General features: G+C 42.0%; 1 protein-coding gene across 1 annotated transcript; it reads right to left on the bottom strand.

The window, feature by feature from the left end:
- Window positions 1-6,901: 6,901 nt before the first annotated feature.
- On the bottom strand, window positions 6,902-117,271 carry LOC124278151 (adenylate cyclase type 1-like). Its single transcript, XM_046713887.1, has 21 exons — window positions 115,917-117,271; window positions 40,876-41,025; window positions 37,469-37,587; window positions 34,790-34,901; window positions 33,840-33,967; window positions 26,767-26,925; window positions 26,263-26,404; window positions 24,067-24,237; window positions 23,304-23,353; window positions 22,461-22,602; window positions 22,051-22,148; window positions 21,600-21,684; window positions 19,870-19,965; window positions 17,013-17,308; window positions 16,203-16,326; window positions 15,652-15,771; window positions 15,048-15,194; window positions 14,332-14,430; window positions 13,900-14,017; window positions 12,806-12,930; window positions 6,902-12,321 (listed from the first exon to the last, which is right to left on the bottom strand). The coding sequence occupies exons 1-21, from the start codon at window positions 116,490-116,492 to the stop codon at window positions 9,847-9,849; spliced, it is 5,532 nt and encodes a 1,843-aa protein (XP_046569843.1). The 5' UTR covers window positions 116,493-117,271; the 3' UTR covers window positions 6,902-9,846.
- Between the last annotated feature and the right edge of the window lie 4,331 nt (window positions 117,272-121,602).

Raw genomic sequence — 121,602 nt, 5'->3', positions numbered from 1 at the left:
CCCTTTGAAAAAAACCCAACAAGTGTCTCCATACGGCCCAAAGCATAATCACTGCTAGCCCCAAACTGGCATTATAAAAACATTAACGCTCTTGGAAAATGTGAAATCGTGTTTCGTTGGGACTATAAACTTTATAATAAACACCAGTCAGTCACAGGCCCTCGTGTTTTTCCGAGGATTCATGATTTTAATAATATTGTTTTTGAGATGACACCCCGACTCGAAATGCTTCACAGTACAATACATAATGACAAGGCCGGACACTTCTAGGGTGCACCCTACCCGACTGCGTTGCCGATCGCTACGCTACCATCGCATGCAATCGATTAAAACTTTATGTAAACATAATCATGGATGATTGGCCTATCGAGCAACACCTACCAATTCTTTATTGTTATTTCTGCAAGTCGATTGAAAACCAATTTGACTCTCAACTAAACGATCTTGACACAAATGGATGACAATATGTCCGCACACAAAAAGGGGTGTGGTCGAAGCAAGTCCTCTGATTGGCTAACGCTTGCAAATCTGCACATTCTTCATAAATTCGCGGGAATTTTTACTTTCATCGACTGCTTGACCACACCCTCGTTTTGTGCCAACGAATACTTGCAAGTAAATCTTGAGATTAGCCATCTGATGATACGTTTAGCGAGCATCGGGGATATTGGCAACTGTAATGTTAAAACTGCCTTTACCTGACTGGGTTAGTTTGATTTTTGTATTTTTGGTTTATATTCTCTGTCCTGTCGTAGTCTGTGAATTCTCCAAGTAAGTATCGAGGTCCAAGTCGGAATCATCCCAGTGAATGAATTAAGTCGTCCATGGCCTTGCCGAATGTTGAAACAAATATTCCAGGCTTATGACGACACGCATTTCGCGAATGATACATGTTCTGCGATGTTGTCAGTTGACATGTGCAAATGAGAGATAAGATAAAAATTAAGATTATTGTAATCAGTTTAATGGAGCTGTCCATGTAATGTTTAACTGTCAAACGCAGCCGGTGAAATCCCGCTAAGGGAATTAACTCTCGGCCCGGATATTACGCAATATTGTTTACGTGGTTACCAGAGTGCTCATTTGCGAATGTCTGCGCATTTGTTGCGCATGTGTACCGGTAGAGGGAAGTTAGCAGAAGGGTGTCGATGTGTATCAGTTACATGCCAGGCCGTAGCGCTGATGGTTAGTGATAAACTGTTGGGGAGGGCCGTCCCTCTATTATATGGTCTCTGTAGAGACACAGAACTCCAGGTCCTGAAACAGTACAATAGTGATGGGTGGCCAGAACGTCAAAATCAGGTAGCAGCCCCACTGAGACCATACTGGGCATACCGTGACGAAATGTCCATTGAAGATGGTATTCTGCTAAAGGGAGAATTGTAGTTGTTCCCAAGACCATGAGGAATGAAATCCTCGATAGGCTGCATGACGCTCATCAAGGCATTGAGAAAACCCGACTTCGTGCAAAAACCTGTGTGTTTTGGCATAGGATGAATAGTGACATTGAAAATATGGTCAAACAGTGTCATGTGTGTCAGGAATTTCAGAACACACAAAACCATGAACCGTTACTACAACACGAATTGCCAACTAGGCCCTGGCAAGTTGTAGGTACTGACTTGTTTTATCAAGACGGTCAAGAATACCTCATAGTATGCGACTACTATGCTAAGTTTCCCATCGTGAGGAAAGTCTAAGGAAATGGAGGAAGCAAAGCAGTTGTACATCTGTTAAAGCAGATATTCTCGGAACAAGGTGTGCCAGACACAGTGATAAGTGATAACGGGCCACACTATTCATCTGCAGTCTTCCACAATTTCGTCAGTTCGTGGGACTTCAGACACATCACATCAAGTCCGCACTATCCCCGCTCCAATGGATTCATTGAACGCCAAATCCAAACTGTAAAGAACGTGTTTACAAAATCGAAAAACACCAACACAGATGCAGATATGGCATTACTGATATTGCGCACAACTCCAATTGACCACCATCTTCCATCACCTTCTGAATTACTTAACTCCAGGAAGATGAGAGCTAATTTGCCGATGAGGGTGAGGAATCACATCAGTGACAAAGACGTTATCCATCAACATCTTGAAAAGCGTCAAGAGCTCCAGAAGCTCCATCACGACAATAAAGCAGGCCATGAGCTAGCTTCTCTGTTACCTAATCAGAATGTTCGGCACCAGGATCACCGAACTGGTCGATGGTATCCAGCCAAGGTCACCAATGGTTGTGACACACCACGGTCATATCTCCTGGAAACAGGAGCGGGTTCATCAATACGACGAAACAGACATCAAATACGGGAGATTCCAGAAAAATCACAAGCGATACCTCCAAATGTTGAGCCTAAGTATGTTGTTCCAGCTCAACCTCAGAGTGAAGCTCCACAAGTACCCAAATCAGCTCTGAAAACCAACACTGACAGTAAACCAAAACATGTGAGCTTTGAGCCGAACACCCAGCCCAGCTCAATGGATACAACACAGAACTCTCCAGACAAATCAAGCAAAAACAGCAGGCCACTGATGCAACACACCAGAAGTGGCCGAGTAATCCAACGACCACAACGTTTCAGTGAATGACTGAACTCTCAAGTGCATTGTGTTAAATTGTGTTATCGTTGAAGATACACAACAACTGACTGACTATTGATTACGATAGCATTGAGACATTGCTTTTACGTTGTTATATAGGTTAGGAAACCTGTTATCGATTTCTTCTTTTTTTTGTTCAACAGACCTCTTTAAGTTGAAATTGTTATGAGTTACTCTGAAGGATTTTAGTATTTTAAACGTGGGGTACTAATAAGTTCAACTGAAGAAAAGTCCAGTTTCCAGCCTTTAAAAGAAAGGGGATGTAACATTATGACAAATTAGACTAGTTATGTAAAGCTGTAAGCAGGGACTATTTTCTGTAGCCGCATAGCATGCAACGGCGTAGGTATATGTTTCGCACTAGACATGTGCGCCCGAATGCAGAGGTGAATAAAAGTGTCAACTGATCCTTGGAAGATGTTGTCTATCTCCCGATACAACAACTACACATAAAACATGACACATGTCTGGAGTATAGCTGTATATAGTTGTAACAACATTGTAACATGGATGTGTGAACTGCCAATCGGAAATAGAACAGAATACAGTAGGTACATGTCAACCACACTTTTATTATAATAAATACTGCTTACAATATGGAAAGATAACCAATCCTTCCCCAAAGGCCCAACATCCATACCACTTGCAGGACTAAGATTTCTTGAACGAACACGGGACCTCGGCATGATGGACTGACCATTTAATCTACCACTCTGACGTACTCAAGACTGCTTACTATGTTTTACGGAAACCTGGTTTAATGACTCAATTAATAAGGAAACTCTAGCGCTCCCCGCATTCGGAACCCCTATTAGTTTAGACAGGAGGGAGGAAGACACGGGAAAATCCGTGTTCGGTGGAGTGTGTGTTTATGTCAATCAATCATGGGGCAAGAACACAGTTGTAAGAGAGAAAAGTTGCACTCTAGATATCGAACTTTTGTCAGTTTCTCTTCGCTCATCCTAATTTCCCCGAGAGTTTGGTCAGATATTCATTGTTCTCGTGTACATCCAACCCAGCGCCAATAACAACACCGCTTCCAGTATTATCCACAGCCACGTGCAACACCTGGAGTCAATCTCACCCGACGCTCCTAAATTTGTGCTAGGAGATTTTAACGGTGCTTCACTCAAGACAGTCATGCCCTATTACGAACAATATGTCCAGTGTCCCACACGGTTCCAAGCAAAAGACAGTCGACCTATGCTATGGCAATATTAAAAGTGCTTATAAACGTAAACCAAAAGCTCCACTATGTTCCTCTGACCACAACAGTGTCCACCTTGTGAATTCATATCTACAGAAACTGAAAAGAGAACCAGAAAAGAAGAAAATAGTGAGACAATGGGACTCAGGCTCAGTGGAGCAGTTGCAGGGTTGCTTTGACTGACTGGGACAGCCTCCTTGATTCATGTAACAATCCCTGCACCATCTCTCATGTGTTAACAGATTTTATTAACTTCTGTGTTGACAACATAATTCCCCAAAAAGAAATAATGATTTACCCAAATAATAAACCGTGGGTAACCAAAGAACTCAAACAAATTTTAAACGAAAAGAAAAGAGCCTTCTGTTCAAACGATAAAGTAAAACTGAAACAAATTCAAAGAGACATAAACATTTAAGTTAAACAGTGCAAAGAACAATACAAGGACAAGATTGAACAACAGTTCCGAGAGAACAATAGTTGCCAAGCTTGGAAAGGCGTGAAGACCATCATTGGACAGCTTAACAAGCCCTCACGTATCAATGTAGCAGGCGGCACTGTCTTCGCCGAACAATTGAATACGTTCTTTGCGAGATTTGACAACCAGGTCTTCACTACAGAACGACTTAACATCATGGGTAACTTTAACCCTAGAAGTGCCGATAGGATCATCATTACACCAGAGACTGTCAAATCGCAGTTTGCTAACATTAACATTCGGAAAGCTACAGGGCCCGACAGATTGGATGGTATTGTGCTAAAACGTTGTAGTGAACAGCTTTGCTATGTCTTCAGTCAGTTGTACCAGCTTCTATCGACAACCATATTGTTCCATCCGTATGGAAGACATCAAATATCATCCCGGTGCCAAATAAAACCAACGCTACAATGCTTAACGATTCTAGACCAGTGGCTCCAACCTCGATTGCAATTAAATGTTTCAAGAGAATATTGTTACGTTCTTTAGTATGTGATATCGGACATCTTCTTGATCCCAAGCAGTTCGCATACAGAGCTAAACGAGGTGTGGAAGACGCTAAAGTTGTTATGTTAAACAGTATTTGCAGACATTTAGAAATCCCTAAGTCTTATGCCAGTTCTTTTCATTGACTTTTCCTCTGCTTTTAATACTATTCAACCCCATATTTAACTGAAAACACTTTTAGCAATAAATGTAAACAAGTACCTCCTAAAGTGGATTGAGCAATTTGTAATCAACCGACCACAATTTGTTAAGTTCTGTCAATCAAGCACGCTCATCAACTGTGAATACAATACTGGAGCACCGCAGGGTTGTGTCATCTCGCCCGTACTGTTCATTCTGTACACCAATGACTGCCTGAGCAGACACCCAGATTGCCTGACAGTGAAGTTCGCGGATGACGCAGCTTCAGTCGGACTTATACAAGAAAGTGAACTTCATTACAGAAATGACGTCAAGGACCTTGTAAACTGGTGCGAAAGTAACTATCTTCACTTGAATGTTAATAAGACAAAAGAACTTATTATAGATTTTAGAACTAAAAGAAGTGTGCCATCACCTCTGGAGATTAAAAATGAAACAGTGGAAATTGTAACTGAATACAAGTATCTTGGCACAATCATTGATGAGAAACTACAATGGACTGCTAATACCGACTTCATATTTATGAAATGCCAGCAGAGACTATATTTTATGCCTAAGTTAAGCTCTTTTAATGTTATCAAAGATGTTATGATACTATTTTACCGTTGTTTTGTTTGAAAGTGTTTTAACTTTTTCTATACAATGTTGGTACGGAATTTTTAACGTTAAATGCAAATCTTATCTTCATAGAATTGTTTCATTGGCCAGCAAAATGTCAGGTGTTAAAGTTGATGATTTATCCTCTCTTTGTACAAGCCGTGCAATAAGCCTCTCAAGAAGGAGTTTATCTGACGATACCCACGTTTTTTAAAATTATATTATAGGATATTATAGGATATTTATATAGCGCACATATCCAGGCAACTACTGCATGCTCAAGGCGCTGGTATTTTCCCCTCGATCATTGGATGTCAATCTCAACGGCACATCGTATTATCAATCTCAACTCCCTGGGGAGTATACAACTCTTGCAGCCACTAGGCGCACCGAGTTATTGTGGCTTTCTCATCCTAATGGGGTACCTATTCACAGCTGGGTGGACTGGGACACATAGTCACAGTACTTTGTCCAAGTTTATTGTACCCGCAACTAGGTGTTTGCACGTATTCATGTGGCCACCATCTGGTCACATACCAACGGATTCGTAGGTTCTTTAAGTGCACAGGATTGTGTACTGTACACTAGGGGTTGTGACAACACCGAAAGAGTCTGCACACAAAGTTGACTCCAATGTTTTTACACCCGGTCACAGGTGGGCTCGATCCCGACACCTCAACTTCGCTGGATCACTAGCCTGACGCCTTAGCCAGCTGGCCCACCATGCCCCTGGATATGCCCTCTTACCATCCGGCCGGCGATACTCAGTGCCACATTTTAAAACTTATAGATTTAAAAACTCTTTTGTACCATCTAGTATAAGACCTCTAAATGATTGTTAGATTTTGTTTTTCCTCTGCGAACTGTATGTACATGTATGTGTCATGTTTGTCCTATGTTGCTATATTTGTCATGTATCTTATTTTATTCAGTTGTGCACTTTCAAATGTAAAAGGAATTTCCTCCTGTGGGTAATAAAGTATTGTCATTGTCAAGACTGCAGATCAAGATCATGGAACCGAATCCGTTGGAATCATTGACACAGTTATGCATTGATTAGTGATGGCTTAAACCCATCTTAAACTCATCTATTCCCATTATCATCTTGAATCCCATCCTCGTGGACTTTAATTGCTATTTTGCACGCGATTGTTTGTTTGTTGTTTTACGAGTTGCTTAACGCTGCACTCAAAACCATTCCAACTGGATGATGGTGGTCGAGTCTGAACATTCCAGTGATTGAGATCATGAGAATCGTTCTACGCATTTGTCACATGAACATGGTCGGATTATCATGTGATCAGGTTGTAATACTCTGACGTACAAACTTTGTCAATAAATAACATATAACAATAAAACAGCACATATGGCTCGACAAATGTGATTTTATTTCGTACAAAAATGCATGGAATACGTTCGGTAATCTCCGGGACATACCGATAACATCCGACATCAGGGAAGCAGGAAACTGCTAACGGTTTGCGGTATGATTGATCAAAGGATGATTGTTTCACAAACACGGGAACCAATCAAAACTTGCATAATATAGATCCCGTGAGTACATAACGTGCTGGGTTCAACAGTTGTATTTACATTCACGATATCTTCCTTTCCCGAATAGAGAACACATGCTTTCTGTGAGCTTATCTCGCACATCCTTGACGTTTCCGAAGAAGAGGGTAAAGCAAGCCATATCCGGACATACACACACAGACCCTGTATTCGCTGACTAAATACAGAAGGGGAAGACCGTACGCTGAACAGCTTTATGCTCAGTGCACATTTGTCAACCGTCTTCAGGCAGTATTGCCCCTGGTATCTGTTATAAAGCATACGTTCTATTCGGGTCAGGACTACATACACCGAGTCTACATGCTAACCAGTTCAACACAATAGTCCATACATTGCGGCTACACGTTGAATATATACACCAGCTGTTTCAGGCTGCAACATCAGAAAATTGACAACGTCTTAACATGGTTTGATATTGCTGGACAAGAGTGAACATGGCCAATGACTAAATAATAAACAATACAATCAGCCCTGGATGTTCAACTTTGGCATGCATGAAACTGATTTCAACATACATACGAAGAAATGAAGACCCTCGTTGAAACACACAACATATTTATGTAATAGCTGAAATGTTATCGAAAGTTCCGTTTCTCCAGGGCCCAAATCCAGAACACTGAACACCGCGTAACGGCGATGGTAACCCTCACGCTTTACCTTATAACAGACCTTCACCTACATCACTTTGTGGTCCAGGATCCCCTACCTGACTGGTCCAACCAGGTGCCACTGTTCCCAGTGGAGAAGAAATACAGAAAGTGTTCACTTATCCAGTAATCCAATAAATCCACATTCTTTACTGGGTTTTTTCTCGTCTTTCTGTTTTTCGAAAACACAAATCGTCAGTTGTGATTTCAAACAAAAGTATCTGAAAGTCCTAAAAATCCTCGTTCGTGAAGAACGAGCCGATGTATGCAAATCACGAATGATTGTTCTCAAAATCACATATACAGTTCAGGATGTAATGAAATAAATATACGGGCATCAAGTCAGAAAACCAATGGTATTTACAAGAATCTTGACCTTTCATGGATCATGGTTTAAAAGTTACATATACATAAATACTAGTAAGTATAAATAAGCACGTAGACATTCAAGTTATCACGAACATCATGCCATACATCAAGTATATTATGCACATTAACACGGCAGTGGTTCCAATTCAACTGCAATTATAACGTTCTTCTCACATTTAAAACCTTTCCCTGTTCAAAAAGAATTCCCACTTTGTACTTCCCGTTAAGTTTCCCAGTCGCACTTGATAAAAATACATCAGTGTCTGATGTAAACAACAGCATCAACTACCCACATACAGACAGCGTAAAGGCGGGATACATATATGCAGTAACAAGTCTCATATCTCCAACTTCTGTGGACTCAGTGTCATACTGAACTCAAGAATATGGCATAGAGTAAGTAATGTTAAGTTATGGAGAGAACAAATATTGCTCTGACAAGCCATGCATAATAGGGAAAATATGTTTTTTAAACCACGACCAAGGCGCGTCCTGGGGACAGCTCCTCACAGTCGGACGATTGGACGCAGCCTTGAACATTATTTCAGTATTCTACCTGCGTTAGAAGTGGAACCTATAACTGCACGACGCAGATCGCATATGTTCCCCAATGTGGTGAAACCCAACATCCCTGCTCCAATGCTGACAAACAGATGACAATGAAGTATTAATGCTGTAATATGCTCTTACCCGATAGTATATTATCTCTGAGTTGGTTCCCTGTCATTATAAGGTTATGTGTTCAGTTCCCAGCCAAAATAGTGATAAGTAGTACACCAAAATATGAAAGCACTGAGCACTCTGGTTGAGTAAGTGATACACGAACTGTGACAAAGTAGTACCAAACCCACCAGTCATTCCCCGGTTGTTGTTTGTAGCTAATGTCACTTACATCCAGCGGAGGTTATATGAGACATTCGCATCACCCCTTTACAGAAATATACATGCCTTGCAGATACACAAGGCCTTCTGTATTTATCACTTGCCCATCAACGTCCTCTCCCAGCAGCTGGACCACGGGCTCTATCACAGGTTATCTGACATCAGCCAATGGATGGACTCAACACACGGCGAGCTGTGACTCTCTATACACGCAGTTTGTCATTATACTGAAGGGCTTCCCTGTCACAACAGGCCAACTATCACTATAACATCAGACCGGCAGGGACTTGTCCACTTAAATGAATTATACATCTGCAGCCTCCCGAGCACTTCAGTTCGGATGCCAGAACCACACAAAACCTAACAATGTTGTCATGTGTAAAATGTATTAATATCGTTGATCTCAGGTTCACGTGGCAGGGTCCCATGAAGTCTTCAGTAGTAAAACTGCCGATTACACGTGATCCGGAGCTTTGTGTTGGCTCTCCTCCAAACAAGACCAAATGTTAATTCTGAGACAACCAGCTATATAACAGCAATATAAGTTTGATTGGCTACATGCCTGGCTGGTACATTGGAAACATCATCGTCAGCATTTCGAAAAAACTAGTTCAACATCACAAGGTAAAAACACAGACATAAGCAGCACCACAAAAATTAATCTCATTGGTGTCTTTGTCATCTGTCTCTATTGACATTTCTTGTATCTGCATTTGACAGCAGCAATTACCATTGTCATCCTCATAACTTAGCAAAATCTCTCCTGCAAGGCCCTGACCAAATAGGTAACACAGGTGAGGGTGAAAGCGGGGCAGGTGAGTGCATCATACATATCATACATCAGTTACTTTCTTCTGTAGGCGGCGAAGGGGGCATTTCAAGGCTGTAGGAATCGCTCACAGTAACATTGTCAATGTTGATGTCGTCAAACATATCAATATCTACATCGCTGACAGCGTCGGGAATAAAGTAGTCCTCGTCACTAGCCATTCCTGGCCTATAATTATCATACTCAGATTCATACGCTGCTGACCCCGAGTCAAAGTTCACGGCAGGATCACTCTTAGACATTTCGCTGCTGCTGGCGAGGGAGGACACGCTGATGTTGTCAAGGGTAGTGGGTTGTTTCCCGAATATCAGTGGGATCAAATATGAATGCTTGATTTTAGGACTTCCACACGTTGATGAAGCGTTGGATGAAATAGCTGAAGCGTAATCTTCCCGATCGCTGGGGATATAGTCCAGACTTCGACAGTGTCGTGGCGGCATGGTGTGCGCCTGGCGACGTTTTACTTGGAAGGGGTTAATGGATAGTCGGTTGTGCTGAGCTGGAATAGTTTTTGAAGAATCGTTTTGTTTAGGATCATCATTTTCTGGTTTGGTCGGGCCGTTTTGGTTTGCAGTTTTTGGTCTGGGAATTCGACTGGCTTTGCTAACGTCTCTAGGAGAACGCCCTGCTCTTGGGCTACTCAGTCTGAGTCTGGGAGAGGGCAATCCGTCACTTTGACAGTGTGGCTCTCCAGTGAGCTCCTGTAAGAGTTGAGTGAGCGATGAAGATGCTGAAGGGACTGGGAACTTTGGCGTAGGAGGACATCTTGGTATACTGTTGATAGTATCACTGGACCTTGAAATCTGCCTATCCAGACTGCGGTAGGGAATATCAAAATACTTCATATCTAAGTCATAATATTTCCCCTCGGGCAAAGTAATCTGACGTATATAGGCAGGTCGGGAAGGTTTTAGTTCTATTGGTTGTAACAACACAATTGATGAATTGTCACTCATAGGTCGAGAACTAACAGAGTCTTTGTCATCATCCGACATATTTGTCAGTGGCCTCTTAGACGGCGAAAATCGCGCCTTTGTTATTCTTGGGGACTGTGTCGCTAGGCTTTCTTCAGACAAAACACCATTCACTTTATGCTTGTCTCCCCCCGATGGCACCCTCCTCAACGCAAGAGATGGGCTTTCTGGGCTAGGAGGGAGGATGGACATAGTCTTACCATCAACACTGACCACAAGGGCAGATGTTGGCGTGAGCGTGGAGCCTGAAGAGTTACTTTCCCTTGACCCAGACGATGATCGTCGGATCTCTGGTTTGGGCGCAGGTTTGGGAGGAGACTTCTTTTCGCCGTTGGTAGAATTCCTATCTGAAGAGGCATTGCTTTTCTGAGTCGGGGTAGAAGAGTGAGACCTATCAATGGGTTCTCTATAAACTGCTGTCACAAACTTCTCCTCGTCCTGTCGGATGGGAGTAGCCGAGAGTGGAGGACGAGCTACACTCTTCAGGAAAGGTCTGTTTGGGTGAGAAGGGGAGACAACCTGACCCAGTTCTTTGATAATATTGCTCATTGGTATAATCTCTTTCTCTGGCATATCCTTTTCAAGTAAGAATGCTTTACTATTTCTGATATTAGGATCCTCGGGAATGGAATCGTCAGGACTAGGCATTTTCATAGGCTGTTTCATAAATGGAACTACGCCTGCAAACACTAAAGGAGTAGGCCGGGCATAAAGAGCTGTGGTGTTCCCACTGGGAGGTTTACTCGCCATGTCATGCGTGGTTCTTCTTATTGGCTGGGAAGAACTCTGTACCTGGAACGTCTGCGTCATCTGACTCTGACTGCGAACACTTGCCGGACTGGTGGCAGCGGAGGAGTCAGTGGGACTTGTACAGTGAGAAGGCACGTTTCTGTATATTGTGTTTTCGTTATTCGATTCTTTGAGACTATCAAACATTGCATTTTGTATAACATTGCATCTTGACCTATCTGTCTTACCCTGCATCTTGATGTTCATGTAATGTATTGCTGGCAGTTCTGGGGACTCCACTCTGCCCTGAGTGTTCACGTCACCAGACAAACAGTTTGTTACGGAGGAATTGCTCAGTTTCCGGAGTGGGTTCCTCGGACTGTCATTACTGTTCTTCCTTCTGGAATTCTTACTCAGGCTCCCAGGAGGAGTGGGCATGTTACCTCTCTGCGAATCTAAACTTGGTTGCCGCTCTAAACTAATAGCACCATAGCCGTTGCCACCTCGTCCTTGAGAGGTCAACGAGCCCTGTTTCACGGAGTCCCTGATGTTATTTCCACTTCCGTATCTCATTGACATACTCTCGCGAGATTCACGTGACGGTGGTCTGGGTAACCGAGGGCTGTCGGGTGAAAGAGGGGATGGATAGTCCGGGAAGAAGCCTCCCGACTTCCGGCAAACCAGGAAGTACGTGATCATTTCCCCTTTTCCCTTGATACTGATCTTGCCACGACACTTGAACTCATACACCTCCTTCAGTCGCGAGTACACCTCCTCTGTCACCTGCAGGTGTGAAATGTGTACGGTTATAGATACATCATTATTATACACAGCGGCGGATCTAGGTCTTTAATAATCCGTTGTTATTTAACGTGACACTCAGCTGCATGGTGGCGGTCCGTAAGTAGTCAAATCTGAACTAGAGAATCCAGTGACTGACATCATGAGCATCGATATGATATGTATCAACCAAGTCAGTCGCCTCGTATGACAAGCATGGATTTTTATCGTATCTATTCTCGTTTGTTTAGGAAACAAATACAATTATGTTTAAGTTATCAAAACACGTATACTAAATGTGAACAGACAAATAACTTTAGACACAACTTTTTTACATGCTAAGAAATGTTCTAACATATTATAGTTCTAAGTTCCAAATATAATTAATTACCTCCTTGAAATATATTTTCTATGCACCAGTTATTATAAGACATATTCAATTCTATGTTATTGTACTGTTTTCTAAAGCAGAAGAGGAACTACTTGCCTGTATGTAATCTGGCCTGCCAGTACTTTCCATACGACTAGCTACATTGACAGTGTTCCCCCAGATGTCGTATTGCGGCTTCCTCGCCCCGATAACGCCTGCTACCACGGGGCCGATGTTCATCCCTGGAAATAGGAATAATATCTCAGATGGAATCAAGCCTGCAAAATCTGTTATTACCAAGTCGCAAGCGACCTGGAGAGTGGCATGACGTTACAGACTCAAACCAACGATTTAACTATTTTTTTCAGAGAGAATGCCTGAATTCTTTCAAGGTCGTCGTATATATGCTAGGTAGATTCTACCTTACTCATTCGGAGATCACGTGTTTGCTATTTTACGTCATGGAAGTCATATATATCCGAGGCCCTCTGTCCAGATAAACCAATGGTCAATAATGTGAGTGAGTATGTCACACAAGTGCTATGACATTGCGATCACTTTCACAGCAGGAAATAGCCTTGTCTCAACACATTGTAACAATCTGATTATTTACATTCACACGCCCCAATCTCACTCATATAACGAAAATTTGATAAGTTGCCCTTACATTTGGTTTGTAATTCACGTTATATTATATAAATGAAATATAAAACACAGTAGGGTGATTAGTGTTTCGGGTGCTTTATTTATGCCACGAGTCTGGAAGTTAATGAAGCGCACTATAAAGACTGACAAACAATTCAGGCAAAGGTTACAAAAATATGTTTGTTATTAGTGGACATTATTATTTTTGTTGTTGCCGGTTTTATGTCATTTAATTTCAAACATATGCAATCGCAGACATGTTTCAACTGTTTTTCTTATCACCAATGTATGCATGATTTCCTCTCAGATAATGTAGTTTTGTTGTTAAAGGGATCACTCGTCACGTTGAAGTCTCGGTTCAATTCCCATTTCTGGTGTGTCGTGCCTATGATATTGCTGGATCAGTGCCAATGTCGAAGGAAAGTGTAACGTGACGCAGGACGTCAACGTTTATTGAACAATGGTGAAACACAGGACGTCAACGTTTATTGAACAATGGTGAAACACAGGTCCTCAACGTTTATTGAACAATGGTGAAACACAGGTCCTGACGTTGTACTACTCACCGACTTTGAGAACAAAATTGTTGTAGGAGTTCTCGTTGATGTTTCTGAGTTTCTCCTTCATGGCAAACACAAACTCCGCCAACACAGTCATGTGGTGCGTCACGGAGACGTCGTTATCCTGCAACAATCGCATCACTATCAACGACCAGGTTCATTACAGGTACGACTATAAGTTACATAATACACGACCAGTGTTGGAATACTGCGATGAAGTAGGTGGTGCTGTTCAACTTCAAAATACATTGAGCACACTGAATTCATGAGACAACACAGTGCACCGTCTTTCTTCCAACATTTACACACCAGCTCGTGTTAGCTCTGCGTGGGTTAACATTTGAGAATGTTCCTTTGATATCTGCAGCCTACAAATCGAAGTGAGACATATTCCTGGGCGACACAAGTGACACCGCAGTGGAGTGTAGTATCTCTCACCTGGATCAGATGTTCCGGCATCAAACCAATGGCTGTCATGTACGTGCTGCCGATGGTTTTGATCTTGTCTATAGCTCGGAAGCGAGGTTCATTCAACAGCTGTAGAAAATATATGATAGAAGTGAAAGGTCATGTAACAATAAACTACCGAAGGGGTATTTGGAAATTATTAGCTTATTGATTATTAGCTACATGAAGTTTTGGACCATCCTGGTGATATAGAAGAAACATCTATATCATGCCACGTGCAAACACATTCAAATCTGAAACCCAGCTACTCTATGTAACGAATGATACACTAACATGGCACTGGACTCCCAAAACGACAGCGAGTGAAAGCACCCAGACAAACCAGTGGTTGACGGCAGGCGCAACAAAGTGGCGGATAAGACGATACCGCGGACAAGGTCATAAATTGTATCAGAACGCAAATCCATCGATATCTTCAACTCTTCTAAATATTGGGATACAATCAGAAAACGTTTATTTGAATCAAAAGAGGTTAGGCCTGAAGGTTATCAGTACAACTAATGTTATGACAGATGTCTTAAGCAATCTATTTTTTAAAATGTTTTAATACTTTCAAGGAAGGAATGATATGTTTCAAAATGCATGATAAACACAGCTTTTCAGAAGTGTCATGCTTTGCATTTTAAAATAGCAAAACAATATAAAAAATGAAACCCTCATTTGAAGAGCTGCTACAAAAGCCTCACCTCGTCGAAGTCGGCGATGATCTCGTTCAGTACCCGGAGACATTCCACACCCTGATTATTGGCATCAAGCTCGATGTAGAAGTCGGAGAAGTTGGGGATGGAGGCGAACACGACGCCCACCTTAGTGTACTGCTGGCTGTACAGCTCCTGTTGAGAGACATTGGACAACTCGTTCATACACGGGACACAGGGGACATATATGCCGACCACCAGGCCCCCGTTCCTCAAAGCGATCGTAGCGCTCCGACAACTGTAAGTCTATGTTAAAGTATGGGAGTTACGATCATCTTAGTCCTACGATGTGGAACGGGACCTAGGTCTGAATGAGTGTCGCCTGGTAACACAAGCTTGGGGTATTGTGAAATATAGCCAACAGGCAGTGCTCAACAACACATTACACTGAATCATGCTGCTTGTCTCATCACTTTCCATATCCAAAGTTTCACAACTATCTTCATCTTAACAGTATTTTCATAATTTCAGTATTTGTTTGGAGTAAGCAGAGGCTGAAAATGCCTCTAACAGCATGTCTACGATGACTGAATATGTATATATTCACTGGCTATTTTCAATTAGATACATATTTTGAGTGTAATGAACCGACCATGTGACTCCTACTGCCGTTGTCGATGAAGTGTGCGGCGACGTGGGTGGGGAGGAGGTTACAGAGGATCTGGCGGTTGTTGGTCTGCAGGTCTGTCATCTCGATCTTCTCCTCCGTCGCCTGTAGACCCCGTACGACAACATTACATGGACAACACACACTAGAACATGTGACACCAGCCTGAGCCAAGGAAATGTTTGTCGTTCATGTTAACAGTAGAATGAAATAGTTCATAACAAAACCAATGAACCGTTCGTAAAGAGCAAGTGTCACGGATAGCAGAAATTTGAAGTTATCTCCCTTTGATCACGTTCAGTGCAGTCGCAGGAAGTGTTACCTTCGACTGACGAAATCGATACATATCTCAGAAAATGAGTGAATGAGTGAGTATGCAAAGAAGGGTATAAAGAATTAAAGAATGTGTACACTCAGCCCGTTTGGGAAGTCAAACCTGGTTTTCCGCTAGATGACTTCTATGACAGTAGAGAAGGGTCATCTAACTACTAAAGAACTGACAGATGAAAGCTGGACACAGTGAGCATGACACGCACCTGAGCCTTCCACAGGAAGTCCAGCCTGTTTGTCCACTCCTGCTGCCGGCCCTGGACAAACAAGGTGATGATGAAGATGATGAGACACACGATGCCGGACACATGGGTGGGGATCAGGGGGTCGCTGAAACAGACAGAGGGCATTGTTAGTTTGAGAGACTCTCGCCATTCACTGTTGTGCTTGTGAAATCGAAGACAAAAAAATATATCTTCCTATACTGTAAATCATGAACGTTAAGTATGATAAAAGAATCAACATTAGTTATTGTTAGAGCGATGTTTGGAGAATCACATGATTGACGGCATTTTATGATCACGTGGTGCATATGTTGTAGATACGAACCCTTATTTTGCCAACCCTAGTGTTATTGTTTAAATGTCTCGGTTTGACGACATTTGAACACAATTCATACAAACTGTTTTAGTACCTTCGCGTCTGCCATAAGTGGAAAACTCAAAGAACCTACTGTATGACTGACATTGTCGCCTGTTCCCGGCATGTTCCCGGCATGTTCCCGGCATGTGCCCCTAAGTTACGACCTAACCTAAGGCGTGTTTCTTTCATTTCTACCCGACATACGCTTACGTTTTGTAAGACGAAGTCATAAATTCAGGACACATAATCCATTTTTTTTTGTAAAACCTTGAATCACATTCATTATTCGATTTCTTAGTATTTTCTGGAACCATGTCTGTTTTCTCCCAAAGACAAATATACAGCCCGTAGTGTATGACAATAACGATAGCCACCTCCTGCAGCCACCTAGTGCCGTGTCTGCATTGTAGCTTTGACACTGATAACAGGTTTACCTTCTAATCTCCGCGGCGCCTAGCGAGTCCCCCGAATTCAAGCCCATGCCATCAAAGTTGTCGAAGACTGTCTTATGTGTGTACTCCATGAGCACCAAGTAGAACGCCGCCATGATCAGCATGAGAGCCAGCCGGATGCAGGAGGACAGTTTGAGGAACACCGAGACACAGATGAAAGACACAATGGCACTCAGATAGATGTACTGCGGCATCGCGCACTTCAGGTGACTGTCGCTTGATGACGTCATCGTGATGTTGGTGAGAAAGGCGAATATATTCCCGCCCTTGCAACAGAACTGTAATGGAAACATAAATGTTGTGAACAACGCAGGAACACATCACACAGTATATGAAGAGAGAATGAATGACTGGTTAATAGTTCAGCAAGAAAGCAATGGGTTCGTGATGTCACATTTTATTCTGTGGTTGGGATTCGAACCCCGGTCTACGCGCGATCATACTGCTGAGACGGGTAGAGTTGCCACTGTTTGAGAGTGTTGTTCATCAGCTACGGAGATGTACTGGTTGTGAGATCCAACACTAGATTGGCCCGGGTGGCTGGTGCAGCATACACGCGTTGTTCGGGATGTACCCCAACTTGAGTTGAAACTTCGGGGTAAATGGGAAATACCGCTCAATGCGGCGTTATACGCAACTCACTCTACAAATAGCCAGTTGATCTGTATAATCAGTTAGACATATTGGTGATTCTTTCAAGAGAGGCTATCTATACATTTAGTAACCAGGAGACACATTGGATCCACGCGATGGCTTAGTTTGGGCCTGAAAGCATAAGACTGTGATTCGATTGTTTACACCGAACAATATGTGAATGCAGTTCTTGGTACCATTCCCCTGATGTTGGTAATGCATTTCTCCAAACCATACTCGATCTCTCTCCAAACCAGCCCCTGTGTAATGAAAAATGGTTATGTCGAAATTCTAGAATCATGGGATTCGTAGCAGGCGATCTCAACATGTTGGTGACATGCAAAGTATGATCAGCATGTTTACCAGACGGACATCTTCATGTTTATCTTCACTGCGCAGCCCCTAGTCGCACCGGCAAACGAAGGAGGAGACCGTGCCAAACTGCACAATACACAGTCAACTATAAACTGCATTATCGGGATGAGTGAGTGAGAGCGGAACTCCTGTAACATCTCCACGTGTCAGCTGCATGCTGGAGTAGGCCATTGTGGCGAGGTTTCAGTGAAACCACTAGTACAGTATTGTTGATATTTGCCATAATGAGACATGCTGAACGCTGAATAATGGACGGAAATGATATTTTCAATATGGCTGCAGTGGCACAGACAACATTGCCGTGATTTACGGTTCCAGTAGTTTCTGAGGCCATGTCGAAAATAGCAACACACTTTACATGAAGGTTATTGATCCTAGCTTAGTCAGAAAATGTTACATAATCATTGTGTTAATCCGCATAAGAAATGTCTGCTGTATACAGAGATCTTAGAGATGCACATGTACAGGTACGAGTAAAGGGCTGGTATGATCTTTCAGCATGATCTGTCTGATGAACTGAAGACAGAACTCGTGCTATACTGTAGGAACACTACATTTAACCCAATACTAAAAATAAAATGTGTTTTCTATTAGGACTGTTGGCTCTATTCACTACAGGATATTGTTTTCAGAACAATCGATTATCACATCAATGGAATCTGATTTTTTGGCTTATTATGATGCAGTGTTAAACATATCATAAAAGGGCATTTATGTACCTTGATGCACCGGTGTAGTTCTCCAAATTCCCCTGAAGTGTATTGAATATCTCACTAAAGTATTGTCGAATTTCACTCCTATATCCCCACAGTGGGCAGTATCGCCACATTTCCCTGACACTAATACGACTCCATTAAGGGTCATTGTGACTGACAGCCAAAGCTTGCCTGCCACGTGAAAGTCTGCAGTTACAGAATTACCTTCGTCATGAAAACGAAATCTGCAATGAAATATTTAATTTCAATGGACACTCATGTTGGGACTGAAAGGGAATGGGTGTTTTAATAATCTTCTTCTCGCGTGATAATGAATAATTACCGTTTAACTATAACGAAGATTACAGTGTTATTTTCTATTTTTTAAAGGATGCAAAAGTATCCGTCTCAATCCATCCTAATTTCCGAAAAATCCCAAATTGACTGGCTCTAAAGTCTGATTGATTTAAGGCTATTTCTCTCACAGATGGAAATCATTGATTTTCACAAAAATACCTCTTTTTATCTGAAATGTAAGATTTAGAGAAGCGATACTTTGGACGAAAAGAGCAAATCTTCTCAATTCCAAATTTAGAGACCATTAATAGAACCTAGGCAGATGACGAATGGAAATTAACCTCTTGAAGAAATGAAAGGGATAATGATATGGTTGATATTCAAAGTCCGACCATTACCTGCCGCCCCCGGTAGGACCTACTCTGAGGTATGAAGTAAATGGAAAGGCCGCGTTTCAATTAAGACAAATCGTCATATGACACTATATATAATGTGAACCAAAGCTGGCAGTATTTGAACATGTCATCTTGAATCATCGACCACATGCTTTTGAAGCGTTCAGTTGCAAGATTTCTTTTCCAGTGCGTATTGAATTCAGCTATCTGAATTGAAGGCCTGAAGGTTGAAATGAAAGCGTTTTAAAAGTACAGGATGACACGGTTTTATATGTGAAGAATTTAATACATCAAACATATCTGGTTAAAACCGAATACAGTGTAATCACCATCATCGTCAGCAGCAGCAGCAACGTCTCACTTCAACAGGGTTTGTTATATTATGGACAGTGGAGACGCGGTGTCCCTGGAGAACACCGTCTTTGACCTGATAAAAGTACTCACCACATTGACCTGAGCCGTAGCGTAGATGAGGACGATGGTAGTTATCATAATAAACAGTCTCAGGGCGGCTGACTTCCGAATATCAAATGGTGTGCACTGGAAGAAACCAACAGTTGGGGAAATGCATTTCTCTCTTGATTGGTTATATTAGGAAGGTTGTAAACATTCAGTCTCTAATATGTAAAGATTGTGAAGGTTATAGGTTATTGTACCTCCTCGCTCAAAGTAAAACGTCAAAATAATGAACCTAGACAATTAACGGAGCAAGGAAGAATGCGCACGTAACAGACCTTGATCTTGACACTGAGAATGTGCATGTAACTAACCTTGACTTTGACACTGAGAATGTGCATGTAACTGACCTTGATCTTGACACTGAGAATGTGCATGTAACTGACCTTGACTTTGACACTGAGAATGTGCATGTAACTGACCTTGATCTTGACACTGAGAATGTGCATGTAACTGACCTTGACCTTGACACTGAGAATGTGCATGTAACTGACCTTGATCTTGACACTGAGAATGTGCATGTAACTGACCTTGATCTTGACACTGAGAATGTGCATGTAACTGACCTTGACCTTGACACTGAGAATGTGCATGTAACTGACCTTGACCTTGACACTGAGAATGTGCATGTAACTGACCTTGATCTTGACACTGAGAATGTGCATGTAACTCACCTTGACTTTGACACTGAGAATGTGCATGTAACTGACCTTGATCTTGACACTGAGAATGTGCATGTAACTGACCTTGATCTTGACACTGAGAATGTGCATGTAACTGACCTTGATCTTGACACTGAGAATGTGTATGTAACTAACCTTGACCTTGACACTGAAATTGTGCATGTAACTGACCTTGACTTTGACACTGAGAATGTGCATGTAACTGACCTTGACTTTGACACTGAGAATGTGCATGTAACTGACCTTGACTTTGACACTGAGAATGTGCATGTAACTGACCTTGATCTTGACACTGAGAATGTGCATGTAACTAACCTTGACTTTGACACTGAGAATGTGCATGTAACTGACCTTGACTTTGACACTGAGAATGTGTATGTAACTGACCTTGATCTTGACACTGAGAATGTGCATGTAACTGACCTTGATCTTGACACTGAGAATGTGCATGTAACTGACCTTGACTTTGACACTGAGAATGTGCATGTAACTGACCTTGACTTTGACACTGAGAATGTGCATGTAACTGACCTTGATCTTGACACTGAGAATGTGCATGTAACTGACCTTGATCTTGACACTGAGAATGTGCATGTAACTGACCTTGATCTTGACACTGAGAATGTGTATGTAACTAACCTTGACTTTGACACTGAGAATGTGCATGTAACTGACCTTGACTTTGACACTGAGAATGTGCATGTAACTGACCTTGATCTTGACACTGAGAATGTGCATGTAACTGACCTTGATCTTGACACTGAGAATGTGCATGTAACTGACCTTGATCTTGACACTGAGAATGTGCATGTAACTAACCTTGACTTTGACACTGAGAATGTGCATGTAACTGACCTTGACTTTGACACTGAGAATGTGTATGTAACTGACCTTGATCTTGACACTGAGAATGTGCATGTAACTGACCTTGATCTTGACACTGAGAATGTGCATGTAACTGACCTTGACTTTGACACTGAGAATGTGCATGTAACTGACCTTGACTTTGACACTGAGAATGTGCATGTAACTGACCTTGATCTTGACACTTAGAATGAGCATGAGGACGATGGCGATCCACGTGAAGGACGCAAGAAACAGCATCAAGAGCAGAAGTGTCCTGTAACAAATATGACGAGTGCGTGAGCATGTTTAAAAGACATTATCATAAAAGTATTACGTAGACGAGATTTAGGGGCGTCACGGAAATGATATATTCAGTTTCTTATCAACTATCCAGGTTGTCAGCCTGAACACAGCAGTCGTGCAACAATCAGGGTGTAACCAGGTCCGCGGTTCTCAAAACTGGGAAATAGATAAAGGCTGGATGTCACCTACCAACACCAACACCTGATCTCACCTGTGTGAGGTATATATACCTGACCTCACATGGACAGCTCGCACGTGGACAGCTCACGTGGACCCCTATAACACCTAATCTCACCTGGACATCTTAACACACCTACAACATCACATCTGCCCTCACCTGGGAAGTATAACCGCCTGGAGTCCGGCAGCACACAGCAACAGCAGCAGGGAACAGATGAGGCTGCCGCCAAAGGCAAAGTCCTCCACAGTCTGATACTGTCAACAACATATTAATACACACTAAGTATTGTGTCACACAGAGGCACATACATTATCAATAGTGTGTTCAGAGAGGCAGGGTTGTACCAGATATGTCTATCCTCATGCAATAACGGTGCACTTCAATCAAATCGTTTTGTAAAGGTAGATGGTGAACAGACACAGCAACATTTCAGGAAACTCAGTCATACAAGGTGGCCAACCAGACTGGACCTGAGCAGCATCCTCTCGCTGGTCCATAATGTAAGTTAACATGATACATAATTACAGAGGCAGAATGGCCTCTGGCATGAGCATTTCCTAGCTTACTCTGCGTTCTGTCTCCGAGCAGCGGAACCGGAGGGTGATGACATTCACGTGGTTCGTCTTCTCCCTCTCCACACTCCGAGCTGTGATGGCCTGGGCCAGGTACTTGTTGACACGGTCCCGGGGTTCAGGCAGGTGGGAGTGCCTACAGTAACATACAACACACATACATCGTATCTCACCCTGGCTGGCATCGAAGGAAGAGCGTGTCACTGAACCGGGTGTTCATACATTATCGAAATAATGCTGCCAAACCAAATGTCAAGAATCTCCATCTCGGATCCCAGATAGAGAAGTACAATATATGCTGTGAACAAGAACCCATTGGCGCTGCTACAATGGAGGAATTTGTCCATGGTCTGCGATATTGCAGCTACATCGACGTGTAATTCGTGTCAATACAGTGAGTGAGTGAGTTTAGTTTTACTCCGCACTCAGCAGTATTCCATCTATATGGCGGCGGTCTGTAAATAATCGAGTCTGGACCAGACAATCCAGTGATCAGCATCGTGAGCATCGATCTACGCAATTGGGATACGATGACATGTGTCAACCAAGTCAGCGAACCTGACCACCTGAATCTGTATGTTGCCTCCTACGACAAGCATGGGTTACTGAAGATCAATATTCTAAGCCAAACCTTCACTGGTCAGTGTCAATACAGGAAATCAGTTGTTGACAACAGGGGCAACAAACCGAGGACGATATGCCCTCACACAGGTCACATTCCCCAGGCGGTCAAACACACATGGGCTGCTCGAGGCCAAGAATCCACATAGAATGACTCAACACACTAGGCTAAACCTAGACTAATTTATGACCTATTGGAAAGAAATGTCCACATACCGTTCTTTAAAGGGTTTACGAAGTTTGTCCGTCATCGAGGCAAATACACTCTGAAAATAGAAGATGATAATAGCATGTGATGTCAAACTTGTGGTCATATGACGGAATTAAAAAAATACTTCCTTCGCAAAATATATTCGGAAAGATCACGACCATTTTGGTTTTTTGTTTTGTTTTTAGAAACATGCAATACAGCTAGGCTATGGACTAAACATTCCGTCTGCGACAGCATGGCAAGCATATCTACGGGACAGTTCTGATACCTGCTTGGTCTAGCGGGAAGTTAAATTGGTCCCTGTAAGATTTATGTAATCACTGAGGATACTTGCCATGTGAAGAGGCAATTAACTGCTGGAACACCGGTTTTCAAGATAGAGTGTAGGTACTAGGTACACATGATTCTTTATGGCTGGATTATCCGGCAAAAACATGAACATTTGTCAACACTCGGTACTTTCCGTGTTCAACACAAGCCATCAAATATGTCACAGATATTCAAGAAATATTCAGGAGAAGCGGACGGTTGATGATGGTTTATGTAAGGCAATGTCTGTCCAGCACACTGTGTTGTAGAAGCTCTCGGTGTCTCCTGTCAGGCTTAGTTGATCTTCAGTTGACTACAACTTCAATTCAACCTAAGTGTGGATACCGAGAACATATACAACCCAGTGTTCGGAGGAGTCAATGCAGATACTTCATATAGTATCAAACACAATGTAAACTGATAGATGAAGACATACACATCTGAAACCAGAATACTTACAAATTTATGAACTGGTTTCTCGTCTTGAGTAGGAGTGAGAACATTCTGGAATGGGATTTCAGCATTAAACTTGACGGACTGCATGAGGCGCATGACACAGTTGGTGACGTTCCGGAATGACAACTTCTTGGGTCGTAAGCCGGTCCAGTCCTTCTGGTGAAACACGCCGGGCTGTGGTCACAGACACGAAGTGTTTAGTGTTCTTGCTTTATAATTGAATACAGAACATTGACACTGGACGCATCGGAGATTGTGTGTACATAGCTTAGACATCTGTCAGCTTCTTAGTTTCAGTGCCCTATGATAGAGAATAAGGAGTTTTTTCTGTATTGATTGGAGACCCGGTTTCGATTCCCCACATGGGTACAATGTGTGAAGACGTGATATTGCTGTAATATTGCTAATGCTAAAAGCGGCGTAAAACCATACTCACTCTTTGTCCAAAGAGTTTGTTCAACCCTTGAGCAGAAAGTACTTTGGTCAGGACATAATGAGGGATTGTATTGATACAGGGAACAAATATAGCACAGGTCATTCATAATGAATATATACTCAAAAACACATGTTGCTGCTCTATCCATGTCGTCGGGTCATACACGATATTGTAGCCAACATGAATGGCACTGTTACTGGCAGGTCATGAAAACATGGTACATTAAGCTGGAGATGTAAAACAAACATCTGGCTCGTTGAGACTGATCATACCAGGCAGGTGTTGTCTATGTAAACATGGTGAGTTAGCCATTTTGATAGCTGTACACACGAACTGCTGGTAACTAATGGCTGGCACTCAGCCTATATCTCACATACACTCCCGCGTGGTACATGCACCATCCATGTGAAGATATACGCCTTCGGGGGCGCGGTGGGCGAGCTGGCTAAGGCGCCAGGCTAGTGATCTAGCCAGCTTGAGGTGCCGGGATCGAGCCCACCTGTGACCGGGTTAAAAAGACTCTTTCAGTGTTGCCACAGCCCCTAGTGTACAGTACACAACCCTGTGCACTTAAAAGAACCCACGAATCCGTTGGTATATGACCAGATGGTGGCCACATGAATACGTGAAAACACCTAGTTGCGGGTACAGCAACGTGCAGTAAACTTGGACAAAGTACTGTGACTATGTGTCCCAGTCCACCCAGCTGTGAATGGGTACATAAAGATGGGAAAGCCACACTAACTCGGTGCGCCTAGTGGCTGCAAGACTTGTATGATCCCCAGGGAGTTGAGATTGATAATACGACGTGCCGTTGAGATTGACAGCCAGTGATCGAGGGAAGAAACAAAGCGCCTTTGAGCAGCTGAGCTGGATATCGGCGCTATACAAATGTTAGTATGTATGTATCCATCCTGACTCGGGTTGGGTTCCAATTATTGGAAATTACTCACTTGGTGTTACCTATTCCAAATAAGAAACACGCATTGGCTAAGACAGCAATATGAAAAGTTTGGTCTGAGTATACTTTTCTTCATCTTTCCCACTGCGATATATCTTCCAGGCCCTAAATAGCTGGCGGTACACAGACCCAGTTTCCGGCATGCGCAGAGCATAAAGACAGCAGCTGGATCATGTACAAGTGAAATCGTTGCTGACTATCTCGTGCTCACCAAAATATATCTTCGCTGGCCACAATGATCTGGAGATATGCGATATTCTGAGTCTGGTGCGAAGAATGAAATCTAAACAATTATTCTTATTCTTAGATCAATACACGATTAAGGCTGTCTAATTTAGCTCCCAGAACATATCTTTTTACACCTGTGGGATTGGCACGCATGCTTTAGCCTGCACTGGCTCCGAGACGTTGACCGCCTTACCTGGTGATTCACATCCTTCTGCTTGATAATCACGCTATTGAGATGAGGATTCACACTAAGTACTACAAAACCTTGAACTCAAATAACATGTGCAGGGAAAGACGCAACTAGATAATATTCTTGCCCCACTTGTAGATCATTGTTTTCAGGATTGAAGTTAACAAACAGTTACGCGGATTACTTTCTTGGAAACGCATTGAGGTCCTGTGTATAACTGCGCTACATTGAAGAGCTTGATTGTAAGGTGATTTTCATTTTCCGTTTGTAACTGGTTTCTTAAAAGTTGAACTGCTACCTGCATTTTTACATATGTATTTAACATTGACTACGAATATTCGAAAAAGAGAGCCAAGTGGAATCCAGTGTAGAATTGGAACTTACCCTTCTAGGAAGCTTGGCCTTGATCAGGTAGGTCTCGATTGCCTCCTCCTTCAGGTAGGAGTTCCTGTCGCCACCATGACCCGGTTCCACTTCGTACTGTCCATGGAGGTTATCCAGCGTTGCTTGAGTGATGTGGACACGTCTGCAAAACAATACGACAGTCAGTGTTAACGCCACCTGGGCCAAGTGTACCAAGTGTCATATACGGGGAGATCCTATTGAGGGTTTCCTTTAACAAACAGGGCTCATTCATAATTGAGGGACTGTGCACGACAAACGCTAACCCCTTAATATTCAGAACGTGATAATGTGATGTATAATGGCCATTCAAAGACAGCCTTCAGTTAGACCTTTAGATATCATTTCAGGAACATTGCTGATATTCTGAAACAATTTCCAAACCTCCTCTAAGATCTATTACAGTTGCTAATGTGATTTACACAACTGAAACACTATAAGCTTGGAAATTAAAAGAAAAGCGTTCTGCGTGTTATGTCCACCAACCCTGGAAGACCCCCAGCCTCCATCCTATTAGCCAATGAGACGTCATTGCTCCATACGTCATACTGCCATTTCTTGAGGCCCAGAACTCCACACAACACTCTCCCTGTATGGAGTCCCACGCGCATGTTCAAATTGACATCAGTAGATTCGCAAACCGTTCTGAAAGGAACCAAAACGAAACATGTCATGTCGAGGCATTTGATCACTGATGAACAGCTTTTTGTAACTATTGTTAAAAGTAGTACATAAATATATTACACACTTTTGCATCTTATTGTCCGTGTTGTCTTCGCCAAGTGAAACAGAGACAACAACAACACGATTACATGTACTCTGTTTGAACGACAACAGATTGCAGACAACAATTATGAAATGTGCCGCGATGAAACAGAAAAAACGAGAAAATACAGAACGAAAATGTCGTAGTATTATCTAAACACTGCCGAACTCAGTGACGCAGTGATTCTTTCTCTATTACAGGATCATTGCTATTCTCTGTTTGTAAAACCCGTTGGACTGCAAGGTAGCTATATAACCAACCAGTATTTCCTCAATGACAATGTTTGAAAGGCAAGGTCCACATAAGTAACATGATTATTCCTTTTTGTCACACAATGTTTGAAAGGCAAGGTCCACATAAGTAACATGATTATTCCTGTTTGTCTCACAATGTTTGAAAGGCAAGGTCCACATAAGTAACATGATTATTCCTGTTTGTCTCACAATGTTTGTAAGGCAAGGTCCACATAAGTAACATGATTATTCCTGTTTGTCTCACACTGTTTGTAAGGCAAGGTCCACATAAGTAACATGATTATTCCTGTTTGTCACACAATGTTTGTAAGGCAAGGTCCACATAAGTAACATGATTATTCCTGTTTGTCTCACAATGTTTGAAAGGCAAGGTCCACATAAGTAACATGATTATTCCTGTTTGTCTCACAATGTTTGAAAGGCAAGGTCCACATAAGTAACATGATTATTCCTGTTTGTCTCACAATGTTTGAAAGGCAAGGTCCACATAAGTAACATGATTATTCCTGTTTGTCTCACACTGTTTGTAAGGCAAGGTCCACATAAGTAACATGATTATTCCTGTTTGTCTCACAATGTTTGAAAGGCAAGGTCCACATAAGTAACATGATTATTCCTGTTTGTCTCACAATGTTTGAAAGGCAAGGTCCACATAAGTAACATGATTATTCCTGTTTGTCTCACAATGTTTGTAAGGCAAGGTCCACATAAGTAACATGATTATTCCTGTTTGTCACAAAATGTTCGTAAGGCAAGGTCCACATAAGTAACATGATTATTCCTGTTTGTTACACAATGTTTGAAAGGCAAGGTCCACATAAGTAACATGATTGTTCCGATTTGTTACACAATGTTTGAAAGGCAAGGTCCACATAAGTAACATGATTATTCCTGTTTGTCTCACAATGTTTGAAAGGCAAGGTCCACATAAGTAACATGATTATTCCTCTTTGTTACACAATGTTTGAAAGGCAAGGTCCACATAAGTAACATGATTATTCCTGTTTGTCTCACAATGTTTGAAAGGCAAGGTCCACATAAGTAACATGATTATTCTTGTTTGTCTCACAATGTTTGAAAGGCAAGGTCCACATAAGTAACATGATTATTCCTGTTTGTCTCACAATGTTTGAAAGGCAAGGTCCACATAAGTAACATGATTATTCCTGTTTGTCTCACAATGTTTGTAAGGCAAGGTCCACATAAGTAACATGATTATTCCTGTTTGTCTCACAATGTTTGAAAGGCAAGGTCCACATAAGTAACATGATTATTCCTGTTTGTCTCACAATGTTTGAAAGGCAAGGTCCACATAAGTAACATGATTATTCCTGTTTGTCTCACAATGTTTGAAAGGCAAGGTCCACATAAGTAACATGATTATTCCTGTTTGTCTCACAATGTTTGAAAGGCAAGGTCCACATAAGTAACATGATTATTCCTGTTTGTTACACAATGTTTGAAAGGCAAGGTCCACATAAGTAACATGATTATTCCTGTTTGTCTCACAATGTTTGAAAGGCAAGGTCCACATAAGTAACATGATTATTCCTGTTTGTCTCACAATGTTTGTAAGGCAAGGTCCACATAAGTAACATAATTATTCCTGTTTGTCTCACAATGTTTGAAAGGCAAGGTCCACATAAGTAACATGATTATTCCTGTTTGTCTCACAATGTTTGTAAGGCAAGGTCCACATAAGTAACATGATTATTCCTGTTTGTCTCACAATGTTTGAAAGGCAAGGTGCACATAAGTAACATGATTATACCTGTTTGTCACACAATGTTTGAAAGGCAAGGTCCACATAAGTAACATGATTATTCCTGTTTGTCACACAATGTTTGAAAGCCAAGGTCCACATAAGTAACATGATTATTCCTGTTTGTCTCACAATGTTTGAAAGGCAAGGTCCACATAAGTAACATGATTATTCCTGTTTGTCTCACAATGTTTGTAAGGCAAGGTCCACATAAGTAACATGATTATTCCTGTTTGTCTCGCAATGTTTGAAAGACAAGGTCTATATAAGGGACAAGTGATTAATTGTGTTTGTCACATTCTACCCTTCCCCAGAATGTGTATCACAATCTTCATCAGAGCTTTATCAAATGCAAAGATCATATACAGAAAATGCAATGGTACCGTGTAAACCTATCACTGCCGCAACGACAATGTCGAAGATGTCGAAATAGGACCGGAATATGTTACTAATTTCCCAGGAATAAATCGGAAGTGTTCACACAAAACTCCCACTAACACACAGGGAGGTCCAGGTAGATGTGGTGCCGAGAGTGGACAAAATTAATGACCTATCTTGTTAAGCAATAACCTGTAGTCATATAGCGTGTGTTACAGATGGCGTGGTACGTTCAATGATAGATATCTCATTTACAGAGGGTTCAGTGGGCACCAATGAATCTAGAGTTGAGTGACAGTGTTACAAAACTGACCGTTTTGCAGTATGTACAATTATCTCCTTAGCCATGTACCACAACCTTGGACGTCTGCATTGAGTAACCCGGTATCAACAAGTGTACCATGTCCCCCCTAATTACACCAGTCGTTAGGATCTCAGTCCCGACTGATAGAATATATGTCTAAACACTGCCCACCACATAACAGTAAATAATATATCATTGCGAAAACTGACACAACTGCGTCTATTATACTATGCTCGCCTATTTCAGGAAGGTTCATGAAAGTTTTTCAGGCTTTCCGGATGATAAGGCTGCCCTCGGTGGGTATGTCATATACATGTGCCTTCCTTTGAGAAACCTACGTATACATGTGGTCAATGACGAGGACAACCAGTAATAACGAGGTGAAAGTTTAAACTTTGTTGTCATTAATGCCAGTATTAATACACTGATCCCTATGGTTTGTTGTATTGAGCTGCACACTACATCTATGTCGTCTCTGGAAATCCAGACAAACACCTGCAAAGAAAAGACGATCTCGCCCCTTAAATATAGTCAGCAAATTGATCACACATTATTTGAGCTAATATATTTATATGCCTGATATATACAATTTACGGCCTGAGGATTGCGTTCTGTCACTTCAGTGCCCGACCGTACGAAGTGGCTACTAACTGCTACTCCTCAGAGAGCTGAAAATACAGGTGATAAAAAGAACCAATCGGGAGACCTAACAATACTTTTTGACATGTCATGTAACAACTAGCAACAGGAGGACGCTATGGAGATCTACCATAAAAACTGAAGCAAATTGTGGGTAAGAGGAAAGTCAGTGTCATGATTTGCTCTATTACATTCGTGGTAATTGTTGCAGTACTGTGGTCGACAGATCCTAAAGTTTGTGAGTTGCTCATCAAGCTTGATCATTCACACTTAAAACTGCATGCGTATATCACAGATCTATTAACCAGTGACATATTCTAAAGGTTAAACGAACAAACCATGGCGAGACCTCTCGACTGCAGCTCCCTGTAGATTGATGCTGGGATGAAATTTAAATGTGACAGGTTGATAGCATCAGAACATTCTATCATGGGTCCAGTTTAAACAAGCAGGTTATAACATGGGACCACCTTTGTCATACATGAAATTTCGTTTCCCTCTCGGAGAATCGATTCTTGTTGATTGACGTAATTATGGCACGAAAAAAGGCCAATAAGCCTATATTTTGTCCCTGCCCTCGGCCAATTGAAATAATCGCAAATAGTTGGCCACAAAGACTGCTTGACGGATGGGAAATGAGAGATAGTTCTTGCCTGGCATCATAAGAAGAATCGATGGCCCTAACGGCTCAGATGTTATTGTACACCCTGTTTCTACAGAACATCTGAGTATGCCAAGTCTGATGAGCGATGCTTTTCTAATGCACATAGCTCCACATTCAACCGTTAGGACGGTCGCTGGCTATAAGACCGACAAGTGGATATTTGTAAGACAATGAGTACTAGTCATGAACACTCAACATAAAGATGTCACGTACGGTTTAGACTTTATGACGACTGTGAAGGAATGGCCAAATATATTGGCCAAATATCGGTGATTATGTTTTCGAAATAGAGCCATGAGCATTGCTTTGAGGACGTTATATAAGACTGCTGTAACCTCAAGGCCAAATGTTTGAGGATACACGCATTGGAGTAAATCGATGCCATGTAACCTGGGAATAAATAGTACACTCTGGGTTAATGTCGGGTTTTTACCTCAGTGATGAATTATGGATTTCCTTACATTCGTTCTCTTTATGAACACTTTTCAACAGAATCAATATATCATATACAAACCAATGGTATTAAAGTTGTTGCTTTTGGAAAATGCAGACGATTTTGTATGGAACAAACAGATTCATTTCACTTGCACATGTTTGACAAGGTACCAACAAGTTCCAGAGATTACCTGTGACATGTTAAGTAAGTGAGAGAGTTTAGTTTTACGCCACACTCAGCAATATCCCAGCTATATGGCGGCAGTCTGTAAATAATCGAGTCAATCAATCAGTTTGTCCAGTAATCAACAGCATGAGCATCGTTCTACGCAATTGGGATACGATGACATGTGTCAACCAAGTCAGCGAGCCTGACAACCCGATCCCACATGTTAAGGCATCTTAAATGTATTGTATACTATCATATTGATACGATTTGCACCACAGCTTAATCAAAACTTGTTCCTGCAGTTACTTACACATACGCTCTATGGTTAATCCTTGTATCCAGAACATGTACATATGCATTACAGCATCACTCCTATCCACAACACGTACATGTATGCTACAGCACCAGTCCTATCCACAACACTTACATGTATGCTACAGCATCAGTTGTATCCAGAACACTTACATGTATGTTACAGTATCAGTCTTATCAAGAAGACTTACATGTATGTTACAGTATCAAACTTACCCATAACACGTACATGTATGTTACAGCATCAGTCTTATCCAGAACACGTACATGTATGTTACAGCATCAGTCTTATCCAGAACACTTACATGTATGTTACAGCATCAGTCCTATCCACAACACTTACATGTATGTTACAGTATCAGTCTTATCCATAACACGTACATGTATGTTACAGCATCAGTCTTATCCAGAACACGTACATGTATGTTACATCATCAGTCTTATCCAGAACACGTACATGTATGTTACAGTATCAGTCTTATCCAGAACACTTACATGTATGTTACAGTATCAGTCTTATCCAGAACACTTACATGTATGTTACAGCATCAGTCTTATCCAGAACACGTACATGTATGTTACAGTATCAGTCTTATCCAGAACACTTACATGTATGTTACAGTATCAGTCTTATCCAGAACACGTACATGTATGTTACAGCATCAGTCTTATCCAGAACACGTACATGTATGTTACAGTATCAGTCTTATCCATAACACGTACATGTATGTTACAGTATCAGTCTTATCCATAACACGTACATGTATGTTACAGCATCAGTCTTATCCAGAAGACTTACATGTATGTTACAGCATCAGTCTTATCCAGAACACGTACATGTATGTTACAGCATCAGTCTTATCCAGAACACGTACATGTATGTTACAGCATGTCTTATCCAGTTACAGCATCAGTCTTATCCAGAACACTTACATGTATGTTACAGCATCAGTCTTATCCAGAACACTTACATGTATGTTACAGCATCAGTCTTATCAAGAACACTTACATGTATGTTACAGTATCAGTTGTATCAAGAACACTTACATGTATGTTACAGAACCAGTCATATCCAGAACACTTACATGTATGTTACAGCATCAGTCTTATCCAGAACACTTACATGTATGTTACAGTATCAGTCTTATCCAGAACACTTACATGTATGTTACAGCATCAGTCTTATCCAGAACACTTACATGTATATTACAGCATCAGTCTTATCAAGAACACTTACATGTATGTTACAGTATCAGTTGTATCAAGAACACTTACATGTATGTTACAGAACCAGTCATATCCAGAACACTTACATGTATGTTACAGCATCAGTCTTATCCAGAACACTTACATGTATGTTACAGTATCAGTTGTATCAAGAACACTTACATGTATGTTACAGAACCAGTCATATCCAGAACACTTACATGTATGTTACAGCATCAGTCTTATCCAGAACACTTACATGTATGTTACAGTATCAGTCTTATCCAGAACACGTACATGTATGTTACAGTATCAGTTGTATCCATAACACGTACATGTATGTTACAGTATCAGTCTTATCCAGAACACGTACATGTATGTTACAGTATCAGTCTTATCCATAACACGTACATGTATGTTACAGTATCAGTCTTATCCAGAACACTTACATGTATGTTACAGCATCAGTCTTATCCAGAACACGTACATGTATGTTACAGTATCAGTCTTATCCAGAACACGTACATGTATGTTACAGTATCAGTCTTATCCAGAACACTTACATGTATGTTACAGTATCAGTCTTATCCAGAACACTTATATGTATGTTACCGTATCAGTCTTATCCAGAACACACACATTCCAGTGTCAGGCAATAGAGAATACGTACGCTATAGCTTCAATCATATCCAGACCCATCTCCACACAGCAGTGGGCGTGGTCGGCCCTGGGTTCGGGGAGGCCGCTGACACAGTAGTAGCAGTCTCCGAGGATCTTGATGCGAAGACAGTAATTGTTCTGGAAACAGATTTTAAAATTCTTAAAAATCAATAACGAGTTTATGTCTGCCAATTATTTAACCTGGCAAGGGGTATGTTTTAGCTAAAATATGTCAAACATAGTTATTTTGCGGTATAAGGTTTTCTTTTCTGACACATCTTTACTCAATATTTAGAGCTTGAGATTTTTTCCACATTTTCCTTGACTGTTAATCAGTACCTAATTTCTCTCAGCGTCGCTTTAGACATCGGTGACCTCAAGCAGTCTCTTTAATCCAACATATTTTGATCGAAAAGATGTGAAAGAAAATTACCTTTGCTGCGGTAGTAACTTGTGTGTCAAAAACCTTAATCGTACTTGCTGCCTGATGCAAGATCAATCTCGACAGAAAATCGTAATATCAAACAATGTAGAACTTAATTTTGAACTTCAGTGACTCCACTTCCAAACCGAATGAACCTTTTTGTGATGTTTGGTTTGTAATTAAGAAAGGAATGCATTCCGTATGAAACCCACCCTGGTTGTTTCCTTACCGCGGTATCATGTCATAAATACTGCCGGCTTTTCTCTCTAAACAGCAAACTAGATCCGACCTCCCATTACTTCACTTTGAGCTGACGCTTATTTAATATTACATGAAAAGCCTTTCAACTCCCGGCATAAAACCTCACTTGTTACGCTAATTCGCTCTAGATTGAGTAAATGAAATATGGCAGACTTTACCGAATATTGCTCTCTTGTCCAGGTAACTCGGAAAATGAAACTTGACATCCATTGAATTAGATAAAACGTACTCTCGGGATAGTGAAAATACCATATACGTCACTGAGATATACTTACCTTTGCTAAATGATCAAATCTTCCAAACAGTTCATTTAATATTCTAACCAGTTCCTGCGCCGTGCACTGAGAAGCAAGATTTGTGAACCCAACTATATCAGCAAATAATATTCTGCAAACGGAAAAAAATGTCTTTCAGTACAGATGAATATATTACTTTACAACTAGTTACGAAGCATTGGTAGAAACTGTAAAAAGAAACTAAAATCCAAATACTTTACTCGATCTTTTACTCGATCCACAAAACATGAAGTAATACCAGATTAGAATGGATCACATAATGGTGTTTTCAGATCGTTGTTTTTACATCTGGAGCTATTCGGAAAAGCGAGTGGATTGACTTTCTCGCCGCTTTTAATTGTAGCAAGTCATTCATTTTGTAGTGTGTTAAATTCACTTGGGGAAAAAACGAAAGTAATTTTTGCCTGTGGTTCTTCATCTACACGAAACCCGGAAGCTGATCGAGTGCAGACGGAAAACCAATAAGCTATTATTCGTTACGAATTTAAGATTGGAACAAACGAGAAGAGTATCCTGGAACGGCCAAGATGGGGAACTCTGAGCCCAGGGTGAACTGACTGATTATTGGTTACATTTTGTTTCTTGGCATTGTGAGGAAAAGGGCAACAGATTCGTGAAACAATAGTTTTTGTCTGTTCCAACAGATGCACACGGTTAAACCTGTCAAAGTGGTGCTTCTTAGGAAACTGTGAGTAGCATACTGATGCTGGATTCAAATAATATCGTACATGATGACTACATCTATACTGCCTGTAGCATTCCGGAACGTCAACACAACGAAACAGAATTCCCTGAATACACGTATGGCTGAGGACAGAAAGGTAGAATACACGTATGGCTGAGGACAGAAAGTTAGAATACACGTATGGCTGAGGACAGAAAGTTAGAATACACGTATGGCTGAGGACAGAAAGTTAGAATACACGTATGGCTGAGGACAGAATGTTAGAATACACGTATGGCTGAGGACAGAATGTTAGAATACACGTATGGCTGAGGACAGAATGTTTGAATATACGTATGGCTGAGGACAGAATGTTAGAATACACGTATGGTTGAGGACAGAGAGTTAGAATGCACATATGGCTGAGGACAGAATGTTAGAAAACACGTATGGCTGAGGACAGAACGTTAGAATACAGGTATGGCTGATGACAGAAAGTTAGAATATACGTATGGCTGAGAACAGAAAGTCAGAATACACGTATGGCTGAGGACAGAAAGTTAGAATACACGTATGGCTGAGGACAGAATGTTAGAATACACGTATGGCTGAGAACAGAATGTTAGAATATACGTATGGCTGAGGACGGAAAGTTAGAATACACGTATGGCTGAGGACAGAATGTCAGAATACACGTATGGATGAGGACAGAATGTTAGAATACACGTATGGCTGAGGACAGAATGTTAGAATACACGTATGGCTGAGGACAGAATGTTAGAATACACGTATGGCTGCGGACAGAATGTTTGAATATACGTATGGCTGAGGACAGAATGTTAGAATACACGTATGGTTGAGGACAGAGAGTTAGAAGAATAAACGTATATCTGAGGACAGAAAGTCAGAATACACGTATGGCTCAGGACAGAAAGTTAGAATACACGTATGGCTGAGGACAGAATGTCAGAATACACGTATGGATGAGGACAGAATGTTAGAATACACGTATGGCTGAGGACAGAATGTTAGAATACACGTATGGCTGAGGACAGAATGTTAGAATACACGTATGGCTGAGGACAGAATGTTAGAATACACGTATGGCTGAGGACAGAATGTCAGAATACACGTATGGCTGAGGACAGAATGTTAGAATACACGTATGGCTGAGGACAGAATGATAGAATACACGTATGGCTGAGGACAGAATGTTAGAATGCACATATGGCTGAGGACAGAATGTTAGAAAACACGTATGGCTGAGGACAGAACGTTAGAATACAGGTATGGCTGATGACAGAAAGTTAGAATATACGTATGGCTGAGAACAGAAAGTCAGAATACACGTATGGCTGAGGACAGAAAGTTAGAATACACGTATGGCTGAGGACAGAATGTTAGAATACACGTATGGCTGAGGACAGAATGTTAGAATATACGTATGGCTGATGACAGAATGTTAGAATATACGCATGGATGAGGATAGAATGTCAGAATACACGTATGGATAAGAACAGGAAGTCAGAATACATGTATGAGTGATGGCAGAATGTTAGAAAACACGTATGGCTGAGGACAGAAAGTTAGAATATACGCATGGATGAGGATGGAAAGCTAGAATACACGTATGGCTGAGGACAGAAAGTTAAAATATACGTTTGTCTGAGGCCAGAATGTTAGAATACACGAATGACAAAATAGAATGTCTAAATACACATTTGCTTTGGACAGAACATCAAAACACAGATGTTTCTGAGGACAGAATGGCGGAAAACATATATCTGTAGTAATTGTATGATTAAGACGGCTCAATGCAGCTCCAAACACAGAAAAACTGAACGAGTTCCCAATGCCGTTTCATTCAGTTCAACACCCGACACCTTTGCATGGTCATTCAGACTTTGTGCATCCCTTGTGCACGACCAACAACCGCCAGACAATACGCACTTATATAACATGCCCCCTTGTCTACAATAGCTGGAAGAACTTACGACACATTGTTATGACGTTGTATATAGATCTTGTGAAAAATTCCGTGATGAGGCGTAGTGATATCATTTTTCATCTCCATGGCGACATGTTGTGGTAAGACACTGAGAAGAAGCTTTTCCTGAAAGACAAAAAGATGATGAATCAAGTATATGAGAAGGAACTAAGGAACGTATTACATACACATTATAACACATCATATATTGGAGAAAGTAACATCCTGACAAGCACAAGAGATACGGACCTGGACCTGTACAGATCTAGCTAAATTCACGATCGGAACAGATTATGGTGTTTTTCACGTGTTATTATGGTGTTTTTCGTGATTATGGTGTTTAACATCCGTTAAGCAAGTACATTCCAACAACACGTTTTGTACCTTCTGAAGAAACCCCATGGACCAACAAAACATCCAGCATGTCCTGTCTGATAAAAACATCCGTTAAGCAAGTACATTCCAACAACACGTTTTGTACCTTCTGAAGAAACCCCATGGACCAACAAAACATCCAGCATGTCCTGTCTGATAAAAACATCCGTTAAGCAAGTACATTCCAACAACAAGTTTTGTACCTTCTGAAGAAACCCCATGGACCAACAAAACATCCAACATGTCCTGTCTGATAAAAACATCCGTTAAGCAAGTACATTTCCACCAACAAGTTTTGTACCTTCTGAAGAAACCCCATGGACCAACAAAACATCCAGCATGTCCTGTCTGATAAAAACATACGCTCCTCTATTTCTCAAAGCTTTCAGCCGTATGAATCAACAACGTGTTGTTGGAATCAGCAACGTTTCCTCCTTTTTAATAACGCAAACCTATCTAACCTTCAGCTGCGTATGTAGTGGTGGAACTTAATATCTATATAGATGTTAGCTGGAAAGACACATATGCTAAAGAAGTAATGGATGCACACTACAGTCTTCCAGACAGCTTAAGAACAAGTCAGTCGTTTGCACCTACCGAACTTCACTATCAAAACCAGTTTGTTGCGCTCTTGTTAGTTGCCTTAGGCAGAAAAGTCTGCTTCACTATGGCATCTGTAGAACACAGTCACATGACGTTTCAGATAGCTACCCGGTTGCCAAGCGTAGAACACAGTCACATGGCGTGTCAGATAGCTACCAGGCTGCCATATGTAGAACATAGTCACATGACCTTTCAGATAACTACCAGGCTGCCATGTGTAGAACACAGTCACATGACGTTTCAGATAGCTACCAGGCTGCCATGTGTAGAACATAGTCACATGACGTTTCAGTAGCCACAAGGCTGCCATGTGTAGAACACAGTCACATGACGTTTCAGATAGCTACCAGGCTACCATGTGTAGGACATAGTCACATTACGTTTCAGATAGCTACACGGCTGCCAAATGTAGAACATAGTCACATGGCGTTTCAGATAGCTACCAGGCTGCCAAATGTAGAACACAGTCACATTACGTTTCAGATAGCTACCAGGCTACCATGTGTAGAACATAGTCACATTACGTTTCAGATAGCTACACGGCAGCCAAGTGTAGAACATAGTCACATGACGTTTCAGATAGCTACAAGGCTGCCATGTGTAGATCACAGTCACATGACGTTTCAGATAGCTACACGACTGCCAAGTGTAGAACATAGTCACATGACGTTTCAGATAGCTACACGGCTGCACTTGGTGACTGTGTACACGCCGCTGTATCATGCCGTTCCAATATATCCAGCACCGAGAACTTGCCGGCAGATCTTGTCATGCCAGCTACCATGGGGCCGGCAGATCTAGTCATGTCAGCTACCATGAGACGGTAGATCTCGTCATGTCAGCTACCATGGGGGCCGGTAGATCTAGTCATGACAGCTACCATGGGGCCCATGGGGCCGGTAGGTTTAGTCATGTCAGCTACCATGGGGCCGGTAGATCTCGTCATGTCAGCTACCATGGGGCCGGTAGATCTCGTCATGTCAGCTACCATGGGGCCGGTAGATCTCGTCATGTCAGCTACCATGGGGCCGGTAGATCTCGTCATGTCAGCTACCATGGGGCCGGTAGATCTCGTCATGTCAGCTACCATGGGGGCCGGTAGATCTAGTCATGTCAGCTACCATGGGGCCGGTAGATCTAGTCATGTCAGCTACCATGGGGCCGGTAGATCTAGTCATGTCAGCTACCATGGGGCCGGTAGATCTAGTCATGTCAGCTACCATGGGGCCGGTAGATCTAGTCATGTCTACCATGGGGCCGGCTACCATGGGCTACCATGGGGCCGGTAGATCTAGTCATGTCAGCTACCATGGGGCCGGTAGATCTCGTCATGTCAGCTACCATGGGGGCCGGCAGATCTAGTCATGTCAGCTACCATGGAGGCCGGTAGATCTAGTCAGGCCAGGTACCATGGGGACGGTAGATCTAGTCATGTCAGCTACCATGGGGCCGGTAGATCTAGTCATGTCAGCTACCATGGGGCCGGTAGATCTAGTCATGTCAGCTACCATGGGGCCGGTAGATCTAGTAGATCTAGTCAGGCCAGGTACCATGGGGCCGGTAGATCTAGTCATGAAAGCTACCATGGGGCCGGTAGATCTAGTCATGTCAGCTACCATGGGGCCGGCAGATCTAGTCATGTCAGCTACCATGGGGGCCGGTATATCTAGTCATGTCAGCTACCATGGGGCCGGCAAATCTAGTCATGTCAGCTACCATGGGGGCCGGTAGATCTAGTCATGTCAGCTACCATGGGGCCGGTAGATCTAGTCAGGCCAGGTACCATGGGGCCGGTAGATCTAGTCATGAAAGCTACCATGGGGCCGGTAGATCTACTCATGTCAGCTACCATGGGGGCGGCAGATCTAGTCATGTCAGCTACCATGGGGGCCGGCGGAATTAGTCATGAAAGCTACCATGGGGGCCGGCAGATCTAGTCATGTCAGTTACCATTGGGGCCGGTATATCTAGTCATGTCAGCTACCATGGGGGCCGGTAGATCTAGTCATGTCAGCTACCATGGAGGCCGGTAGATCTAGTCATGAAAGCTACCATGGGGCCGGCCGATCTTGACATGCAAGCTACCATGGGGCCGGCAGATCTACTCATGTCAGCTACCATGGGGCCGGTAGATCTAGTCATGAAAGCTACCATGGGGCCGGCGGAATTAGTCATGAAAGCTACCATGGGGGCCGGCAGATCTAGTCATGTCAGCTATCATGGGGCCGGTAGATTTAGTCATGAAAGGTTGGATTTTACGTCCTAGTGGCCAATATTTATTCATGGATGATCCAACCGACATATGTTCATACAACAGAACAGCTGAAGTACAAAGGCCCGATGTTACGAATGCAGTTTTATTTAGTTTTGTTGTGTGTTTTCATGTGCGGCGCGGACACTGAGAAACACTTACCACAAACTGTATTAATTACTTACCAATTTTTCATTTTCCTCCTGTATTTCTAATCTAGCTGCTATACAGTTGCGTGTGTCAATGAACGTCTTTCTCTGAGACCTTTGTGTGAGATAATGAATAAATATCCCTGCTATGTTGACGCTCAGAAACAGCACACCGTTCGCCACAAGCTGCAAAAGAAAAGGTCAGTAAACATAATATCCAAACATTTTTATACACATATATAAGCAGTTTGATCGTCTTATCTTCAGTGGGTTCCTGTGCTTCTTTACGCCGTCTAAGTAATAATTCAGAGACAAAACGGCGACATGCAAATAATTTTTTGAAAAGAAACAAACAGCGATTGCTACTGTGAGCATCTTTGAGATAACCAAGTACATTCCGCACTAAATATCCCATCTAAATATTCAAGGGTGCTAACAACATGTATAACTTTACGACGATTTGGTGCTATGAGTTTCAGTATTACGACAGGGGACGCCAAGATTACTAGAACCTAACCGCCACTGTCATAACAGGATGTACACACGTGTATGTAACTATCAATAACCCACTGGAATAGTTTGTCATTCCCGTCACTCACTGTAACATAAAAGAACAGTTTAACTCTTGCGCATACGTGACCATTGGAAAGCATTGTCCTTGATATGGTCGATTCCAATCTTTGAAACACACATGTACACAGCTAGGTACAAGGATGATATCTCCCAACATAGAATTGCTTGACACCTTAGATTAATTCTTTTTCCCAATGTAAAGTCAACATATTTGCCTCTTATGAAAATCAGTTGCCTCTTATCACTAGCCATCTCTAAAGGGTGATAAGTTGGTGGATCAGTGAAGTTGAAGGCTCATTTTCTGAATTACCTACAAATACCAACATCATACCTTGTATATCCTGTGATTAGATGGATTGTATGTTGCCTAACATCCAAATTCACTGTTGTTCTGCATGCACAATATGTTAATGACTATAGAAACTCTGAAGTCATATCATGGTTTCTTTCATGTTTTATAACCTCAAGCTTTACGAAAATAGAACCACTTTGGTACCTTTGTTTGATGTAAGTGAGATAGCACCACTTAGTGTTCTTTTCACAAACAAATCATTGTTACATATCTATCTTATTCATCTGAGAGACAACGGGTGGAACTTTCGGTAAGTACAACAAATTTGAAAATGCATCAAAAACTAAATTTTCGGGGGAAGATAAAAACAATGAACTTGTAGGTAACAAATATCACATAATTCCTTGTATTTCATAAATGTTTATATATGTCAAACTAAATCATAGCTGGTTTATTAAAACATCGAACAGCTTGCAAATTGTTTATCTAAGTGCATAGGACATGTGAATAAAGATTGTTTACAACCGGTTTAAGGATTTCTCTTTGTTTTGTCTGAGTGTATGTGGGAAAGAAGCAAAGTCATTTTAACTGATGGAAATATACTTTTCATCAAAAGTTTAGACTCACTAGAAATGTATATATATGTATGTATATATATATATAGTTGGAAAACCAACTGCAAACCTTATGCAGATGAATTGCACGAGGATCATGCATCAAATTGCTGAAAAGCATGTGCAAATATCGTAAATGTGAACAGCTGCATTTTGGTGTAAAGTTTTGTTCAGAATTCGCCAATTTTCACTGATTTTTATCATTTATTGAACTCATGACAAAATGTTTTCAACGTTACAAATTTGTTTTACAATACACCAGTTCATGTGTAAACAGTTCCTTTAAACAGTATGGAATATTTTGCAAAATGTAGTTTAAAACAGTCGCCTTAAGTAAGGGGCTACATCTACACTAGTGAGTCTAAACTTTTGATGACAAGTATAGAAATTGAAATAAAATCAATACATCTGAAAATTTATTTACCAAATGTTTCAACTGACATTTGTATTCAAAGAAAGCACATCACAAATGTTTAAAACGCTTGAACTATTACCATATACCATATAACATTATGTACAGATAAACATGTCACTAAAACAATCAATACATTATGCGTCTTACTGAACTATAACTCTGCTTTAATTACCCATATTTTGCAATGACAATTGCTATTAAATAGACATTTACAGAAAGTTTCAACCACAAAAACGAGCCACCTACGAATAAGACATACCTTTGACAAATCTAATTACTAAACCCATGCAACTTACTTCTACTACAGTCTCAATTCTTCTATGTTCGCAAGTACATCGGTGACAGCCCTGAACAAGACATACAACTTGAAACACACTGACTGATGTTACCTACAAATACGGAATGTTACCAACAAATACACATGTTACCCACGAATCTACCGTTTATCCCGTGATATCATGCAAACTTTTACTTTTATCACCAAGATCAACTTGTTTTCTGACATTTCACTCAAAAAGAATTAATTATATCACTATAATAAAGTCTAAACCACGAACTGCAGTGCATCCCTGAATAGAACATTTTTATTGAACGCTCAGTTATGTAGCCATTTGAAATTCCAAGGAACAATTTCAATATATTAATATGCAGTACTGCGTACCTTATCAGTTAACTTATGATCTGCAATAATTGTCTTCAGTATAAATTATGTTATCGTATCGTATTGTGTTCTCTATTTCATTTTGTTAACAACGAATATATGTTACGTACAAATACCGGGAGCCACAACCGGGGAAATCCCAGCGGGACACCATGTCTTACCAATTTGAGCCCCCATGTCAATTCCACTTGTAGTCTGAGGCCTTTCTTACAATAATAAGACTTAAAACCTCCCTAAAATTAAAGTTGGTTAGTTGTAAGAGGTGTCATATGCATCCTATGTTATTGTGACATGGGTTTATTTATATAACATTCTTACAGAAAATGTAAAATACACTCACTAATCAGCAATATGTTGTCTGGTCTCATCTATGATGACTTCCAAATGGAACACATGTCACGTGTTGTCATTCCACCAATCTATTTGAATGTGATCAGTTGTTGGTACTTGTAGGTAACATTTGGGAGCTAAAATTTTCCTACGAATACAGGTTATTTTGTGTGATAAAAACAGCACAGAAAATGTTCAGATGTGGCACACGCATACCTTGTGGCCCTTTGCACTTGAACTTAGGATATCATTCACTAATGTGTTCATCTATGGAAACAGCAACATAGTAAATGTTATTTGTAGGTAAAGTGATTTTTTTTTACCAAATCAGACCTTGATTTTCTAACATTTTTTTAGATTATTACTTGTAAGAAATATTATGTAACGCCATTGCATTTGAGTACTTTACATATTAATGCTGTAAAAAGTAATACAAAACATAACCTAGTGTTGCATTTACATATATTGACAGAGTCATTGAAAACTGTATTCGTAGGTAACGCAAAAAATACCACTTGAAAACAAATTACCAAATTTACGAATTAAGCCCTAGACAAAACCATTTCAGGGGATTTATTCACGAAATATTTGGCAGTCAGATTAATAAACTTCTGTTCATCAAGTTTGACTAGTATTTAACACACAACATGTTTTCAACAAAACATTTGTAAAATAAAAGTTAAAATGAATACAAATGACCTGTTTTTGTCTCCCATAAGCTTAATTTTTAATTAAAAATAGTCATGTTATATATGGCCCGAATCGCCTCACTTGTGCCCATGTGATGGGCACCCCGAAATAAGTGAAGATAGTAATGCTAAATTGTTATGGGCCCAAACATTCTGTGTACACTTTTCGTTGGAATCCACCATATAGTTTTTTATATGAGTATGTACTGATTATGAAATCAATCATGAGTGCCAATTAGGACTAAGCAGCACCTGTTGTTTGACTAAGTTAAAGACTAACTGGCTTTTTCGCACAGTATTATAGTCCCAGCGTGTGAGCTCAATAAGAGACGCGACTCTTACATGCGGCCCCTTTTGATAAAAACCAAACGCACGGTACAGCAGCAGCAAACAGCTCGGGGGTCATAACTGGATGATCTCCTAGACCACATGCAGCGAGATGTGGACCTATCTATCACGAGACCATTTGTCTCATGCATTCTACAAATATTATTCAAGGCACATGGTTACCTAAAAAAAAATCACTTTGCCCCATCACTGCACTTTCTCGATATTCGACAGAGCCTGTCTCTCTATATCATTCCAAGAGTATCCTTTCAGCTTCGTCTGTGGAGCATGCGTATATAACTAAGCATATCCGCAGTTGTATGTGCGTGGTTCTGGCAATGAAAGCTGTCTGTATGAGAGTGGCTTCACATAAACATGATGAGAAGGTACTTCAGTTAATGCATGTCAAAGATATTTCAGAACTTTCTCTTAACTTCTTTTCTTTGGCCGTGACATGTTTGTATATCAGCTGGTTAAACCACGACATTTACTTTCCAATCAGAACCGTAGAAATAGGATTTGCTAAGTACCTTAAAGAGTCCGCTTGTGGAATTTAGTTTGCCTTCTATATATCAACGATCGATTTTGCGTTTCCTTCTTCGCCTTGGAACACTTAATATTTCACTGCTAAGTACATATATGAATAGCACCATTTTAAGGAAAATCGATAATCTGAGGAATTGCTGCTATTTGCAACACATTTATTGCCAACAATGACTCCGAAATTCCTACAGTCTGTATCCACATGGGCCAGTCCTTATACTCGATAAACATAAATATAGCATTGCGTATAAACTAGAATATTTGTTTTGGGTTTTGTAACTGACAATTGAAGCTATAAAGTACTGTTTTTATATCCTCCTAATGCACCAGACAAAATCGTTTCCTATCTCCACGATGACTAACATTGATCTCTGCTGTCCAGATCAATTAAGTAAACTGAATTAATGGCAACAAGTGATAATCTATTTCAGTGGAAACGCGCGTGTCACGCAAAGTTTCACAAAGGTTTGCTTGATACTGAAACTCGAAAAAAGAATAACATGGAATGATCCAATCAAAGCCCTAACAATTGTTTTGTTGCCTCCTGCAGTTGAAGGACCAATTGGGAACTAAATTACACAGGGAATAGAATGTCATGTCTTCGGTTTAACCTTTGGGGTAAAATGCATTACTAATGGGGAGCTAAGTGAAACGCGCGGTTTTCCAGATTCCAGACTGCCATGTTCTATTTGCAGAATTGGTTCCCAAGCACATAAACCCCCAGTTCTAGTGCAATTTCTGATTTCTGAAAACCTAAAACATAAGCTTCATCATGAAGAGTCCTACAAATGTCAATAATAAATCACCGAAAAGCAATTTTTGGCTGAATCATATTATTCAGCTATTCAATACGTAAAAGAAATGCTTCCGTATGTCCATCATATGTAATCACCGTCGATATACTCGTACAAGGGTACTTTTTTAGAGAATACCTGAGAGGAGTCTGTGTTGACATCTTTTATGTTCCAAATTTAGGATGTCTTTTAATGAAACATTCACAAAGATACACCGTTTGTCAAGGACTCGTAGAACGCTCTCTGCCATCACCCAAGACAGAGAACGTTTGTACCGTGACGGCTCCAGTATTGCAGATACCTTCTTCCAGAAAAAAACACTTCATGTTTGTATAAGACGTAACACAGCACTGTAAACCTTGGAAAACACGATACCATTTTGAAAAGCAAACTCAGCCCAAAATGGTACTGCTTTTCAGAGAAAGTTTAATCCCAACAATGTGGATCAAATAGTGATGAGGTCACGTGGAAAGGTGGGGATATCCTTCACCAGGTGACATTCGCTACAAACACATGCAAAGGTAAGTCAAGTGTTTACAGGAAAAATGAACAACCACTATGGTAAAAGTTATAACAGGGAAAGTCATTGGACATAATAATACGTCACATTTGGAAATGCTTACCATAAATCGTTTTGAAAGATTTACTGAGGCCTTAGATATTGTGGGTCTGGTACCACCTTTCAAGCACTTGTCGTATTATGCTGTTTGAACCCTCGTGTAAAGAGCGTGTATAGTTCTACATCAAATGTTGTGAACTGGAGATGCAACATGCAGCTGGCTCCCATCGAATGATGCTCGATATACAAATTGACAGAAATATATCAGCGGGGAGCATAATTTGTGCAGTTGGGGGATGCTATTTGGGGATGCTATTGGGGGATGCTATTTTTCAAATTTCATGTGAACGTTATCAACAAAGACGTGCAGCATTTCCAAACATGTTGTCGGAGTAAACTTCAAATGTCCTTTGCTTTCAAGTTTTTGACAAATTGTCCAAAACGTCTCATAATTAGGCTGTAACTATATCTATGGTCACTACGCATAGTAAGGCATGGCCTATGAAGTAAGGACTGGAATTGTACCTTTACCATTCGGGGTAGATGTGTTATATGTTCTATGTGTTCTATGTTCAAATGTCTTCATATAATTGCTATTTCCCTGAGATGTTAAATTTCAAGCAAATCATTTGAATTCCTGAAAATGTATAAAATGTCATGTCATTTCCACTTGTCTCTTATACCTTCTGTGAATGCGAACCTTTACTAATTTCCTGAAAATCACAAGACTTCTAGTTAATCATACTTTCACATTGCAACATTGCAACAAGGAAATGTAAATCACGAGAAACACTATCACTTACACTGGTGGTTTTCAGGAATATTTCTATGAACAATTATACGCGTAACTACTTTTTCATATCAAAGGTATTTTGTCAGACATAAGAACATTTCAACATCAGTATTATTGCACACTCAGCACGATTAGACTGCTCCCGGCTATCATCGAAGATAAACGTAGGAAAATTGATTTTTACAAGCGTGCCTTTAAATACAGGAGATCGATATCACCAGAGATGGTCTGTGACATTTCCAAATCCTCTTCGGATTTCAGCCAGTGTCGTCCAGGAAAGCTGGCTTTTTGCGATAATCCCTTTCCAGACTTTCCAAGCAAATTCGTATTGGCCATAAGGTTGTTTAATTCTGTTGGGAGAGGGTTTCAGTCTTTAAAATCGGCTGTGTGTGGAACGCAAGCAAACTCTAGATCGATCACAAGCCTTTGCAAAGGTTCGCGGTGTGAGATTTTTGTGCTCGGATTAACTTCATTTCACTGCGGTGCTCCTGAAACTTGTTGATGGGAAAATATCATCTCTCGATGGTTTTTCGGGTTACAACAAAGACTCTATCAATTTAACAGGGTCTGAAAGGTCGATTTCTGCATTGGCTTGTTATTCCTTGGGAAAACTTTGAATGTTCAGTTTGAATAAAGATTTATTTCAAGGGCGTAAAATGCATTAAGAAGATTAGAATTCCAAGGCAAATTGACATGTTTAATTCTTTGAATAATGACATGAAGATGTTGAATGATACTGAATTTAAGATAAAACATGTTTCAGAAGAAGGAAGCAATGAGAACCGCCGTAGAGCGAAGTCTTAGCAAGAAAAATGTACTTTACTACCGACTGTGTTGGTAAATACCATACTCACAGACATATAGTCACTGACTACATCATATGGTGGAACAAGCGTATAGATCTACTTATTAGCCATCTTACATATTAGTGTTTCGTACAGATTGATACTGTGTGGGTTAATACTGTCAGACTGATTTCAAGAAATTCAAACATCTGCTGAATTTCGTCCAAAACCTTGTATTTTAGTCTGGACTTAATCCGGGTGGCCAGAAGCCTACAACCTGAAGTAAGAACAGTTTAGAGAGTGAATATATCGATTTATTCATATAAATACTTCTGAAAAAGACCATCTTAGATGATGTTTGTTTAGACACAAGGGTTGATATAGGTATGGAAAACATCTTCAGTTCAATGAGGAAAATACTAATTTAATCTTCCGCGTTCCAAAATACCTTCCTTTTAATTAAAAAAAAAGGTTTTAAAAGTTTGACCTCAGATGTTCGAATGTGAGCCCCGGATGTTAGAAAAACAGAGAAGCCAAAGGAAATGGCAAAAAAGGAAGTTAAAAAAAGTCGTGGAATCAACATTGATTTTCAAGGTGCTCTGAGACACATGACTCCAATTTGTTACTTGCCGTGAAAGTACTGTCGTCTGAGGATAATGGTCTTCCTGAATTTTCTGTGAAATGATTTGTACCCAAAGTGCTTTTTGGTTGTTCACGAATCTAAGTTATTTTGGCACAAGTTTGTAAAAAACTTTGTCATATCTATCGGCAGTGGTAGGCAATTTAAATGAAATTGATATTTAGTCTGAAAAGCACTGGTCTAATGGTAAATATCCAGTTACACATGGTGACTTTCAAGATAATCAGTATGTACACCACCCTCATATATGGCATATGCTTGGACGGTTGTAGATTGGTTGTTGTTGACGCCATTACAAGGAGGACTAAGTAGAGGTTTTGAAACAATTATTTATGACAAATTCCCGTGGAGGTTTTTTGTATCAATAACGGTTTGGAGCTTCGATTCCAAAACAACGGGACACGGGAAACATTTGGACATGAGTCAAGTATGCATAAACCTGGCAATGGCCACAAACATCTCCAGTGGGCAAGAGTAAACATGGCACCGTTGGTGACTCCCTGTGTAGAACAAGCTTCAATCTTACAATACCTTCAGTCAGAATCATTGTTGCCATCATATTGTGCCCTCTGTTTTCGAGATTATGATATTTACATATTTCTCAAAACTGGATCTGAAAATACTCAACCACCAAAAATTCAATTAAATTGCAATGATTCAAACACAAAAGTATGATATCTTCATAACATGTGACGTGCATGCAAAAATAACGAATTCGACAGTCCAGCAGTATCCGAATTATGTTCACTTATGTTAATGTAAGGTGCCCGTCACAAGACCGAAACCTACCCCTCTTTACAGAGCTGTTGGTCCTTTGCTCAGGCCACTACGGACGAAACGAGTGTTTTGGATATGACCTATCAAGTAAAACACCTGTTGGTTTGAGCAACATATTCACCTATTCCCTGCTCACAGCTTTAAACGTCTTCAACTTGTTATCCTGTCCCACACAGGCGTTGGGGAGGTAAAACTGGGGCTGGACTAAGCAACTAACAACCTTAATTATATTTGGGGAATTTATACTCAAAGTAGGATGATGAAAGGGTATTCGAGTTAGCAATAGTGGCGAAGGTATGTCTTACCAATGGCTTTGATAACATGCTAATTCTGTTGAAACTATGCATCACGCTGTAAATATGTGTAGGCCAAGTCAAGGTCAAAACGTATTACACTGTAGAAATGGTGCATCTATGTCAAGCCCCCGAGGCCAACGCGAGTTACCCTTAAAACTTTGGAAAGGGATTATCGTATAAAGTCAGCTTTCTTGGCCGACACTGGGTGAAATCCGAAGAGAATTTGGAAATGCCACAGACCATCACTGGTGATATCGATCCAATTGTACTTGAAAGTATGCTTGTAAAAATCAATTTTCGTTAGTTTATCTTCGATTACAGCAAAGAACAGTTCAAACATACTTAGATTAAAAAGTTCTAATGTCTCATGTCTTTAATATGCAGACGAAGGTACCTGTACCATTGCTACAGAGAAATGATAACATACAACACCCCTTTATTTAGTTCCGTTTGGGTTAAGGGTCCAGACCTCTTCCTTGGTGTACTTGAGGTTGATGTGATGTGAATAAGTTATGTCCTTCAACATTCCATAAACAATTCATATACATGACAAATGGCTCCACTAACCCAGTGGTTACCACATGTGCAAAGGTTCCTGTATTTTTAACGTATCTGGGCCGTTTTCGATTTCATTCAAAAACGTTTCGACATGTTACCCTGCGGAGTCGCCTGAACCCATCTGTCCTAAGCGTGATGCATTTTTGCCATCTAAAGACTAACGGGGCCAGTATTACGATGAAAGGTTTTATAAAAATAAAGGCAAATTAACGATTTCTCGAGTTGGGAAGTTGTATCGGAGGCACTCAGTACAAACTTTACAGATAGTTCAGCACAGATATGATGCACTTACATTCTGAACAGAAATATTATTCAGATACTGTTAGCCTCTATGGTCCTGTTGTGAGTCAATTATCACTTGAACTTGTGTGACCAGTAATGGTAACTCCGTCATGACCAAACGTGTTAAACATACATGGAGATAATGACGTTAATATCTCACTATGACCAGATTAAATTCTGCCACTGATATATCTGCACATAAAATTGTCGTTATATGGCAAATGAACTCTCTCCCAAAGTACCTAAGGATACACTACACTCCCTATTAAACATCGAAAAGGGTGAGATCGTGGTAGCCGCTGGGGTTAAGAGCCAACACAACCTGATCAGCATTTGACGTGCTTGCCAACATCGTTGTGGCCTACTGCAGAACATGCACACACATTATCTACTCTACCAGTTGAAAACCAACAGGAAGCAGATACAAACCAGGTTCCACAGAGATGGACGAGTGCGTGGCGCCCTTCTCTGGCAGCCTCATCTGTAACAGCTTCAATGTGCAAACATCCCATTACACCCATCAAACCATCCCTGATCTCATACACTGTATCAAGAACCTCTTATCCTCGATACATAAACCCCCATCAAACCATCCCTGATCTCATACACTGTATCAAGAACCTCTTATCCTCGATACATAAACACCCATCAAACCATCCCTGATCTCATACACTGTATCAAGAACCTCTTATCCTTGATACATAAACCCCCATCATACCATTCCTGATCTCATACACTGTATCAAGAACCTCTTATCCTTGATACATAAACACCCATCAAACCATCCCTGATCGCATACACTGTATCAAGAACCTCTTATCCTTGATACATAAACCCCCATCAAACAATCCCTGATCTCATACACTGTATCAAGAACCTCTTATCCTCGATACATAAACACCCATCAAACCATCCCTGATCGCATACACTGTATCAAGAACCTCTTATCCTTGATACATAAACACCCATCAAACCATCCCTTATCTCATACACTGTATCAAGAACCTCTTATCCTTGATACATAACCCCCATCAAACCATCTCTGATCTCATACACTGTATCAAGAACCTCTTATCCTTGATACATAAACACCCATCAAACAATCCCTGATCGCATACACTGTATCAAGAACCTCTTATCCTTGATACATAAACCCCCATCATACCATTCCTGATCTCATACACTGTATCAATAACCTCTTATCCTTGATACATAAACACCCATCAAACCATCCCTGATCTCATACACTGTATCAAGAACCTCTTATCCTTGATACATAACCCCATCAAACCATCTCTGATCTCATACACTGTATCAAGAACCTCTTATCCTTGATACATAAACACCCATCAAACAATCCCTGATCGCATACACTGTATCAAGAACCTCTTATCCTTGATACATAAACACCCATCATACCATTCCTGATCTCATACACTGTAGCAAGAACCTCTGATCCTTGATACATAAACACCCATCAAACCATCCCTGATCTCATACACTGTATCAAGAACCTCTTATCCTTGATACATAAACCCCATCATACCATTCCTGATCTCATACACTGTATCAAGAACCTCTTATCCTTGATACATAAACACCCATCAAACAATCCCTGATCGCATACACTGTATCAAGAACCTCTTATCCTTGATACATAAACCCCCATCAAACAATCCCTGATCTCATACACTGTATCAAGAACCTCTTATCCTTGATACATAAACACCAAAGGCCGATATCTATTGACCAAACTGTTGATGATAGTAATAGTCAACATGTCCCAGCCAGGATGAACGCCCTGAGAATCCAGCAGACAGTTAATAAACACTCCATGCTTCCTGCGCACATGTGTCAGTGTGGTACCTCCAAGGGAGTGCTAACACAAGAGTAGTTCCTCCCTTTCTTCTTGCATCTGTCCCGGTCCCGAAGTACAACCAGCTGTTGATGATGCTACATCCGGGTCCTGTTACCAAACACACCTCCTGACACGGTTCTCGTGTCTACATTGCATGTTTAGAGCATGGACAGAACGTTGAGCTTCAGTTAGGAGAGAGTATTTCTGCTGATACCATAACGGGTATTATCAGATGCTCCAAGTGCAAATGGTGTAGATTGCTATGCTCTACCACCAACTCATTTCTTTAACCATGCCGGACGTATTCCCTGTGCCCTTGTTCATAAGGATGACCTTGATACAGATCATTGGAACTATATGGGCTGATCCTAACATGAGGACAAGCAGTGTGAATGTTTACAACATTTCTCTGTGTGTCTATCGTAAAGTCAAGAGTCCTTAAATATATTCATAATCAACAATTGTGCTTCCCCGCCTTAGCCTTCATATCTTGTATGGATTGCTACATGAATGGAGATACTTCTGATAGAACACAAGATTCCCAAATGATCCAAGGCTATTAGGTATATGTGCTACATAGTTGTAACTTGCTGATCAAAAGGTTGAACTACATGGGGATCGGGCGGTCACCCAGTTCCTTATTTGTTTTGAATGCACACCTTGAGAAATGAATCTTAACCACATTTTCTTCCATCGAATGACAACACATTGTTGATCGAAAAAAATTATCTTTACATTTTGTTGATTTATTTGTCTCACAGAGTCTGATTCATCAACACAGGACTTTCTATTTTCCCTTTGTATATGTGTTCATCACAACACACGACAGTATATTCACAATGAATGTCAGTCACAAAACTCCTTATCTATAGCACCAGACTTCCATTACGTACCCTACAAACACACACCTCAAGAAGATCATGGAAATGTGTACATGCAGTTTCTTTATATGTGGCTCTCTAACTGTTTTGGCGCCCCCAGACATCTACACAGACATTGGTCATCATCACACTTGGCTTTATAGCCATACTCGGGAAAAACGTCAATTGGAGAGTCTTGACTTAGAGCCTATAAGACGTCCGCGAATAAAGCAAACTATGAACGGTCAAACGGGAAGTCTTGTAATCATTATCTCCCCATGTGATGAACTCTCTCTGTAAGAAGATCGATAAACGAAATGGGGAAGCCGCACAGCGCAATGTATTGGCATCAAGGGGATTTACAAGCGTCGTTTATTATCAACAAGAGTCTGCAATGAAGGCGTTAATTAGATTTTCTCACTGGAGTATCTAGCTGTTTGGACAAGCGGGAGGAAAAGGTCTTAGAGTATCTCGCTCATATCTCTCCTGTAGTAAAATCGTTCACTTAATTAATTTCTCCATTCATCAATTTCCGTAATAGCTTTGACCAGGCAGAGTATGTCATTATACTGCAATCTTCCTTGTCAAGTTTGTATTACGTAGCCAAAACATCAAAGACGATCGTCACCTTAGGTAATCAGTTGATTTTCCTCCTTTAATCTTCATTGATATAGTTTCTGTTATTGTACAAAATGTTTACGCTACCTAAATATTTTCCAAGTTTCAGAAGTCTATAACTTATTTCATCAGCATTTTAGGACACGTTGCTTCGAAAGAGGAATATTCACTGCATTCTGTGATGTCTCTCTATTCATGTACTGACATTAAATCTCTCTCACCATGTGTGAATGTATGTATGTAAGTATGTATGCGTGCGTGCGTGCGTGCGTGCGTGCGTGCGTGCGTGCGTGCATGCGTGCGTGCATGCGTGTATGAGTGGTGGAGTGAGTTTAGTTTTACGCCTCTGTTCGCAATATTCCAGCAATATCAAGGCGGGGGACACCAGGAATGGGCTTCACACATTTTACAAATGTGGGGAATCGAACCCGGGTCTTCGGTGTGACGAGAGAACGCTTTAACCACTAGGCTACCCTACTGCCCCATGTATGTGTGTGTATGTATGCGTGTGTATGTATGTATGTGTGTGTGGTTTGTGTGGTGTGCCTGCGTGTGTGTGGTGGTGTGTGTGCGCGCGCGTGGCGCGCGTGGCGCGCGTGCGTGCGTGCGTGCGTGCGTGCGTGCGTGCGTGCGTGCGTGCGTGCGTGCGTGCGTGCGTGTGTGTAGATTCCATTTACTAGTACCAGCCAGCTAGACAATCGGACAGTGATGTGTTGAGGTTTTCACAAAACGATTCTGAGTCGGACATTTCCATAGTCGTTCTTCCGCAAAAGCAGCCAGCCGCCCCAGACAAGTAGGTAGAACAGACAGTCAGACAGTTGTTAGTTAATTATCCTGGCAAACAGTTAGTTTCCGGGACAGCCAATGAGTTAGTTAGCTGGCCCTGAAGTTGGATGGTAAGATTCCAATCCTTCAGTGTTAATGGCAGTTGAGGCGGACATGGAAGAGTGGTGTGCACCCATATTAATCGTTTCAAAAGAGGTCCTGTTTTCTGTAACCAAGCGATTCTGGTTTCCGTGTGTAGCCAAACCCGATGCAGAAATGCCATTTCGCCATCTGGTAATCAGGTTTCTCTGTTTCAAATGCAGCCATTGCAAGTATGTTCCGTTAATTAAGACATGAAATCACGCTCTCCGTCCGTTTAAATGCTTACCACCTATGCATGTGAAGTTACGTAATCAGTTATGACTTCACCTCATTATCGGTATATTGCATCTTACCTGTACACTATGTGCCAGTGCCAGTAGGTTCTAAACCAAGACCCTAGCTATTTCATTGCGTTCGGTTGGTTGTAGGTTGTATTGCTCTTTATACAAAACATGCATTACATTGCAGTAAGGAAAATACCGCCATCATTAGAAATTGAACCCACGAATTAACCTTCCTGGCAAAATAATGTGGTCTTCCACGTTGGGTGGGCTAGAAGTGCTTCTGTGATTCTTGGATGTATACACAGCAATAAGCGGATATCTTAAGCCTGACGTTGCCTACGAGATATAGAGAGGAGATGTAAGGTTTGTGGAGATCTGAGGTCAGAACGTAAAGCAAAGGAAAAAAATACATCTGGCAAGTGAACAAACCATATGGTCAATTTGCGTACTGTGGATAAATTAAACTACAGCGTGATCGGGGATTGCACTGGTATCACTCAGTGTACACATATTTCAATCAAGCACTGAAACTCGTGTTTACAGGTGGATGAAGACCAAACACAGTTGCATCTGAAGCAAGGTCAAACTGACTTGAAGCACAGAACAGTGACATGTAACGTTCATCGAACATGTTTGCAGCTTATATCATAACATACCTATTGCTTATTTCATAACATACCTGTAGCTTTTTTCATAACATACCTGTAGCTTATTTCATAATATGGGGGCGATGGGGTAGCCTAGTGGTTAAAGCGTTCGCTCGTCACGCCGAAGGCCCGGGTTCGATTCACCACATGGGTACAATGTGTGAAGCCCATTTCTGGTGTCCCCTACTGTGATATTGCTGGAATGTTGCTGAAAGCGGCGTAAAACTAAACTCAGTGACTAACTCACTATTTCATAACATACCTGTAGCTTATTGCATAATATATCTGCAGCTTATTTCATAACATACCTGTAGCTTATTTCATAATATATCTGCAGCTTATTTCATAATATATCTGCAGCTTATTTCATAATATACCTGTAGCTTATTTCATAATATACCTGTAGCTTATTTCATAATATATCTGCAGCTTATTTCATAATATATCTGCAGCTTATTTCATAATATACCTGTAGCTTATTTCATAACATATCTGTAGCTATTTTATAATATACCTCTAGCTTATTTCATAATATACCTCTAGCTTTTTTCATAACACACATATATCTTATTTCATAACACACATATAGCTTATTTCATAACATACCTGTAGCTTATTTCATAAGATACCTTTAGCTTATTTCATAATATACCTGTAGATTATTTCACAACACACATCTATCTTATTTCATAACACACATATAGCTTATTTCAAAACATACCTGTAGCCTATTTCATAACATACCTGTAGCTTATTTCATAACACACATATAGCTTATTTCATAACATACCTGTAGCCTATTTCATAACATACATGTAGCTTATTTCATAATATACCTGTAGCTAATGTCATAACATAACCGTAGCTTATTTCATAATATACCTGTAGCAAATTTCAAAATATACCTGTAGCTTATTTCATAACATATCTGTAGCTATTTTATAATATACCTGTAGCTTATTTCATAATATACTTGTAGCTTATTCATAACATATCTGTAGCTTATGTCACAACATACATATAGTTTATCTCATAATATCCACACCTTTTCCCCTAACATCTATGTGCATGAACGCATATAAGTCGAAACATATGCCTCAATTTCTGTTCTTCATAAACCATTAATATTTCCTCACAAGTATCCTAACAAACATTTCGTTCAAAATGAAGTCTTGTGATGTTCTGTTCTGAACGTCACATGGTCCTTGTCCACAAGTAGTGGATGAACATGCATAACACGCCCGTGTATACACACTGGAAGCTGGTCCAGGGGCTGCGGCAGTCCCACATGAGAAGCACCTGATCTCAAGTATTGCTGTTGCGAAATACGTAATACGTTTACTGAGGATTATTCCACCCGCACTCGCCAAGGGGTTCGGGTATACGTGCCGCCATCTGACATCTTATAACTATATGATTGCTACCAACAATTGTTCCAAACAATTAATTTCTAAGTGGACGACTTTTCTCTCATCTGCCATGCTGTGCTGAAAAATTCCATAAACATTCTGCAATATTCTGCAGTTAAAAACATGCAGACAGAATAATTATTTTAATAAATACGTCCGTGGAAAGGGAATAACGTTTACAATATGTATAAGTCACAAATATTGTTACTGTCTTCATATGAATCGACACGGGGTAAAACAGATTCTTTAACTATGGTAGAGAAAAGGTATTCTTAATTCACAAGAAAACCTACTGGTATAGAACAATAACCACTGTGCGTTGTCTCGCTACAGACACTTCTATTATAAAGGGTGCCAAACAGAGCATTGTCTACGGCGAATGACTGTGAGTCGCCGGTATGTCGTGGTGCTTCTAAAATTGTACGCTGGAGAATTTGTTGACTATGTGACAAAGGTGCCAGATAAATATACACAATATTAATGTCGGTACGGGTTTACAGCGTCCACTTACATAACAGGACCAGGATACACACTACCTGGTGTTCTGTCCAGGTGGGCTTTAAGGTTAGTCGGGGCGGTGGGGTAGCCTAGTGGTTAAAGCGTTGGCTCGTCACGCCAAAGACCCGGGTTCGAATCCCCACATGGGTACAATGTGTGAAGCCCATTTCAGTTGTCCCCCGCCGTTATGTTGCTGGAATATTGCTAAGAGCGGCGTAAAACCAAACTCAGTCAGTCAGTCAGTTTAAGGTTAGTCAACGTAAACACATTACGTTCACTGGCCAATAAGATGCCGTCGCTGTTGAATTTGAATGGACAAGAGGAATCTTGGTTTATTCGTGCTGATACAGTAGTGCAGTGTCAAGTCACAGGTGTATACAAGGCTAATGTTTCCAAAGGGTCGTCATACTTCTTCACTTGTACATGTATGGGTTGACATGCTAATTATATGTAGAAATGAAGTGAAAATGAAAACTTAAACATCTATTGCCATACTTCCGTGCCCATATCGTTAGAGTCAAGACGAATCATTGTCAGTCAAGTAGGATACATATTGTGTACACGGACCAGACAGAGCTGCAACTACACGGCATTAATTATAATATTTCAGAAAGAGAAGTAGCACTGGTTAAGTACCTAGTTGAATTAAGTACAGTTTTAGTATGATCCCTGTGGGTGTACATAATGGCGTGTGAGGTTTGCAAGACGATTGATTTTTGTGGCGACTAGTTGGATCTTGGCGTAATGGCGTCATGTTAGCTCAGGACATGATGATTGGGATCAATGGTGGCATCACGCTTAAGAACAGGCCCCCCATTAAAGACATCCTTGTCTCGGCATGAAAACATATCAAGTAGATCTATTAAGACCTAAGACCACATGCTGCATAAGCGTGCATACACTGACACAGCTCTTAACAACATAACTGTATATAGTACTTGCAAGGATGAAATAAGACAAAGGAAACAGGTGACATCTATAAATATTTAAATTCTGTGTTTATTTGACAAACAACTTAGCAAAATAATTGTTAACAAAACAAGGCAGATCCTCCGAGATATACAAAAATAATCCTGACGAAGTCATTAATTTCCAAGTGACTGAAATCATTCAAAAATTATTTTATAAGCACTCTTCCCGTTCGTACAGTAATTGACAATGTTTCTTGCAACTTGCACGTATGCTGTACAATTCTACTTAATGTTCTTCACTGACTGGGAGGAATAGACAGGAATGAAATTAAAACGGTCTTCCAGGCATGTTCCCTGTTTATCTGGCACGCAATGACGCTGGAGGCGTACAGAAATCAAAGGAATTCTCCAAGTTGTCATTAGCAAGTCATCATGAGGCTGTCTTATCATGGCATCTGCTAAGTTTATCAACAGCATGCCGTTAACAGTCTATTTTACGACTTAGAATGCATGACGTTATGCATTCATGAAATCCGCTTGTGACTAAATTATAAGTAAGATTCTTTTACCCATGGCATCACGGGGGACTGTATCAAAATGAGAAAGGGATTATTCACGGTTTTGTCCAGCTAAGAGGGGTAGTAACACTCCTTGCATCTTGTAACAGGGCCACTAAGGGGATAATGCATTGGCTGATGTTATACTGTACTTCTCAATGGAAGTGTGTTCGTTTACATTTTTTGAGTGGTATATTTTCAAAAGAACTTCTTGTATATGCTTTGGGATATTTTTACAATTAAGACTAAAGCCAGGTGAAATAAAAGTCGTATACATACACGGCACAGGAATATAAACCATATGAGCAAAATCCTTTAATAACTATTACTTACAAATGACAGCACATCTATTTTGGTCCCTAAGATATTCTGAGAAACGCAAAGTTATCACTTACTTCCGTGGAGCGAAGTTTTCTCAGCTGCACTTCTTTTAGGTTTCCATTTATTCACAGCCTCAATATATTCATGCAAACACTAAATAAATCAAATAAGTAATCTCTTAAAACCAGCAAAATATTTTGAACTGGCCCCCAGGGTCTGAAAGCAACATTTGACCATCTCAAGGAACAGATGAAGTGTTAATATTCCTAGTGCGAGAAATCTGCATCAAAGAAAGCGATGAGACGTCATTGTTACCGACATCGTTTGATGGCATTGTTGCTATGCGATGTACTCCGAAAGATAACAATGAAGGCAGGATTTACAACTTACACTAGTCTCTCAGTGGGGAAGGTTCTATCTAGGTGGTCATCATCTGATCTTCTCCGTCTAAATCAGAGGTTTCAAAACCTTTCAAATACAGTTGATCTATCGAGGCATTAAATGAGTTAATGGAGGTTACTTTAAGTATTCAAACAAGATACTTGCAGGATTTCAGTCAATCGATGAAATCTTTGTGGATGCAGCAAAGTACTTCAGCCGATAAGCTGTTGCGTGTTTTCCTGTTAGGGCCCGATTAGAGGCTTGTACTGAATCTCAGCTCGGAGTTATTCTTTCATCAATATGGGCGGGCCACGACAACAATCGAATTTCATTTTTGCTCAAATGTGTTTTCTTCTATTTTGCATTTTGCATGTACAAATGAGCTATTTATAGTAAGTAGTTGACAGGTATATTGTGACATATTTTCAATCATTTCCTGGAGGAATGTGTTAATGTGATAGCAATATGTTAGAACTGGGGGTTATCACACTGACAAAAACCACGTCATACTAAGTACGCCCAGGACTTGGAACCAACCATTAGTAGATCCTGTGCCAGTGGTCTGTTGGCAGGACCCTAGAGAATGCATTGAACAGGGAGTTTAACTTAAGTCCCGAATGATTGGACAAATCCTGATATCAAGCACTACACAGGACTCAATGTGGATTATATTCTTTACTTTTGTTTGTATATTTTCAAATAAGATCACTTTATTTCTGGATCTAAATGTCAGCCAACATGGCGAGTTACCACGCTACACACCACTGAAGCTCTAACGCAGTGTGTGGTGCCTTCAGTCAGACTAGCCTTCTGTCAACTAGTACAGCCGATACAGTGTAGCATCAGCTAGTGTTAGCAATGCCACTGTTGAGAGCTTACGGTCTTCCATTTCGTCTTGGTAATCAAAAACTGAGAAAATCACAAACGACACGTGAATGTGTGCAAAACGACTTGTGCCTCCCCTTAAAGTGTCTGTGCAGCCATTTGGGAGGCCAAAGTCTCATGGTAAGGTCATATTCAATATGCATGTTAAATCAATCATAATGTATTATGATGCGAAAATGACAATTTCTGTCCTGATTCCAGTACAACAATCAACACAAATCACAAGTTAAACTAACTCAGCGGCGTTACGGTGGGTGTGTGAATGTCAGCTAATGACATGGATAACTCGATAAGGACGATAACAAAGTTACCAAACACATGATATACATATAACCTAACAAAGTAAGGGTACTTGGATTAACCTCCTTTGGCAACAATCAGCCATGGTCAATGCTCACAATATTATATCCTGGAGTCGTTAACTATGTCATGGTACGGACACAGAGTCACAATACGCTGCACAGATGCATGTCCCTCGGTCTCCCCAGGAGAGGCCTGAGTCGTCATGAATATCATCCCCTGTTATCATCCTGAATTGCCCCGCCGTTACCTTTCTCCCAGTTTACCGGAGTAACGAAACTCACCCTCAACATCCGGGTAGAATTTATCTTCGGCAGCCCATGCTTGTCGTAGTCGGCGATTAAAGGTATCGACTGGTCAGGATCGCAGATTTAGATTTAACATGTCAACCTATCCCAGTTGCGCAGATCGATGATCACGATACCAATTACTGGTCCAGAATCGATAATAATTTAAAGACCGTCGACATATGCCTGGGTGCGACGTTGCACAACAAACATAACTACTCATGTCATTGCTATATGTGTCTATTAACCTCCGGACATTTGTGAGTAAGTAGTTTAGCAATAAATTTTAGAGCACAAACAATCTATTCCTGCACCAATAAGAAATCAATTTCCTTGACGCGATGAAATTGCTGTAGAACGATGGACATGGGGGAACTAAGACGTTATAACGAGCGTGCTGCTACCCAGTTCTCCGGTCTGTTGAGGAGGTGGGTACGATGATCTGCACCTACCGAGGTGGCGGTCAGCGTCATCCGTACCCAGGTATCCCCCTCAGTCAGATAAACCCGTCTTCACGCAGCGTGCACGTGCTAATTTCGACTGGCAAAGCACTTAGAGAGGAGTCAGGCCATATTCATCCATCATTAAACTCTCTTCAGTGCAGCACCTCGTCCTTTGAGTACCAACATAGTTGATAAGTCATCGCTCTTGACGCCCGAGTGTGCAAGGTATGGGTACTGCAAACCGATCTTTATTTAAAGGGGTACTGGTGCGTCACACTCAGTGTTTAACCATGTGATACATGCTGCATCTGCGTGGTCTATGATCTGGGCAATACATACATACGTGATGGAATCAGTCAGCGTTCCATGGGTACACGACATGTCAATATGTAGCCTAGGTTCACGATTTCAAAATGAAGAGTGTATTTAGAAACATCATAGAGAATAATCGAAAGACTAAAGTAATTGATATTGTCAAGCGCTGCGACATATGACAGCAACAACAGTGTGTAGTCACATGTTCGCCTGATGTCAATGAGCAGCATACTCTATAACAAGAACAAAGTAATTGATATTGTCAAGCGCTGCGACATATGACAGCAACAACAGTGTGTAGTCACATGTTTGCCTGATGTCAATGAGCAGCATACTCTATAACAAGAACAAAGTAGTTGATATTGTCGAGCGCTGCGACATATGACAGCAACAACAGTGTGTCAGTCACATGTTCGCCTGATGTCAATGAGCAGCATACTCTATAACAAGAACAAAGTAGTTGATATTGTCGAGCGCTGCGACATATGACAGCAACAACAGTGTGTAGTCACATGTTCGCCTGATGTCAATGAGCAGCATACTCTATAACAAGAACAAAGTAGTTGATATTGTCGAGCGCTGCGACATATGACAGCAACAACAGTGTGTAGTCACATGTTCGCCTGATGTCAATGAGCAGCATACTCTATAACAAGAACAAAGTAGTTGATATTGTCGAGCGCTGCGACATATGACAGCAACAACAGTGTGTAGTCACATGTTCGCCTGATGTCAATGAGCAGCATACTCTATAACAAGAACAAAGTAGTTGATATTGTCGAGCGCTGCGACATATGACAGCAACAACAGTGTGTAGTCACATGTTCGCCTGATGTCAATGAGCAGCATACTCTATAACAAGAACAAAGTAGTTGATATTGTCAAGCGCTGCGACATCGAGCGCTGATGTCGACATATGACAAAGTAGTTGATATTGTCAAACATACAGTGTGTAGTCACATGTACTCGAACCTGATGTCAATGAGCAGCATACTCTATAACAAGAACAAAGTAGTTGATATTGTCGAGCGCTGCGACATATGACAGCAACAACAGTGTGTAGTCACATGTTCGCCTGATGTCAATGAGCAGCATACTCTATAACAAGAACAAAGTAATTGATATTGTCGAGCGCTGCGACATATGACAGCAACAACAGTGTGTAGTCACATGTTCGCCTGATGAGCAGCATACTCTATAACAAGAACAAAGTAATTGATATTGTCAAGCGCTGCGACATATGACAGCAACAACAGTGTGTAGTCACATGTTCGCCTGATGTCAATGAGCAGCATACTCTATAACAAGAACATGCATGACCATCACGTGGAATCGAACTCCCCTGCACGGCGTGTGAACTATTGTAAGGGAAACTTCACATCTTCTAAAACGGACTTAAAGGGTAAATCGGACGGCTGAAACGAAATACTATGACTGTTTAGTGAGCCGCCTTCCCTTCGGGTATGTTTACAAACATGGTTTACAACGGCCCTGCTGAGTTTACATTCAATAGCGCCATTAATGGAGCCCGGTTTACAACAGGTGCCACATCACCTACAGGCACACCTAAACGAGAACACGTTCACTTTGTGGAAACACCGTTGCCATATGTTGCGGTTATAACTTGCCTTCACATAACATATATTGGACGCGCAAGGAAAACAAAAAGCTAGGGGATATCGAGTTGCGAACAAGCGCTTCCTCAACATCACGCACTTGTCATGCTAAGGCACATTATCTCCCTTGAAAGTGAGGCCTCACTCCGTACAGATGTTTCAGTGAGCTATTTCTGATTAGGTACATTATGAATGTACAAGGTGAAACAGTCCTCACGGATGGGAGATAGGTGGTGGCAAGTGGCCTATAGAGATCCGTGGGAACCTGCAAACACAACCATGTGCTGGAGATAGGAACATGGTGGCCATAGAATAGCATCACAACATTAGGTACTTTCAGAAGAGTTGCATCCGTGGATCGATATTAATTTACTGACTGTCCGAAAGCAAAAGTAGAAACACTGACCAGTATTTTGGCCCCAACTAATTACCCAGCACGATTACTTGTCAAGTTGTGCTTAATACGTCTGAAAACTATACTCGCTCACTCATCAGCTGTAGCAGCAGCTGTTACCTATACTTACTGCACCAAACACACCACTGACTGACTGGGTAAGGCTTGTCGGCCTGTACTGCTGATACAGAAGACTTGCACGGTGACGGAATTATCAAGCAGCTAATCTGACCAAGGTTTTGTTAATCTTGATTCAGCAGGGTTACACAGTGGGAAGGAACATCATGTACCCATCGGGGCAGGCAACCTCGTTAGGATTGAAAATTGATCTTTTCATTTTGTGTATACATTCGTCGCAGACTCTACCAGGTCGTAGTGATTTGTTCCACCCGAGGTTCCAAGTGAACAAAGGGTCAGTGACCCAGGTTTTCACGTCGCTAGTCGTAGTGTTTCAGTCATATGACGGGGTAACAGAAGCAGGTAGTTTGTCCTGTTGGTGTAACACAAGACTACCTGTATGGTACTGACAATGGATGACCATGAGAACTTCTCCACCCTCTACATTAAAGAGATAGTGTTGTTTTACACCACAAGAACCAATATTCCTGCTGTGTCAGTCCAGTTTGTGGTCAGTATTCTTGTCTACAGTCCACTTCTGATGGTTGTGTGTCAGTCCAGTTTGTGGTCAGTATTCTTGACTACAGTCCACTTCTGATGGTTGTGTGTCAGTCCAGTTTGTGGTCAGTATTCTTGACTACAGTCCACTTCTGATGGTTGTGTGCCAGTCCAGTTTGTGGTCAGTATTCATGACTACAGTCCACTTCTGATGGTTGTGTGCCAGTCCAGTTTGTGGTCAGTATTCATGACTACAGTCCACTTCTGATGGTTGTGTGTCAGTCCAGTTTGTGGTCAGTATTCTTGACTACAGTCCACTTCTGATGGTTGTGCGTCAGTCCAGTTTGTGGTCAGTATTCATGACTACAGTCCACTTCTGATGGTTGTGCGTCAGTCCAGTTTGTGGTCAGTATTCATGACTACAGTCCACTTCTGATGGTTGTGCGTCAGTCCACTTTGTGGTCAGTATTCTTGTCTACAGTCCACTTCTGATGGTTGTGTGCCAGTCCAGTTTGTGGTCAGTATTCTTGTCTACAGTCCACTTCTGATGTTTGTGTGTCAGTCCAGTTTGTGGTCAGTATTCTTGACTACAGTCCACTTCTGATGGTTGTGTGTCAGTCCAGTTTGTGGTCAGTCTTCATGACTACAGTCCACTTCTGATGGTTGTGTGTCAGTCCAGTTTGTGGTCAGTATTCTTGACTACAGTCCACTTCAGATGGTTGTGTGTCAGTCCAGTTTGTGGTCAGTATTGTGGTCAGTATTCTTGACTACAGTCCATACAGGGATGTTTTATTTGCAACAAAACGCTACGAGGCGGGCTGTGGAATGGGGGTGACCTTGGTGAAAGTGATGGGCTGTTTTGTGGGCTGTCTGATGTGTCGGCGTTGTAGCAGTGTGCCTTCCTGCTGCTGTGTCGACGTTGTAGTAGTGTGCCTTCCTGCTGATGTGTCGACGTTGTAGTAGTGTGCCTTTCTGCTGACGTGATGACGTTGTAGTAGTGTGCCTTCCTGCTGATGTGTCGACGTTGTAGTAGTGTGCCTTCCTGTTGATGTGTCGACTTTGTAGCAGTGCGCCTTCTTGCTTATGTGTCGACGTTATAGCAGTGTGCCTTCCTGTTGATGTGTCGACGTTGTAGTAGTGTGCCTTCTTGCTTATGTGTCGACGTTATAGCAGTGTGCCTTCCTGTTGATGTGTCGACGTTGTAGTAGTGTGCCTTCCTGCTGATGTGTCGACGTTGTAGCAATTTACCTTCCTGTTGATGTGTCGACTTTGTAGCAGTGTGCCTTCCTGCTGATGTGTCGACGTTGTAGCAGTGTGCCTTCCTGCTGATGTGTCGACGTTGTAGCAGTGTGCCTTCCTGCTGATGTGTCGACACTGTAGCAGTGTGCCTTCCTGCTGATGAGTGGGGTTGTAGTAGTGTACCTTCCTGCTGATGTGAATGTACCAGTCTTACCCAGAAAGCCATTATATAATGGGTTCTTTTTGGTGATCCTGCACCCATGTTCTTAAGAGAACCTATGCCTGTTCATCACAAATGATCACTTCTATTCCATCAAGTATCGGTCCAGTGATCCTATGGAATTCCAATATACTTGGTATTTGGTGCGTTACATCACCCATCGTCGTCTGTAAACACGTAAGAATATATCTTCGAGCCAATAGGACTTACGACCACTCAGGACCACCTTCAAGAAACCAGTATACATTAGTATTTAAATACCTGACACTATAGGCTCCCTACATCCACCTAGAACGAAGTTCATGTAACATATACGTCGGCAGTACAGTTGGTGTACAGTGCGTACAGTGTGCTGCAGTGCGCCCAGGCGAGGGTGGGAGATGGAAGGAGGCAATCTGGTAGCGAACGGGTGATGGGTGATGAAGATAATGTTTCGCTTGACACACTAACGAAACGGGTTCGATCCCTGCACAGGGCAAAACATGAAACCCCTGTCGTAGTAGTGCATGACTATTACTTCAAACTGTGTAGACACCTACTGCCTTTCTCCTTGCTCTATAATGTACGGTAATATAAAGACAACCCAGTTGTATACCTAGTGTCCGCGAAATTGTTTACGTGGGCATACAGTACATTGTTTATTACAGTCCTTGACCACAACACGTCTTGTCGGCTACTCCACCCCCAGATGACGTCAAGCCTGATGCTGTCCTGCTCCAGGCTGGAGCTAGGGTGTTGCCACAAGCCATGACAACCATGATGAGAATGTGCTGACCTCGTGTGACCGTCCGTAATGTAGTGTGCCGAGCATCTGACCTTACACTGTCACTAATGGTGCTTGTTTCGCTGTACATATCGCTGTAGTTATCCACATATATAACATGAGCATTGTGTTGTAAGCAGGGTGGTTGCATGACTGTAATATGTAAATGAGGGTTGTAGTACTAAGGGCGCTTCATGGAATGAGATCACGATGCCAATGTAGTTGTAAAACTGCTTCAATCGTTTAGCAACACTTAGTTTAACTTCAGCAATAATTGTGTACATGTACTGCGATACAAATAGATGACTTTCTGCAGAAAAACTATAGAGCCTGGGACATGCATGTAAACGCTTGTAAACAGATTCTAACTAACATTAGCAGCGAGAACGTCAAAACAATGCAGAATGCCGTGCTTCAGTAATAAATGTCAGTCCGCACATGAAACAATACCTTACACAGGTCGCTGGTACATATGAAGGCCTCATAAATCGTGCAACTCCCATAAACCGTAGTGCAGATTCATGTGGTCAGCTTCAAGCCCTGGAGGACTCCGAGTGCATCGTGAACTATGTAACGTGGCATGACATGCAGTCTGTTGAAAGATGCTGTACAGACGGGCAATAAAGACCACTGTTTGAAAGAACCACGATGAAAATGGTTCTGTGGAAGGTAAACAAAGGTATGTGTTAGTGACCATGTGTGTCTGCACGACTTACAATTTGCAGTAAACCTAAGTTAATCTCCTTACAGCGCATAATTGCTTCCTGTAAAGACGTATATCTTCCTGGCGGGTTACTATTGACATTGACTGACTGTTTTCCCCTTTGTTTGTGTGAACTTCTGATTTCATTCAAGCAGACGACAGGTGTGGCAGACGTGTAGTTTCGTCACAAGATGACAAGAAAATTGTCAGAACGTTACAGCAAGAAAACATAAGAATTGGATTCGCTTCGATTCATAATCGTGGTGTAGCTTACACTTTATAAACAGTAACATGACAGAGTGTGTCAGAGGGAGGAGCGTCTGTTGGTGTAGTTCAGATGCTGGACTGGCTGTTAGTTCCACCCTCCGACTCACTCGGACTAGGACTGCCTGGATGGATCCCGTGGGTTTCATCTATGTGTGCCCTAACAAGCACGACTTCTTGGAAAAAAACAAATCTCGATTGTTTCTAGGCATACCATTCATCAGCCAGTTATCATCTTATAACAGAATGGAAAGATATGATTCAAAACCATTGAAAGGAATTATCAAAACAGAAACGAACATCAAATAGAACCGCATGTACCTGTACCAGTTTCAGAAGTAAAAAATGCATCAAACATAGCAAACACACAACTTACAGACCACTTACGTTTGATTGTATTTATTAAATATTATTCAATGTCCAGAATGTCCACAGTTGTCCCAGGCTATGGGATTTTGTGAAGTGTGTACGAGCAAAAGTTATGACAACACTTTTAAAAGATCATTGAACAATGACCAGAGTTGATATCACTATCAATCACTGTTGCAAAGCTCGTGGTTGTTCTTCATGGAGGGAGAATGGGTGTGGGTATCGATTATGGCGGCTATGTAATCTCGGACGCTTCACAGATGTATACTGCCGCCAGCAGTGGGTGGACTCTGTTATTGACAATCATAGTACATTACCCAGCAATGACCTGATGAAAACCGTAACAATCAGCATAGTGATACGAAACAGTCAAGTTCAAGAGCCTCTGGCATTTATTTTGCTTTCACCTCGTTAATGGCGAAACGTCGAGGTCACGTGACGCGAAGGGGTAATACTGCATGTAGTGCACGTGCACGTTGCCTCTTTGTCGTGTCTTCCGTCAATAATATCAGTAATGTCTGTGTGTTAGTTCTTCAATGGGCGTTTCTTCTTTAAACAATAGTATCAGTTCCAGGTCTCGGTTAGATTTACACCTTCGCAGCAACAAATCTGCTTGGAAACCATCAGTTGAGAGGCTGGGATTGAAGGAAAGACAGAGACAGGCAGGTCATACTTTCCTGAGATAGGCCAGTATCATGTCTGCAGGGAACGCCATCACGTAGTTCCTACTTGGCAAAACCACATATTATATGCTTCAAGTACAATGTCTGTCGTCACGCTAACCATATCGGTATGTATTAGTTCAGGTGTAAATCCACACTAATCACCATTAGCCACAAGTATGAAGACCTGTCAGCCTTAGTTAAAACACATTCCAACAACCTTGTGTGTCGGCATTAGTTTTAGACCGTGCATGAGTCAGGTCCACGGTTATTAATTCATTTACACAGGTATGAGGACTGACGACCTTCAAACTTTACATCACCGCTCGGGAAACTCCTGACTTCGGAATTATGAAGTTGGTCATTAGTCGCGCTACGTAAAGCGACCCGGTGATACCATCAAGCTTGAGCTGGAAGCTATATGATAGGAGCTGAACGTACTATGGAACATCAGAATACCATATCCACACTATGGAACATCAGAATACCCTGTGCCATATCCACACAACTTAATATGCGTAATAAACGTCAATGTTAATTTGTTACATGTGTTAGAAACAGAGAACAGACACAAACATGACGTTAATACCACATTAAGGTGGATTTCCTCCCCCAAATGATTACAAATGTCAGAACTCATCCCGTTATGAACTCCCCGCACGGAGACAACGTGCTGGCCATTAGCTCCCCAAATCCTGTAGTTAGCAAAGGAAATCCTTTAAGTTGATTACGCGAGCGACAAGGCATGATTCCTGTCGTGCTAATCGTATGTCATGGTCAACTGTCCAGAGGCAGGACCTATTTACCTGTGTCTGCCGCCATACTAATAGCTCTAACACTCAGACAGACAGTATCCGTCATTGCCGTCCGCTCTACAAATGCCCATGCATCAGGGGTAGAGGTGGGCAAGTTTCGACCGCCAGAACACCATTAGAGAAGTCTGGCTTTACTCCGTGGTGTCCGTTGTCTGAGCTCAGCAAGAAATATAATTGATTTTTTCAGATTGACTTCCGTCGGTAACTTGACATAGGTTATTAGACTGGTATTCGGTGTATTGACGACGTAGTGCTCTAAGTGATGTGCTGTTAAATCTCCACATGTACATAAAGTGCCTACGATAATAGCCAACATATTAGTGTGTTCGTAAGTCTCGAAAGTGGTTCGATTCCTATGAATTGCTGACACAACTACAGATTACAGCGGTAGATTTGAGTAAATCAATGTGGGAACAGGATTATTCACAAATATACATTCAGTTGTCATATCCGCCCGTTAGGAATCCACCACTTGTCTGCCAAAACCAAGTGTTCAATGGCATGAGGATCTTTCTCGGGTACAATTGATGACTAACTTGGGTAATATCACCACACCCATGACACCCATATCCATACATAACCAATATCCACATCCTCTTGAACCAAGCCCACCCCTTCCAGATCCACCCAGGTAACATCAGTACAAAGACCCGCCCAGCTGCTGCATATGCAACAAGTCTGACACAATGAAACACAGATAGCATGGTTAATATGTATGTTGCGCTGTGCATGAAACATATGAGTCTTCACCGAGTCGAACCGCCCTGGGGATATTAGTCTACATAACTTCAGATGAAACTGATCACCCAATTTGATGGGAAGGGGAATCAGCCTCATAACACGGCGGTCTCTGTACTGGTGATGGGTCCTTATATCAGATCTTTCCTTTGTGTATTCATGTGCACTTTTTACCGCCAGGGAACACATCACTTCGAGGCTCAGACGCTCAGACGACCCCTTAATCAGGAACGATCTCTAATCATTCTTATTGTTATCGATTTTTTCACGGAGAATTGAAACTTGGTTCAATATCAGAAATATATATGTTGGCTTCATTTCCAAGTGACTTATACTGATTTGACTTGCCGCGGCCCTAAGGCGCGGGCTCGGGAAGGGAAGGTCTCCATAAACAAATAATGTTCCGCAAAACAAACCTAAAATATAACATCACAACGTCTTGAGTTGCGGCATTGACCTGGGGTGCCGTCATTGCCGCCCGAGTTAATACATAATAACACACTTGTAGCCACCTACTGAACCAGCGGGTAAACCCTGGAAACACCACGTCTAAGATCAACTCAAACGAAGAGACCTGTTCCCTGTGAAGCATGTCCAGTCTTATGCAGCAGTCTGGGAACAATGTGTACGACTGTCACAATGAAGACGCAGGTTACCAGAATGAGAACTATGAAGTCCATTGAAGACGTGGATATTGCTGGTGGTGAAACAAACTACTCGGTAATTCCTGCCAAATCTATCCCTCGTGAAGAGGCAAACAGTGAAGAAACTACTCATCAATGTTCAACAAGCACGACACAGCACCAAGATGGCATGTTACTGAGCTAGAGAGGTTATTCTACAGTCAGACATGTATAGACCTTCTGTCTTGTTGTCCTCCTGTTACAGGTATCATCCTATCTCATTGTAACGTTATAACAGGTACAACTTGTGTGACCAGGCAACCTTCTGTCTTGTTGTCCTCCTGTTACAGGTATCATCCTATCTCATTGTAACGTTATAACAGGTACAACTTGTGTGACCAGGCAACCTTCTGTCTTGTTGTCCTCCTGTTACAGGTATCATCCTATCTCATTGTAACGTTATAACAGGTACAACTTGTGTGACCAGGCAACCTTCTGCCTTGTTTGTCCTCCTGTTACAGGTATCATCCTATCTCATTGTAACGTTATAACAGGTACAACTTGTGTGACCAGGCAACCTTCTGTCTTGTTGTCCTCCTGTTACAGGTATCATCCTATCTCATTGTAACGTTATAACAGGTACAACTTGTGTGACCAGGCAACCTTCTGTCTTGTTGTCCTCCTGTTACAGGTATCATCCTATCTCATTGTAACGTTATAACAGGTACAACTTGTGTGACCAGGCAACCTTCTGTCTTGTTTGTCCTCCTGTTACAGGTATCATCCTATCTCATTGTAACGTTATAACAGGTACAACTTGTGTGACCAGGCAACCTTCTGCCTTGTTTGTCCTCCTGTTACAGGTATCACCCTATCTCATTGTAACGTTATAACAGGTACAACTTGTGTGACCAGGCAACCTTCTGCCTTGTTTGTCCTCCTGTTACAGGTATCATCCTATCTCATTGTAACGTTTTAACAGGTACAACTTGTGTGACCAGGCAACCTTCTGCCTTGTTTGTCCTCCTGTTACAGGTATCATCCTATCTCATTGTAACGTTATAACAGGTACAACTTGTGTGACCAGGCAACCTTCTGCCTTGTTGTCCTCCTGTTACAGGTATCATCCTATCTCATTGTAACGTTATAACAGGTACAACTTGTGTGACCAGGCAACCTTCTGCCTTGTTTGTCCTCCTGTTACAGGTATCATCCAATCTCATTGTAACGTTATAACAGGTACAACTTGTGTGACCAGGCAACCTTCTGTATTGTTGTCCTCCTGTTACAGGTATCATCCTATCTCATTGTAACGTTATAACAGGTACAACTTGTGTGACCAGGCAACCTTCTGTCTTGTTTGTCCTCCTGTTACAGGTATCATCCTATCTCATTGTAACGTTATAACAGGTACAACTTGTGTGACCAGACAACTCTACATTTGAATTGCAAGTTTTGTTTTTAATATGCATCTAATGTTGATTCTGACGTGGCCAGATGAACATGACGTGAGTCCACCCTGTTCCTCCAAACTATGTATGGTATTCTGACCAACTGTCTGCCCACTGAGCCAGCAGGGGTGAAGGAATGGTGCTAAATCTTACTTTTAACTAACTGCACGTGACCTTTCTCTCACTGCCTCACTTTCACGAATGACTCCTACCTTAACTCCTCTGTCCTCTCCACAAGCACGCATTGCAGCTAGGAACAGATACGCCGACAGATTCTGGGGGACAGCGCTTTAAGGCGGATCACCTACATGTTACCATGCTAGGTTTCAAAGAACACATTTATATCAATTCTGCTGTAAACTGCGATATATTATGATCCTGCAAACAAAAACTTCTTCAATTAGCTCTTCTCCGTGTTCCACACAGCCGCTATACTACGCCATTAGAGTAACCAGGTTATATCAAAAACCGAGACGGGAAGCCGAATATTTAATCGCATTTTCCTAACATTGAGATCGATTTCTCACAAATTCTGCCATCAATGTAGATTTATTGTCCATACTGAGGGAGAAAATAGCTTGGAAAATGATAAATCGCCATAAAACTAACAGTAACGCTGTACACGGGAATGTCCTTCTCTGAGGATTCCGCTGATAGATGTCTCCATTAGCCCACGTACAGGTACACCGATCCATCTTCTTATGTCCGTCACAGCTGATGAAGACGTGTGGAGGATGGAGCAATTGATGCTCCTGAGGTCCACATATGGCGCGTGTCGGAAGGCATAGACATGTCAATCCTTTGAAGTCACCGTCTGTAGTGGACATGATATACGACTGCACCACTGCCTGTGGGCGACGTTAATCGAGTTATCTGTATTTCTCTAAGTACTCTATAACTGGCTGCTGGGAAAGTACCGTGATTATTGGCTAGCGATACACATACATTCTGAGATTGAGTAAATGGTTTGTTAACTGTAATGGTCTGTCTGGAAGTTATCCCTAACTTTAATCATCATTAAGTGGTAGGGACACAACACCGGGGCAGGGAGGTGTATCATATTTAGTGTAAAGACAGAGAAAACCACAGTCTAAGGATAGTGGGCGGAAATAGCTGTGTATATATCCCCATACCTACTGCAAGCAATGAATCAACAAATGGCAGATTTCTGATAATCTATGGTACATGTGTCCGTAGTTGTACTCAATGATCACAGAGGCATATAGGACAACAGCGCCGGCGGACAAACCATCCAGACGCACCAGAGGCAACGAGTATAATATCTGGGGCTACCGGAGTACCGTTAGTTTAGTATTTGTATATGTGCTGTACCAGTGAAGACACATGTATTTACAGTAAGTTAAGGACAAATATAACAGTACTTCACGTAGTATCAGTTTCAGGGGGAGACAACTTACAAGTGTCCACGATAAGCTTTTACCACGCGCACCGCTGTAGAGCAGAGTAACCCATCTTGGAGTTGAACCAACTACCGGTAGATATTTTGTCTTAAGGTTCCACTACACTAAATCAGTATCACATGCTCCCTGCGCGAGACCCGTATGTAAACAAGTCAAGAGAGACAGAGACCTGTGACAGATGTGATTGGATGAAATAGTGTAAGATGTTTGTTTTTTAAAAGCACATCCAACCAGTAATTAAAACTGACCACAATTTTAAGTATTTAGTGCTGTCATTTTTATCACCATCACTTATGCTTATTGTGTGTACAGATATTTTCCAGTAGGTGACATTTGGTGCGGAACTGGGGTTGATGTGTTCCGCTTCCTGTGCTCGCAAAACGAGCCGGACAAGTTTGCCAGATATTGTGTTTTTATGATAGTTTAAAGGCCAGAGTGTACCCATGTGTACATGGAATGGCTGTTGATAGCCTGTCTATTTTTAAAAAAATTATAAGGTTACTACAGAAGTCTATGGGAAAACATTTGGTGGTGTGTAACCTTAAGTATAATGGTCGGGGTTTTGTGTGGTATTTTTTCATGTTTGACTGCCTACACGTCTCAGATACGATCTGCAGAGAAATCCCAATATACATAGGGAGTTATGCAGACTAATGAGAATGTAACTGCCCGAAACAGAGTCCAATCCATGAAAAGGAGATTCACTTCCCCAACAAATGCAGTGAGAACATAACACCACGGGAAGACCGTTACAACACACAAATGGCTTGACCACCACAATGAGTGGACACCTCGTAGTACCCACAAAAAAACAGCCCAGAATGAATTAAGCGGCCAAATGAATTTGCTGCTATGGAAACGTGAACTAACACAAACCCTCTGTTACACACACAACATGACCTTATCCCAAAGCTTTCATGTTTGGTGTAAAGGTCAAAGGTGACACAACAGGTCAGAAAGTGCATGTCGAGTATACGTACAGAATGTAACAGGGCCGGGTCTGGTCAGGATAACACATACCGGCATTGTTGGAAGAGGGTTCGTTCTGGCAGGGATTTACCGCTACATTGCACAAAAAGGCATCATCACCTCCTCCGTTGCAGTGATGGAACTGACCATTGTTTCTAACATTTAAGTGGTCACGCCTCTGATAATAACGATTAATTGCATTATACGAAAGATGCGCTCTTTTGGAAGATATGAATGATAACAAGTGACCAGAACAAACGTTTCTGATGATAGCATGAATGATAACAAGTGACCAGAACAAATGTTTCTGATGATAGCATGAGTAACAATCCACTGAAATGAATTACGTAATGATAGAAATATTCTATGTATTGTGTCCTCGTAATAGAAATATTCTGTGTATTGTGTCCTCGCAATAGAAATATTCTATGTATGGTGTCCTCGCAAATGAAATATTCTGTGTATTGTGTCCTCGCAATAGAAATATTCTGTGTATTGTGTCCTCGCAATAGAAATATTCTATGTATGGTGTCCTCGCAATAGAAATATTCTATGTATTGTGTCCTCGCAATAGAAATATTCTGTGTATTGTGACCTCGCAATAGAAATATTCTATGTATTGTGTCCTCGCAATAGAAATATTCTATGCATTGTGTCCTCGCAATAGAAATATTCTATGTATGGTGTCCTCGCAAATGAAATATTCTGTGTATTGTGTCCTCGCAATAGAAATATTCTATGTATTATTCTATGTATGTCCTCGCAATAGAAATATTCTGTGTGTTGTGTGGTGTCCTCGCAATAGAAATATTCTGTGTATTGTGTCCTCGCAATAGAAATATTCTGTGTATTGTGTCCTCGCAATAGAAATATTCTATGTATGGTGTCCTCGCAATAGAAATATTCTATGCATTGTGTCCTCGCAATAGAAATATTCTATGTATTGTGTCCTCGCAATAGAAATATTCTGTGTATTGTGTCCTCGCAATAGAAATATTCTGTGTATTGTGTCCTCGCAATAGAAATATTCTGTGTATTGTGTCCTCGCAATAGAAATATTCTATGTATTGTGTCCTCGCAATAGAAATATTCTATGTATGGTGTCCTCGCAATAGAAATATTCTATGTATGGTGTCCTCGCAATAGAAATATTCTATGTATGGTGTCCTCGCAATAGAAATATTCTATGTATTGTGTCCTCGCAATAGAAATATTCTGTGTATTGTGTCCTCGCAATAGAAATATTCTATGTATTGTGTCCTCGCAATAGAAATATTCTATGTATTGTGTCCTCGCAATAGAAATATTCTATGTATTGTGTCCTCGCAATAGAAATATTCTATGTATTGTGTCCTCGCAATAGAAATATTCTGTGTATTGTGTCCTCGCAACAAATGGGTATGGTGACATATTTTAATACTAAATTCTCAAAATAACACATCAAGCTAAGCCTTATTTCTTATGAGGTATAAGTTGGTGCAGACTGATCACATGATCCATCGTGCGGGAAGTAAGCTTTTGTTCCTTTTCTGGGCAATGGAAACTGCCACTGCACGTGACATAGCAACAATAGGGGAAGTAAGCCTACCATACCATAAGTGCAGAAAGTAAGGCTATATTCCTTGTCTTTGGAACAAAGGCAGCTATTGAATGTGTCATACCATAAGTACAGAAAATAAGACTATATTCCTTGTCATTGGAATAAAGGCAGCTATTGAACGTGTCATACCATAAGTATATAAAATAAGGCTATATTCCTTGTCTGGGGAATGAAGGTGGCTATTGAACGTGCCATACCTGTAATATAGGAATTAAGCCTATATTCCTTGTCTGAGGAATAAAGGCGGGTATTGAACGTGTCATACCTGTAATGTAGGAAGCAAGCCTATATTCCTTGTCTGAGGAATAAAGATTGGTATTGAACGTGTCATACCTGTAATGTAGGAAGCAAGCCTATATTCCTTGTCTGAGGAATAAAGGCGGGTATTGAACGTGTCATACCTGTAAGGTAGGAATTAAGCCTATATTCCTTGTCTGATGAATAAAGGCGGGTATTGAACGTGCCATACCTGTAATATAGGAGTTAAGCCTATATTCCTTGTCTGAGGAATAAAGGCGGGTATTGAACGTGTCATACCTGTAATGTAGGAAGTAAGCCTATATTCCTTGTCTGATGAATAAAGGCGGGTATTGAACGTGTCATACCTGTAATGTAGGAAGCAAGCCTATATTCCTTGTCTGAGGAAAAAAGTCGGGTACTGAACGTGCCATACCTGTAATGTAGGAAGCAAGCCTATATTCCTTGTCTGAGGTATAAAGGCGGGTATTGAACGTGTCATACCTGTAATGTAGGAAGCAAGCCTATATTCCTTGTCTGAGGAATAAAGGCGGGTATTGAACGTGTCATACCTGTAATGTAGGAAGCAAGCCTATATTCCTTGTCTAAGGGATAAAGGCGGGTATTGAACGTGTTATACCTGTAATGTAGGAAGCAAGCCTATATTCCTTGTCTAAGGGATAAAGGCGGGTATTGAACGTGTCATCTGTGAACTATCTGTGTATGATGATAGTGAGATCACTGTTGACCTATCTGTGTATGATGATAGTGAGATCACTGTTGACCTATCTGTGTATGGCAGTATGGCAGTGCACATAGTTCTCATGACGGAGGGCAGTACACACAGTTTTCATGACAGAGAGCAGTACACACATCTCTCATAACGGAGGGCAGTACACACTGTTCTTGTGAAGGAGGGCTGTACACACTGTTCTCATGGCGGAGAGCAGTACACACAGTTCTCATGACGGAGGGCAGTACACACAGTTCTCATGACGGAGGGCAGTACACACATCTCTCATAACGGAGGGCAGTACACACTGTTCTTGTGACGGAGGGCTGAACACACTGTTCTCATGGCGGAGAGCAGTACACACAGTTCTCATAACGGAGGGCAGTACACACTGTTCTTGTGACGGAGGGCTGAACACACTGTTCTCATGGCGGAGAGCAGTACACACAGTTCTCATAACGGAGGGCAGTACACACTGTTCTTGTGACGGAGGGCAGTACACGCCGTTCTCATGACGGAATTACCATGCCCCCTCGTCGGTATATTGGTAAATGTCACTAGCCAATTCATCCGCACGCAAGTATTAAATATTAGTGATTGAACAGCTGATCCCACATATATTCAGCTTACTAATATGTGCATCCGGAGACAGAATGAACATTCAGTGATCACCTTTAACCAACAAATGTTGATAATATAAATGTGGAGCATTGTGCCGTGTCCATGCATTGATGAATACCTTGGGGACATTGCTATTCAGCCTCAACAGATTGGATTTTACTTCCATCACCTAGTTCTATTAATGAAACGTGTTAACGCTGTACCATGAAAACAATGGCTGTGTATTTATTCAGTAGGTCCCTTAACACAGCACGTAGGCCTTGAACATGATATATAGTTATTACTTGACCATAGATTATGAATAGCGGGTTCGTGGTCAGTATTAGATTATCGGGCCGAGCAGGGCCACAGTAATTGCCTACAGTGCCCCGAGGTCGATGACTTACTTGCTCAATACATGTACACACAAAATGACGCGCATGTGGTGAAAACAATGAAATGTCAAAAGGCGAGGACGATGTAGTGCTCCTTGTTCACACCAACGCCAAAGGGTCGAGAGGCCGCCAGTTGACCTTTAATCAAAGTCTATATCATTTCCTTGTGCTACAAAAAACACTTTGCGTGTGGGGGCAATATGACCTGGCTTTATTGGCCCTGGTGTGATTGTACGTGCACGTTAGAAAGGTTGTAGTAACAATCACTCAGATAAAGAAACAAGTGCGAGTATATTCCAATAGTGTGAATATTTTCTAAAGTTCTATTTTCAGAAGTCGACATGTTATCTGTCATAAAGTCGAAACATGACGACGTATCGCTTCATACCATCTTGATTTCCAAATGGAGGATATATTACACAAAATGTTCCATGTTCACAAACGTTTGAAGCTGGTTAATCTTCATGTCCGTATTTAATTATGACATGGAAAATACTTTGAAGACTAAGGGACACATAAACCCTTTAATAGGATGCTTCATATTCAGATGATTTCTTGCAATATGCATTCCCAAATGCACGGTTTATACAGCATCTCTTTGTCCCTTTATACCACCTTGACTTAACAATTATTCTGATTCTAGCAGTTTTGATTGCTACCCTTTATCCCGTTTTCTTGCCATTCTTCACAGTTCATTTGTGGTCTTTTGGAACACTTAACATCAAATCCATAAAGGCGATCAAGCTTTTCTCATTTAAACAAGATGCTTCAAAAGAAGCCCAATATGCCTTTAGTGCCACATTTCTGAGATCAATATCCTCTTTAACACTTCGCTTTTTGTTAGAATGTTTTTCTTCCCTGCTTTCATTACCATCTCAATGTTGACGTGGATACAGGACTTGCTGTATCCTTCCTTGATTTAATTTACGACATGTCGTAGACATCTGTGACAACCTCCAGTGTACAATTGCTAGATACTACTACACTGGCGTTCTCCGATTTACAGGAAATCCACTCTGTGTCACCAGCTTGCTATCAAAGCTTGTCAACACGAAGGGCAATTCGTCACAGTCCTGGTTACCTCATTTGCATGTGTCAGGTATAGATTACGATCGGATTTACCATATGGTGCCAACATTGACACTCACGTACTACAACACTCCCAACAGCTTGGAATGTTTGAACTGCCATTACTGTGAAAAAAAACAATTGCATGTCCCTTCGCAACGATAGTTTGCTCTGTTTCCGGACTTAGATCTCCCTATCGATATTTAATCAATCGCCCAGACCGTTAAGTCAAGCAGTGCAGGAATCGACGTTTTTTAAATAATTCATCTGACAACCTCTCGTACACTGAAGGCGCTTTATCGAGTCGTGATAAAAATCGCATTATAGCTAATAAGTTGTTACTGTGTGTTCGACCAACAGATACATTTGGATCACGGTAATTCCGGCTCAGGCAATGACAGCTGGTCATGCTAAGTCACAGATTGCCAACACGGGGCTATTCAAACGGAATTCCTCGTCCTTGATAATTGCAATGTTTTCTGTCCAAGAGATTCTGAAAGAGTTCTGTCAGTTCAACACTGAACTGTATGAACATCCTTTAGTTGGGTAGACAATAGGATGCATGTAAGTCGGTGTGCCCGAATGAAGAATGTCAGCGCGGTTAGAGTGATTTGCAAAGAGGCAGGCTGCAGGAAACTTGGTGTAGTTTACGCTGACGTTAATTGACGTAACACGCGTGGCAGTAATGTGGGCTTACATGATCTGTGTGTTGTTAAAAAGTTCATGAAACCAAAGAATAACAATAGTATTCCAGTCCCTCGTTTCATAAACAGGTCTAGCCATGGTGATATTACGTATCAAGACATTATTGTCAGGTGTTTCTTTCCTTGATCTGCAACGACATGCACCAGAAACTCTACTGGCGACCGGAACCCTGCTTGTGATCCCTATACCTCATAGTGTGTCACAGCAGGCACAGTTCTGGGAACTGTAGGAATAAATGTGCGTGTCTCGGAATGAAACAGTGGGTCACGAATGATAAGATGAACAGGAATTTGCAGCAAGAAGTACAGAATACTCGTGGTTTTGGGTGCACTAGGTACAATACCATACGACAGCATTTACCACGCGCCGTTAATTCTCCATGCCTTTTACAACACCCTTCGTTTAAAGAAATACATGTGCTAAACAAATGACTCAGTGTAACTTTCCTTGAAATGAACATCACTGTCACACAGCGTGAATGTTGTGTGACGTAATGCTACCACTACAACAACAAACTCATCACACATGAACATCCAAGGTTAACAATGCCAAGTATGCACCTTCGTGTCTGTCTTTTCTACAAACAACTCCAGGCTAACGCTCGGCGATGTGTGATAACGCCTTTAACCCCTGATCTCTACATGAAGCAATCCCAGGCTCTTTACACCAATAACTCCACCAGTCTCAACCATACGTTTACAGGTTCTGCATTTTGTTTCCCCAATCAGTCCGCTGGCCACGCGTGTAACATGAATCAGCCCCGTTTTAACGCGATGTTGGTACAGCCGATCTGTACTAACAGTCAATTTCAACCCAATCCGTATGCGCTTCCACTCCATACTAAATACTTCCACGACGGAACCGTGTGAAAACACCCTATTGTATCGCCATCAGGTGTATCAACTGATCTGTTTTTCATGTAAGAGAATCATCCGACTCATGATGAAGATAACACGATAATCTGTATTGAAGAGCCAGTGCTTTATTTCACCCCTTATGACGTCATAATAGTTATAGAACACATGTTATAAATTTACAGTGTAATTTTCGCTTTCTATCAAGATGATACTTGACTAGAGGTGATTCAGAGGCACCGCGACCCTGGGGCGTGCGGTAATTTCACGTGCAATATCTTGCCAATAAACTGTCTTAATCATCCAGTTGGGGTGTTCATGTGCAGCATGAATAGTTACCTCCCCTTTGTTGGCTGATCCTGATCTGATGATAACCTTGCTGCTTAGTCACGGCGAGACTTGCACAAGTCTCTGAGGTCAAAATTAATAGTTTAAATGATAATTTCTAAACAGACTGGGGTCCTTCTGGACGCTTATCGAGACTCGCCTCTTAAAAGGATAGAATTACTAATAAGTATACATCCATGGACTTAGCATTCAGCACAGCCTTGGAGCAAGGCTAAGTCACGGCCTGACGAGTTGGGTTGTGCTGCTTGCGTTGAGAGAAAGATTGCAAAAATTGGTCTCCCCAAGTACTAGCTTGTTTTCCACCGACCACGGGCTAGTGTATCGTGGCAGCGAGATCATTGTCCATATTTAGCCACTCTTGTTGAGGGTATCCAGTTCGTTCTTTACTTCTGATGCCCAACATAGACAAAGGCATAACCACTTTAACTCCACTAAACTGAGTGTACACCTCACATCGACTAACAAAAGCTTAATCTGTTCTTATTTCTAAAACTAACATCCATTTATCTCCTACTAACATCTGGTTAACAATTTGACCTCAAATAAGCTCATATTCCTTCAATTCTTATCATCTCCGACTAACATAGCATTCCATTCCAAGTTTATTAAAATTATTTTTACTCTATTTTGAATGCAGAAAATGTGTTTACTTCTCAACTCCAGTTTAACATATCGCCAGTCAGTAGGGAAACGATGTAAATACTGCTGTTGAGCCATGCATGTAGTAGAGGTACTGTAATATCCCCTGGTCCCATGTGTGGCAACCTTACCCTATTTGCTGTTTTCTTACATATTGCCTGGATAAAGAGTTTCCGGATATATGAAAATCGTCAGTTACCTCCCTCAACAATATTCAACGGAGGTATAACAACTCTATTACATAATGAGAAAGATTATTCGAATATGCGAAGTCAAAATCTACTTTGTATCCTTCAGTGTAATCAGGTGAAAGAACAGGTGACAACAAACTTTGTCAATAAAACCTATATTTGCGATCACACTGCACTAGACACAGTGATGTAACATCCAACTTGTTTTATAAGTAGGGATGAAGTATGCTGTGTGTATTTCATCTCAAACCACGCCAGAAATATTCACCCTCCCTGTCATGTAAATCAGGTAAGAAGCATCCATTCCTATGTTTTCTAAGACTTTTCTGCAATATAATTGCATCCGAAACTAATATTACTAATATTGTGTTATTGTCTGTGCCGCATTTACCATATATATTTCAAATGGTTATGACCAAAGGTTTTGCACTTTGGAGCAAGTGATTGCTATTGCCGAATATTTTGTAAATCAGCCACTGTTGAGATTTCTAGCGACCTTCTTATTTTAAGGTGAGAAAACAGTCATGTTGACCTTTAATAGCCAGGCTCCTACAAATGTTACTTAAATCGCATAAAGGTATGACAGTTATAGTGTATGTATCCCTGTATGGCGCTTGAGGGCATCGCCAGTCGTGATCTGAAACTGGGTCAGTGCGGAAATTACAATAGTGGCTAACAGTAAGATATTTGATTGTTCTACACTTAGTTGTAACTCAATCTGTGATAGATTGCTACTTACTATACTGTCCTTCGATGACAATTTAAGAAAAATATAGCAACATTTTATAACTTGTAGAAATCACAATATGGCTGAAATATTGGCGACGCAACTTTAATGTATTCACTAATTTATGTGACATTTATCACATGCGCTAATATCTCCTTCATTGCTTAGGTGAAAATGTTTCTGCTTCCGTCTCCAACAGAGAATGCCATATTTAGTTTCTCATACTATCTTTCTATCCAGATGTGTCACTGACTTAAGGTAATAACTGACTGCATGGTACATGGTGTAGGTTCCTTGCCGTGTCCTGGCTGACGGGCAAGCAACTATACTAGCCATCAAAAGTTTAGACTCACTTAAAGCCCTCACTATATGGTATGTATATATATACGGTTACATCGAAGATGAATTCCTCCACTAACTTATGATGATCGGGCTATGGTGTAAAGTTATGTTAAGAATTCGCCAATTTTCACTGAGTTTCATGATTTATTGAACTCATGAAAATAAGTTTTTCGACGTTACGAATTTGTTTTACAACACATCCATTCATGTTTTTAACAGTACCTTTAAACATTATGGAATATTTAGCAAAATCTAGTTTAAAAGTGGCTACATTTACACAAGTGAGTCTAAAGTTTTGATGGGTAGTATATATCTATAACTGTATCTATATCTACCGAACTCGATATAAGTAGGTATATTTACACACAACAGCAGCCTGTATCCCGTTCTGAAAAGTATGGCTGTGCTGTATAAGTCATACACCCCCAGTGATCGGGTTAACACATTGCCAGTACAGCGTATCTGCCGTGCACAGACCGAAGTGTAGGTACCAGGCACCACACAGTCAATCTCCTGCTGGTATATTGTCTAAACACTGATGTGTAAAAGGAAACTGTGTCTATAACAAACCAACAGCCTGGACTCACAGACCAACCCGTGACGACTAAGCTATAAACAGCTATTGGAAACCATGGGAGCTCGGGGCGTCGGTCTTTACGAAGGCTACGGAGCACTTTACAGAGATCCTGATCATCAACATGGCAAATTACCCACGTGCGTAACACCATGCCAGCAGGTGGTTGCAGCATGGGTCTATTGCTACTGACCATGACGATGACTGTATTGTATAACGCTTGCTGCATTACTGCCCTCTATGTTGTAATTTTACTTCCTTCTACTTGGGCAAAAGATAAATAACAAAGTAGCTTCTAAGCTATTTGTTAAGAACAGAACCGACACCATTACAGTCGAGACGACTACGTTTTATTACCCATCTCATTACCTTAAAGTGATCAAGTACATGTTTAACTGAACTAATGTATTAACGAGAACAGGGTTGAAAGAGTGATACCAATGCATGGGGCACAGGTGTTCGGTCAAACAACGTTGTGATAGGATGACTGTAATACGGTCCAGTTAACGTGATCAATTAAGGTCGTTATCACTGCAGTTTATTATATTAGATAAACTTTATAGAAGTTCTTTGACAGTTGACAGTCAAACTACAGTTCTGTTAACAAAGAATTATTTTTAAAAAAATTCCGTTTGATTTGTTACACCAAAAACCGAAATCCCCATGTTAATCAGAAATGTATTCGACGATATATTACACAGCCAGAGTAAGTGCCAAAGTGCTAATTCACTCCGGACTGGTTCTCCACTTAACCGCATCTGTCCCAGATTGGAGAGCCGAGGCACGATCTGTTGAAGCTGAAGATTTCCATGTCTTTCCCCTGATGTACTCAGGGGAGTAATATGCTGCAACAAGGTGTGTTTTCAGAGTACTTTCCAACAACAGATTGTCTACGTGAAACCCATTCCATTGACGCTGATTACAATGTTCGGGCTTCGTGTTAAGTTCCGCCGATTTCGTTTTATGGCCATTTCTACTCTAAAGACTTTCAAACAGACACTACACACTCAGTCCAACCTCGACTACAACCGTCAGTGTCAAATAAAGTGGGTTGTTTTTAGTTGACATACAGACCTACAGTGCTGCTGGAATTTGACAAGAATCCTTCACGACAAGGCATAAGCCTCAATCTACAAACAAACTGTACCACTTGTAATTATTCAATATTTCCGTTATCAAATGTTCTACTTTGGCCTGTGGGTAATTAACCTTTCATTGGCACAAAACGGACCGTGCGTTATGATTCCTGATAATACCCACCTGTCTCTTTGACGTGATCCAACAAGTCGGAGTAAGGAAACACCTTAATCACAGTACATGTGTTTTGTACTGCTGGAACTTGATGCCTGCCTTTGATTTTCAGTACACCCTTGAACAATACATTGATCTCATTTCTACTCCAAACACAGGACGTTTGATGGTCTGCACACGCAGTCACCACCAACATATCGTGGTAATATACTATTCAAAAAAAGAAACGCATAACCCATAAATCTGTATTTTCAAACATGTATAACTCTTCCACAGAGAGATTTTAGTATATGAAAACCGCCACTAACATACCGTGGTTATAATACCGTCACTAACATATCATGGTTATAATACCGCCACTAACATATCCTGGTTATAATACCGTCACTAACATATCCTGGTCATAATACCGTCACTAATATATCCTGGTTATAAAACCGTCACTAACATACCGTGGTCATACTACTGTCACTGACATAGCCTGGTTATAATACCGCCACTACCATATCCTGGTTATAATACCGTCACTAACATATCCTGGTTATAATACCGTCACTAACATATCCTGGTCATAATACCGTCACTAACATATCCTGGTCATAATACCGTCACTAACATACAGTGGTCATAATACCGTCACTAACATACCGTGGTCATAATACCGTCACTAACATACCGTCGTTATAATACCGCCACTAACATATCCTGGTTATAATACCGCCACTAACATATCCTGGTTATAATACCGTCACTAACATATCCTGGTCATAATACCGTCACTAATATATCCTGGTTATAAAACCGTCGTGGTCATAATACCGTAACATATCCTGGTTATAATATAACATATCCTGGTTATAATACCGTCACTAACATATCCTGGTTATAATACCGTCACTAACATATCCTGGTCATAATGTCGTCACTAATATATCCTGGTTATAATACCGTCACTAACATACCGTGGTCATAATACCGTCACTGACATATCCTGGTTATAATACTGCCACTAACATATCCTTGTTATAATACCGTCACTAACATATCCTGGTTATAATACCGCCACTAACATATCCTGGTTATAATACCGCCACTAACATACCGTGGTTATAACACCGCCACTAACATATCCTGGTCATAATACCGTCACTAATATATCCTGGTTATAATACCGTCACTAACATACCGTGGTCATAATACCGTCACTGACATATCCTGGTTATAATACCGTCACTAACATATCCTGGTTATAATACCGTCACTAACATATCCTGGTTATAATACCGCCACTAACATACCGTGGTTATAATACCGCCACTAACATACCGTGGTTATAATACCGCCACTAACATATCCTGGTTATAATACCGCCACTTGTTGAGTTGAGTTGAGTTGGGTTTTACGTCACATCGGCATTATTCCAGCCATATAGTGACGAGAACAAGTTTGCATTAATAAACATCTTAAGTACATACTCGGAATGAGTTTTATTTAAAAAGCATATATTCATTACATTGTCATTTAAAAACCGAAAAAGTCATAGCACCAAATTTAAAAGCAGGCAATTCGTTAGTCACATTACACAGTTATAATTTATGATACAGATCAACTTCCCTCAGGTAGTTCACTATCAGATGAGCGCTCACGCGGGAGAACAGATCTTTCAGATTTGTTGCATCATAATGTGAGTCCCTTGCAGACGATAAGTCCACGCAGTCAAGCAGAATATGCTTGATGGTGAAAACCTCATCGCAAGAGACACACATGGGGGGTAGATCCCCATCCGTCTTCAGCAGATAGTCATGTGTACTGTGGCCAATACGACATCGTCGTAAAATTACCTCATCGCGTCTTGACTGACAACCCAAGTAGGTATAACCAATTGTTGGCTTCAATTCATACAGTTTATTTCTTCCTACTTGAGTGTCCTACCTTTTTTGCATGAGGTCCCGTGTATAGCTTTTGATAGTGGGTTTGAAATCACTGTATGGGATCAGCAGTGGAGATAAGGGCTTGTCAAGAGCTGCTTTAGCTGCAGCATCGGCTTTTGTGTTACCTGCTATGCCGACGTGACCCGGCAACCAGCAGAGGATGATGAATCTGTGAAAACGATGGAGTTTTTGGAGTGATTCTGCTGTTTAATGTAGGTCAATGCTGAGAAGATAGCTTTGGCCTCGGCAGTGAAAATGGAGCTGTTGTCGGGAATCCTAGAGAAGACAGTCTTGGATCCAATGACTGTAGCACTGGCAACTTGGCCCTCATCCTTGGATCCGTCTGTGAAAATGGATTTATGGGTGTCATACTTGGAACGTAACTGGTTGTATTCCTGCTGGAACACCAAAGGATTTGTTTCGGACTTTTGAGTTTAGCGAGGGTAAGATCGACCTGTGGTTTCACCATCTGCCAGGGTGGTGAAGACAGGAGTCGGTAAGGTGCTATGATATTGAGATCAATTTTAGCTGCAGATATGTGTGGTTGAATTCTGATTCCAAGTGGTGGAACCAGGCTTAGGAAACAACTTTTCATAGAGAGGGTTGAAAACACAATTGTATGCTGCATTGGATTGATTTGAACGTAATTTAGTGATATATTGCAGTGATAGTTTAATGCGGCGTTGTTCAAGGGAAGGTTCGTTAGCCTCTGCATATAGACTGTCTACCGGAGAGGTCCTCAAAGCTCCCAGGCAGAGCCTCAGGCCTTGGTGGTGGACAAAATCTAATTTTTCTAAATTGCTTTTGCAGGCTCCACCATAAACAATGGAGCCGTAGTCTAGTTTAGAGCGACCAAAGATCTGTACAACTGAAGGAGGGTAGTGTGATCCTCTCCCCACTCTGTATTTGAAACGACTTTTAGTAAGTCCAGAGCCTTCAAGTACTTGGCTTTCAAATATTTTATGTGTGGTAAGAATGTCAGGTGACGGTCGAATACCTCCACTAACATATCCTGGTAATCATACCGTCACTAACATATCCTGGTTATAATACCGTCACTAACATATCCTGGTTATAATACCGTCACTAACATATCATGGTTATAATACCGCACTAACATACCGTGATTATAATACCGCCACTAACATATATATCGTGATTATAATATGGCCACCAACATATCGTGGTTATAAAACTAATATAACTACAACCTAACATGTTACGTCTGGGAACTAAATCGCTTTCGTTTGTCTCCCCAATCAATCAACAATTCTTAAAATCGTTATTATTGAAGAAATCGGAGCGTAATTTGATCATTCCTCGCATATTTCCGACATTCAGTTTGACACTAAACAAATTTGGGTAACAATTCTGCCTCATCTGACATCTGATTGCTGTATTGAAGATATTACGTAATAGTCTGGCCCTCATCTCTGGGGCTAAGCTGGAGATGGGGAGTTGACCTTGGCGTCTTTCTATTCTGTTAGCTTATTACAGATTAAGTACCAGGTTTGATTCCGGCCCATGTATATGAATAGGTGAGGTGTTATTTGTAGAACGTTTCGGCTTCAACTATGTCAAGTTCACTGACTCCCTTTGCTTCCACGGGTAGGGGGGGAACTTGAAAGATGCTTCGGCTGATCTCACACAGCTTAACTCAAGTCGAAGTAATAATCCAAATCACTCTGAAATGTCATACCAGGCCCTATATTCGAATATGACCTTCTGAAGTAGGTGTACTTAATACTGTTTCAGCCAGGGAAATTGAATGTGTAAACAACTTGTCCGTCATTGTGGTCTACCGTCATTTACACTTGGTTAGAAATATGCAACTCTGATGGGCAAATTTCTACGAGTTACTTCGTCAAATCCAGTTAATGGATGGAACAGCTACAAAAGGGATCGATTGATAGATTAAATGACACAGAAACCCTCTTCAGCAATTCACGTCTCGTTCACAGGTGTTGACGAGATCAACGCGAGATGAGAAATTCAGAATGCGCCATTTTGAAATCGGCAGTTTAATCCCTCTGAGGCCGACTGACCGACATGTCCATCTCGTAAACCCTTCTTCAGTCATGATTGTTATCATTATCTACTGCAGTTCATACTACTTCTACAACACTGCTACCACATCTACTGAGGTCACAACTACTTCTACAACACTGCTACCACATCTACTGAGGTCACAACTACTCCTACAACACTGCTACCACATCTACTGAGGTCACAACTACTTCTACAACACTGCTACCACATCTACTGAGGTCACAACTACTTCTACAACACTGCTACCACATCTACTGAGGTCACAACTACTTCTACAACACTGCTTTGAAACCTATTGATATTACTACAGCACAAGTTCAACCTACACTGGTGCACCTGTGAGATGACTACATGGATCTGTGAGATGACTACATGGATCTGTGAGATGCCTACATAGATCTGAGAGATGACTACACAGATCTGTGAGATGACTACATAGATCTGTGAGATGCCTACATAGATCTGTGAGATGACAACATGGATCTGTGAGATGACTACATAGATCTGTGAGATGACTAAATAGATCTGTGAGATGACTACATAGATCTGTGAGATGACTACATAGATCTGTGAGATGACTACATGGATCTGTGAGATGACTACATAGATCTGTGAGATGACTACACAGATCTGTGAGATGACTACACAGATTTGTGAGATGACTACATGGATCTGTGAGATGACTACACAGATCTGTGAGATGACTACATGGATCTGTGAGATAACTACATAGATCTGTGAAATAACTACATCGATCTGTGAGATAACTACATCGATCTGTGAGATGACTACACAGATCTGTGAGATGACTACATGGGTCTGTGAGATGACTACACAGATATGTGAGATGAATACATGGATCTGTGAGATGACTACATGGATCTGTGAGGGCTGGGTGTGATCATGGTGATGACGACAACAATAAACTACCACATGAAACCCACCAGAAAAACGTTCATCAAGTATTACTACAGCCGTCCTCACCCTCTTCGCCACACGTTTGCCCCATTTCCTAATTAGCCCAGGCAGACTTGACTTATTGCATGTGGAAGGCCGTCTTGTAGACACCAGCCCCTGATGCTGGCCATTAGATACATCGACGTCGGCCTCAATTGCGCAGTCTTGATCAGAAAACTTTTCCAGGAAATTTGGTAGTAGGCGTAGATATTCGCTGCTGGCGTCTGTGTCGAACTTGTCTAGTTATTGCTTGGTTCGCATTCTAGCCAAACATTTGTCAATATTCCAGATAGTACATGCCACCTCATAAAGAGACCAGGCATTTTCATACCAGACATTGGACTTGTCCCTTAGTGGCAGGAGTTGGGTACCAGCTCATGGCAGTACCACACCCGTACATGGTCAACACCTATCCAGATATAAGGCTTGTACCCATGGCAGTAAATCTGTATCGATTCACAGGAAACTTGAGATGTTCCCATCAATGATGACGTCAGAATATCGAGTCAGCAAGAAAACATTCATAATTACACGTCTGAGCGGTCATGGAAATGCTGAAGTTGGGGCTGACAGATGTCGATGTAATGACCCAACCAAGTTGGTAAATCTGTAAATGTTGTCTTAAACGGGTCCGAGATCATTAATTAAATAAATGGCTAACGCTCACTTCCATCTTGTAAGTATCCATTCCCCGGATGAGATACTCCTCACAACAAGAACACCACACACCAATGGACACTCATCACAGATTTGTGTACTAAATTACATCATCGGACGAGGTAGAGGTAATGGGATAACCTGCCCTATCCCCAAACAGCTTGTGTCTCTAAAGAGAAGAACATATAGCATGAGAGAACTCATAGCTGAGTGCAGGGTGCATGTTCAATATCCTTTCCCGACGACTAAGTATTTGGAAGACTCCTCCCTCTACCATCATCCACTGATCAGTTGCCGGCATTGTGTTCCTTCTACACTACAGAACTATTTGAACTAATGCGTGTGATTAACCTGTTCGTACTGAATGTCTTAACACTTACGAGGAGGGAAGGAATGGTCCCCAATATGGATGATGCTGAAAGGTGTTTTTTTTCGGTGAATACAAAACTAAAAACATGTGAACAACATTCACGTAATAATAATCATACACGTAAGATCATTAACAAATTGAATGCTTGGGTAAAAAGGGGAGGTCCGGTGGACAAATTTGTTTTGAAAAGACAACAAATTGTCCATGAAAGACAGAAAGTGTGAAAACAAATCCCTGCTAATGTAAGCGTCTCATACTTGAACCTACCCCAGTGTGAATGTGATACTCTGTAATGATTTACTGATCACAGAGTGGATCACAGTCCCTTTGGAATCTTGACTGCGAGTTTAAATGAGGCAGTTTGAAGTCACAATACAATAGAGAGGCATGTATTCAAGACATATGATGTCGTTTGACAACATGCTAAACTTATGAGATGGATGAAAAACTGTTGGCCTTTGCAACGACAAAAAATCAATTTGTTATTACATTATGTATAAATGCACAAAACTTCTCCTTCATAAACAGAAGAACAATTGGATTCAAATTCAAGGCGTTGTCCCAGAAGTTTCATTACACAACCAATATAGTCTGGAATGTGACATTCGTTACCGCGTGTCAGCGGTATTACTGGGAAGACTCAACATGAAGATGATGGGTGTGCGGCCTTTAGTCCTGTTGATACCAGCCTATTACAAAATCATTCAGCTGGGAGACAAACATGGAGCAGCACAATCTGCATTCGGATTAGAATACTTACATTATAGACAGTTAACTGTGTGATTTAATGTTGAGCCTGAAACCAGACAAAATCTGAGAATACTGACAACAGCACCCAGAAACCTTTGGTTGGATTGTTGTTGTTGTTGTTGTTGTTGTTGTTGTTGTTGTTCAGTCACAATTCCGAGTAACGCAGTGAAGCTTAACCGTTGCAAAACCTCGGGTATCAATATTTATTGCACGAACGTTTTTTTCTGGAAGTGTTATCTGGGCACAATTCCCCATTAACGCGGAACGCAATATTTGGGGTTTGAATTATATCAAATTAAACTTTGCTATGGTTACCTTGCAGACGAAGGGTCATCAAACAACACCTCTTGTGGGAAACTGAGCCCTAAAGATGGATACCTCAAGACTTGTTACAGGAACAAATATACAAAATGCATTATTCCGATTAGCGTCAGTTATATTGAAATGGATACGGCATAACCTTGAGGAAGATATACAACTCTCAGTAAGGGCACTTCGTACTAAAAGAACAAGATTGCCCGAAACGAACATCTCATCTGACAGAGACCCTTGATTCATCCTTCTGATGGAGCTTAACGTCAGATGTAGCCACTGCTGCAGCTCCTACCGAGGACGGGCTGGCAGAACTTCACTGGTTCCTCTGGGAAACCTTTCGTTTCACTCAGTGTCGGATTTCCACATCCCTGTGGGTGATGGGCGCTTCAGGGAAGATAGATCTTCATTGGGTCAGAGGGTGGGATTCTGTAGACACGACACGCACATTGAACTATGGTCCGGTCCGGGGACGTTAAATACATGGTAAATGAAGGTGTATAACCTCCTGGTGGTCAGGTCGGAGTAACGTCAACCGTTGTGGAGATAATGTCAACCCTTACCCGAAGCTTTAACCAAGTTTAGTGTTATATCAGATAGGCCTTCGATATGCCTTTGGCGACGTACGTATTTGTAATTCTGCGTCATTATATAATATTCAATTTATGGTGTAAGTCTCTAAACGTGCACCGTGAAGACTTGTGGTCCATTTGTGTAGGGAACGCCGGAGGTGTATTGGGAACTCAACCCGTCAATAAGCCTGTAAGCACCTCACCATAGGTTTCACACAAGTGGAAATCGCAAACATGGTGTATCACCGTGAGGTGAGCCGAATGCTGAGCCGACATGCTGCCACATGACAATTACGGTAAGAGAGGCCTTAATTCAGTTCTCTTACGCACCTTTCAATAAGATATTAACACGTTTTGGTGTCCAAATGAAGTCACTATTTGGACTCAAGGAAATACCACTTTAACCAACTCACCCACTACTCAAAACGCGAACCGTACCAGGTTTCCTCTTTTAAATGTGCTCGAACCATCCATTATCTGTGGTCTTAAATCACGGACAAGCCATCCACCGATAATTACACGCGCTTGCAACATAACTGACATAAGAGGTCATTCAAGTTATAATAAATCGATACAAGTTTAAATAACCCGGGAAAACGTTCACTAAATTAAAAGCTCAGCAAAATTTTACTCGCTCAACCAAGACCCAGAGAATTCATTATTTACACGTCAACGGCTCACAAACATGCTGAGCATAGCCCTGAAGTCTGGTTGATTCGTGACTGAGGCCCTTGCATCTTCCCCGTGCGTGTCTGGGAATGATTGCACTGTGGAGAGACGTATTAAAAACATGAAAGAGATGCTATCGCCACTTTACCGCATACGGACAAAACTTACCACGAAATGCTAAGTATGACATGTGAAAAGAAATTTGTGTTACAAAGAATATGTGGAGATATTCGTCCGTTACTGACGGGTATGTTCTTAGTATATCTAGCGATTGACATGAACCCGAAGATTATGGAATATTTAGCTAATCTAGTTTAGAACAGTTGACTGAAGTAAGTGGCCACATTTACACTAGTGAGTCTAAACTTTTGATGGGTAGTATATTTGGGCATCCTTAAGAAATAACATAGTTGTACTGATCTTGTTGAGATAATAGTGTATATATCACCTGTAAAACAGATGTAACTTACTGCGAACCGTTACATACAAGTATGGCCTGATAGAAGGTTGAAATGATGTCACACACAGTCAACACATGTTTGCTAGATGTGAACAATATCCATTAACAAAGTTTACAGTTGAGTGCTCCTACGAGACACGGTGTGAAGTCAGGGAAATACTTGACCACGTGGTACTTGAAGACAAATGTACCATCTAATGTCATAACTCACAAGGTAACTGTTAGCTGCTGTCAGAGTAAAAGGGCATAACAAACCGACCTGCTATCTACAACCTACTGATTTCAAACTAGACTTGACATAAACTGCTTTCTCAAATTCACAACAGGCCCAGATACCAGTTCCATGCTATCAGCCGGATATGGATGAGTTTCAATCATCAGCATCTGCACTCTGGTTCCTGGAAATCCATGGAATCCCCTGCGCTCAATAAATGGTTTTATGGGCACTGATGCTAAAATTGCAGTGAAACGGGGGAAGGAAAATTACTTCCTTTTAGCTCAATAGCTAAGATTTTTGGAAGGAAGAACTCGTCTCGTCTCAAATTACTGCATGTACTTCCTGGTTTCTGGAAGTCCGTCTTGTAGCCATGATGCAAGCAATCGCCTGGAGTTGTCTCTGGCATATCCATTCTAACTTTTCAAAAAGGTATTCTTTCTCATCCTTCAAGTCGAGTTTGTGCGTTACTAACAGTGCATTTTCATGTGTCCATTTAAAACAAATCTCTCTTGAAGGTTATTCAGCAATTTAAGCTTATGATAATAGCTGAATGACGTCATACATAGGCGTTATTACCGGATCGTGTTATGAACAAAGTAAACATTCCAATCACCCAAACGTCAGTAGCACTAAGTGCATAGTTAGTTCTAATTTTAGAGGGTTGTGACATTTGATTTGATTATGTTTCGGGTAATAGATCTGTCCAGCCAGCACTGCTGACAAAGTAGACGTTCCTAGCACTACCTTGAGATTGGCGGTGTTTATTACCCGCGTCACTAAACATCAACACATATGTAGTTATGTGCTGCGACGGTCTGCCAACCGGAAACAGCGTGAGACTATGCCATAAAATACATCTAAATACAACTCGGATCAACATTTTACCATAAACTGCTTTACCTGATATGAGTGTTTAGAACATTCCTCGTCTAATGTCAACTGACGACTGTTTTGTTGGTTTCGATACTTGATTTTAATATCCTGGCGTCAGTTGGAAGCCCTTACAACTGCATATCTTTAATACCCCTTTACCAAGAAACTGCTTCCTACGTACGTCACTGTCGAGTCCACGGAATGATTCCTTCGCAAAACGGATACTTGACACTCAGTCTAATGTGTAAATATATTAAATCCATCAATTTGGCCGTTTACGTTCCTTGGTTATTTCGAAATTTAAAATACAAAAACGCCAATTTTCTTGAGAGATGATAGGGTGAGATGGGAAATTTCAGCAGTTCATAATACTGACTTGATTTGTCAAACATTAATTCACTTAGCAAGGCATACTGTACATGAATCTTCCTACGGCGATTTGAGGGCGTCTGACGCACTCTTCGTGCAGCGCCTGTCCAAATTCAACCAACGCGTTCGTTGGCCTATTTTGTCTCAGGTGGTTACAAAGGGGTGATGTTTGGGCTCATGTATGATGGAGGCGAGCATTGCCGATACGGTGAGCTCGGGAACTGTCGTCAGGAAAGACAAAACGCAGACTTACTTGCTTTGGCTTACACGACCAGCAAACGATAACCCTAGTTGGGACGTTGTTTATACCGCTGACATCTGTTGGTACAAAATGGCCGTCATACATGGAGATGAGCTACATTACGATTTCCAATCATAGTCATACACCAGTAGCCTGATGAAGGTTTACAGATCGATCGGGACGCCCTCAACGGGGTCGATCGTCAATATATTTTGAGTTTGTTGGTGCCTGCTCTATAGTCTGCTAAACACAGACTGCGACACGTTGAAGGTAAAGCCACTGCATGGTGACTTGTGCCACTGTCCAACATGTCAACAGCACATAAACCTGGATGATGGAGACGCCGCATCACTCGTTCAAACACACAACCTGAGTGAAATCAAGTAAAACGCAACTGTACAATGAGCAGAGATAACTTGACCTTCCTTGAAAGAGTCCAAAGTGTCGCGCTTCTGCGTCAAGTGCAAACTATTGGTTTTGTTGTGTTTTGTGAATGTCATGATGCTCTACTTATTTAAAGAATGTATTGGCCCAGAATTGCCTTATCTGAAGTGACTCCCACATCGTCATCAAGGTGATCAAATCGCACACGCCCCGACCTATACACCTGCATGTGGTTATCAGTAAACGACGGCCTTTGCTTCGGGTCTATGGGAAGCACGCGAGTGGTTCTGTGGTCTGTTTCCGGTAGGAGTGACTTGCACCTTTGTTAAACCATTGTGTTAATGTGTGGTCTCTCATGGGTCAGCGTTACAAGAACCCAGGGGTCTACTTGATGATGTACGTGACAAGGTTATCAAGTTTGTCACAGTGTCAATTTCTCACTTGATAAAAATAGAGGTGTGCCGTACATGCCCACGTACAAACTGCTCATAAACTACATAATCTCCATCACGCGTCTGTGAGAAGGTTGATAAGACGTCCATTAAGGGACGACACCGTCTTTGTAGGTAACGAGGGTATCAGTACAAGGGAAGACACCTCGTGTGTAGGTAACGAGGGAATCAGTACAAGAGAAGAAACCACGTGTATAGGTAACGAGGGTATCAGTACAAGAGAAGAAACCACGTGTATAGGTAACGAGGGTATCAGTACAAGAGAAGAAACCACGTGTATAGGTAACGAGGGTATCAGTACAAGAGAAGAAACCGCGTGTGCAGGTAACGATTGTATCAGTACAAAGGAAGACACCTCGTGTGCAGGTATTGAGGGTATCAATACAAGGGACGACATCTCGTGTGTAGGTAACGAGGGTATCAGTACAAGGGAAGACACCTCGTGTGCAAGTATTTAGCGTTTTAGTACAAGGGAAGGCACCTCGTGTGTAGGTAACGATCGTATCAGTAGAAGGGAAGGCACCTCGTTTGTAGGTAACGATCGTATCAGTAGAAGGGAAGGCACCTCGTGTGTAGGTAACGTGCGTTTCAGTAGAAGGGAAGGCACCTCGTGTGTAGGTAACGAGCGTATCAGTACAAGGGAGGACACCTCGTGTGGAGGTAACGAGGGTATCAGTACAAGGGAATACACCTCGTGTGTAGGTAACGAGGGTATCAGTACAAGGGAAGACACCTCGTGTGTAGGTAACGAGCCTATTAGTACAAGGGAAGACACCTTGTGTGTAGGTAACGAGGGCATCAGTACAAGGGAAGACACCTCGTGTGCAAGTATTGAGCATTTTAGTACAAGGGAAGGCACCTCGTGTGTAGGTAACGAGGGTATCAGTACAAGGGAAGACACCTCGTGTGTAGGTAACGAGGGTATCAGTACAACAGAAGACACCTCGTGTGCAGGTATTAAGGGTATCAGTACAAGGAAAGACACCTCGTGTGTAGGCAACGAGCGTATCAGTACAAGGGAAGACACCTCGTGTGCAAGTATTGAGCGTATTATTACAAGGGAAGACACGTCGTGTTTAGGTGACGAGGGTATCAGTACAAGGGAAGACACCTCGTGTGTAGGTAACGAGCGTATCAGTACAAGGGAAAACACTTCGTGTGCAAGTATTGAGCATATCAGTACAAGAGAAGACACCTCGTGTGCAAGTATTGAGCGTATCAATACAAGGGAAGACACCTCGTGTGTAGGTAACGAGGGTATCAGTACAAGGGAAGACACCTCGTGTGTAGGTAATGAGCGTATTAGTACAAGGGAAGACACCTCGTGTGTAGGTAACGAGCGTATCAGTACAAGGGAAGACACCTCGTGTGTAGGTAACGAGCGTTTCAGTACAAGGGAAGACACCTCGTGTGTAGGTAACGAGGGTATCAGTACAAGGGAAGACACCTCGTGTGCAAGTATTGAGCGTTTTAGTACAAGGGAAGGCACCTCGTGTGTAGGTAACGAGGGTATCAGTACAAGGGAAGACACCTCGTGTGCAAGTATTGAGCGTATCAGTACAAGGGAAGACACCTCGTGTGTAGGTAACGAGCGTATTAGTACAAGGGAAGACACCTTGTGTGTAGGTAACGAGGGCATCAGTACAAGGGAAGACACCTCGTGTGCAAGTATTGAGCGTTTTAGTACAAGGGAAGGCATCTCGTGCGTAGGTAACGAGGGTATCAGTACAACAGAAGACACCTCGTGTGTAGGTAAAGAGGGTATCAGTACAAGGGAAGACACCTCGTGTGTAGGTAACGAGCGTGTTGTACAAGGGAAGACACCTCGTGTGTAGGTAACGAGCGTATCAGTACAAGGGAAGACACCTCGTGTGTAGGTAACGGGCCTATTAGTACAAGGGAAGACACCTTGTGTGTAGGTAACGAGGGCATCAGTACAAGGGAAGACACCTCGTGTGCAAGTATTGAGCGTTTTAGTACAAGGGAAGGCACTTCGTGTGTAGGTAACGAGGGTATCAGTACAAGGGAAGACACCTCGTGTGTAGGTAACGAGGGTATCAGTACAAGGGAAGACACCTCGTGTGCAGGTATTAAGGGTATCAGTACAAGGAAAGACACCTCGTGTGTAGGCAACGAGCGTATCAGTACAAGGGAAGACACCTCGTGTGCAAGTATTGAGCGTATTATTACAAGGGAAGACACGTCGTGTGTAGGTAACGAGGGTATCAGTACAAGGGAAGACACCTCGTGTGTAGGTAACGAGCGTATCAGTACAAGGGAAGACACTTCGTGTGCAAGTATTGAGCATATCAGTACAAGAGAAGACACCTCGTGTGCAAGTATTGAGCGTATCAGTACAAGGGAAGGCACCTCGTGTGTAGGTAACGAGGGTATCAGTACAAGGGAAGACACCTCGTGTGTAGGTAACGATCGTATCAGTAGAAGGGAAGGCACCTCGTGTGTAGGTAACGTGCGTTTCAGTAGAAGGGAAGGCACCTCGTGTGTAGGTAACGAGGGTATCAGTACAAGGGAAGACACCTCGTGTGTAGGTAACGAGGGTATCAGTACAAGGGAAGACACCTCGTGTGTAGGTAACGAGCGTATCAGTACAAGGGAAGACACCTCGTGTGTAGGTAACGAGCCTATTAGTACAAGGGAAGACACCTTGTGTGTAGGTAACGAGGGCATCAGTACAAGGGAAGACACCTCGTGTGCAAGTATTGAGCATTTTAGTACAAGGGAAGGCACCTCGTGTGTGTAGGTAACGAGGGTATCAGTACAAGGGAAGACACCTCGTGTGTAGGTAACGAGGGTATCAGTACAACAGAAGACACCTCGTGTGCAGGTATTAAGGGTATCAGTACAAGGAAAGACACCTCGTGTGTAGGCAACGAGCGTATCAGTACAAGGGAAGACACCTCGTGTGCAAGTATTGAGCGTATTATTACAAGGGAAGACACGTCGTGTGTAGGTGACGAGGGTATCAGTACAAGGGAAGACACCTCGTGTGTAGGTAACGAGCGTATCAGTACAAGGGAAAACACTTCGTGTGCAAGTATTGAGCATATCAGTACAAGAGAAGACACCTCGTGTGCAAGTATTGAGCGTATCAATACAAGGGAAGACACCTCGTGTGTAGGTAACGAGGGTATCAGTACAAGGGGAAGACACCTCGTGTGTAGGTAATGAGCGTATTAGTACAAGGAAGACACCTCGTGTGTAGGTAACGAGGGTATCAGTACAAGGGAAGACACCTCGTGTGTAGGTAACGAGCGTTTCAGTACAAGGGAAGACACCTCGTGTGTAGGTAACGAGGGTATCAGTACAAGGGAAGACACCTCGTGTGCAAGTATTGAGCGTTTTAGTACAAGGGAAGGCACCTCGTGGAAGGCACCTCGTGTGTAGGTAACGAGGGTATCAGTACAAGGGAAGACACCTCGTGTGCAAGTATTGAGCGTATCAGTACAAGGGAAGACACCTCGTGTGTAGGTAACGAGCGTATTAGTACAAGGGAAGACACCTTGTGTGTAGGTAACGAGGGCATCAGTACAAGGGAAGACACCTCGTGTGCAAGTATTGAGCGTTTTAGTACAAGGGAAGGCATCTCGTGCGTAGGTAACGAGGGTATCAGTACAACAGAAGACACCTCGTGTGTAGGTAACGAGCGTATCAGTACAAGGGAAGACACCTCGTGTGTAGGTAACGGGCCTATTAGTACAAGGGAAGACACCTTGTGTGTAGGTAACGAGGGCATCAGTACAAGGGAAGACACCTCGTGTGCAAGTATTGAGCGTTTTAGTACAAGGAAGGCACTTCGTGTGTAGGTAACGAGGGTATCAGTACAAGGGAAGACACCTCGTGTGTAGGTAACGAGGGTATCAGTACAAGGAAAGACACCTCGTGTGTAGGTAACGAGGGTATCAGTACAAGGAAAGACACCTCGTGTGTAGGTAACGAGGGTATCAGTACAAGGAAGACACCTCGTGTGCAAGTATTGAGCGTATTATTACAAGGGAAGGTGTATCGAGGGTATCAGTACAAGGGAAGACACCTCGTGTGTAGGTAACGAGCGTATCAGTACAAGGGAAGACACCTCGTGTGCAAGTATTGAGCGTATTATTACAAGGAAGACACCTGTCGTGTGTAGGTAACGAGGGTATCAGTACAAGGGAAGACACCTCGTGTGTAGGTAACGAGCGTATCAGTACAAGGGAAGACACTTCGTGTGCAAGTATTGAGCATATCAGTACAAGAGAAGACACCTCGTGTGCAAGTATTGAGCGTATCAGTACAAGGGAAGGCACCTCGTGTGTAGGTAACGAGGGTATCAGTACAAGGGAAGACACCTCGTGTGTAGGTAACGAGGGTATCAGTACAAGGGAAGACACCTCGTGTGTAGGTAACGAGCGTATCAGTACAAGGGAAGGCACCTCGTGTGTAGGTAACGAGGGTATCAGTACAAGGGAAGACACCTCGTGTGTAGGTAACGAGGGTATCAGTACAAGGGAAGACACCTCGTGTGTAGGTAACGAGCGTATCAGTACAAGGGAAGGCACCTCGTGTGTAGGTAACGAGGGTATCAGTACAAGGGAAGACACCTCGTGTGTAGGTAACGAGGGTATCAGTACAAGGGAAGACACCTCGTGTGTAGGTAACGAGGGTATCAGTACAAGGGAAGACACCTCGTGTGTAGGTAACGAGCGTATCAGTACAAGGGAAGGCACCTCGTGTGTAGGTAACGAGGGTATCAGTACAAGGGAAGACACCTCGTGTGTAGGTAACGAGGGTATCAGTACAAGGGAAGACACCTCGTGTGTAGGTAACGAGGGTATCAGTACAAGGGAATTAAGACACCTCGTGTACAGGTATTGAGGGCATCAGTACAAGGGAAGACAGCTCGTGTGTAGGTATCAGTTCCAAATTGAATATTGAGGTATGTAATCGGACACTGAATCTTAAGATATGTCAGTCCCAAATTGAATATTGAGGTATGTAAGTCGGACACTGAATCTTGAGATATGTCAGTCCGACCTCCAATACTTCGTAATGCGCATAGATACACATCAGCCGAATAGTGAGTCAGAAATTCAGCTTTTAGAGCTGGCAACTCCATGCATCGGACAGGCACAACCTTGTAGCTGTGGCTTTAAGTGTCTCATATATATATATATATACACATGCAGGCTAAAGGCATTCGTGGCTGTTTTCTTATCGGAGCTTTGAAATGTCTACATGTAACAATATCCTAAAATACATGCATGTTTTTTATTAATACATGTAAAGTGAGCACTGTGACAAAGGCTGAAGAGTGGATGTCAGTGACTGATGTATTATCGTATCAGTCCAATGCTTCCGTAGTAATGAACACTATACACCTCAGCATTACTCCATGGATGGCGATATTCTGCGTCAATATTTCCATAAATATCTCCCAAACAGACGTTGTTCCGCTTCAGAAGGTAGACACAAATCTGCCTCAAAGACCCCGGGTTATATTTTCTCTTCCAACAGACCTTACAGGAATATTGCCAGGAGTGAAACAAGTTAAGAGTTTTCACTGAAATTCCAATCTCTAATTTCAAATTTAATGTGGTTACTCTTTTCCTGGAATATTGTTCAGCGTCAGAGGTCAAGCGCTAGTCCATGGAAACACCTGGCGGTGTACTGGACAGCTGTCCTTACCTGCAAGCCACCTGGCAAGGTCTTAACAAAATCAGTCTCTTGGGTTTCCTTAAAGCACCGGGGATCTCTGGACACATTACAGTAAGGAAATGGAGATCGTAAATCACAATGTATACCCAAATATCCAGTCCCACTGTAGTGTGGTTTTGAAGACGGCTGAAGACAATATACCAAGGCTGAGGTAGGGTGTTCGTCATCCTTCGCGCTCCGCTAAACAAGATCAATTAAACCACCGTTTCTCTCTACACATCCTTCGGTCTAATGATGGGACTGAGTTCGGTATCTAGCGAATACAGAATGTTTTAACTTTCTCACAACAAAAGACATCGTTTTCAACAATACTAAAAGCCGTGATCGGAAAGCCTAGCATGTGCTCATTAATAGCAGTTTCTTTACTCTTTACTTCACCGCGTCAGCCTACCCGCCACGCTTACCCGATAATGTCGGCAAACAGATACCCTGAACATCTGTCCTGTCAACCTGTTTGGACACTCCACCTTTATCCCTGACCATTGTCTCCGACCAGCTGTCACTCACGGGCAGCGACTCAACAGTCACAAAAATGTGGCCATTCATTTCAATGTTGTAAACACTTACTGAGCCACTGGCCACATGTTTTGTTAAATCTTAGTGCGGAATAATCGCCTTTCACAGGAAGAGACACTCCAGTATTGTTATTAGAGTCTTATTAATATCATAATCATCGTTATTATTTACAACTTTGGAGAAACTATACATGTGGAAGAAAAACGGTTAAGCTTGCCTACTGGTAAAACATAACTGGTTTTGATGATTTTCCAAACTCGTGATGCAGGATTGCCGTCGTGGTAATGTTGAATGTTCCTAGAAGCATTTATCGGTATCCTCATTATCATTACCAGATTGTTGTAATGATCTTGTAATGACAATATTAGCACACTTTAATGTCATTGGCAGTAATCGTATAACATTACTGATGATAACATCATCACGTTATTTAATTATCATATTATCATGCACATATTTTTCCAAGCCCATTAAAAGCAGTAATTGCCATGATGCTGTCCCTCGAGACTTGCAGTGGCCGATCGTCAAGCTGATGGGAACTGCCCCCTTTAACCAGCTGAATCAGTGTTTTTTATGCCGCCTTTGTGTCACAGATCACTGTTAGTCTCACTGGACAACCAAATCGTACGAAATAATTGCCGAGATCACATCGTAAAGATGACATTAAACCAGTATAGATCATGCACTACATATTCTCAAATGTCCACTTAAGTGATTATGCCATTATATTCATTCGGAGTGGACACTCCGATTGATCACTCAATCGTCAGCTAGCGCCAACATCAGTACTCGGATACTAACCCTCTGACAGTTCTACTTAATGTGGTAATTTCACACGAATATTTCTGCAATTGCTACCTGCTGCACCTTCCGGTATCCAGCAGTTCAAGACGTCTTAACGATCTTCCGGGGAACAATAAATTTCCCAGGGCCCGCTTCACACTTGAGTCACATACTGTCGTAAGTGTTATATCGCTGGATATATTACAGCACTGGCCCTACACTCGCTCGACATCCGCCACGTGACATCTTAGTCTAGCAGAACTGTTGACGACCGTCCCCAGGTAGTTAACGGTATGCTAATGATGGCATATATGTATACTATGTCGAAGCATTACATACATCTCCCACGAGAAACCACTACACCTCATATACGTCATTGTTACTCAGGGCAACGTTTTCACAGTTGGGTTCCTGTTAAAATTATTTAGTTTTGATGTGAAAGACATTATGCTGTCCGTGTCGCTTTAATGTCCTATTTCTGACTTTCACCCTCAAAGAGTGCCAACAACGGCGTGAAGCCAGATGGAAGAGAATCAATTTATGTAAACCGTTCGGATATCAATTTGGCACGGCCGTTGTCCCAATCACCCCTGTGTCAATAGACAACGAATTCAATCTAGCATAGGCGTTGAGCCGTTTACCATGCTGAAAACAGTGGTAAAACATATAGAACTTCCTTGGTTGGAAACAGAGGCACATCGCTTTTGCACGCACTTGAAATGTTCAAGATGTCTGATCAGCAGGGTGTTTCGCTATTACCGTAAAGTTTCGATGCGAAGATATGTTATGAATATGAATAACAGCTAGGAATAATAAATGTAATGAGTGTTTGACAGATCTGTTGTAAAAGTCAACTTAATTAAATTGGCGACCCCTAGGTCTCCAACCATTCGAACCAAATTATGATCCAGAATAACAGGGTTTCTGGCGATTAGTTCCGTGTAAGCAGTAGTGGGTCTTTGGGGAATTTCACAATAAATATTGGTGATCCTATTCCAAACACTGTCTAATTCAGGGTTGTCGACGTAGTCAACGTAAATGATGACTGGATGGCTATAGTGTATTAGCCAGATGGACATATACCCGAACTGCATATGGAGTTTAAGCTGTCAACTAGACTAACAACTATATATATAAAGAAAAAGAGCCCTGAGACGTTCTTCACTTCAGAAACTGGTCTGAAACTGTGGTAATCTAGACTTGCCACACATTCTAGACTTGTATGGACTTTCCTGGATATATTTGTCTCAGGGTCTGTAACTATGATAGACTAGCTGTCAACCAATGGTTTTCTAAATCAGGAGTATCTAGACATTGCTGATATAGCACTGGAGTCGTGGTGACAATCATCCACACACGTACAGCAAGCCTCTCACGTGATTCTTGTGCATCAACGATAGTGTGTGCCTTAACCTGACTGGGTTAAACGCCTTACGAGGACGAAATATTCGCATGAATACTTTTCTACCATTTCTCTTCACTCGCAAGGCGCGGAAAATGTTTTATTCGACGGAACAAAACTAGCTGTACTACAGGATGCTGGAGATAGTACTACGTGTGAGGCACATCTTATATATTATTCCTCCCACTTTACAACACCACACACTACGAATTTGTTAGATCATTCTATGCTCATCGTTTTATCGGAAACAACAAAGGTGCCTATCCCAGGCCAGGTGAGATTTCTCTTCCGTCAGACTAACACAAAATGACAAAGGCGCCGTCCCTACCGTAACACCTTAATTACAATGTGCAGGCGGGGGCGATATATTTTATGTCAATAATGCTTGCTCCAATCACGGGAAAAGGGGTTGTTAAATTTTGAATTGCGCGCATTTATAGTTTTTCACACAATAGGTTGAGACGGTGGGCTTCATGGTCTATGTTATATACATTTCATGTTCCAATAACTAGATTTGGGGTTATCAATCATAGTTTAACAATAACATATATAGAAACGGTTTGCAATAACTACCTTCCCCCATCCCCAGTTACTTATTGTGAACGCTGCTACTTTCGTCTTCCTTCTACTACATGACAAATGCTCAGGAAATATTTACTCTGAACATTCATTTTCTTCTAATACAAGAATTCAGCAAAGTATCGATATATTCTTCTGTTGCCGTTAGAGATTATTTCTGTAATTAATTCCATAACATACAACAGGAACAGAATAGGTGATAATATGCGGCCCTGTTTAACAACTATTTACATTCTAAATACATGTATATCAGTTTTTTCATACCTGCTTTCCCATAAGCTGCTCTGACATTTTAGTACATATATAGTGTGTAGGTACTGTACCGTGATTACAAGATTCAAGCAATAACTACAGTAACTTCAGTCTATTCACAGACACAAACCCTACGAACATTTGAATAAAAAAAATTTATAAAAAAACCAGAGTCCCCCTGTATGATCAGATTTGTGTGTTTGTTTAACACCGCACTGAGATATATGATATCTATCAACGGTAGCCTGTACCGAATCTTCTACACAAACAGCATTGAGGAACGATCATCGTCTTTGGGGTACGATTACACGTGTCAGCAAAATCAAGTATCTTTGACCACCCGGTCTTGTCGGGCTTGGTGCGAGGATAGAATACTGGAAACCAATTCAAAAGAAGAATCCGCATGTCTAAAGAGGTAACTATAAGCAATTATTACATACAATAACTGGTAATTATGAATTAACATACCCGTGAAGATGCGGGTTAGAATTGATCTTCACCAACCCATGCTTCTCGTAAGAGGCGGCTAACGGGATCGGGTGGTCAGGCTTGCTGACTTGGTTGACACATGTCATTGTATCCCAACTGCTTAGAGCGATGCTGTTGATCACTGGAGTGACTGGTCCAAACTCGATAATTTACAGACCGCCGCCATATAAACGTTAAACAACATGATATACGGCAGTAACTGAAAGGTGATATGAACATACTGGCAACGATAAGTAACACTTGTATAGTTGAATAACAATAAGGTTACCAGAGTATACAAGAACATATGCGGTAATTAGAATACAATCTGAGTTAGTAGGTTTGAATTAGTTGCAATGAATGCTAAGAATTGGTAGTCGGGGCTGACACGCCGTGGTACGACTGAAGTTCTTGCTATAACGCCCTTAAACCAGACGTAGTTTGTAGGACAAGGAATATAGCCGCCAACAGAATCATAAACACAATGTTTAACCAGCATAGGACTCGTGTTGATTACACACCGGTGATGTCAGTATCTCTTATCAGTTGATAATCCGTTGTCAAACTGATGACTCACTCACACATTCTCGTCATATTGGCCATACCACACGCGATAACCAGAAACAATACCAACAGCGGTCATACGGAACCGCCATCTGTGGTCTAAACAAATTACATCGGGTGTGAAAATCGTGATCTCATGGAAATGGAAATGATGTCATGGTAATGTTTTGACTAGCATTTCCCGGACTTGACACCATATTGAGGTCGACTACACAGCTGCATAAACTAAAGCACAAATAGTTGTCAAGAAGCAGTATGTAAGCAATGCCAGCTTGACCTGTCGCCAACATTCAACAAAGAATTGCAATGGGCTAGGACAAATATATTTAAATATATGTAATGACAGCGTTCGAAGTTAACGTCAGTCCTTAGGCCCGAAGCGGACTGAAAACCACTCCGACCCACAGCTTTTGTTTTCTGCAGGTCCTTATGGCCGACAGCTTTTTCATCCCAAATACCTAAGAGTATTATTTTTCAGAAAATATCATTCAGTAATTTCTAGGTTGTTTATTTTGTTGTAAATGAGGACTTGTCAGTCACTAGAGTTAAATTAAACTCTTCACGTCAGTTTGTTGTAACATTGTTTGGGGGAATTGCTTATATTGTAGCTCAAATATAGGGCCTACACATGCTTATATTGTAGCTCAAATATAGGGCCTACACATTCTTATATTGTAGCTCAAATATAGGGCCTACACATTCTTATATTGTAGCTCAAATATAGGGCCTACACATGCTTATATTGTAGCTCAAATATAGGGCCTACACATTCTTATATTGTAGCTCAAATATAGGGCCTACACATTCTTATATTGTAGCTCAAATATAGGGCCTACACATTCTTATATTGTAGCTCAAATATAGGGCCTACACATTCTTATATTGTAGCTCAAATATAGGGCCTACACATGCTTATATTGTAGCTCAAATATAGGGCCTACACATTCTTATATTGTAGCTCAAATATAGGGCCTACACATTCTTATATTGTAGCTCAAATATAGGGCCTACACATGCTTATAGGGCCTACACATTCTTATATTGTAGCTCAAATATAGGGCCTACACATGCTTATATTGTAGCTCAAATATAGGGCCTACACATTCTTATATTGTAGCTAAAATATAGGGCCTACACATTCTTATATTGTAGCTCAAATATAGGGCCTACACATTCTTATCAGGACACACAACCTGTTATGGTTCTGGGTCCTTAGGGCCTGCAGCCTTTTCATGGTTAAGGGCAAACACTGAACAATGACTAGTTTTCTTGCAACTATAAACGATTCGGGTTGTTAGAAAGCGAAATGGTAGTTTTAATGAGGTGTATTATATGAGGCAATGTTTTGAAACTAAATCACTGCATGGCATTTCACAGTTCCGACGGGGTCACAAGGAACTTATTTACTCGGTGTACGAATGAAGTGAAAGTTGAGTCAGACCAATGAACATAGACAGGACAGAGAATACAGCATTGGCTAGATTGTAAAACTTGAAACAAATGAACTGCAGCATTTAAGTATACAGTAAGTATATAGTCCAACCCACATGGAAAATACTGTACCTTCGGGAATGTGTCCATGGTATTTTACCACGAATGTTTATAATATTTTCAGATTCAACGAAATAACGTCTGTGTGGTGGTGCACTATTTTATGATGGAATAAGAAAGCATTACACATAAGCTGGTCTGAATGTTTCCCATTCACTTTGATCTCCTTTCACTGGAAGTGTGGATGTTCTACACAGGTAGAATGTAGGTGCAACCAGCCGGTCCCCGCCACGCACTCCTCCAGGAGGACATGTGCCACGTTGAGCAAGTAGAAAACATGGAACAGTTGCAACAGTTGACCTTGCAAAACATGTAAACTCCTATCTAAAGCACGCTACATAATCTGCATAGTCCCCCCGAACCCCTGGCGTGTGACATTAGCACTGGCCGCCAGGCGCCGGTTGCAGTAGGGTCACCATTTCCAAGATTAGAAATTCTCCAGGATAATCGAGTAACACACGTTTAATGATGGTAGCTGGAGCCCCCGAGATTCCTTAATGAGATAATATGCGACATATTACGAAAATGTCATTAGAAGGTGATTTATCGTATATGAAATGACGTTTATCACTTCATTAATTTTCAGCCAAAGCCTGCCCTGGGAGAATGGCGGCTGTGATCAGATCTTGATATTTATCATCTATTTTCATTTAAAAAAACATCCTCCATCTTGCATCAGCATTGAGGTCATTGTACAAGTGACATTTGCCTCGTGAGATGGTGGATGATGGTTTTATTGTATGCGATTATTATTGTAAAGTCTCTGCGAAAATGTAACCATAGTTTCCTGATTCTGTTATATACATATTTACATACATGATTATCTGTGCTGCAATACCTTGATCCTATATGCACGCTATATGTCTTTCGCTAAATATGAAAACGACTGTGTCATCAATTTCAACTGATTGGTGTCATCCAACTGACATATAGCCTAATCTATTATCAAATCTATTAATCAAACTGGGCAGTTACAAGAGCGAGAGAAACCAAAGACAGACAGGTGGGCATGGGTTAACCAGAGGTATCCTGAACACATTCTTAGTCATTGCATCACGTTGCATTTCCCATTGACGAACTCCTGACTAAAATTGCGGAGCACAGCGCGGAGTTGCAGTCTGATCGCACCATAATTGAACAGTGATGGTTGGGCCTCCACAACTTTTGTGAGATTTAGATGGAGAAAAAGGTTACATCACTCTCAACCTGCGATGGTGGTGATGTTTTTGCCATCAATTATGTGTGAACATGTGCCGTCCTTTCTGGGAACCTGGGTGTTTATCTTGATCAAACTCACGCCGTACTGCTCTCCGACTGAAGCAGCAATAGCAAGAAGAGAGGCTCAAGCGAGAAAATTTCAAATTGAACATACTGGTTTGTGCTCATTATCGTGTCCTATTGGTTCGTGACTTAACATAATGAATCATGGTTTGGTTGCAAAAGTGACCGGCTTGAATTTCATCGCTACCTGCAGTCTGCACACCACTGCACATGCACAGATCACCCAGCTGGTGTCCTGGGTTGATGCACTGTACGTTATTGTAGGACAATACTCTTCTTTAACCGCAAACGGCCATCTAGCGTCCTATGCCTCTTGGGCTTTCAAAGAAAGATGAATTCGCCGAGCCACTTCAGCTAAAGCGAAGTCGACATTGAAAACGATTTGCGTAAATACGTTCAGTTCAATCTTAAATACAGGGTCTTATATGTGTGAATGACCTTGTTTTGTCATGACCTTCTTTCTTCAATAAGTCAGTGATTAATGGATCAGATGAATGGAACAAAACGCAATTGCAATGACGACGGAGTTTCAATGCTAAAAACAATGTCTCGATTTAACGGTTAACGCTTCCGGTCTCATCTGGGTGACAAGGTAGTAACAGCTATATGTGTCGACCACCATCGGTCACAGTGACGAGGTTGTAGAGACGTTGTTAGTGACGCCGCCCTTATAACTTAACGACACAAAATGGTAGGAAATGTGCTGACCATGTTTAGAAACTACCTGTGACCCTGACATTAGTCTGTCTCACAGTCCCTGAACCACATTATTTTCTCTACTGCCTAGCCCTCCCTTCGATGCTTAAAGCTCTAAATGAAGCAAGTCTACATTCGAGCAGGCTCAGGTTCTGAATGTCCCATCTGACTGGGGTTCCTTTTAAATTTAAATGGGTTTATTTGTTACTATCAAAATTCTATATATTCAGGGACTAAGCGTTAGTCTACCTAGACATATACACACATCTCTGTGTGAACTCCGAGCGATGCAGTGGGAAAGACATCTAGTTACGATGGTACACACGGGGATCAAACCAGGGAGGCGTCACTGGACAGCGTTACCTACGTAACTAATGCTCCCTGTTTTGTACTGCGACAAATTCGACAATTACATATTGACTGACATTCTGTAACACAAAACGTCGCTTTGAATGACGAAATGCGATATTATTAACATGATAATTATTTTAATCACTGGAATAATCTCGCAGGATAGAGATCCAGGGGGACAAAGCGGGTAGCCTGATTCATTTCAACCCTTCATCTTCCAAACAAAAACGTACTCTTCCGAAGGCTGCATCATCTCTTAAAACTACAACATTAAATAACAATTGTACATATCCACGTCCACAAGGGTCGATCTCGCGTCTAAGACATATATGAGGCCGTATACACGGAGACTATGATTCTCTGCACACAAAGGGTGTCATATTCAATAAGTATTCTCTTATTTCTATTTACAGAGGACATCGTCTTATAACAATATCTCGACAGAAATCTTCGTGAATTCAGAGGGTCGGCTACTGAGGCGTCGAGACAGCGGTTTATGCATGGCTAACGTGGTTTGTCTGGTCGTGAGAGAGAACCTTTCACCGAGATCCCATGCCCCACCATTGTGTGTATGATATACGTAAAACATATAACAGAAACGTCTGAGCATTGTGTGGACTTGAGAGAAGTAGGAAACAGGACGGGGAGAGAGAGGGGGAGGGGTAGAGGGAGACAGATAGGATAGGTAGGGGGAAGGATACAGGTGTATTCCGTAAATTGTTGTGTTCCACCACTAGTTCTAACAACGCAGAAATAGCAACTGATGTTTTAGACGGGATGTCAAGAGTTGTCACATGAACGAACGGTTTTACCTCGGTCAAAAAATATGTGTACATATCATGCAAAAGAAATATGAACTTTATTACTTGTGTATAAATGGAGTTGTATGTTATTAAACCTTTCTGGTGGCTGCTGTGCTTGCAGTTAGTTCTGGGCCAGGAAATTTACACTACGGTTGCCATTTTAGGTCATTATGCCATTACATGGTAGTAGAATCTCAAGAGTTCTCCATTACGTCATGGAAAGGGCTAAGGTAGCACCAATGGTAAGCGTTCGCTTGTCCGTATGGAGTTCGATTCCCAACACATGATCACGAAGTAAAGCCACATTTGGGTGTCCCCGCTGAGGCATTGCTGGAGTATTGACACACATATCATAAACCAACTAAGCGCTCCATAATATTGAAACCTATTACTGCAAACGTGTAGATGATGTGTTCAACCCTAGCTCTGTAGAAAAGCATGTCTTGGCTATGCTAGTCGAATGGATCCATTGTGTGAAAATCAACCACAGCTGGATGTGCCGATATGAATACTTAAGAATGCTTTCAAAGAACGATAACATGTCCGAATAGCAGTCAGTCATGGGATATTGCCATGTCGACTAACTGGCCGGTCAGCGTGGACTGTTATTCTTGGTAAGGCTGTGACAGTGAATGTTGTATGTCCAGAACCCGAATACTTGAAGCAACCAGTGTCATAAATCTTCTGTATGAAACTGTTTGCTTAAATAATAGATGTCCAACATGCGTTGATGAGCCTCAGACGAGGCATGGATGTTTTCTGTAGGATGTATATATACTGTAAGTCGGAATTGACCTTTCCAGCTAGAAATCTGAGTATGGACACCATGAATAATTAATAAGTGAAGTAGACATACTCAGTATCTCGACCACTGATCCACCATTAGTCCAGCTGTTCACAGCATCCTCTCTATCAATATGAACAAACACAAGACAGACGAGGTACTCAGGGAAAGCAAGTGTTACCGTGAAACCAACCATATTATCAAATTACTTATTGATGAAGACAATCAGGGATGGTGTATGCTACAATGTAATCGTGAATGTTTTCTCCACACACTATGACATGTAATCGACTGGAGTCTTGTGCCTGCTCTAAGGGCCGTCCGAGATGACACGGTATGTTTGATAGGAAACACGTTAAATGTTTCTAAAGATACACTTGCAAGCGTCATAGGAAGTAATCAAACTTATATGCGTGTCTTTGTTCTGATTGACAATGGTTTCCGTGTTGAATCAGTGTATACACGAGGGACAGGGTGTGCCCGGTAAGTCCGGAAGCTGCCAGTGAGGGACAGCGGGAGACCACTGCGGCAGACCTGGCTGGGCTGCAGTGACGTAACCAGGTTAATGATGTAATCCAGAGGAACCGAAAAACGGTTTCAGATGTGAAATGACAGTGTATTGCGGCATTAAGCCTGTTATTCAACATAACGACATCATACCTGGACGATAGGTACAGCTGTACCACCACCACCCGCCCCCCAACAGACACACACACACACTCTATGGTGGTCCCAGCTTTCACTGAGTTAAGGTAATAAGTGAGTCATGGCGATATACGCGATATATTAATTGTTTCATTTCTCTGTCACGCTTTAAGGATAGTTCGCGCACGGGTGTAGTACAATGTACCACATGTCTGACCAAAACCCTCACAGCACCATCACATCCTACTGATCCAACAGCGTGGCCGTGCTTCAGGAACCTTACGCACTATACATCCTGTTACTAGGCGTAATTCAAATTAAACTTTCATATTACAATGTATTATATACACCATCCCAACCGTCGTACGGATACTTGTCACTGGGATATGTCGCGGCGATGTTCATCACCTTGGTGCTATGATACAAACTGTCGATGTCCGAATGACACCTTCCAGCGATAAGTTATAAGTGGCGGTTCCAGCGACTGACTTCTGGATATTCATCAGCATCCCAGCCACGTCACAAACCCAACTGGGTTCGATTTTAAAACCCTGGATGACCCAATGGACCGTAGCCTTGTTGAGAGTCAACCCGATTAGGCAACATGATTGTTTGATATACGCCATACTTGCGTTGTGCCATACTTACTAAAAGTCGGGTACAGTACTCCAGTCACGTCACCGCTAAGCTAATTAATGTCATTTATTGATGCAACCATCAACAGAGGCAACATAACTGATACGACTGGCAGGGTATAGATACTGTATATTGTGTTTTACAGATTACGATGAAAACGCAGCAAAGAGGGTTCGGGTTTTATCATTATCATCATTATTATTGTGATATGAGTCAGAGATATTTAACGTTCGGTTGTTCATATACATACTTTGGAATGAACAATGTAACTGAAGACGGATTTGTATCTCTGCATTAGATAGGAACGGTACAATGGCACCGAGTTTACAAGCAACCCTTGTTAACCTCTCATAGTTGCGAAACAACACACACGGTTGTTGCCTTTCGCCTTCTGGCGGCCATGTTGTATTACTTCACAGGTTTTGTTTTACATGTTCTATGTGTCATATCGCCTTGAGTTATGCTTGATTAACACTTATTACGTCAGCTCGAATCCAGTCAATCCCGTTTGTCAGAATAGTGGTTACCTCGGTTGACTCAGATGACCCATACGTCAGTAATTAGATCCTCCTCGTGTAGCGCATGCAACACCATGCAGCCATAACGGACACCATGTGACTGTCTGCTTGTGTCACCTCAATAGTTGCCTGGTGACCACATATGGTTTCGGAATCCCCTATATCATACTGATGTTTTACCCGGTCTGTGATCAGACACATGGTGATAAGCAGTAGGATCAACTGACTGACTGACTGAGTTTGGTTTTACACCGCTCTTAGCAATATTCCAGCAACATCACGGCGGGGGACACCAGAAATGGGCTTCACACAATGTACCCATGTGGGGATTCGAACCCGGGTCTTCGGCGTGACGAGCCAACGCTTTAACCACTAGGCTACCCCACCGCCCCAGTAGGATCAACGAGCCATGCCCTAAGACGTAATACCTATTTGGAATGAAGTTTCCAACACAATTGCATTGGATTCTACAAACAAATCTGAGTGTGCTGTGTTATCTATACATTACTATGTACATCCGTCTCCAGAGCACATCCTCAGAAAACACATGCTTATACCATAGCTAAATAGAAGAAGCAAAAGTACATCTAAAAAGCACAACCTTCAACAAACATTTCTTGCCGCAACCGCGGGGCATACATTATATTTCCCTGTAGATATCACGCAGTACTTGGCAGCAATATGACGGACTCTAATGTATCAGCATGGCAGAGTCCAACACGATGGGGAGGACGGTATAAACACTGCCAGTAGTTTGGTAACAGGGTTTTAAGGAGAACCTGGTTCACGTGTGTGATGTTGAATGCACTGGGCTGACACCAGAGCATGGCGACTTCCACGTCGTATATGTCATCGTGACGTCGCTTCCACAACGTCCGCGGTGACGATATTGATGTGTTCAAGGTGACACGTGGACGGGTAAAGATGGTTATAGTCAAGTACTCATGTTCGGGAAAGTGATGATTTACTGGTAAAATGTGTTCATTTTCTCAAGCTAAGGGAAATATGTACAGTGGGAATCCGTAGCGATATTACAGTTTCGTGTTTTATGCACTTGTTTAACGGAGGCAGGGGGTGTCCTTATGTCACCCCTAGGTGTTTTAAATAGCATTTAAATAAACACCACAGAGAATTCTAAATCAAACACGTTGAAGCATAATCCTTTCATTGCACCCCTTGCATTGAACGACATTGAATAGATGGATGTCAATCTAGATAACATTCAAAGAAGGGTGTTACATCACACTGACGTCACTAAAGTCAGCAATGAAGGAGAAACAGCTATGAATTAGAAACAACATGCACTTTCCATAAGAAATAAAGGAAGGAAAGTATGTATTTAACCCTGATCACATATCAGTTGTCATCCATGAACAAGTATAGTCTGTTTCGTTATCCCTCAAGACAAACTGAGGACAAGCTCAGCAAAGAGGTAGGCTGTTAGTATTACATACATAGATACACATCTGGTCCCGGCTTCCCGCAACCTGGACTACATGAAGCACTTTAACACACAGACACCCCTTGGTCAGCGAGTGCTTTTCTTCTAGGACAAAGGCTGTCTCTGATATTCCTAATCAAAAACGAACGTATGCTAGTGCCCATATCAAATGATAAAAGGTTTGGGTGCTCAAATCTTTGATTACATAACAAACACTGATGTGTTGCACTTTAGCGCCTGCATACAATGTGTTCAATGTGCTAAGTTTAAACCACAGGTCCGTGGATTGCTCACTTCCGTGGACAAACAGCTTGAAAGTGAAAAAAGATAAACTTACCGGTCGCCATAGCAACAAAGGGAACCTGTTGGCAACCAGGGCCGAGACAGTCAGGTGGAGCACAGGTAACAAAAATCCCAAAATTATCGCGACGAGGGACCTTATAGGCATCATTGCGTATATCATGAATATGACATACACGGTCTGCCATACTCCGTCTGCTAGGTTCTTCTTTGGGCGTGAGCGATCAGGTATATCCAATCCAAAATCCAGGGGCAGAGATGAGATGGCAAAACAAATTAATAACAGGAGCACAACGTAGCACACAACGGGGAAGTGAATCTCCTTCATACAGCGGGTATTAATCAGTATCAGCAAACCTAAGAACACGGCAAACTGTACAGTGAGATACAGTGCCTCCACTGTCACATATTTTGCATAGGAAAAATCCAGGATAGCTAAGCATAACGAAAGGAGTATAAACAGCACCAACAAGTACCCCAGGGCAGATTGTTGAAGCTTATAAACGTATCTCCCATACAGATGCTCCAACTCGTCACAATGGAAGTGATAACGACTGAACAGGCGCCGGACTCTCGGTCGCCGAGATGTCTTCAGCATGGGGGTATTCTCCATTTTGAAGTTTATTCCTTAGAAACATACAACACTATAATGAATCCTCTAACTGTGAGTCAGACATGGTCCAGGTCAGTACAAACGTGGCTGTCTACATTGCCCTCACAAAGTTTCTTGAAGTAATCCAACTCGAGCCCACGAACTCCACCGCGCACGGAGACTGTAACTCACTGATGTAGTTCCCGACAGAGAATGCTAGTCCGGCAAATCACAACTGTAATCTTCTTTCTGGTATCCCGCGCACTCGACCAACACACATGTCACTGACTGGCGATGTTCGTAGAGAGAGCAGACGATACATTTGAGCTGAGCAGACGACAAATGGATAGAGAGAAAAGGCGAGAGAGCGCCACGGTGCGAACGTGCAACAGGCCTTTCGTTTGCAGACTGGGTTGGTTGTGATGGTAGATTCAGTGGAACTACTGTTAGGTGGATCGAAAGCTAGTCACACCGCTCTCCATTGTGCAGGGGCACGCCAGGCTTCGATACAGATATGCTCAACACTCTTCCACTACAGTCAGGGCCCAGAAGCACTGGAGGCCCAAAATAGACATGGGTGACGTCACACGTGAGAGTTTCCCTCTCTGTCTCCCTCCCACCGGTTAAGACCACGACCCTGGAGCGAACTGTGAATACCTGTGCCGGGGATGCACGGTGGAGGAGTTGCTTTGTGGGAGAGAACGTCCCACTTTACAACTTAATTAGCCCTCATTACAAAGCCACAGGCCGTGGACAACCCCTTTGAGACTGTAATGATGGTCGTCCTTCACTTTCGACGGTCTCTGGCTCTGCTTTGATTACGTACCTAGCTGCAATAGCAGTGAGATAAAATTACCAGTTTTGTGGCAACACAGCCGTAATTTTCCGACTGGCCTTCAGCCTAAAGTGAGGGTATTGATCATAATGAGTTTCAGAACAATTCCAACTTTTTCTTCAAGCAGCCCTATCAACAGTGATTCGGAGTATAAAAACATGGATCTGCGTGGTCGATTAAGCAAGGATGTTTGTGATTTCCGATCCACTGACGTTAAGCCTTTAAAGTGATGGCGATACTTCCATACGCAAGTGTTTCAGAGTGGTACAGTTTGATAAAGATGTGCTATGTCAAGCTTTATGAAGCATAAGACAAGGGGTGCATGGGAAGAATAGTCGGGTGTGGATGTTACTGACGGGTCGGGTGTGAGTGTTACTAAGGGGTCGCTTGTGGGTGTTACTGTGGGGCCGGATGTGGATGTTACTGAGGGGCCGGAAGTGGGTATAACTGAGGGGTCACTTGTGGGTGTTACTGTGTGTAGGGTGTGGGTGTTACTCTGTGTGTGTGTGTGTGTGTGTGTGTGTGTGTGTGTGTGTGTGTGTGTGTGTGTGTGTGTGTGTGTGTGTGTGTGTGTGTGTGTGTGTGTGTGTGTGTGTGTGTGTTACTGTAAGGCCGGATGTGTGTGTTACTGAGGGTGTGGGTGTAACTGAGGTGTGGGTGTTAATGTGGGGTCGTTTGTGGGTGTTACTGTGGGGTATGGTGTGGTGTTACTGAAGGGCCGCGTGTGGATGTTACTGTGGGGTATGGTGTGGGTGTTGCTGAGGGGCCGGGTGTGGATGTTACTGAGTGGTCGGGTGTGGGTGTTACTGAGAGGTCGGGTGTGGGTATTACTGAGAGGTCGGGTTTGGGTATTACTGAGGAGGTCGGGTGTGGGTGTTACTGAGTAGTCGGGTGTGGGTATTACTGTGGGACCGGATGTGGGTGTTAGTGAGGATGTGGGTGTTACTGAGGTGTGGATGTCAATGTGGGGTCGTTTATGGGTGTTACTGTTGGGTATGGTGTGGTGTTACTGAGGGGCCGGGTGTGGATGTTACTGAGTGGTCGGGTTTGGGTATTACTGAGAGGTCGGGTGTGAGTGTTACTGAGTAGTCAGGTGTGGGCATTACTGTGGGACCGGATGTGGGTGTTACTGAGGTCGTGGGTCTTACTGAGGGGTTGTTTGTGGGTGTTACTCAGAGGTCGAGTGTGGGTGTTACTGAGGGGTATGGTGTGGGTGTTACTGTGAGGTATGGTGTGTTGTTACTGAGAGGTCGGGTATGGGTGTTACTGATAGGTCGGGTGTGGGTGTTACTGTGGGGTATGGTGTGGTGTTACTGGGGACGTGGGTGTTACTGAGGGAGGGATATGGGTCTTACTGAGGGGTTGCTTGTGGGTGTTACTGAGAGGTCGGGTTTGGATGTTACTTTGGAGTATGGTGTGGTGTTACTGAGGGGTCGGGTGTTGGTCTTACTGTCGGGTGTGGGTGTTACTGAGGGGTCGGGTGTGGGTGTTACTGATGGGTATAGTATGGTGTGGTCTTACTGTGGGGTCGGGTGTGGGTGTTACTGAGAGGTATGGTGTGGTCTTACTGAGCGGTCGGTGTGGGTGTTACTGAGAGGTCGGGCGTTTGTGTTACTGAGAGGTCGGGTGTGGGTGTTACTGAGCGGTCGGATGTGGGTGTTACTGAGAGTCCGGGTGTGGGTGTTACTGAGAGTCCGTCGGACAAAGACACCGGCACAACCACATCCACGGATGGCCGGATGGACACCGGAGCGGACCGGACGGCCAGCACGAGACCCGAGGCAGCACTGAGCCGGCCGGCACACTGAGGAACACAGCACAAGGAACACTGAGGTCTCAATGGTGGCACGAGGAAAGCGGATGGGCACGGAGGTCGTGAACACAAGGAAGGAAAACAATGGACAGCACACAGGACACACTGACACACGGAGAACACGAGGCACAGTGGCCCCACAGGAAGAACACGAGCACGGAGGAAGAGGACACCGGAGGTCGTGGTGGAAGGAATGGACACACTGAGGGGTCGTGGAAACAGGCACAGGTATGGTGAAACACTGGAGACACTGACACACTGAGCCGGACACCGAACACTGACACACTGGCCACACTGAACGGCCCACTGAGGTGGATGGAAGGAACACACACTGACACACACGAGGATCCCAGAACAACGGACACACAGACACACTGACACACACTGGACACCGGAACACACACCCAGCACACACAACGGTGACACAGCACGAGGAAAACACACACACACACACAACACTGAACACGAGGAACACACTGAGGAACACAGGCACACCGGACACACTGACCAACACTGCCCACACACGGACACCGGAACACACTGAGGGCACACACACTGAGGCCCACTGAGGGACGTGGACAAGAAGAACACACGGAACACAGCACTGAGGAAAATAATGGACGGATGTGGCACGAGAAATGGAAGAAACACAATGGATAATGGAAGAAAGACAAATGAGCCGGACGGAAGAAAGCACGAAAGGAATGGATTGAGGAAAATGGTGAACATGGAGGGTCGGGTGATGGTTGAAACACTGAGGAATGGATGGAGGTCGAAGAAACACGGAGGGGTGGAAAAGAATGGAATGGATTGAAGAATGGAGAGTGGCACGGAGGAACACGGAGGTGGTTGGGGACACAGGAAACACGGAGGGGTCGGATTGGAAAGAATGGAGGAGTGGAATGGAAGACAGGAAGGAATGGAGGAAATGGAGGAATGGAAGAAAGAATGGATGGAGGGAAATGGAAGAACTTTGGTCGAGTGTGGTGGCATGGAGGAGTCAGGAAGGAAGAAAAGATGGAGGAATGGACAATGAGAATGGTGAAACAATGGAGGGGTAGGGTGGATGAATGGAATGGAATAGGGGTCGGGTGTTGAAACATTGTGGAAGAATGGAGAGGTGGAGGGGTATGAAAGAATGGAGGAGTGGATGGAGGTCGTGGTGGAAGGAAGGGGGGAAGAAAGAATGGAGGGGGGGATGGATGGAATGGAGGGATGGAAGAGAGTGTCGGGTGGAAGGCATGGAGGGGGTGGAAGAATGGAGGGAGCCCAGGGAAGAATGGGATGGTCCGGGTGGTACACCGGAGGGATCCGACGTTTAATCGACATATTTATCAATCGATCCATTGTTTAATCGATATATCTGATATGGATAATTGTATCGGTATTTTACCGATAATCGGATGGCGTTAATCGAGGATGGACGTTAACGACGTTACCAGGGTATGGTATCCATCGAGCGAATCGGTATGTTAATTTAGATATCGGGTGTTGGTGTTTAATTGGGGTCGGTATGATTGATGGTCCGTGGTAACCGGATAATCGGACGTAGATCGTTAATCGATAATCGAGGGTATCGAATCGATGGATCGATCGAATATCAATTCGATATTTCGATCATATCAATCGATAATCGAGATATGATTGACCGATAATCGATATCGATCAATCGATGAGCCGACGACCGATCGATATTGACCGACCGATATCATGACGTTCATCGAGGGACGGATCAATCCAATCGATGGATCGACCGATGAACGGATCGATATCAATCGATGGATCGAAGATCGATATCGTTAATCAGATCCGGGTATGTCGATCGATCCGGTATAATTGAGGGAGATCGAGGGTCCGGTGAAGATTGACGGAATCGTCGTTCATCCGATATCATGTCGATGTTACCGATATTGATAATGGATACCGGTATTTTACCGATAATCGGATATGGTGTAATCGATGATGGATGTGGGTGTTAATCGAGATCGGTCGTTAATCGTGGGTATGGTGTGGTCTTAATCGATGGTCGGTATGTTTAATGATATCGGTATTATGTTAATTGGGGATCGGTGTGGTACATCGATGGTCCGGTGGTAACCGAATCGATTTAGATGTTATCGATAAATATGGAAGACCGAGGGTAGATTCAGAATCGAGGGATCGTATCCGATCGGTTTGGCGTTAATCGAGGGATCGGTATTGGTTGATCAGGTATAATAATCGAGATATATGTTACCGATATGGTGTCAATTGAGGTCCTGATCATCGAGGATGGATGTATGTTAACCGATAAATTGATGGGTATGTTACCGATATAAACCATCGTATCATGATATTATGTTAATCGATGGACGGACGGTATCCGACCGATGAGATGGATCGATATCGGTGAACGTTCACCAGGGTATGTCAATCGATATCGATATGTTTAATTGATATGGTATTGTTAATTGAGGGTCCGGTATTGAATCGATATCCGGCGT

The sequence above is a fragment of the Haliotis rubra genome, unplaced genomic scaffold (assembly GCF_003918875.1).
Source record: "Haliotis rubra isolate DU_JTF1 unplaced genomic scaffold, ASM391887v1 Scf232, whole genome shotgun sequence".
Lineage (NCBI taxonomy): Eukaryota > Metazoa > Mollusca > Gastropoda > Lepetellida > Haliotidae > Haliotis > Haliotis rubra.
Note: the sequence above shows the minus strand (reverse complement) of the source record. Positions and strands in the feature narration are given on the sequence as shown.

Bases quoted from the DNA above. Each gene is read 5' to 3' on its own strand.
- LOC124278151 (XM_046713887.1), bottom strand. From the start codon at position 116,492: ATGGAGAATACCCCCATGCTGAAGACATCTCGGCGACCGAGAGTCCGG. The intron at 33,968-34,789 runs GTAAGTATATCT...ATCTGTTTCCAG, and splicing joins GATTTGATCATTTAGCAAAG to AACAATTACTGTCTTCGCAT. The intron at 21,685-22,050 runs GTGAGGGCAGAT...TATTTGTTACAG, and splicing joins CAGGCGGTTATACTTCCCAG to GACACTTCTGCTCTTGATGC.